At 42.0% G+C, this 144,179-nt stretch overlaps 1 protein-coding gene across 7 annotated transcripts; it reads left to right on the plus strand.

Moving 5' to 3' along the window:
* The first annotated feature begins 26,624 nt into the window (after nt 1-26,624).
* Nucleotides 26,625-102,077, plus strand: LOC140596728 (mast/stem cell growth factor receptor Kit-like). Of its 7 annotated transcripts, none has more exons than XM_072745211.1 (22): nt 26,625-26,651; nt 27,657-27,828; nt 54,282-54,551; nt 57,353-57,634; nt 58,716-58,852; nt 63,245-63,416; nt 67,333-67,522; nt 70,436-70,551; nt 84,778-84,892; nt 86,690-86,883; nt 88,084-88,190; nt 88,284-88,410; nt 88,697-88,801; nt 88,889-88,999; nt 90,191-90,341; nt 92,232-92,323; nt 93,026-93,153; nt 94,247-94,369; nt 97,900-98,011; nt 98,124-98,223; nt 98,589-98,694; nt 99,754-102,077. In XM_072745211.1, exons 2-22 carry the CDS (start codon nt 27,708-27,710, stop codon nt 99,880-99,882), a joined length of 2,988 nt encoding a protein of 995 aa, XP_072601312.1. In that variant the 5' UTR covers nt 26,625-26,651; nt 27,657-27,707; the 3' UTR covers nt 99,883-102,077. The 7 variants fall into 7 exon arrangements, with proteins under 7 accessions (XP_072601312.1, XP_072601316.1, XP_072601314.1 ...); XM_072745215.1 differs by having other exon boundaries at nt 86,690-86,871; XM_072745213.1 differs by lacking the exon at nt 26,625-26,651 and adding an exon at nt 26,925-27,043 and having other exon boundaries at nt 86,690-86,871.
* The last annotated feature ends 42,102 nt before the right edge of the window (nt 102,078-144,179 follow it).

A 144,179-nucleotide genomic window follows, 5' to 3' on the forward strand; every position in this document is an offset into this window, starting at 1 on the left:
TAAAAACACTTGAACTTTTTTCCTTTCCAATGTGGATGGCTTTAATTTCTTTTTCTTGTCTAATTGTTAAGCTAAAACTTCTTGTATTTTGTTGAATAGGAATAGTGAGAATGGGCATTCTTGTCTTGTTCTTAATCTTAAAGGAAAAGCTTTCTGTTTTTTATCACTGAGCTTTAAGTTAGTTGTAGGTTTGTCATATATAACTGGATTATGTTATTTTTTCTTCTATTTCTACTTTATTAAATATTTTTATCACCAAAGAGTATTTTGTCAAAAGATTTTCTACATCTATTGCAATGACTAGATGACTTTTATCATCCTTCATTCTGCTATTATCTGTTAGATTAATTTGCTTTCTAATGTTATTCAAGTCTAATGTTTCCATATTGCTTGTCTGGATGATCTAGTCAGTGTTGAAAGTGGAATATTGTACAGTTGTTTATTTCCCTTCAATGCTGTTAATAGTTGCTTAATATATTTAAGTGCTCCAATGTTGAATGCATATATTTTTACAACTGTTATGTCCTCTTGATGAATTGACCCCTTTACTATTGTTATGACTTTCTTTGTCTCTTCTGAGGTTTTTTTCACTTAAAGTTTGTTTTATGCAATGTAAATATAATCACTCCAGCTCTCTTTTGGTTACCATTTCATGTGTAGTTTTACCATCCCTTCATGTCAGCCTATGTGTGTCCTTAAAAAAAAATGTTTAATAATATGCAGATAGCTAATATATATTTTAAGATTCATAGAAGGAAGTAAAATATTATCTGCTAAGTTGTGGTTAGGCAGGAGGGTGAAAAGTTTTGAATGTATTTTTTTGTTTTTACTTTCCATTTTATCTGTGTATTTTTTTTATGAAGGATGGGATATTTTTATAATTAAAAAAGGAAACATAAAAAATAGCTATTCATCTAATCAGATAACTACAATAGGAAGAGATTTGTTTTTAAAATTTTTATTCTTGCTTTCAAAGTATAATGCATAAAACACTTTCAACAGTGTGTTGTTACTTAATAATGAAAATTTGAAAAGAAAATGTAACAAAAGTAGTCTCATCTATATAAAACTTTTTTTTCCATCTTTCCCACGTTAGTCAAAGAGAAGGCTATAAAAAATTACGTACTTTTGATCTTATCACAATAGACAGTCTCAAGCACTGAAAGTCAATGCATGCCTGTCAATATTTTTAAAGATATTTTTATCCCTGTAATGTTATTGTGGCTTATATATTCCCTACATTATTCAAAGACAAAACCATGTTAATATTTCACTTTCTATACTAGTTTCAATTATAATAACAAGTTGTCCTTTGATACTTACAGGAGGAATTTAATAATAAAAGTTGACAATGTATCCTGTAATTTGTGATATTAAACACAAGCTATAAAAAATAATGATATCTCATTTGTATGTGGGATGTCATTCACTGAAATTCATATCCAAAATTTATTCATTGCTTTAATAATTAATGTATTTATTTGTTAAAAAACAAACAAACCAAAAATCAAAAACCAACCAAATAACAAAGCTTATTGAGCATTTTCTGTGTACTATATCCTGATCTATGTTTTGGGATTCAGAAGTGGACAGAATCATACCCTGTTTCTATTTCTATTGCAAAGTATAAGATGTAAACTTCTTATTTTCTTACTTGCACTTTAGAAAGCTATAACTCTTAAGTAGTACACTAGAAGACTAGAACAGATCAGTGCTTTGCTAAGTGTGGGCTTGGACCAGCAGCATCCGGAAACCTGGGAAAATACAAATTCCAAATCAGAACTCTGAGGATGGGTCTCAGCAATATGTGTTTTAACCCTCCAGATGATTCTCATGCATCCTAAAGTTTGAGAGTCACTAGGATGAAAAAATTGGGGGTGTTTTCATAGGTGTCTGTTGCAATAGTGAGCTGCACATTATTTCTTGGGTTGTTTGTAATCCAGTCCTTTACATTGACATTGGATGCTTTAAGGCTGTAGTATGTGCTTCCTGTGCTTTGCTTTTCATCATAACCTCTTCAACCCACTTTAGCCTATTCATTTCCACAAGTCTACAGGTTTGAGGTCAAAAGACTTTAAGGTGATCTCGTTAGAAGCAGTGTTGAAAACTTTGAGAGGAGAGGAGTGATTTTTTCCATATAATGAGTTTGGTTCAGGTAAACTGTGTAGTTATGTATTTAGACCTGTGTCAAAGACAAAAATAATCCTAGGTATTTGACATTTCCATGTTTGACTGATTTTGAATATTTGTATGCTTTATATTTGAAATGATAGTTTAAAGGGCTTAGTGGCTAGTTGAAAATGACTTCATTAAAACTAACATTCAAACATGTTTTCCAATGTACAAGCTACAAATTTATAATGAGAGGCAAAGAAAGCATTAATAATATAAACAATGTTTCTATTGTTAGCTGTGCTAACTTTGATTACTTAAGCTTTGGGCAGGGAGCTTCATTTGTTCATTTCTTCTTTTAAAGCAAAAGTGGAGCACTTGGGTGACTCAGACCGTTAAGTGTCTGCCTTTAGCTCAGGTCAGGTCATGATCCCAGGCCCCTGGGATGGAGCTTCCCAGGGCTCCCTGCTCAGTGGTGAGTCTGCTTCTCCCTCTGCCCTTCCCTCTGCTCATGCTCCCTCTCCCTTTCTCCCTCTCAAAAAAATACAATTAAAAAAAACAAAACAGAAAAACAAAGAAGTGTTATAAAGTAAAATGGTCCAAAAGCTTCTTTCATCTTTCAGACAGATAGGATGTTAAATTAGTTGTATATGTCTATCTGTGTAATTTTGCATATGTGTATATTTCAAATGTCGGTCACTTGATAGCAAATAAATATCTATATCAGCATTTTATTTTTAATTGAATAAATTAAATTATTTTAAAATAAATAATTTTGACACCTGGGTGGCTCAGTGGTTGAGCATCTGCCTTCAGCATAGGTCGTGATCCTTGGGGTCCAGGATTGAGTTACGCATCAGGCTCCTTGCGAGAAGCCTGCTTCTCCCTCTGCCTATGTCTCTGCCTCTCTCTGTGTGTCTCTCATGAATAAATAAATAAAATCTTAAAAAAATTAAATTAAAAATAAAATAATTTATTTTAAATGAATAATTACGTTGCATTTTATGAATATATTATTTAAAGAAGAATTTATTTCTAATTTTTTATTAGAACAATAATTTTAAATAATGCTTAATTAATTCCAAGCTCCTGAATTAATAGATCAAAAGAAATTTTGATATTGATTGCCTAATTTCTTGTCAAAAATAACATCTCAATTTATCTCCCTACTGACTGGGTTTAAGAAGATTTTCTCAGCAATGTGGAATAGCATCCTGGTTTTTACCTTACCAAGAAGAAGGTGAAAAAAATGGTACCTCATTGTCGTAATGTTTACTGCTTTGATAGAAAATTATAGCACTTTTTACATGTTTATTAGCAATGGACCTTTTCTTTCTTCCTTTGAGATTTTTCTGTTAACAACCTTGGTCTGTTTTTAAAAATCTGTGTATGTGTGCCTATCTTAAAATTTTGTATACATTTGTTATTTATTATTGTTATTGAATTATATGGCATATATTTTTAAATAGTTTATAAATCTGTAGTTGTCTTTTTAAAACTTTTTAATGGTGTTTTTCAATATACAGGAAGTTTATCATCTAATTAAGTCTTTTATGTTTTATGGGTCCTGGATTTCAATCATTCAAAGCTACACCTCCTCAGTTTGCAAAGAATGTATTTATGTGTGTGTATACTTCATATTGTGTGTGCTTTATATCTTTACATTTCACTTCATATCTCATCTATATTTCATTCTGGTGTTAAGTTGTAAGTTAAAAATAGCTTTTTCCCTCAAATGTGTGATGAAAGAGCACAATACGCCAATGCCAAAATATGCCTCTTTGGCAAAAGGATTATCTTGAGCTAATTATTTTAGAGAAACAGCAGATATAGAAAAAGCTCTGAAACTAGAGGAGTAGAAGTCATTCTTTTGTTAAAGAAAAAATTATAAGAGAAATCTCCATTTGTAAGGGTGTCTCCTGCTCTGTATCAGAAAGAGGATTATGACTAATTTCTAGAAACTCTATTGGTGGAGAAGACTAACACTTAAATCTGCATGACAACTTCACCCTTGTTTACCGTCTTTTTCATGATAAACTTCAATTAATAGCCCCTTCCCCCATTCCCTAACATTTTTCTTTTGTCTTTAGCTGAAGTTGGCATTAAGGTAGTGGCCATTTCAAGTCAGTCAATGTTCCCAGGAATCTCCCTTGTATATAGGAGGTATACATGCTCTTAAATTTCTGTTTTTCTCCTATTAATCTATCTTGTATTAAGGGGAGGGGGATGTTGTTCAGCCAAGAATCTAGAAAGGCAAAGGGAAAATTAGTTTTCCTCCCTTACAATTAGCCATATTTTTTTTACATCATATCATGTATGTATCTGCACATGCAGATTATTATCTTCCATGTTTTAGGCTGTGCTCTAGGAATGGAAAAATAGCAGTGGAAACCACACAAGGGATCAACTCTAATGATGATTAGACACCAAGGAGGAATTACAGAAAATAAATAAACTATTACATTTAAAAAAAAGTAATAGAATAGCTATTTTAATTTTTCAAAAAAGACTTTAAGGGACACCTGGGTGGCTCAGAAGTTGAATGTCTGCTTTTGGCTCAGGGCATGATCCCGGGATCCTGGGATCAAGTCCTGCATCAGGATCCCTGCAGGGACCCTGCTTCCACCTCTGCCTATGTCTCTACTTCTCTCTCTCTGTCTCTCAAGAATAAATAAACACATAAATCTTAAAAAAAAAAAAAAAAAAAAAAAGGAGAGAGAGACTTTAAAAAGAATACTGTGGAAAACAGAATTCTAGCATGACCTCAAGATTCTCACTGACACAAGAAAGGTTATGGAGATATGGAGAAAGGAGAAAGGGGGACCCTCTTGCACTGTTGGTGAGAATCCAAACTGATGCAGCCACTCTGGAAAACAGTATGGAGGCTTCTCAAAAAATTAAAAATAGAACTACCTTAGTATCTAGCAATGGCACTACTAGATATTTACCCAAGGAATACAATACAAAAATACGAATTCAAAGGGATACATTCACTATATGTTTATAGCAGCATTATCTACAATAGCCAAATTATGGAAACAGCCCAAGGGTCCATCAACAGATGAATGAATAAAGAATATGTGGTGTGTACACGCACACACACACACACACACACACACACGAATATTACTCAGCCATAAAAAAGAATGAAATCCTGCCATTTGCAACAACATGGATAAAGCCATAGAGTATTATGCTGAGTGAAATAATTCAGAGAAAGAGAAATACCATATGATTCCACTTACATATGGAATGTAAGAAACAAAACAAAACAAAAAAAACCAAAGGGAAAATAAAAACAGAGGAAGGCAAACCAAGAAACAGACTCTTAACTATAGAAAATAAACTGATGGTTACCAGAAGGAAGGTAGTAGGGAGGGATGGGTAAAATAAATGTTGGGTATTAAGAAGTGCACTTGCTGTGATCAACACTGGGTGTTGTATGGAAATGCTGAATCACTTGTATGTATTGCACACTGAAACTAATATCACACTGTATGTTAACTAACTGGAATGTAAATAAAAACTAAAAAAAAAAAAAAAAGATTTCCACTCCACTGTCTGGTACACATATCCTATATATTATTCCCTTTGTTCTGAGTGTAGGTGGGACCTGTGAATATGATGGGTGCTCCCCAGATTGAATTACATTACATAGCAAAAATATGGCATAGTCACTACTTTTATTCCATTATGTTATATTAGCATCCATCTTCACCAGTTGGAGAGAGTATCCTACTGCCTTTGAGGAAATACACCAAGTTGCGAGTCACATAGGGAAGACTGGAGAGCTGGCTTTAGATACTAGGAGAATTCTAATCAACAGGCAGCAAGAAAATGTGGCCTCAGTCCTATATCTACAAGAAAACTATTGCCAACCACATGAATAATCTTGGAAGAGGACCTTGAGCTCTAGATAAGAACATATTCCAGCCAGCTAATTTACTGATTACTGTGTTGTGAGTATGAGGAGAGAACCCACACAGAAAACTAGAATAGAAGAGAATAATTTTAGAAAGCCAGTCCTGAAATCACAGAGCAGACCCTTCTCAGCAGTTTTCACATGAAGCAATGTGATCCAATGTATGCTTTTAAAGATCATGATGGCTACTCCAGGAAGAATGGATCTAAGGAAGGCAAGAAGGCAGCAGGAAACCATTGCTGTTGAAATATCACAGGCAAGAGAACAGAGTAACCTGGACCATAGTGGTTGCAGAGAAGATGTAGAAAGTTGGACAGATACAGGATGAGGTAGAGGTTTCTGATGAACTGAATGTAAGAGCTGAAAGAACAGACATTTCTCCAAAGAAGATATACAAATGGCCAAGGGGCACATGAAAAGATGCTCCACATCACTCAGCATCAGGGAAATACAAATCAAAACCACAATGAGATATCACCTCACACCAGTCAGAACGGCTAAAATTAAGAACACAGGTATCAACAAATGTTGGTGAGGATGCAGAGAAAGGGGAACCCTCTTACACTGTTGGTGGGAATGCAAACTGGTATAGCCACTCTGGAAAATGGTATGGAGGTTCCTTAAGAAGTTAAAAATAGAGCTACCCAGGATGCCTGGGTGTCTCAGCTGTTGGGCGTCTGCCTTCTGCTCAGGGCATGATCCCAGGGTCCTGGGATCAAGCCCCTCATCAGGCTCCGCTGGGAGCCTGCTTCTTCCTCTGTGTCTTTGTTTCTCTCTTTGTATCTCTCATGAATAAGCAAATAAAATCTTAAAAAAATGTATAAGAAAATTAAAATAGAGCTCCCCTATGACCCAGCAATTGCACTACTAGGTATTTACCCCAAAGGAAAAAATGTATTGATCCGTAGGGATACCTGCACCCCAATGTTCATAATGGCAATATCCACAATAGCCAAACTGTGGGAAGAGCCAAGATGTCCATCAACAGATGAATGGAAAAGCAGAGGTGGTATGTATATGTATTAAATACACACACACACACAATGGAATATTATTCAGCCATCAGAAAGGATAAATATTTACCATTTACATGGATGGGACTAGAGGGTATTATGCTGAGTGAAATAAGTCAATCAGAGAAAGACAATAATCACATGGTTTCATGCATATGTGGAATATAAGAAACAGCGCAGAGGATCATAGAATAACGGAGGGAAAACTGAATATGAAGTCACCGGAGAGGGAGAAAAACCATGACAGACTCTTGACTATAGGAAACGAACGGAGGATTGCTGGAGGGGAGGTGGGTGGGGGAGTGGAATAATTGGGTGCTGGGCATTAAGGGGGGCATGTGATATAATGAGCACTGGGTGTTAAATGCAACTGATAATTTACTGAACACTACTTCTGAAATTAAGTATGTACTATATGTTGGCTAATTGAATTTAAATTTTAAAAAAGCTGAGAAAAGTAGAGGAAATAGGATAATTATTTTTTTGAGAGAGAAAGAGATTGGTGAGGAGAAGTGGGGGACAAAGGGAAAGAATCTTAAGCTGGGTCCATGCCCAACATGGAGCCGAGTACAGGACTGGATCTTAGGACCCTGCGATCATGACCCGAGCCAAAATCAAGAGTCAGATGCTTAACTGACTGAGCTACCCAGGAACCCTGGAAATAAGGCAATTCTTTTGTTTTTGGCTTGAGCAACAGGTACCATTAATATTTAGTATTTTTTCCCCTAGAATTATCATTTTAAGCTACTAATTGCTTTACTTATACCACCTGAAATTTGATATGCAATATTTTCATTATCACTAATTCCTAAATAAAATTTGATATCCATTATGAGTTTTTCTTTTTTATTACATGAATTACATAAAGTTGTGTTCTGGGCAGCCCTGGTGGCACAGCGGTTTAGCGCCGTCTGCAGCCCGGGGTGTGATCCTGGAAACCCAGGATCGAGTCCCACATCAGGCTCCCTGCATGGAGCCTGCTTCTCTTTCTGCCTGTATCTCTGCCTCTCTCTATGTCTCTCATGAATAAATAAATAAAATATTAAAAAAAAAAGTTGTGTTCAACACTTATAAATATTTTGGATGTTTCTAGTGATCATTTTGCTCTTTCTAAAAGTTGCAGGTAGTCAGAGAATGTGATTTCCATGACAGAAATCCTTTGGAATTTGTTGGAACTGGCTTTGTAGCTTAGTTATCTGACAGTTGGGTGAATGCTCCATACTATTCTTTTATTGAATACACTATTATGTAAATATCCATTAAATTAAACTTGCTAATTGTCTTATTGAAATTGTGCAGATGCTTACAGATTTTTTTGCCTGTCAGACCTCTCAATTACTAAGATAGATGTGTTTCAAATCTCTTACCATGATAATGAATTTATTAATTTCTGCTTTAATTCTGTCAATATTTGCTTTATGTATTTTAAGTCTGCTTCTGGGATCATACAAATTTAGGAATATTTTATGCCAAACCAAACCTTTCTTTTTCTTATTTCTTATAAGACTTTTTACATGTAGTCTCTTATTTGATTTAGTAATATCAGCTTTCTATTAGTATTTGCCTGGTGTACATTATCATACAATTTTATTACAACCTTTTTGCCGTGTGTGTCCTTAGGTTGTAGGCATGATTCTTGTAAATTGTACATAGCTTGAATTTTGGTTTTATCATTCTGATGATCATTGTTTCCTGACTTGGAGAGCTTACTCCATTTACATTAATTGTGATTATTGATAGATTTTTTTATTATAAAAAATTTCAAAATGTACAATGGTAGATTAGTAAAACAAACCCATCTACTGGAGTTAATTCTCCATAGATCTCTTGTGTTTCTTCCTGTTTTATGAGCAGAGGAGCTGACTGCAATCGTTCTGGACTATCTTTTAAAAATTGTTTCTATAGTGAACAGCCTTGGAAGCTGGAGATAATATCTACCTCTAGACTGAAGGACAGGTTTATTTTCTGTTCAGTATAATAAAGATAATGTCTCCCTCTGGGACAAGGTTAAGGTAAGCTGATAGCCCATTATAAAAGATTCTGTTCCCCAAGCGCAAGATATCTTCTCCTATAACATGATATATTTCATCCATAAGTGTTACTTGGCCCTTTTCATATTGCCTTATGGGAACTGGGACACAGGCCACCTCTGATACTCTGGCTATTGCTATTACTGTGAGTGATAAAGTGCTTTGTCTTTGACCATGAAATTTTATATATTTTGCCAGCATTCATGATACTGTGGCAAGCTAACTTGTTAGCTTGTGAGTAGAGTGAAATCTCAGAATCTTATATTTCTTAATATCCCTTACCCCCAGTATCAGTTAATCACTGGCTGAGGGGTGGTTCCCGAGGGGCATAACCTCCTAGGCAACACAGTATTCATTTGATGATGGCCAATCTTTGGAGGAGGAAACAACTGTGAATTACTAGCAGCCAAAATTATAGCATGTGTGTGCACCCGCCATATAAATGGGATCTGGTGCACCACGAAGAGCATCCACTGCAGAAAAAATATATATATATAAATAAAAAATCGACAGTTCCATTGTAGCTTTAAGTGTGGATGTTTTATAGTCAACCCATGCAGGATAGGGAGGACTCCTCACAATGGTATTGTTCAGACATCAAACTGATGACACCATGAATACTGAGAGCACATGCCAAGGTTTATTAGTCACCTCATGAAATTTTTCTGCAGAAAGCAAGGCAAGTGCAAGTTGGTCCTGATGACTTGAGTGAAGTGAGACTGAAAGAATCTGGTTTAGAGGTGGGACCCGAGTAAGGGTTCCCATTGGAGGGCTTGGGTTTGCATGGTTTTAACTTCCTACTGGCAACAATGGAAGTGACATGTTGTTGTTGTTGTTGTTTTTTTTTTTTTTTTTTAATTTTTTTTTTTTTTTATTTATTTATGATAGTCACACAGAGAGAGAGAGAGAGAGAGGCAGAGACACAGGCAGAGGGAGAAGCAGGCTCCATGCACCGGGAGCCCGACGTGGGATTCGATCCCGGGTCTCCAGGATCGCGCCCTGGGTCAAAGGCAGGCGCCAAACCGCTACGCCACCCAGGGATCCCTTTTTTTTTTTTTTTTTAATCAGCTTGCCCAAATGTGGGGCAAAAGTGGAAAAGGGGGTTGTGAGGTTTGAAAGCTCTCATTAGTCAAACATCAAAACTGAAATCTTCTTTATTATGAAGAATATTACTCAACTCAGGTGACTTAAACTTAGTTTATAAACCTATTTGAAGTCTGACTTATGGTTACAAATTCTCAGGATAGAAGTTTTGGCTCTCCAAAAAAAAAAAAAAAAAAAAAAAAGGAGAAGTTTTGGCTCTTCATTCAGTATCAGAATTGAAGCAGGTAAGTTTTCTTGGCATCTCATTCTGTATGATGTTGTTTCTCATTCTGCCTTACTAGGATGGTATGACTCTTTGGGACCCTAGCTTTTTGCATAAATCTCTTACACCACTTTTTACCTTACATAAGCCAAAAACTTAACCCCTATACCTCATAATACTTTGGGAAGCAAACAAAATATAAACCGTGAGTCTATAGATGATGCAATTTATATCTGAGGACTCCTACCTTCATTTTTTTTTTTTTTTGTAGATTCCATGCTTCCTGTCAGCTCAGTTACAAGTTGTGTGTGTGTGTGTGTGTGTGTATGTATGTGTATTATATCTCTATATCTATAAATATAGAGAGAGAGGGAGAGGGAAAGGTATAGTTAGAATTTCAACACTTATAGCTGTCTTTAGCAAAAGGGATATTAAGAATGTTTAGATTGTCCTTCTCTTGGAAACAAAGTTTTTGTTATTTTTTTGTACATTATGAAGTGATTTATATGAAATGAAAATACATGTCACTAATAAAACTAGAAATTATCAGTTAAACTGATGAGGAACAGAAACAGAAAAATATTCACTTTTAGCCAGAAGGCTGGCCTATTGCCTGCATAGTTCTGATAAGGATCAAATACACGTTGGTTGCTACATTCTTAAATCTCATGACCTGATAGTTAATAACAAAGTGAATGATAAGTACTACAGAAATCTTGCAAAAGTAGTTTTATGAGTAGAAATTTGAAGAAGACATTTATAATCTAATACTTCCTGCACATCCCCTCCCCCCTGAGCACTAAAAATAAAACCACTAGTTTCATAGAGAAAAGGTGCCGCCCTTTCTGCCTATGGGTCCTGTCCCTGTGCCACTTAAATAAAATTACTAAGACACACCTTACAACATCTCAAGAATTCTTTCTTGGTCTTTGCACTCCATAATCCTATAATATTTTTGCCTCTGCACAGGGATTACAGAGTGAAGCCAAGAGTGCTGGTGCAATTTGGTGTCTCTTTATTCCCTCAGACTCTACTTCTTACTTCTTTTCAGGAGATGTCTTGAATGGTATGACACTTCTGAATGTGCCTTGATTGAGTGCTCTTGTCTGTGGTTACGCTATGGGGAGGGACAAAATCCTGCCTCCCATAGGTACATTAATACCTTGGTCATAAGAGCACTGGGCTCCAAAAATCAGGTTCTCCATGTTTTACCTATTCTTTCAATACTTGTATTCTTCTCGGGCATGAGACAGCCATACATGTCTTAGGATGGCCATGGATCTCAAGACTCCCAAGTAAGGTTTCCCCTTAAATAAGCTGCTGTGAACCTTAGATGAACATAAAAGAGAAAATATGTCTAACTGCCTGCTTCCTGAAAGGGACCAGTTGGAGTTGTTACCCAGTTGGGGCACTCACTCAACAGGAGACCACTCCCTCAGGACTGGATCATGGATAAAGCTTATACGAAAGTTGCTTGGATTAGACAGGAGTTCCAGACTGTCATTTTTTCATGTCTCTCATTTGTTCTTATCCATGGGCTGTTTGGTGTTCTAGGTTCTACTCCCATATTAAAAGTACTTCTAGCTTAGATATAGGATGCTTAATATGATATAAAATAGCTGCCCCTTGTTAACAAAGGCCAAGACCTGTACCCTAGCTATTAATGTTAGAACTAGAGGCTCACAAAGGATATTATTGGTTGCCAAATATATGGACTCCCCCAAGATGGCAAGAGGCAGCCCAATCTCTGTGGCATTTCAATCTATTCACCAGCATCCGATGTAATCTAGAACGCAATAGGGAAGTGAAGGGAGTTCGACATCCTTTCTCAGAGCAGTCAAGAAAGAGGAATGCCTCGTGCCACCCTGAATCCCAGGAACCTTCTGCAATAATCCTGATGAGACACCACTGGAAATTGAGGTTTGGTAATGGTCTCCTAGTTAGTTTAAGTACTCTCTTCATTTTGTAGCATTTGACCAAAATCCCATATGGTCAGGCTTTTATGGCCCTATGCCCAAACCCTAACTTGTCTATACTCCTCACTCTCTACCCTGCAGTCCACCATCAGGTCAGCTACCTCAAGCTCTTCTGTTTCTATTGATCTGCCACCTTCTCGTGTTCTATCATATTCTCTACGTGCCCCCTTCCATCTCTGCTGTAAACAGGTTGCTGCCAAGATCCTATACATGCTTCCCTCTGTTCTTCCCGAGTCACTCATCTTCCTTTTGTTATTCTTTTGTGTCATATCTAAAATATATCTTGAGAAGACTAGATGAATATTGCCTGACTCTATTTTTTTATTTTTTAAAAAGATTTTACTTATTTATTTGACACCAGAGAGAATGAGAGAGAGAACATGAGCAAAAGCAGGGGGAGTGGTAGGCAGAGGGAAAGGGAAAGAAGCAGGCTTCCCATTGAGCAGAGGGCCCCATGTGGGGCTCAATCCCAGACCCTGGGATCATGATCTAACCCCAAAGCATAATTGCAATTGACTGGGCCACCCAGGGGCTCTGCCTGACTCTTTTGTGAGTTTTCTGCCCCATTCATTCCTGGGTTTATGGCATGAAAACTGGAGCCACTGGTCTGTGGTTGGTCTATCTTGGGACTGGGACTTTAAGGAATATTCCCAAGAAGCTGCTGAAACTCCTTTTGTTTTGGGGAGACTCCCTATCTTCTCTGGCCTAACCTGGATTGCCTATCTTTACTTTTTTGTTGGTGGAAAGAAAAGCACATGTCTGCTCATCTGTCTGAGCTCACAAGTTTTAGGACTGAGAATCTGTTTTATCTGCCCTTTGGGCTTTATTCCATCTCCAGTTTAGCCAGGAGTACCCACATTATTTGCCACCACCCTCTCCTTCATCTATTTCTGTACCACCATGGGTGCAGCATGCATAACCCACTCATAACTATCCTCTGTACCTTCAGCACCATTGGCTCCCGCTCCTCCTACCCTCTCTATCAAGGAGCAAAGAGCACCCCTCCCTGGACTTAAAATCACCCACTTCAGATTTCTCCACAGGTGACCCAGGTAAAAGTTGACAATGAGGAAAAAATTGATTGACTTTCAGTAGACCCAGGTGCAACATAATTGGTATTTAAGCTTATTAAAATATGTTAGTTTAATTAAGATAGACGTTCCCTCCAATTTATCAGCATTAAATATAATACTTTTATCCTAATAAGGTTCACTAAAGGTCAAATAAGCTCATGTTATCTCTGTTGCAATTTGTCAGCAAAAAAATGACTTAAAATAATGGTTAATTTTGTCTGTCTCAAAGTTTTCACGGTAATTTTTAAGAAGAAGGTTTGATAAATGAAAAGGTTTATATATAAAACTTTTAAATAGCTTTCAAAATCTTTGGTAACCTGAAACTTTGAAGTTTTGCTAAATGATAAACTGAATTCATTGGATCTCTAAGTCTTTTCTAAGTAAGTATTAAAGCACTGTTTACTGAACATAGGTTTATCCACTTTGGCTTCTTGTTGCAGAGAAAGTGAGGATACTTGGGCTTGTTGGTAACCATGATTGCTTTATTAAAAGATTGTTCTATGTAAAAAATATGGTTTTTAGAAATTACGAAATGTATTTATGAACTTGCCTATCTAAAGAATTCTGGTGTAACAAACCGTTCACAATCGATTACTACTTAATTTTCACTGGTGACTAAGGTTTCTAAGAGTTAAAATTTGCCTAAGTGTATGTAATTAAGACTGCTGGAAATAAGAAAAGCCACTCTGCAAGAAAGATGTGTCTTTAGTAAGAAAGATGGAAGGATGGGAACACATTTCATTGAGGGAAAAAGCAAGTAGTTTTATCCTACAATGAGATTGGTTATTTAGAGAGAAAAGGCTTAGGACAAAATCTGAATGAAGAAGAAAGTTATAGAAGGTTTGTGAAGGGAGATTTTTGGACAAAAAAAATTATCTATGGTCAGGAATAAAATTGAAATCAATGGATTTTTAAAAGTGCAGTGGTATAAAATTGAAATTTTGCTTTTTTTCTTTGTTAAAAAACAAAGTTTTCTTGAATTGTTGATCTGCTCTTGATAAGAAAATGTAAACAAAGTGTTTTCTCTTTATTTGCCCAGAAAACCAAAGCTTCTAAATTTTATCTTTATCAGGTCTCTGATTACCTAAGAGTGAAAATTTCTCAATGTTGGGGAAGCTGTTTTACTAACAACCATGTAACTTCCTGTAAAATCCCTTATCTCCACCTCAGTTAAATATGAATATTAAATTTGTAATGATCTGTAATCCTATTTAGGGATGTGCTTTAAAACTTCCTAAGGTTTTTATAATAAACTTCCCCAAGATTTAAATGGTAAAGGAAGTCTAATTAGCCTTATTGGGTATGTTAAGTCACATGGGAAACATTGTCAAACATATGATGATAAATCTTATTAGGTTATGTTCTATGGGTAAATGCTATAACTAGCCTAGAAAATATATGAAACCATTCTAAAGTTTTAATATGCTCTGTTAGGAGGTCATCATTTGACACTCTAATTATTAAAATGCTATGATTCACAACAATAAGTAGATTTCCTTGTCAGATACATTATATTGAACTCTGTGATCTAGAACCATGTCCATTTCTGAGGTCTAATTTTGTTATTTATAGTTATTGTGATGATACTTTTGCAAAGTATGGTTCATCTTCAAGGTGATTCAAAGAAAGGACTTTTGATAAATATAGTTATTTTCTATCTTTAAAAATCACAAAACTAGGGATGCCTAGGTGGCTCAGCACTTGGGCATCTGCCTTTGGCTCAGGGCATAATCCTGGAGTCCTGGGATCGAGTCCCACGTCAGACTCCCTGCATGGAGCCTGCTTATCCCTCTGCCTATAGCTCTGCCTTTCTCTATGTCTCTCATGAATAAACACATAAAATCTTTAAAAAATCATTAAACTAAACTAATGGGAAAGCTGCAAATAGAACAAAAAATTAATAACACAGGACTGAATGAATTGAGGAAGATGATAAAATATTCCTTTGTGAACAAATTGAATCATTTAACTTTTCTCCCTACCTGAACCCTCCAGATTTAAGAAAGGCTTCTCTTTCATGGCAATTTTAGTTATTTGCATAATGGATTCAAAATGAATCCATTCTCTTTGTAACAGGACACCACTAGAAACACAGGTTATATTACCAAGGCTTTGACTGGAGTATCATTTGAGAGACACGCATACAGTCAGGTATGACCAGACAGCTTTAAGGAGTTGAGGTTGACTTTATGCAGCCATTGATGCCCCCTTGGAAATGTTGGCAAGATACTTTGCTTACAAAGTTGCCAGTAGCCTGGCAGTTAAGGAGCCTCAGGATATTTTGGGGACCTTGAGAAGAGGACTTTGCCCAAGCCTACAGCTATTGTAGTCAAGTCTGATGACAACTATTTGGCTTTCTTCTGGCCTCAAAAGGATATTAAAAGTTTAATCTAGAGTTTCCTTATAAAAAGTTCCAGCAAAGCAGATTCTAAAGGATCAATATGATCAATCACTATTCTTGCTAAGTTTATGTAAATAATTAGGCCAGGTTTGTTAAAACTGAATTTGTTTTAAAAATGAATTAATCTTGATTTAGTTACCTCTGGAAATGAAAGTGAATTTAAAGAGAAAAACTATGTCTCATTTTTAAAAAAGATTTTATTTACTTATTTGAGAGACAGAGAGTACACATGAGAGAGAGTACAAACTTGGCAGGGGGGCAGGAGGCAGAAGGAGACGGAGAAGCAGACACCCCAATGAGCAGGGAGCCCTAAGTGGGGTTTGATCCCAGACCCTGGGACCATTACCTGAGACAAAGGCAGATACTCAGCCGACTGAGCCACCCAGGTGCCCCAAGGAAAATTATATTTCAGTAAGACACCTTTGTTGATGTTAGATTCTAGCTTTTTTTGATTGTTTGTTTGTTTTAGTTTATTTATTTGACAGAGAGAGCACAAGCAGGGGGAGTGTCAGGCAGAGGGAAAAGAAGCCCCACGTAGGGGCCCTATTGCAGGCCTGGGATCATGACCTGAGTTGAAGGCAGATGCTTAACTGACTGAGCCACTCAGGTGCCTGTTAGATTCTAATTCTAATTGCCTTTGAATATTGTTTACCTGAGATAGACAACTTGAGGTAAACTTCCAAGAAATTGCGATTAATTTTACATTTTACTAATAGAAAACCAGTTTGAGTTAAAATATTACCCAAGTTTCACAGGTTCTTGTCATTTAATACATTTATTTAGAGGAGATATATTTGTAGATTAAGTGATGATAGTTACCCGTCTTTCATTTAAAAATTTTCCCCACCATTCAATTTCATTTTAAAGTTATTTTCATACCACTAACTTAGAGGGTCATCATCCAATCACTACATACATGTCTGTATTGGAAAATCATTTATTTTCTTTTTGTTTCATTTTTCTCCTGAGAATTGTACAAAAGCCAAACTAAAAGAAACAATCAGTAAGAAGTGAATTGAAAGGCCTGAGACCAAACTGAATGTAAAATCTCCTTTTTATAGTTCTTGCCAAGAGAATTTTTATATGCTGCTACTGAAACTTGAGGTTGAGGTGCAGACTTTTGTTTTCAGAGAATATTGTATCAAAGCCAGGCTATGCTGGTGTTTAAAGGTTATTATACACCGCATGCCACCTTTGTCAGAGGAAATTCAGTCTGCTGGAATCAAATGACATAAGGAACCAAGATGATTAATTCCCATTGCCTCCTACTTCCCATTGGTAGAAGAATTGAAGAACTCAATTTTTACCCTCTTTACACTATCTGATTAAATGATCTGACATTTAAAAGAATCCTCTGATAACACCAGCTAACTATCACAGACACCATCATCAGGCAGTTTTCCAATCTTCTTTTGTTCACCAGCTAGAGCACATACAGATTTATTTATCTATTATGAAGAAAAAGAATTTCACCTGAAAAAAATTCATTTTTAAGTATTCAGTGGTTCGTGAAGAGGCCTGAACTACATTCTTCTAAGTTTAAGGTATTACTTGAGAAGTGAAATAACAGATTTGATTGTTCCAAGCATAACTTGATGTATGAAGAAGGAGGCAGAGGAGGGGGAGGAGAAAGGGGAAGGAAGAGGAAAAGGAGGAGGAGGATTAAAAGATCTCGGGAAAGGGAGTTCTGAGCTTACTAGATTTCTCTAGCCATCATCATAGCTGTAACAGATTGACCTGGGAAGTTTTCAGCTTATCAAATGATCTCTCTCTGAAAATGCAGCAAGGTTAAAATAAAGATCTGCCTAACAGATTCTGTGGCTTAGTTCCAGCATGTGCAATGATGCAGTTCTGAAGTGTGGAGTACTTAATCATTATGCCCTCTGGGAACAAACACAGTTCACATGATTCCCCACAGCATCCCATGATGTCCATTTAACCCTTTAAAAGCAAGGCTTCCCAAGCTAAAGGGAAATGCCTCTTCTACATTGTACTCACTGACTGGATGCTGCCATTTGTAATGGTGCTATTTGTATATTAAACTGCTTTGAGGAGTTTTGATACAGTGCTAAGCACCTACCACATTTACTAAAGAATGTACAGATGAGTAAGAGATCCCAAACATCAAGGAGGAATGGGAGAAGATTAAAATCACATTTAAAAAAAATGCACGAACAATGTCATGTGAACTATACAAAGAAAAAATAATGAAAATTTGATGGAACAATTATGTCATTCAAAATGCACCAGGAATTCCTTTATAGAGAATATGAAGTCTAAGATAATAATAGGAAATGTGTATACTTAAGACGCAAAAGGTAAAAAGCCGAGTATGTTCCTTGCAGAGAACAGACTGAGCAAAAATCAGGCAGGTGGAAAGCTTCAGAGCACATCTGACAAACTGCAAGTAGTCCAATATGGTTAGATCACAGAAGAGTTGTGGGATTAAATTAAAAAATGGTTATAGGTGATTCACAGGTGGCCTTGATGTCAGAGTTGTGGTCGATATATGAAAGCTGCTGAAGAAGTTTGAAAAAAGGAGTGATGCAGCCAGAATTGTATTTAAAGATTTATGAGCAATGTATTTGGGATAGACCAAGTCGAGGAGAATAAAAAGCCAGGAGATTTATTGTGAGGTTTAGCAACAGTATTCACCCAATTAGTCTAATAGAAATGAACCAGAGTTTTTGTCTCCTGTGACAATGCAGAGACTGTTGTTGTACAAATATGGAAAAGGACAAGCAACAAAGAAATTCTACACGGGAAGGTGATAAGATTCTTGAACTTGCTGAATCTGACATGAAAGCAGGTAAGGATTTCCAGGAAGTAGGAGAGAGGAAATAATAATAGAAGAGTCGAGAGAGAAGTCAGAAGTAATGACAATTTGGGAGTCATTGACTGAGGAGTGAAAATTGAAACCAACCAAGTAAATAGAAACTGTAAGGACAATAGTACAAATAAAAGCAATTGTTCATAATGTATCCAGGCCCACCCACAACCCAAAATAAATCTATAGACTTATGAGATTATTTAGGTATTTTTTCCTTTTTCACCTGAGAACTGTATGATTATATTTATTTTTGTGTCTGTTTGTTTAACATCTGTCTCTACAATGAGCCTATGTACCAGTCAGAAAAACAGAAACCACACTTGGTGTTTCAAACAGAAGAGATTTAATACATGAAATTGTGTTTTGGGATGGAAAGAATAAAAACGAAGTGGTTGATCTCATCTCTGTATGTCTTGTTCCCTTGCACAACACAAGAGACAGGACACTGCTGCCTAGGCTTTCTTTTCTTGGGGCCATCCATGAATACTCCCTCAACTTTGTGAAAGTGTCTCACAAAAATGTACCTGCTTTTTCTTATTTCCTCAACTCTCCTTTTCACCTTTTAACTTCCTGCTGCCCTTAAACTAACCTTGCCTTTCCAGAGTCCTCAACACAAACTCTTTGTCAAGGTCAATTGCTCCTCCCTACTGAAATAATTCTCTTAGTCTCTGCCCTCTCTTTCTGACAAATTTCAAATTCAGTGTATAGGGCAGATGAAGGCATGTGTGTTGGCAACTGGAACATACTAGGCTGCTAGAGGACAATGATTAGGTAATGGACTTGGATTAAAACATTTTTTGAGCTTGGGAAACAAGTCCCATTAATTACAGTTCAGTTTTTCAAGAGAAGTGCTCCCAGGCTGGTGGGAGCAAGAAGCAAGATTGTTCTTCCTTGCACAGCCATGTCTGCTGTTCTTATATGAGACAGATGGGCTCTGGCTCCCTTTCTGCTGTCTCTGACATGGGTGGCCTCTGCCTGCCAATGGGTATGTTCTCTCTGAAGTCTAATTTATTTATGGAAAGTTCTCCCTTTGGAACTAAATGAGAAATTCCTATTTCTCCTCAAAATCATACTTGCCCACTTTCATATATATACTAATCTTTTGCCTTTATACATTAAGAATGCACTTCCCCCTACCCACCTGAATTTATGTCACAGGCCATTTTATTCCTGCAATCCAAGTTGTTGCTGCAGTCAAGAGTAGTGAAGAAATCTCAATGTCTTTATGCTTTTGTTTTTTGTTTTTCCTACAAGAGAAAATTGAACAATCTACTGAAACATCTGACATTTGGTAACCCTGAACTTCATGTTATATGCATGACTCTGTATTTCTAACCAATAATTATTTTATACAAAAACATATAATTCAGCACTCCCCGCATACTTCTGAAATTAATGCGTTATAAAGTGATATAAACTTTGGTCATTTGATGCAATAATGGAAGATGTTGTAGGTTTGGGGATGAAGGCAAAAAACCCCACAGGAAACAAATAAGACAGGTGGAGAGAAGGAAGTGTGAACTGAAGAAATACGTAAGAAAGATAAAAAAGAGAGATGATAGGAGGTATCAAAGAGAAGATAACTGAAGAAAAAAGTCCAGAGAGAAAAGGGAGAAAAAATTTGAGTAAAAGGAATTTCACCCAAAACCTACTTGGGCTCAGGTTTTTGGGCCTCATTTTTAAACCCTAACGATAGCCAAAGCTTACCTGATCATCAAACCCCTTGACACTCTGAATGTCATTTCTCAAGACTGCATCATTCATCAAAACTAAGTGGAGCAGGTAAGAAGGTAAAAATAACAAGGTGGCACCTGCCATGTCCACTGGGAGGAACAAGGTAGAGTGGGGGGCCTGGCTGAAAAGAAAATTAACAACACATGTGGAAAACAAATAAAAAGAAAATCAAAAATTACCTAGGATCCTAACACATCATCAATTTAAAAGTTTTGGTGTCTGTGTCCATCTAAGTTTATACCTCTATGTGTATTTTTGATATAAATCATATTATGCCTACTATTTGTCATTAACCTGTGTCCTTAAAAATCTATTTTAAGCAAGTTTTCTATATATGTAGGTGTAGGAGCATAATATTTCAATACATTAGCATACTGCCCAATTTAGGAGAATTTCATTAAATATTTGTTGAATGGTTTAATTTTATAGCCATTTAAAATTCCTTAAACAGCATTATTTAACAAGTTAGATACTTCAGTTTAGTTTTTGTTACCCACTCAATTCTTCCATTGTTCTATATTCTCAGGAGAAAGACTGGGGTATTGTATTCTCTGGACCATCAATGGCTCTGTGGAGGTTAGGTTGTAAATGTCTGAGAATATCGATTTGCACTATTATGCTTTTTTTTTTTTTTTTTTTTGGTGTGTATACATAGTAACAGGGTCACTATTTTTTTTTTGTTGTTGTTGTTGAGATTCTTTATAATTATCCCTTTGAATGATTTTTTTTTTCACACAGCCCAAATTGGCTGGAAATATTCTCTGTCTGCAGGTTTTTATTTTTTACATTTGTATGGCTAGTTTTTATAGCTCACATATGATATATAATATCTTCTAAGACAGAATATTCCAAACTGAAGGAAATAATTACTTAGATTGTTTATTAAATATAAATACTAGCCTCCCTTTCTTCTAAAAATTATGATACTGTAACTCTGGTTGTTGTCCAAGAATGAGCATATTTAAGAAACTCTCTAGGCAGGTTTAGGTTTGTTACATGTCTTTATCATTACCCTCGCCCATGTGGTAATTGCGGATTTTGGAGGCAGCAGTTTGGTAGAGGGAGTAACATGATGTTTTGAACTTCTCAGAGCAAAGTTTAGTGTTGGCCATTTTTTTCTGACATTTTCAGGCTGAGAGTTACAATCACACTCTGTAGTTGCTTTTAAATATCAGTTTTAAGAATGAGCATAAACACAAGATGTCATAAAGGGCAACATTTGCTATTGGATGCCTTAGGAATTCTTTATTTATGAAGCAAAATTTTTAAAAATGGAAATTTTCTTTTGATTCTTCGACGGATCAATGTTTTTTGTTTTTTGTTTTTTGTTTTTTTTTTGTCTCAGGGAAAGATAGAGATAGAAGAACATAATTAAATATATGACTTTTATATTTCTTAAGCTTAACATCCAAGGTTACACAATTGATTGGAAACTATATATATTCTATCAGATACAAGGCATCCTCATCCTTGACCCTAGACTAGATAAAAATTACATGGTCTGGAGAAAGAGAGAGAAAGTAATAACAGAACACAGTTGATTAAATACTTGTAGATGAACCTGAGAATAAACTGTGGTCTCTTCATTAATATCCTGCTGGGAAGTGGTGGGAAATAGAAAACCCAGATAAATGTAGGATACCTCAAAATTAGAGGGACTAGTTGCTCATCTTCTCTGTGGAGTTCCTGGTAGCCACTGTATGGAAAAGACGGCAATGTTGGCAGGGAGGCTTGGTATAGCTTCAAAGTTCTAGTGTTTTTCTCCTGTGGTTCAAGAGTGGCAAGAAGTAGCTAAAAAAGAGTGAGAAACATGGTGATGACTTGTCAGAGCATGCAGTGTGCTGTAATTACCTGCATAGAACAATGATGATAAGGCAGCTGAAAGTGAGGCTGTTTCAGTGTATACATCTTAGATGAATAATGACCATAAATGAAGCTAGGGACTTCCTCCCTTAACAACCCACCAAACCAATGCTGCAACCCTCTATAAGCCCCTACAATGTAGTCATATCCTTGAACAGAAGGAAGAAAGGCCTTTAAATAAATGAAATTTTCCTGAATTATCTGTAGTAAATTTTTCCCAATGGGAAGAATGGGAGATTTAAATATAAAAAATGTTCCAATATGGAGACATCAGGGAAAGTTATATTTCTCCAAACTGCCAAAACTATAGTTAGTTATCATATTAAGTTCTCCTGGGTAGATAACAGGTGTTCCTACATACTAAAGAAAATTGAAAGGAGAGTGAAGGAGAGAATTGCAGATTAGAATAAAGACTTTAATGTTTTGAACTGGCCAATTCTTTCTGTGGAGCTTGCCACCTTTTAAACTTGGAAAAGGAAGAGTTTATGTGGAATGAGACACCCAGGTAATTCTGAGTTTCTAGGATATACTCTCTCAAGCTACCATACTGCTATTTCCTAAGACTGAAGTGATATTTAAAAGTAAATAAATGGTAATGAACAAACAAGTGTGGGATATTGTGTGCATTACATTTTGCTGGATGCAAATCGGAGTTTTATTTACTCATTTACATATTTTGATTTAAGAACGTACCAAATACATTGCAGTAAACCAATACAGAATCCAACAGAAGTGTGCAGAAGGTGAGGTTACCCTCCTCTAACGCGGTCTTAGTCCTTGGCCCTGGGTGAGGGGTTAAGAATAGAAGGGATCTGCTAATATGCAAATATGGTCTGAGAAAAGTAATCCATTGTGCCATTGTTAGCTCAGTTTAACTGCCCAATTTGTTAGGTAATTCTCTTCTAAGAAATGACTTACATGCATATTTGTTTACATCAGAAAAAGGGAACATTTTAACGCACTCAGTATTTTCAGGTAGAGCAAGTCAAGGACACGTGCTATGGCCAAAAAAAAAAAAAAAAATCTGTCACATTGTTAAAGGACTCTGGGGTTTCTGGGATTTGAGGATGGGGAAAGGATGAGCACGTTTGGTGTAATGGTCCAGGTAAAAAAATGGCATAAAATGGGCAAAGACGGGGCAGTCCTCATGGCCCAGCGGTTTAGCACCGCCTTCAGCCCGGGGTGTGATCCTGGAGACCTGGGGTCGAGTCCTACGTCAGGCTTCCTGCATGGAGCCCATTTCTCCCTCTGCCTGTGTCTCTGCCCCTCTCTGTGTGTCTCTCATGAATAAATAAATAAAATCTTTTTAAAAAATGGGCAAAGACAAAGAACTAAAGGCAAGTTACTCAAGATATTCAATCTGGCTAAAAGTGCATGTAGGTGCTGTATATGTCTATCAAGAAAATAGCTGAGTGTGAGAATGTCTAAAATAGAATGCTTTAGGTCTGATGTGCTCCCTCCTGTTATCTATCTATCTATCTATCTATCTATCTATCTATCTATCATGTATCTATCTGCCATCTTCTTACTTCCCTCCTTCCCTCCCTGTCATGGTCATCTCTTCTTCTCCCCCTGCCCCTTCTTCGCCTCCTTTTCTCCCTCCCTCTCCTTTTCTCTCTCTCTCTTTCCTATATCTCTTTCCCCGACAGTTTTGGTTTGTTGGCAGTTGCTATTTTTATAGTTATTCTGTTTTCTTAAGCTTACATCTTGAATGCCTTTCTCTTTCTCTGTCTTAATTTATGGGTGCTTATTTTCATTTTATATGTTTTGACTCTCTTTTCTATGTCGGAGGATCTTTATGCAGCAAGCCATTTTGAGCTAGACTAGAAGCCTTGTACATACAACTTTGCGTACATGTGAGAGTTTGTGTACATGTGAGAGTATTCATGTAGGTTAACTTCTTAGCGGGGAGAAGGTTTCCAAGGACAGGGACAGTTTAGATTTTTACACACATAGCTGACTGCGTCCATAAACAATTTATTCTCCTACTGAAACTTTATGCCCTCGTGGAGGGACATACTTATGTGGGATTTCAGAACCCAAGCAGAATGAAAATGGTATCATATAATTTAGAACCTAGAACAGAGTGTCAGAGCTTTGATATGCAACTACATAGAAAAAGGGATTGCAGTTCAAACAGACATAGGCTACATATAGAGGATTAATCACATGTATAAATATATTAAATAAAATTGTAGATACGTTTCTCACTGCCAGCAATGGTAGTTATAAATATGGAAGGGAAGAAAATCTCAGAATAAACTCTGTGGTGTTGGATTCAGATTAGAGATGAACTCATGGTTTTTCAATAGAGGGGTCATGGATGGATGGATAGATAGATGATAAATGAATGAATATGTAAATCAAAAATAGATTCCCAAATGCAAGTCACTGTGGTCTTGAGAAACAACCGCTAACCTAAAGCAATGAATCCAGCTAGTACACAGATACTTGTTTCCGTGTATCGTTTTCTATAAAGAAAAGAAAAGGTACATTGCAGAAGCAGCTGCTATCAGAGCTGGAGAAGGGAAAATATGAGCCTAGAATATCTATAGAACTTGCAAAAAATGGTTTAAAAATGATGAAATATCTCAAAAGAATAGAAAAAAATAGGTTAGATGAGCTTCTGCTGACCAAATCTGCATCATTTGAGTATCAAATAAATAATGACAGTATAGATTATAATCCAACAAATAAATTAGAGAACCACAAAATGACAATAAATGAATGAGTTGAAATTTTTTTTGAGGAATGGGATATTCATGTAGTTTCCAAAACACCTTCTCAAAATGCCCATAATCACAAAGGGGGAAGGAGTTACCTTATAGTTGACAAGACTGGAAGACACCATGTTAAATTATTAAACACTATAAATAATGGGACAAATGGAAATACTCTGCTATTTGCTCGCATGCTATGAGAAGCACACAGCATCCCTTCCGTGATATTCCTGCCAAAGATGCAGCTCTGAATCTAGTCATAAGGCAGTGTCAGACACACCAAACTTGAGAAATATTCTAAAAAAGAAGGTCTGCAATCTATAAAAATACCAATTTTATCAAATTTAAGGAACTATTCCAGACTAAAAGGGATGAGAGAGATATTACAACTAAGTGTAACATGTAATTCTCATCAGATACTTTTGCTGTAAGAGATATTTTTGGGGACAACTGCAAAGACCTGAATGTCTGACAATTAGGTAACAGCAACATACCAGGATAAATCAGGTTCTGATGATTTTCTTGTGGTTGTAAAAAGAATGCCCACTACAGCACCTCAGGATGGTAGACCAGAAAGTACAAAAAAAAAAAAAAAAATTTATACTGTGCTTCCAATTTTTCCATTAACTCATGATTCTTTTAGAGAAAAAGAGACTATTGAAAACCATACTTATTTAAAAACAAATACCAATCAAAGGAGCAGGAAAAAGGGGGCCAATATTTCATGACTTTAATAGTTGTAGGTCACTTCTATGAGTTCTTGCTATATTCAGTACACACTGCAAACCCCTCCTCGGGTCTCACCTTCATCCACAACAGGGTTAAAATCCCATGGAGCTTTCATTTTCTTATTTCCCAGGATTTGTATATTAGAGAATGTCTTCGTGTTCCAAAAAAAGCAGAATCTGAACACGAAGGCATTCTCTAACAGGAGAGGAAAAAGTCTTTGTGATCACTTCTGCAAGTTTTACGTTCATTGCCATCCCATAGCTTTCCCCAAATGCCCATAAGCCAGAGATTTCGTGTGTTATTTCTGTAATTTGGTAGTTTTCATTCAAATTACGCATTAAAAATGAATATCCTTCTTAAAACAATTGGCATGATTAATTACCTACTAAATTTTTCATTTTACAAAAGGCAGTGCTTTGTGCCGTACACTTACACGGTTAAGGGACTTTTGAGTCAGAAAGACACATTTCCGTTAAGTTGGGAATCAAGCTAAAAATTCCCTTAATATCCCCCTCGCACTTCAGATTCACTGTTCCCCCCACCGCCCAAGATTTTATGTTAAAATCTGCATTTCCACCACTACATTTTCAAGAAATCAAATCTAGAAAATGAATCAATACCACTCACAACGAAGAAATGTGTCGATAAGAATAACACAAAATAAGACATAGGACATGCTAATTCATTCTGCGGGCAGATCTTAACACACAAAGCCACCGTTTCCACAAATGTTTAAATAAACGTTGATTCTGAGGAACCGTCTAAGATGAATATATTTTGCATTTTAGTCTGTAAACTGATCCAAAATATCTGATAAAAAAAAAAAAAAAACAACGCACTACATGAATACAAATACTGAAGCAGGTGTTTCTGTTGCCAAACGTGGAAATGGTGTTTTTATCTTCACAGGTCCTCGTTCAAACGTGCCTACGTGTCGATACGGTAAATAACTCGGGAAAAAACCCACGAAAATCTGCACGTTCTCACCAGAAGGCGACCTCGTCCAAAGGGCCCCCGGAACCACCGGGATGGCGGCCTGTTGGTTCCAGCGGCCTGTTGGTGCCGGCGGCCTCCGTCGCCCGCTGGGCCTCCCTCCAAGATGGCGCCTCTCAGTAGGACGGGCACGTGGAGGCGGCAGGTTGTGCAGCGACCCGCCAGGGCCCAGGGGAGGTTAGGCGGCCCACTTCCGGCACCGCCCTTCCTCCTTCCGGGGGACCCCCTCCGCACGCCGCCCCTGCTGGTGGAGACCAGGTCACAGCAGGTGGAGAGCGGGATGGGGGCGGAGCCTAAGTTCCCAGGATGCCTTGCGGCCCCTCAGCGGGATCCCGAGGGAGGTGATGGCGTCCGCCTCAGGACCGTGCTGCTGGCCTTGGGGCCGCCCCAGGGCTCCAGGGCCTGACAGCCCTGCGTGGGGGGGGGGGGGGGGGGGGTCGGGGCTGGCTGCTCACCCCGACTCTGGGCTGGGGTCTCCCGGTCCTGACGGAGCCCCAGGGCACAGCCCGCGGGATGGGCTCCTCCCCCCGGGGCGGCCACGCCTGGGAGCATCATGGCGGCCTCCCCGGTGCGCTCTTGCCACCGCCTGTTGGGACTGCGCTCCAGGGCTGCTGACTCGGGCGGCAGTGGCTGCCCCGCGGGTTTCCGCGGATTCGGTAGTAAGCTCGCAGTGCAAGTGCTTCCCTACTTTCCTGTCCCTGAAGTTATTTGCTTTGCTTTTCTTTCTTTTTTTTTTTTTTTTTTCTTTTTTTTTCCTTTTTTTTTCGATTTTATTGATTTATTCATGAGAGACCCGGAGAGAAGCAGGCTCCCCGGCCCGAGCCTGATGCAGGACTTGATCCCAGGACCCCAGGGTCCCCACCACCTGAGCCCAAGGCCGATGCTCAACCACCGAGCCACTCCGGCGGCCTCGTCATCCCTTCTTACCTCAGGATTTCATTTTGTTTCCTAAAGGAGACGATTTGTTGGTTGCTGCTTACTGCCTCGTCCAACACCGGCGAACGAATGTGTGGGGCCAAGATGAGAAAGTACGAGGAAAGGAAGGCCAAGTCTTCCCGGTATCCCGCCTTCCTGACCAAAGAGCCTCTTTCCCTCCTTGGGTTGACTTTGATTTGCTGTGTAGTAAGTGAGTAAACTGGGTTTTTTTGTTGTTTTTTTTTGGTGTTTGTTTAAAGCATTTTACCTTTGTAAATTATTTTTCTTAAAGAAGATATTACTGTTTTTTTTTATTTACTCTTTTTTTTTTTTGTTTTAAAGATTTTATTTATTCATGAGAGAGACAGAGAGAGAGAGAGAGGCAGAGACACAGGCAGAGGGAGAAGCAGGCCCCATGCAGGGAGCCCAAAACCGGTCTCGACCCCGGGACTCCAGGATCACACCCTGGGCCGAAGGCAGGTGCTAAACCACTGAGCCACCCGGGCTGCCTATCATTTACTCTTTTGGCATAGGAAGTTGATATTTCACATGAGTCAAACACGTTCGCTAAATGTTTAAGGTCACACCAACTCCTGTGGATGTAACTCAATGGCACTTACATGTTAATTTTATGGGCTAAATGGTGGAGGAGTCATTCTTGGGCATTTTTCCCCTTTTAATAGGATAATTTGATTACAAGGAGGACAAAGCCAAACAAAACAAAGTACTGCAAACTAGATGGCTTAAACAACAGAAATGTGTTGTCTCACAGTTCTGAGCCCAGAAGCCTGAAATCCAGGTGCTGGCAGGACATGCTCCCTCTGAAGGCTCCGGGGGAGGATCCTGCCTGGCCTCTTTCTACCTTCCAGAAGTTACTAGCAACCTCTGTTGTCTCTTGTCGTTTAGATTCATCACCTCCATCTGTGCCTCTACTGTCACATGATGTTCTCCTATGTGTGTGTTTTCTCTCTGTGCATGTCTCTGTTCAAATTTTCCTCCTCTTATATATGGATACCAATCAATGGATTTGGGCCCACCCTAAGTTAGTGGGACCTCTTTTTAACTGGATTACATGTTTCCACATAAGATCCAATTTCCAAATCAAGGTGACACTCTAAGGTTCCAGGTTGACATACATTTGGGGGGGGGGGTGGTTAGGGGCACCATTCAACCCAATAAAGATGGTAAATATTTTTTCCATATATCAGTTGTAATTATTATGTAATAAAAGTATATGAGCAAAGATATATAGAGACATATATATATAATGGAAATAATAAATAATGTATAATGAAAGTAAAGCATTCTCCTTAAAATTTATAGTAAAAGCCTTTCTTAAGCTATATTTATAGTTTCTGAGGATGTCTCATGAATGTATGTGGTATAATGGAATAAGCCCAGATGTGATCAGGGACAAAGTTGCAAAATTACTTTGTGAGGTTAGGAAAGTTACTAAACATCTCCCATACTGTTTCACCATCTGTTTGTACTGTTACAAAAATCACTGGACAACTTCAAGCAAAAATATAAGTAGATCATCATCTACTTTTAAATTCTTAGGTTAGCTTTCTTTTGTATCCAATTTTATGAATTAGATACACAATACATACCTCTAATGTATTTATTACTCTCCTTAAAGTAGGAATTTGTTTTTTCAGATGATTAATTTATGGCTAATTATAAAAATCTAATTTCTGTATTATGATTCTATTAATGCTGCTCCAGTAAGAGCAGCTAATTCAGGCCTTATTTAAAAACAAATTTAATACAGAGTTCAGGTATGACGTGTTCAGAAGAGTGTTAGAACTACACTATGATTTGCTAACCACATGATCTTAGACAACGTGAGGCCTCCATGTGAGCTCCATTTTCTTCTATGTAAAATGGTGGTAATAATAATAATAACCATTCTATTGGGTTGTGAGGTGGTACGGATTAGAATGCTCACGGGAAGGTAGATAGCACATATCACAGAGGATTGTTACTTGGGGACATTATGACTCCTTCAAGGGTGTCCTCAATTAGAGAACAGGTTAGAATAATAAGATCATTATATACAATATAATACATAAAACATTATCCAGACCCCCCTGCAGCTTGGGTTCCACATAGGATTTAAATTCAACCAACCAGGGGCATTTATCTGAAATCTGAAAGATAGATTTGAGGTGATATCACACTCTTATGTTTTCTCCTAGTAAACAGGGTCTTAAGTGTGTATGTGTGCATTGTTAGGATCACTAGCTTATTGAGTGACTACTTAAACTATTTGCCAGGTTCTGGTAGCTTGTAAGAGGGTGTTGGTACATCTCTCTTACGTGGTGACAAGACTGTTCAGATATCGGGTAACAAATGACAGAGAAACACAGAGTTCTTTGGGAGCACAGAGAAGAAATAGGGAATTTTTAAAATTGCTATTTAAAAAATTCAATAAGCCATGTCCTCAAAATTAAATAAACTCATTTTGGGACACCAACAAAAACAAAGTAACACATATGTGTTCAAAACTATAAAATTAACTCCAAAATCTAATGCCATTTATTAAAAAGAAGAAAAATGTTTTAGAAATAGTCAATAAGCTAATTTTGTTATTAACATTAATGATTTTCAGATTATACAAATAAGATCTCTAAATCTGGCAATAGCAGTCATTTTGAGGTAGCTATAGTTCATTTGCAAGTGGATTAATTAATGAAAATGAATTTTAACATATTATTAAACTGCCTTATACCCATTTTAAAATCTTCAGCCCAAATGATTAGCTATAGTCCACTTATACAATTACTGTATTTTTTCATTTTATAAGTGAAAAAATATATAAGCAAAAAAAAGTACATTTTTAATGGGCAAAGTGAACAGATAATGATGGAAAGACACAGTTTGAATATTTCTACTGTAATCTTATTTTCCAGATGTTTGTAGATATATAAAATAGGCCATGTTAGTATACTAGGAATAACTAGTTAATTCCCGAGAAAGAGTTCAATTTTCTCAAATGTAATACTAGATCTTCTTATGGAGATCTTTTGGGAAAAAAAAAAAAAAAAAAAAAAAGACTTGTTATCTGAGCTCACACCATGGGTAACTGATGGATGATTTGAAGACTGCCAGTACAGAGTTTGAGTTCTAAGTCAATCATTAAAACGCCAAGGTAACACAGTGTAACACAGTGATACTGATTGAAAATATTTAAGCAAACTAGACATATATTGAGTTGAAAACCATCTATTGGCAATCAGCATCCATTGCCACCTACTTTTGTAGTCTCTGTAGGTCTCACAGTTCTAAAAGCTAAAAATCTGTATTTTCCAGACTCCCTGGTCATGACAGTGGTAAATCAGATTTAGTTTCTGCCAGTAAGATGCACTCACATTAGCTTTGGAAAGCAGAGGAAGTACAGAGGACCTTCCTCTGGCAGCAGTGGAGATTTGCATACTCCAATAGATAGGAGTTTTTGTAGGGAAGGATCATAGGTACCACTACCTGGTTACATCCAGGCCTTGAGACAGCCAAAACAGTAATTTCTTGTTTCTTCCTGAGAGGGGAGGGCGGCGGTGGGGGGGGGGGGGGGTGCAGCAGCCACTTCCTGGCCTCTGGACTGGATGTACCATGATATAATTTATTATCTGCATACTTCTACTTTCCCAGCCCTTCTGATGATCATCAACCCTAATTTTGTATATCTCTTACTGTTCAAAATACTTGGAGTATCTTTTTAATTTCTGTATTGAACCCTTAATGGTACATATACATTTTGACAAATATTTAAATAATTGTTAGATCTGACTAAATATTTTAGCATCATGTACTCCTATCATCATGACTCTCCCCTCTGATATATTTGTGCATATTTAAATCTTATTCAATATCAGAATTTTACTATTCAATTTATAGTCCCCCAAGTATAAGAAAAATATAGTAAAATTATAACTATGTGAGATTCAAATTGACTGTAAAAATTAATGCTCATAGCATGATTCACAAATAATACCTGTTGACAGTCATAACTTCCAAGGGTAATTCTCAGCAACCCCCAAATAATTCAAAAAGGCAGTTTTCTCTTCTCAGTTCTCAAGGGTGAATGACCTACAACATTTAATATATGATTACATATTAAGTTCTGGTAATATACTAAGTGAGTTTTAGGGTTACTAAAAATAGGTATGAAAATAGGCACACACACCAATTTGTACACATTTGATACAGAATCCAAATGATATTTCCATATTGCAGTTGGTTCATGTGGTCTTTAAGTCATTTCTTATTTATTTATTTATTTATTTATTTATTTATTTATTTATTTATAATATTTTATTTATTCAGTGTAGACATAGAGAGAGAGAAAGGTAGAGACACAGGCAGAGGGAGAAGCAGGCTCCATGCCGGGAGCCTGACACAGGATTCGATCCCGGGACTCCAGGATCGCGCCCTGGGCCAAAGGCAGGCGCTAAACTGCTGGGCCACCCATAGGTCCTATTCCCCCATTTCCGTTGAAGGAACTGAGTGCTGGTCCTGTGCAGGATTCTGCTGATTCTTCTGGTTGCATCCCCATGGTGCTGGTGAACAGGCTCTTTGTTCCCTATATTTCTTATGCATTTGTGATTTAGAGATTTGGTGATATTCAGGTTTGATTTTTTTTTTTTCCCTAACAAGATTACTTAATAATTGGAGTGTTCTTCTGTTAGTCTACTTTCTTTCTGCTCTTTTGGTATTCCTTGGGGTGCTGGCAGAGATTGGTATTTTTTCATTCTGCTGGTTGCTTTTATGCTGATACTTTTCTATATCCTTGTTTCGCTCTTTGGTGGTGGTGGTGGGGTGCTATTTTCTATTGGTTTCCTACTGTGAGTAACATTTAAATTAGCTAGAAGCCTGTTCTTTCTTCTCCCTCCCTCTTCACCCCCAGCTTGGCATTTGAAGTCATGTCCTTTCATTCCAGTTACTATCTATACAATCGGTTGATAATATACTACTTTTCAAATGCCCCTCCTTCCCTCCCCTAATTTTAATGATAGCTGTACTAAAATTGCTTTATCAGAATATATGATAATTACATGTTCTCCTCTCTTCTTTGTTACTGCTCTGTTCTCCTGGTAAATATCTATTTGATGCTGGCCCCTGGTCCTTATGTCCTGTCTTTCCTGGCTGTTTGTTTTTCTGAAGCTCATCTTCTCTGCTAGATGCTTCAGGAAGCACTCATGGGAAGTATTTCCTGAATTACATGTTCACAACAGCTTGTCTGTCACCTTTCTACTTCAAAGTCAGGTTGGCTGATGTAAAATCCTTGGCTCATCTTTTCTTTGCTCAAGTATCTTTAATATTTTACGGTACTGTCTTTTGCCATAAAGTGTTGTCCAAGTCTGCTGATACTCTGAGTTTCTTTTCCTCACATTTAACTTGGTAGGTTTGCCTAGATACCCAAAGGAATGTGTTTTGCTTTTATTCTTTGAAGTCCAGTAGTATTTTATGGTGTCGGCCACTCTGTGTTGAGTTTTCTAGTCACATAATAATGCTACTTAAATGTGTAATTACTCCGGAAAGTTTTCTTGTAGCATAGCTTTAGCTGTTTGTCCTATTCTTTTTTCTTTGGCTTCAGGAACTCCCATTATATGTGTGTTAGATCTTCTTTGCCTGTCTTCTATGATGATCACTTTTGCCCAAAACCTTTCAGTGTCTTCATCATTTATGTGAATTAAAAAATTTTGTTCCTCTCTATCTTCCAGTTCTTTTAAGGCACAATTCATTTTATGTGCTGTGTGTGTGTGTGTGTGTGTGTGTGTGTGTGTGTGTTTAAAAAAATTTACCCTTCATTTCTTTTACTTCTTTTCTTAGTTCTTTTCTTGGTTTCCTCACTACCTCCACTTTTCCATTCTCTCCTGTCAACTAATTTCTGGGTTTTAAAACTTCTTATGTGGTTCTTTATAGCTTCTTTGATATCATTTCTTTTAGCTTATTTTGAAATACCGGGTTGTAGTTTACATCTGTTTTCCTTCTTTCTGGCATGATTTTATTGTCTGTACTGGGGATGTCATTCTGCTCCTTATTTTTTCTTTAAATAACTTTGGAATTCAGCTGCGGTTCCTTTCTGTTGCTCACTATGGGTTTTCCTGTGCTTTTAGTGGGGCCAGTATAGCTTTCCTAGTTTCACAATTCTGGACCACTTACGTTGTTTTCACAGAGTGGTATGTGGACTCTACTTTTCAAAAGTCTAAGATCTTACATTTTTGGTTCCCATTCCCACCTGCCCACCCAACCTTTGCCCCTGTTTTGCTCATCTTAGATTCATCCTCAGCAGTTTCTCCTCCATATGGGGGCTTTCTCCTCTCTTGTTTTTTTATAAGAATCAGTCCTCCCCTCACCCAGGACTTTGCAGCACTGAGACATCTGTGGGTCACAATTCCCTCTGCACTTAACTAGGGAAATTAAAAACTGTAATGTCATCTGCCAGTTTGTAGGGGGTGTTCTCAGAATGGCTCTCTGAAATTTCTTGAAGCTGTTGGTTGATATTCCTCATCTTGTCATATATAGGATGGGTGGGAATACTCTATCACCTTGGGTTTGTTGTAGATGTTGTTCTTGGGGTTTTGGTTCTGCTCTATTTGTCTTTTTTTTTCTTAGCGTTAGGGTGGGTGCAGGTAGGGGAGATTCAATAATTAGGCTACTACCACTGCTGCCACCTTGCCAGAATCTACATAGACTTTTTTTTTCTTTTTTGGGGGTGGGGAAAGTGGGAGAAGCAGGTTCCTCGCTGAGTGGGGAGCCAGATGAGGGGCTCAATCCCAGGACCCTGGGCTCGTGCCCTGAGCTAAAGGCAGACACTTAACCAACTGAGTCACCTAGGTGCCTCTACATAGACTTTTTAACATAAGATTTGGTAACTTTTTGGTCTACCAAATTGGGACCAAAGTAGAAAAGTCTTGAAACATCACTGGTAGCTGACTTTAAAAATATTTTTCTTACAAAATAAGTTATTAAAAATGTGGTGTAGAGAGAAAAGTTAGTAGTTGTAGCTATCTGAAAACCAGAACTGAACACTTTATGGTCTACCTAGCATTAACTTTCTAAGCTTATTTATGACAAAATGTAATGGTTGAAATCATCAGAGTACCAGGAAACTCATATCTGAGCTATTGTTTCTGAGAAAAACATACAGAAAGTGACACGCTTTTGCCATTGTTTGGTGTAATACTCCTTGAATTGTGAAAGAGAGAATGCTATTTTATGGTTTTAAAAGCATTAAACCACATAATATTTTTAATACCATCTAATAAAGATAAAATCATTACTTAATTAGGTGCATTTTTCACTTTCAGCTTTTTTTTTCTCCTGTGAAAAATTCACATATCTTTAATTATAGTCCTTTGAAAAAAATATGCTCTCAGGGCTTGACGTAATATTAATTTAGATTTCCAAAAATACTAAATTTCTTTCCTCCAGCTTGAGTTTCTTTCAACTGGCCATTGATTTAAATTACCTACTAGAAGGTTACAATTTTAGAATTGGCCTCTTTATCCCCCCTGCTTTTAAGGATAGCCATCATTCTAAAGTCATATAAGGAAGGAGTAAAACTTTCTCAATGGACATATTGGAAACTTTTTTTAAAAAGTTCTGGAAAACAGAATAAGATCATTTTCAGACATTTTCTCTTATTTTCTACAAAGAGATGAGAAGAAATCATTTTGAAAACAGAGCTGGTCATTAAGAATTCTTTGCAGAAGGGTAGCCAGCTTAATGTGTTGTTCTAAGTGAATGTCACCCAAGAAAAATTAAGGGAAAAGTGAGCACTCATTAAGCAAATTGACCAGCAAGTGTTCTGATGAATGTCGCAACAAATTTGAATAAGCTAATTTTGTCCATTAGTGTGCTTTTAGGACCATTGTGATTGTTTTGGTCTAATTATTTTTTATTTTGTTTATTCAAATGTAGAATGCAGAATTAACTATTGCAGCAATTTTCTGATTAGCAATTTAGAAAATTGGTGGATGGTATCTGACTCCTCACCAAGAAATGTCTGGTATTTGATAGGGCCATGTGCAAGAACACGTACGGTCTCGGGAGAAGCCTGTGCTGTTTGCTCTGTTTCTCACCCGCTGCAAATGGGAGCTCAGAGGCCCGCACTGGATTAGCAGGGGCTGTGGGCTTGGGCTCGGGGCCCTCAGATGGAGTGCACCAGATTGAGGTCTGATGTGCTGCAGAAGTTGTATTTGCCACCCAGTGTCACTATTTGGAGTCCTGTAGCTGTGACTGGTGAATTCTGCAACATTTCCCACTTCTAAAGCTTGGGGATTCGAGAAATCTGGTGCCCAAGTGGCTGCCAAAGCTTGTCAGGGGGACCCAGTGCGAGGCCGATTTCTAGGTGTAAAAGCCAGGCAGATTTGCTCACTCAAGAAAATCTGTTTTTGTAGGTTTGCTCTGACTTCCAAGATACAGATACTGGTAAAATTTTTCTTTTCTTTTCCTTTCGTTTCATTTTTTTTCCTTTTCTTTTCTTTCCTTCTCTGTCTCTCTGTCTCTCTCTCTCTCTTATTCGGCACTAATGCCATGCATGGGTTTCTTTTGGTAGCTGATGGTCTTGTGGGGTTGAGTAACTGCTTCTCCAAGTGTGGTCCTGGACCGCAGCAGGGGCATCACGTGGGACTTCTCAGAAGTGCAGACTCTTCCCTCCCCTGCACTCCCCCTCCCCTGCCCCAGACCCACTGAAATGGGAAGCTCGGGGAAGTGCCCCCCAGTCCATTTCAACAACTTTCCAGGTGATTCTGGTACAGGCTGAAGTTTGCAAACCAGGAGTCTATAGTTACTGGGCCTTGTCACAGCGTCAGGCAGTGATAATTGAAAAGCTAAAGCGCGTGTGGCCTTGTGAGTGCCAGACCAGGGTGCAATTCTCAGTTCTCTTTCTGTTGCACTAAAAAGATAGATATGAATTTCGGTTAGTGCAGACAGGAAAACAGACAATCGCAGTGCTGGCGGACGGTGCCTGAGTAGAGGCTGCAGGGGGCCTTCAGAACAGTGCATGTGCCAGAGGGAGAGGGGACAGGAAGGCCCCTCTAAGGCCCCTCTAGAGGTGGTATTGTATTGTATTGTATTGTATTGTAATTTTTAAAGGTTTTATTTATTTATTTTAGAGTGAGCACATGTAAGTGGGGAGGGGCAGAGGGGGGAGGGAGAGAGAGGGAAAAAGAATCTGAAGCAGACTCCCCACTGAGTGTGGAGCCTCCCTGGGCTCAATCCTAGGATCCTGAGATCATGATCTGAGCCGACCCCCCAGGACTGAGGTCATGACCTGACCTGACCCATGACCTGACCGACTGTGCCATCCAGGTGCCTTGAGGTGGTATTTTGAAAGGACAAATATGACCATGCCCTTCTCTGATTAAATCCAGGTAGATCCCACTGGAGGCCTCCAGGGTCTCCTTCAGACCTCTGTTTTGCACACAACACTTGCCTCATCCCTTCCAGGTATCCTGCTCCTTGGAGCTGTGGCTTCTGCAGGAGCCTCCCCTCTGCCAGCTGCCAGGGAACCCTGTTGCCTCCCTGGTCTCTAGTACACTTCAGATTGCAACTGGCTTGTTGCCTTTGCAATCCTTTCTGACCCCCCAGTGTGGGTCAGGTCAGTTCTCACTGTACAGTGCACTTCATCATACTCATCACATTGTAATTATACAATTATATAATGATTGGTTTATTCCTCATGCTCATCCCTGGAGCTCAATATAAATTCCAAGAGGGGGAGAGACCTTGCATATTCCCTGCTGCCCAAGGGCCCAGCAAGGAGCAAGCTTTTAGTAAACATTATCAGATGGATGAATGAAGGAATGAATGGGAGGGCACAGTCCTCTTTTTATCCCTGGGTCATAGGACTGGATAATGTATGCATTTGGAGAGATGTGTCCCCTAATAAATTTTATTTATGGGATCATTGTCACCACCATCGAATCCTACCACTGGACTGGCGAGCCCCTTGCACAGTGGCAGCGGAGTCTCACAACCTGATTCTAATTTGGGGTCTGATTTTTGGGACATCCAAGAATAGAAGTTCTTGAGTATTACTATCCCAGGAGTATGGGAAAGGAGAGAGATCATATGATCTTGGAGACATTCACAGTACATGTGCTAGAAGCCAGCAGCTCTAGTGGAGGAAGTGGCACCTGAGAAGTTCTCAGGGAAGCGACTATTGTCCCCACTCCCCTCAAGAGCCTCCAAGAAGGAGGCTGCCTGCTTTGCTAATAGAGTTTGATGCTGGGGCGCTATGTGTCTTCCCACCCACTTCCAAGTCCATTTAATAGAACAGAGATGTCATCCTTTGCCTTATTTTAGTCTGTTGGTCTTGACCTGGATAAAGTAAGACTTTTTATTTCTGTTCCAGAAGGAGAGAGCATGGCATTTGCTTCCCAGAGGCAGTAGCTTCAAGGTGGGGGCATCTGTCTCGTATAAGACACCAAGTAAGCTGTGCTGATATTTAATAGGATTGCCAAGAGCCTGCACGTGTGTAGTTTATAAAAATACATACATGGAGAACAGGGGCTCAATTTTTCTTTTTTCTTTTTTTTTTAAGATAGGGTTTTCAAGACCTAGAGGGTAAAGATGCTGACATGCTTATGGGAATCTTGCTATTAATAGAACTGATCCGTTGCCTATTTGTCAAGCGTAGTTGGTTGTTATGCTGTGTATTTTTTTTATTTTTGTTTTTTTACATCTGAGGCTTAAAATACTCTTAGACCTATTGTAAACTCCTTTTAGATTAAGCGAATGTAATAAATGCAATGTGTTTTGCAACAAAAATCATAAACACAATTTCTCACTCAAACAGCTATCATCAGAATAGCTATAATCTGCTGAGCTGGCCAGGAGCGGGGATGGCACACATGGCTGTAATTTTATGTTTTGGTGCCTGTGTCCTTTGTTTATCAGATGCCATCTTCCCTCCTCAACTGTGGTTCATTCCCCATCCCTGCTGCCTCCCCCTGCTCTCAGGCCCATTCTGGTTCCAGCCTGGCTCTGCTGCTTTCTCTGGGTCTCCCTCGCCCTCCTTTGTTGCAGCCAAGTCATCTTAGCAAGTGATTTGTAACAGGACCATTTGCAACTGCCAGGTACATGCAGGATTTGGAGACGAGGTCAGAATCTTGAAATATTTTACCTCCAGTGAGAGACGTGAGAACTGAGGCTTGGAAAAGGTCAAGGAGCTTCCCCGAAGTCTCCCAGAGCTTGGATTGGAAGCCATGCTTGTCTGCCTCCAAACACCTTTTTCTCATTCCATCCCTGTTGCACCTGCTCCCAGAGGCTCAGGGGAGCACCATCACCTCCAGCCTCTGAGCTGGCTTCAAGCCTTGAAAATGGTGCTGAATCCAGTCAAAGAAGTTGCAAGATGAGGCCCAAGAACTCCGGGATACCCTTCACCTAGACTCTCTAATGGTCAACATTTCGACACATTGCCTTTGTGTATATACATACTATATCATTTGAGAATAAGTTGCTAATATGCCTCCCACCCTGAAGAGCCCTCTGAAGGCAACTCTCTCTCTGCTTTGTATTTTATGAGAGCATTGAGGGCCACCCAGAACGACCGACTGCCTTCTTCTGTCCTCAACACCAGGGCGGTTCCCTCTTTCTTTTAGCATGGGACCATGACTCCAAGGAGGGACACCTCTGAGCTTTCTTGACTTTGCCCTCAACTAGACCCTAAAACTCATGCTCCTTCCCGGACACTGGCCCTCTCTAGCACCTGAAACCCAGAACCTGTTCTTGACAGGGCACTACAAGGCCAGATAGAGAGGGGTTTTTTGCATGTTTCTACCTATTTTGTGGCAAGGGGGAGAGGGGGAGATTCCGAATCCCTCAGCTTGTTATCCAGACCTGCAGCTAAACTGTGGTCTCCGCTAGTTCAAGTCTGTTTGCAAAGACAGTTATCAATGCTGCTAACCCTTTTCTCTGGCCACTGGCTCAGATAAAATTCCCTTAAAAAAAAAAATGATTACTTTTGTTTTTACTTCCTTTGGTGTAAACCAGCCCTGTGGCTAGAAAACGACATTTTGAAAGTGGAAAAAGAAGGAAAACACGTTCTGTCCGGTTTGGGTATGGGATGGAGGGGAAGGTGCAATTTCCTTCATCCGACAGGTCCATTAAAAGCAGGATTTGGAATTTATTATCAGTAAAACTTACTGATTTACCCATTATGGGGGAAATTAGCTTAAATATCTATTTGAGCCAAGCATAATTCCTAGCACTTTTTAGAACTTAATCAGGGAGGCCTTTCAGAAACGTAGATCCACATTTGAAGACAAGGTTTAAAAGATGCCGTAGGAAAACAGCCCAGATGTCAGGATGAATGGATGAAGATCAACGGGGTAGGTACTGGGATGGAATGTTAGTTACTTCGCTTTAAAAAGGAGATTTTGCTACATGCTACAACACCGAAGTACTTTGGAGACATGATGCCGATTTAAATAAGCAGGGCACAAAAGGACAACCATTTTATGGTTCCACTTATATGAGGTTTCTAGAATAGTCCATTCGTAGAGACACAGAGTAGAATGGTGGTTGCCAGGGCCTGCAGGGAGGTGGTGGTGGACTGGGGAGTTTCTGTTCCGCGGGTACAAAGTTTCAATGATAAGAAAGCTCCCGAGGTGGATAACAGTGTTGGTGGTACAACATTGTAAGTGTATTTAATGCCACTCAGCTGCATCATTAAAAATGGTAAAAATGGTAGATTTTAGGTTCGATCTAAAGCAAAATTTTCAATGCCCCACTGGGGTTATCTTTCTGCTTGTGAGCCGAACCCCCTACTCATTGGCATTTTATTTGACATCATTAGAATTAGATGCTGTGGAATCAGAAGAGAGCTTATGGTTGGCAGGTATGTATTATGTCTTCGCATTTTCAGTGGCTGCGAGCTCAGCCTCATTCCCCCTCCTGAACCTGGGAGTTGCATTTTGAGGAGTTCTTGGCTCCTGCTGGGAGGAAATGGTATGGCCACACCTGCTCACACTGCTCCCCATTCCCAGGGCAATGCTAAGGTGAAGGCAGTTGATGTCCAACAGGTCCTCCTGCAAATTCTTACGAGGATCTGGGCCGTGCAGCCTGAAGGATCGGCCTTGAGATGAGACACCCACATGTGGGGCTTCTCCTTGGAGCTTGGTGAGTCTTGGGGTAGAGCTGGCCACTGACTTGTCTGGTCGATGACCTTCCCCATACTCTTTTTGCCCTGTTCCTTTTCATGTCGTTCCTCAGTCCTTTAAGTTAAGGAAGTTCAAGTTGAAAGAAGTCAAGAGCTCCCCTGCCCCCACCCCCACCCCAAACCCCACAGATGGCGAGGGTCTTGTGGTGGTTATTGTATTCAAACCCTTAATGCTTCTTATCTGGTTCCGATTTCAGTGAGTGCTTTCCAGAACTCAGAAACACGGAAGTCTGCGTATTTACAACAGGAGCTGTACTGGGCTATTGGGAAAACCCCCCTTGGAAATGAGAAAGTTCCTCTTTTCTGTTGCAGGGATGGATCCTAATATATCGTGCTTGTCAAATCCAGACCTTATCTGATTCCCCAAAGACCGACTTCATAATGGCTGAGAAAGGTTTCCTCTCCCTGTGTGTCTTTGAGATCAAAAGAGGAAGTCCTGCTTCCTCCAACACTCGGTTGTATTTTTCTTACAGTGAGTGAGTAGGAAATACATTAAGTCGTCCTATGAAAGCCTCTGCTGCTGGCGACGTATGCATAGCAAGAAGAAATTTTGCAAAATAATCAGCTGAGAAGGGCCTTTCTTCCAGGGTTGAATGATCTGTACCTTTCCACACTTCCTGTCTGCCTCCCCCTTTTGAAAGATTTTATTTATTCATTCATGAGAGACAGAGAGAGAGAGAGAGAGAGGCAGAGACACAGGCAGAGGGAGTAGCAGGCTCCTCGCAGGGAGCCCGATGTGGGACTCGATCCTGGGACCCTGGGATCACGCCCTGAGCTGAAGGCAGGAGCTAAACCACTGAGCCACCCAGGTGCCCCCTTCCTGTTCCTTTTATAAGAGGTGAGGGCCAGGGATCAGATTCCACGTCTAGGCCCTTATTCTGTTGTTCCCACAGTAGTTTTAAAACAAAGTAAGTGATGAGTTACATTATTTATGTCACAAGAGAATCACTGCTCTTCATTCTTGCTGCAGTGAACTGAGTACCTGGTCTGTCCAGCCACTGTCCGGGATCTTGACACTTGCCTGGCCTACGTATTTGATAACAGATCCTAGAATTCTAGAGCTTCTGATGACCTCTTCATAATTTTTTAGAAGAGGACATGGAGGCCTAGAGAAACCTCAGTGACTTGCCCAAGATTTAGAATCCAGAGCTGCATTTCTCCACCATGACATTTTTTTTTTCCTTCACACCCTTCCCTGAACTGCTTAAGAGCAAAAACAGGCTGTTACACATTTTATCTAAAGCCTACAAATATTGCATATCGTAGCAGAAACCAAACAATTAATAATTTTGCTAGTCTCCTTCAACCTGAGCAAAGCTTTCATAGATGTTGTATCTTGAAAAGGCATTTACCGGAAGTTTGAACCTTGGCCCCTAGGTCCTCTTAGTGTAAGTGTCCTAAGAGGCAGGCAGAATGTTTAACATCTCCTTGATCTTGGGGGGGTCCTTTTCAAACATCAGAGTCAGCTCAAGGGGTGGGGGTGGGGGTCTTCTCTTGCCATCAGATGGCATGCTTGTGAATCAGGACCTAGTGACAGGGAGGGATCCAGGCTCTGGCTACAGTGAAGCTCCACGCTGTGCAGTGTTGTGGGGACCTTAGTGGCAGGTGCTTTAAGGCAGAGGACCGGGTGTGCAGACTTTGACCAGGGATCCCGGTAACGGCCGGAAAAGCAGTGAATGCAAATAGTGCAACGGGAAAGGTGTGCTCCACGCAGGTGATTGAGCAGGCCTGGGGTTCTCCAGGCACGCACCCTACCGGTTCCGTGGTTAAGGCAGAAAGGAGAGGAGCCGGCCCGGCCCCCGGGAGGAAACCGCTCTCAGTTGCAGAGGCAGGAAGGGTCCAAACCACCGGTGAATCCACCCCCCGGCTGAAAAGCCCACAGAAAAGCGAGTGGGTGAGAAGGTAGGATGGGTGATGCGGCCTGGCCCTGCCCCCCCCCCCCGGAGAAGAGCACCCACCCCTGGTGATGGGGGGACATCCCTTTCTTAGCACTGGGGAGCCTGGTGAACCACTGTTTCCTTGGACATCCGTGAGAATGCAGGACCCACGTGCGGTACCCCTGGCCCCTTTGGGCCACAGGTATTTTTCTGAAATGAGTAGGCCCAGAGCAAAAGGGACCTGAAATTAGTGTTTTCACCTTGGCTTTGGTGCCTTTAAACCCCAAGTGGGCTAATGCCCCTTATAGCCACATGCCTCAGCCCCCAAGGTCAGGCAAGAACAGCGCACCAGCTTGTGGCCGGGATACTTTCTGGCCTTCTCTGCTGGTCGGTCCTCTCTGCCTGCCTTCCAATCCTCTTTGCTCTTTGTGATCCTCCCCCCCGCCCCTGAGGATGCTCATCACCCCTCCCCCCCAGGAGCCCTTGGCTCCCCTGCTCTCCAGCTCCGAGAGTCCTCCCCCTGCTCCTCCCTCTGCCCCTGGCTGGCCCCGACGTTGCCCTCCCCCAGTAGCCCGAGCCAGCCAGAGCTCCTTCTCCCACCTGCCAGGACTGTGGCACCGTGGGAGATCCTGGTGCTATGGGCGTGGGGCAATGCCAGGAGTGAACGTGGGGTGAACGACTAGGGTTGTCAGGAGGCATGCAGGACGCGCCATGGCCTGTCCCTCCTCACGTCGGTCAGGGACCAGTCCTGTGCGTGGAGGGTGGTGGGCCTGGTTCTCTGTTCACTTCTGCTCCCCGTCTCTACCCAACTCCAGTCACCTTGCACCTGTCATTCCGTTTTGGGCCATCTCTTTGTACTCCCCATGCCCACCCTCGAAGATCTTATGAACATGGCTGGTTACTACCCCTCGCCCCCTGCATCGCCTACGGTGTGCTGCGGAGGACGTTGGTGGCCCTGACACCAGCCACCACCCCTGGCTTGATCTCCAGGACGTTTCAGTGCCTCCCACTGGTCCACATATGCATTTAAACGTGTTCTTCCTCTTCTCTTCTGTTGGCACCCCGTCTCCCCATCACCTAAGCCAAAAACAGGTGTTCTCTCTTCTTCCTCTCACTCCTTCGCTGCCCAGATCCAGCCCAGACCCTTACCCATCAGTCCTAACCCTCACTGCTCCCTGAGGGGTTCCCCCCAAGCGCACATCAGTAGCTCCCCATCAGGGTGGGCTCACCCCCTTAACTGTGACACAGGGGGCCCTGAGGTGATGGTGCCCCCCAGGACCCGTGGCCTCACACCCCGATGCTGCAGCGATTCTGAACGATCCTGTGATACTAAGCACACACTTACTAGGTCTGGGATAGTTGCTCTTGCGGTTCCCACACCTAATAGACCTCTCTCCTCCTCCACCCCTGGGCTTCACCAGGTCACACACATTCTTTAATTTGAGCTTTGGGAATCCTTTTCTGACCCTCCCGCCGCCCCAGTTTCCCCTGTTGGCTGTGCTGGCTCGCTTCTACGGTGATTATCTCTGAGTCCATCTCCCCCACTGGGCCCCAAGCCCCTGCTCTGTATTCCTGGTTCCCAGCCTCTCCCAGGACCACTGGTAGGAGCTCAGTTACCAGTTCATCAATGAAGACAGTTTGAGAAGTGCCTGCTTTGTTACTGATCCGTCTCTCTGCCAGTAATGACTAATGCTCCAGCTTTTATTTCCCTGTCCTTTGGTTCCCTTCTGTCAATTAGTTCATCATCATTAGGCCAACGCTGGAATACACTTAAGGAGCTGCCTTTTTTTTTTTTTTAACTGTGTTTCAGTGAAGTCTTTCTTATTTTGGGATTTTAAACTGACTTCCAAATGGCTGATCATTGTACAAGGCTTGAAAACTGTGAACTGTCTCCAATACTGAAACACGTTTTGTATGATTTTGTAGTACCGAGCCCTGGCCCGCAAATAGCAAAGTTATTTTGTTTTTAAGGACTAAGTACAAATTTGCACCGTGCCAAGGAATTGGTTTTTGAGTCCACGGACACAGGACTAGGACAGTGAAAGACTTAAGACAGTGAGGAGATCGTGTCAATTATTATAGTATTTACCTCCTGTCTGACCCGAGTAGATTTTCACAATGAGCTCTTTCTGGGTAAGTGCTTTAATCTCTGTATTACAAGGTTAGAGATACATCTGAACTCCCCCTTACCCAGAAAATCCTTTGGAAACAGCAGAGTTGTGAATCTGGAATTCTGTGATGCAGTAGGGGACTGTTTAATCTTGTCCATGGAGGTGCTGTTAAAAGTTAGGGATTGGGGTGTTGTGTTTGGGAGGATGTGGCTGGAAGGTAGTTAAGTTTCTCGGAAAGCTCATGTTTTTCCACCAGAATTTTTCTTTTACTTTCCATGTTATGATAGATAATATAAAAGCGTTTAAAAAATGATTTGTCCCTGCAAGAAATGGACCTCCCAGAAGACGGGGTGGGGTGAAAGCACCCGAGATCCCGAGAAGCACTCCTCTGTAGGATGGTGTTCCAAATTACCTTCCCCTGTCCTGCACCTCCCCAGTTAATATATGCAGTAACTCTGTCACCATGCATTTATTGTCCCCTTCCGTATTTCTGGTGCTCTGTGAGGCTTTGGGGACACAGACTTTGCTTTGGATTCTGAGAGCTTACCGTTTGAGGGTGAGGTAGGAGCAGGAAGCAGGGGTGCTTGTAGGGAGGAGCTTTTCCTGACTACCACACACCTCTGCACTCAGAGAGCTTTGCCTTTGCCTTTCCCCTCCTTGATTACACATAAACATGGACACATGCAAATGGACCAAGTCTTACTGGCCCAGCTCTCAGGGCCCCCATCCCTCTGGACATTTTCATGGTGCTCTAGGCCGAAGAGTAGCCGCTCCCTTTGAGTCCTGGAACGTGTTCATCCCCTTTCCATGTTTTTATTTCATTTGTATTGCATTTGTCTCTGAGCTCCTCCATCAGCATCTGGTTCACTACCGTTTTAATGATTATGCAACAGATGCATGGTGAAGCCAAAGATTTCAGTGCTTATGGTAGCATGAACTCACCACAGTAGAGTGGGGGCCATTCTGGGATCCTCCATCGCATGGCTTCCTTCACTCTGTAAGGGTGATCCAGAGTGGATTTACAGTGCCGCCCCCCCACCCCCTCTCTGGGCAAGAGCATTTTTTTTTTCTCCAGATTTGTTTGGTTTTCACTGAGCTCATACTCTCTCTCCTCCCACCCCAGCTTTATTCTATTTCCAGTATCATCTACTTGTTTTTAAAGCCTCATGGGTGTTGTGGGCAATTACTAGGATCCTTCCATCTTGGTTTTTATCCAGTTTATTCCTGTGGGGATCTAAAAGTATGTCAGAAACAGTAGGATATACAAATCATGAGCTTTTTTTTTTTTTCCCTTTTCCTGAATCACAAATTGTGGTTAAATAGTGCATCAGAAAGGATGAATTCCTACCATTTACTTCGACGTGGATGGAACTGGAGGGTATTATGCTGAGTGAAGTAAGTTGGTCGGAGAAGGACAAACATGATTTCACTCATACGTGGAATATAAGAAATAGTGAAAAGGACTATAAGGGAAAGTGAGCGGGGGGGGGGGGGGGGATTAGAGAGGGAGACAGACCATGAGAGACTTTGAACTCTGGGAAACAAACAAAGGGTTGGGGAAGGGGAGGTGGGTGGAGGGATGCGGTAACTGAGTGACGGACACTGAGGAGGGCACTTGATGGGATGAGCACTGGGCATTATATATTGGCAAACTGAATTTAAATAGAATATTTAAATAAATAGTACATGAACTAAAGAGTAGTTGGACTACAATGGAGCTTGGAGCTTTGTCTTTGCTATAGGTCCTTTTCTACTTCCTCAAAACCAGAATAGGCCTCTCTACGTGGGTTTTCCTCCCTGCCGTTATTTTACCTGGTTCCTTATATTTGTGTCCAAAGGAGAAAAGGTTTTGAAATGACTTCCTTACTTTTAACTCCGGCTATAAATCCAGTCTTTGCAGCTTAGACATTTGTGAAGTGCATAGACCCCTTAGGGCGGAGGGATCTTTGGGACAACATTTGCAATAATGGGTGGTCCAGCCACCGCGGAGCTGACCAGGGAGCGCCTTGCACTCAAGCAGGTGGCTCTTACACTGGCCATCGAGAACATTCTATAGGACCAGTGCAGCCTGGACTCTCAATTAGTCTTTTAATCGACAGATGGCAAAGATGACAGGTGTATCTTGAATAGTTTATTTTCCCTTAAGAAAGATGGACAGCTGTGTTCATTTTGATGGAGAAGCAGAACCTTTTCTTTGAGTTTTGGTTGACTTTGAGTTTGGGATGAGGGGCGGGAGTTCTCACCACACACCACACCCAGAATGCAAGCCAGGTATGCAGTTTCTAACTTCAGTTTCCTTTAGTGTAGTGCTTATGAAATAGCACTTGGGATAAAGAGCCCCCCTGCCCTTGGTGGTCACCCCCCCCCAGGTTCTCATGTTTCAATCCCATTTAATTGGACACTCCTTTTAGTTGAGTCACCCTTTGAGGGTTTCTTTGTTACCAGAGAATCAACAGCTCTTTTTCAGCGTGCACACACACACACACACACACACACACTCCTATTTCATCAATTTTCATAACATGCACTTAATCTGTATATATAATACGCCACAAGTCTAGCTTCTGTAGACAGTTTGAGAATAAGACCACGTGACTCTGATGGTGCAAGCAGGAGAGCAGAGGTGCCAGAGAGAAGAACCTCACAGTCTTGAGCACTCAAAGTCCCCGGTTTAAAACTTAGAGCTTATTCAGCCCAGAAAGTTGAAAGCACTTTTATGAATGCCTGCTTTGTGTCAGGTAGCGGAGAGATGGGAACCAAGATGGTATGCTTGCCCGCAAGCACAACTGTGTGGGACAAATACAAATAATGACAACAATTAATTTTTTTAGATGGTGTGATTTAAAACAAAGGCAGGGGGCTCACTGAGGCCAATACCAGAGGTCAGAGAAGTCAGCTAAGAAAGAGCCAGGAGAGCAGAGCAGCTTTGAGGCTCACCAGCCAGGGCTTTGAAGAATTGTTTTTTGTTTAATGTTAGGGTTTTTAAATTTATTTTAAATTTTTAAGATTTTTCTTAAAGATTTTATTTATTTATTCATGGGAGACACAGAGAGACAGAGACACAGGCAGAGGGAGAAGCTGGCTCCTCGCAGGGAACCCGATGTGGGACTCGATCTCAGACCCTGGGATCACGATCTGAGCCAAAGGCAGACGCTCAACCACTGAGTCACCCAGGTGCCCCTAGGGTTTTTTTTATTGTGGTAAAATACACACAGTACAAAAAGTACCATTTCTAAATGTCCAGTTCAGTGCCATTAGGTGTATTCACAATGTTGTGAATGGAAATTCTGTACCCGTTAGCCCCATTAATTTTCCATTCTTCCCTCCCCCTGTCTCTTGGTGTCTACATTCTACTTTCTGTTTCTACAGATTTGTGTACTCGAGGTGCCTCATGTAAGTAGAATCATATGACATTTGTCCTTTTGTTTCTGGCTAATTTCACGCTGCAGGATGTTTTTGAAGTTCGTGGATGTGGTAGTCTGTGTCAGAATTTCCTTCCTTTTCATGGCCAAATAATATTCCATTGCACGATCTTGCCACTTGTCCATCCATTGACCTGTGGATGGGTACTTGGGTTGTTTCCACCTTTTGGCTATCGTAGATAATGCTGCTGTGTACATGGGCGTGCAAATATCTGTTTGCATCCCTACTTTCTCGGTTCTCTTGGATATGGTTGGATTTTACATGAGCGAAAGGGGTTATAGAGGGTATGTTGGCATTTATCGTGATATTGTTAAACTCTTGCAACCTTATTGACTGTTCATAAATGCTCCTTTTCTCCCTCATTCTTGTTCTTTGAGAGCACGGACTGCCTTCTAGGTTCAGCCCTTAGCCAGGTACCTGGGATAAATATATCAATATTTGATTAGTTCCTGGAATTCTTAGTCCAGAACCATCATATGCTCTAGTAGTTGGCCCCCAGAATGGTAGGTTTTGCCATCTATCTTGTTTTCTTTTTTTTCTGGCTCATTAATTAACATGTGTTCAGGGAATAGAAAACAACTCTTAAATTAGCCTTAGCCAAACATGATTAGGGACGTACATTTTCTAATGCAGAGACTCCTAATGTAGATAAAACCCAATTCAACAAACATTTGTTGAGAACTTGCTATGTACCAGACACCTTTTTAAAATGTGTAATTTCAGGGCAATTTCTAAGCTCAGTTGGAATACCTTATTGGTATTGAATTTTAAATATAATAAGGGTAGGTACATACTTTTTAACATGAATCTCTAGTCTTTATTGTAAGAGCTTCATAACAACATTCAAGATAGTTTGGGAAAAAGAGAATAAATAATACCTAGGGTCCCATTCTAATATAAGCTCTATTTTCATTTTGTAGGATGAGTTTGAGGGTTGAACTTATAAGTAATTTACTTTGAAAATAAAACCCTTAATCTTTTGGTGCCAATTATCTTAAAATTTATTCTCTAAAGCTCTAGAGGTAAAGCAGAAACCAATGACCTCAAGTTCGGAGGACTCTTTTTTAGAAGCATCCATAGCAGTTTAATGGATGCATAGAACCCCACTCCCTTTTCTTAGTGGAACACCAGAAATGACATCTGTCCTCTTTTGGGGATAGGTCAGTGGACTGTTGACACCCGTTACAGGGGCTAGGTACTTAGGAAACTGTCCTTCCTCCGATCTTTTCTATGTTCAGGGATTGAAATGTATGTTTTTATGGCTTTGCCAGGGGGAAAATACAATTTAAGATCCTTGGAGTAGGTGGAGGAGGTAGGACTTAGATTTAGAACATGGTGAGCGTCAGAACAAACGGATGGGTGATGGGGCTGGACATGTTGGATGGAGTTAGTGAGGGCAGGTGATCGTGGTTAGGGACCAATGCCTATGGAAAACAGGGCTTTCCACATGGCAAGAAGGTGAATTGGTGGAGTAGATGTGTTCCGGGGTTGGGAATGGGGGCGGGAAGATGGGCCCACGAAGGGATGGAGTTGTTTATAGGCTCCTTAGCCCGCCAGCCTAAGACTCTGTCTTACTGGAGAGGGAGGTAAAAGTCCAGAGGAAGCAGCTAGAAACTAAGTCCCATGCAGGTGCTTTGTGAGCTATCCATGAGGTCAGTCTTAGCTGCTGCTGCTGCCTCTGACAGAGGTTTTTGAAGCTGGGACTGGGGTTGTTGAAGGACAGTGGTTTTCTTTTTTTTTTTTTTTTTTTTGGCCTGATGGATCTCAGGGCTATGAGGTTTGATGAGTTGGGAGTTTGATGAGCTGGAAGCACAGAGATCTCCTAGGAGAAGATGTCATCTGTCTGGGTGGTAGTAGGTGGCTAGTCGGGGGTGGGGCAGCAGGAGAGGAACGGCAGGCAAGGATGAGAGGCAGAGGCTCCAAAGGAGAGATGGCTGGGATTTGCTGCCAAGGAGGCAGAAGTCAGGCAGGAACCCATTTGGGAAATGATGGAACCGTTTACATTCATGGGAAGTGAGTGAGTCAGGACTGACTGGAGGGGTGATAAGAGGTTCTGTTTTTAGAATAATTGTGTCTAACATTTATTATGTATTTTCTACGTAATAGAAACAGTTCTGAGTGCTTTGTATGACAGCCTTATGAAATAGGTTCTGTTGCTGTCCCTCCTTTGCAAATGAGGAAACCGAGACAGAATTGATTAGTAACTCGCCTCAGGATCACACACTTAACTCCTTGGCAGAGCCAGGATGCAAATCTAGAGTCTTAACTCCAGAGCCAGGCTCTTACTGAGTATGCTCGACCATCTCAGTGTGAAAGCCAACATCTTCAAAGTGCCCTGTCCTGTCTTAAGCTCTTTGCATGGATTTGTCACATTTGATTCCCATAAGGACTCTAGGAGATGAGGGTATTTTTATCATTTTCCAGATCTGGAAACTTGGTCACAGAGAAGTAGAGTGGCCTGCCATTGAGGTCACGCAGCGAGGCTTAGCTTCCATTGGTTACGGTACTTCTCCAGAAGTTGGCGATGGTTATTCAGCTGGATTGCCATGCACCTATGGCCCTTAAGATCCCCTCCCGAGAAAGCTAAATTGATTGAAGTGTATTGCAGTATAAATTCTTTAAGGATTTTTGGATTAAATTTTCTTTCAACGTCACTGCTATTCCCTTGCAACAACTCCCTTTTTAAAAGGGGATAAATAATTGACATAATAGCGTCTCCATTTATTGCTGTGCCCATTTTCATTATTTAACACCGCATATGACTCTGAAAACAATCCCAAGCACTTCGTTTCCTATTCTGGCCCCCTGCATTTAGATGCTGAGCCCAGCAAGGGACAGATGATCTTGCCTATAGCCCTTCATGTGTTATTGGTGCTTAATAATGTTTGATGATTGTAATCGACCTTGTTGTTACCTTCTGCGAATCGAGGTTTGCTGAGTATCTTCAATCTGGGGTGTACTTGGCATGACCTCACGCAGCTGCAATTGAAGCCATGGTTGAAAGGTGCCCAGATGAAATATTGGGTAACAAATTGGAATTGAGACCAGTCATCATCTATATGCACCTGCAGGGGATGGTTTCACTGCTGCTCTAGAGCATCTTTGGTCTGTCCCTCTCCTCTTCTGTCCTCACATGTCAACAAGTCTCGTCTGGGACTGACTTTCTTTCTTTCTTTCTTTCTTTTTTTTAATTTTTATTTTTATTTTATTTATCCATGAGGGACACACAGAGAGAGGCAGAGACACAGGCAGAAGGAGAAGCAGGCTCCATGCAGGGAGCCCGATGTGGGACTCAATCCCGGGTCTCCAGGATCACGCCCTGGGCCAAAGGCAGACCTCGACCACTGAGCCACCCAGGCGCCCCTCTTCTGGAACTTTTCACCTCATTTGACTATAAATTTTTTTTATTATTATTTATTTATGATAGTCATACAGAGAGAGAGAGAGGCAGAGACACAGGCAGAGGGAGAAGCAGGCTCCATGCACCGGGAGCCTGACGTGGGATTCGATCCCGGGTCTCCAGGATCGCGCCCTGGGCCAAAGGCAGGCGCCAAACCGCTGCGCCACCCAGGGATCCCTCATTTGACTATAGATCTGTTTCTGTGCCTTCCGGTGCCATAGCTTCTCACAGAGGTCTACACGTAGAGCCTCTGACCTTGGGAGCACATGGAAATTCCCACTCACCTGAAATTGTACTCTTGCATTTCCTGCAGTCTCTTTCTCACCAAATAGATTTGGTTTGTTCCCTTGGTCACTTTTGTTCATCCTCTTGATCTCGCTCAGCATCTGCCCTAGTCCCTACCACCTCTTTGAAACCTTCTGATGTGTTGCCTTCCCCTCCCACCCTCTTCCTTTCTGGTGGTGGTTTTGTTGTTGTAGCTTGTTCATTTTTGTTTGACTTTTAAATCTCAAATCTATACCCTCTTAGCTGGAAGAGCTCTTCAAGATTGGTATTTTGTGTGTGCCTCTTTTTTCCACAAGCCCTCACCCTTGACTATCCTGCCTTTTTTTTTTTTTAAAGATTTATTTATTTGTTTATTCCTGAGAGACACAGAGAGAGAGGCAAGACATAGGCAGAGGGAGAAGCAGGCTCTCTGCGGGGGAGCCTGATGCGGGACTAGATCCCAGGATCCCAAGATCATGACCTGAACCAAAGGAGATGCTCAACCCCTGAGCCACCCAGGCATCCCCTGATCCTGTCTTTAACTTCACACGTTATTTGCTCTTCCTCCACCATGTGAAATGCAGGTCATAAGGTGAGAAGTCCCATCCACTGGCCCGGGAGCCCCTGAGAGCAGGGCTCTTGGCCTTCCTGGCCCCACACGTTTCTGATCATGTCTCCCCACCCCCAGTCATGCCAGACTTGGGGAGAGCTTCCTGGCGTGGCTTACCTGCTGCCTTTGCCTCCCACCTGCTCCTTTCTCCACCTGGATTGGAGGATTTTTACTCCAACATCAGAACTCAGGTCGCTTCTTGTCTCCGACCTTGTATGTGTGTGGAGGGGATAGATATGCCATTTTGCCTATGACCCTGCAGAAGTGATTGAAAGCTCCCTCCCCCTCCACCCCCCGGCGGGGAGTGCTGTTACCCTGTTGCTCTAGCCTACCTCACCCGGGGACCCTTTCTTCCCACTCACTCACCCAGGTCGAATGTGAGTCAGTCTTTGTAGTTTTAATTACACTAGAACCATTAATGTGTTTTTCCTCTGATGGTATAATAATGCTCCTTTAGTCTCAGATCCTTACTGTAGGTCTTATTCCTTCTGCCAACCTTTGAGGACTGGAGCTCTTCACTGAGTTCCTTGAATCCAGAAGATCTCGGTATCTTACTGTGCATGTCACTTTTCTGCTGGAAAATATCGAGTGTCTCTGTATGGTCTGTGTGGTCTCTATGGTATACATCTACGGCCCATGTCTGTCTTCTCTTTCACCTCTTCTGATATGGTCAAGGTCCAGCCCACCTCTTCCTTCTTCTTCAGCTTGAAGCCAGAACAGCTGTGTTTCACTTATTGTGACATGTGAGTAGTGTATTCTCTAAACTCTGGTGTGCGTGTAAGAACCAGGTGTTGCACTTATGTGGATGTTTCCCGAGCACCCAGCTCGAAGCTTTTGCAGACCGTGAATAAGGAACAGGTACATTTGCATTCATGCAACAGATGGATGAATGAATGAATGAATGAATGAATGAATGGACTGCCGTGAATTTTCTAAGCTTCAAGTTTCATACTCCGAGTCTAAAGTTTGCATCTTTATATTAAGAAGCCTATCTAGGCATTAGTTTGATTAGGCTGCAGCCCAACATATGTCATGAGTTATGTCATGGTCTGATTTTTTTTTTTTTAAGATTTTATTTATTCATGAGAGATACAGAGAGAGAGAGAGAGAGAGAGAGAGAGAGAGGCAGAGACACAGGCAGAGGGAGAAGCAGGCTCCATGCAGGGGCCTGATGTGGGATTCAATCCTGGGTCTCCAGGATCACGTCCTGGGCTGAAGGTGTGAGCCACCCGGGCTGCCCTCATGGTGTGATCTTTAAAATGGGATTTTCATGTGCTGCCTTATTATTTGAGACTCTTAAATAGTTCTCCTTTTGGGGAACATAACCATATAAGGAGAATTTCACACAAATAACTGAATTCACAGCCAACCCATGTCATGGTCATGTACATTTTGCCAGAAGAGTAACAGGCCAGTAGGTTTTTTTGTTTGTTTGTAATAGTGTGGGGTTTTGTTTTTGTTGTTTCTAAGCAGGGCGTCAGCATGTCAGTACCATTTCGATGGCCCATATTCAGAGTGGAAACTTGACCCAGCTGTGTGTTTCACCCGGAGAAGGGCCATGCGTGGCATCCCGCGAGGATGGCTTGCATACCAAGTGTGACCCTCAGGATTAATGGAGAGTTGCAGAAAATAATTTTCTCGATGAACTTAAGAAACTTTAAAACAGAACTCTTTCTAACTATAAATAGTGGGGCAGCTTTGTCCTATTTTTATTGTAGAGCGCACAGAAGATGGAAATCAATATTGGAAGAGTTGCTTTATTTCGCCAAGGAAAAGATCATACTCAACACGATTCTTATTTTTCTTGGCAGGCTCTTCTCAACCATCTGTGAGTCCAGGGGAACCGTCTCTCCCATCCATCCATCCAGCAAAATCAGAGTTAATAGTCAGTGTCGGCGACGAGCTTAGGCTGTCCTGCACCGATCCAGGATTTGTCAAGTGGACTTTTGAGACCCTGGGCCAACTGAATGAGAACACACACAACGAATGGATCACAGAGAAGGCAGAGGCTGGCCACACGGGCAATTACACGTGCACCAACAGAGATGGCTTGAGCAGGTCCATTTATGTGTTTGTCAGAGGTAAATGTGTGGCTTTCTTTCATGCTATGCTTTAGAGAACTTAATATCCTGTTCTTAATTATGGATGACATAGAGATGGCTGAGCCATAGAGAAAATATGGCTAGGTCTAGAAAGCCTAAAACAAATTTTTCTTTGTTGGTCCCCCCCCCCCCGCCCCCCCACCATCTCTTGATACATCGTGGCTGTGGGTATGACTTCAGCTGAAGGTCTGTGAGCCTGTGCTGCTCTTCCTAATGAGATTACAATATGGTTAGCCCATTTGTCCTGGCACTCTGAGTAAACCCTGAGAATAAATTAGGCCCTTTGGGAAAGCTGCATTTTAATGCCTTGAGATCCTAGATACTCCCACTTAGTAAAAACACTTCAGGGAACGAAAGGCCTCGGAAGGCCCAAACAGACCAACACTTCAAAAAGAATTGACCCACTTTTAGGGAGCAAATTCCAGAAAAATAACCCAGTCAGCTAAATCACCCCATGTCCCTCTTAGGTTCTTTAATAGTTGTCAGTTGATTCGTTTAAAAAAAAAAAAAGAAAAGAAAAAGAAACAAAGAACCAAAACAAAATAGTGACCTTTTTAGAAACAGAAGAAAAATATGAATGTTGGATTTCCGTACCTCATTTCCTATGATAAACTCGGTGATTCGCCTCTGTTTGCTTAACATCCTTGTCAAGAGGAGGTTTGCTAATGTGTGGGAGGCAGGAGGCTCTTTCTGTTGCTGTAAAAACAAGTACTTTGGGCTTTAGGAGACGCATCCTCAGGTCATAGGAGGAAGAATAGAGTCCCGGTCCTGGCTCTGAGTTTCTGTCCAGTGAAAACGGGACTACGTAGGAGGCCTCATCCACAGTATTGTGGGGGAATAATGAATACATCTGTCCTAGATTGCAGGTCTGAGGGACCTCAAGAGTTTCGGTTTCTTACCAGAACACTGAGAGTTTCCTGCCCTGTCTTCCTGGTGTAATTGTTGTCGTTCAGGAGACCAGAATCGTGCAAATTCTAGCTTTCTCAAGGGTTCATAAAGTTGACTCCCCTCGTGTTCGCTGTAGAGAAGGTTGCCTCTCCTCAGTGTATCTGTTATTCTCCTACGTGGGTAAACTGAGACCTACCCGTTGATAAGGCACAGCTTAGCCTCTGGGTATGTTTCTGTAATTGTGGAGGTATCCTGTGTGCTGGTCATTGGCATTCGAGAAGATACTCTAATTTCCAGGTGGTAATGAAATCTCATTCTGCATATGCATACAGTGGGTAGATGACTGAATAAATGGGGGGAGACTGCTCAAGTAGCCAAGTCAGTCTCGCAGAGTTCATGGATTTTTTTTTTTTTTTTTAGAAGGGAAGTCTTCCTCAATAAATCAGAGCTACACTAAACTACTACTGATTTGAGATGTTTTGGATACTTGAGTGGTTTATGTTACAGCAGTGAAGGAGATTGGGGCATTGTAGGAGCTGGCTTCCAGCAACTGAGAAAGAGGAGATGGAATGATAACCAGCGATGGTTTCGGACCTCAGTTCTATCCTCATGACGTGCTTTATTCATAGAACAAAGGAGTGAGGCTGGGACATGCGTAATTATTCATTCTAGAAGTTGTTTTTTTTTTTTTTTCCTAAAATCAGATGGTAAATCTATTTCACCACTGTCAAATTGATTTTTTGTGGGACACCGAATTCCAAGTGGAATGGACAATGAATAAAGAAATTTTTTAAAATTTATTTTATTTTTACTTATTTTTGTATATTTTTTATTGGAGTTCGATTTGCCAACCTATAGTATAAAACCCAGTGCTCATCCCATCCAGTGCCCCCCTCAGTGCCCTTAAAAAAAAAAAACATTTTAAACATGATCTGTTGGCCCAACCATCTATCTGTATTATCTTTACACGGTAGGGGTGGCCGCATATTGTGTGTACAGAATGAGGTTTGTCGTTGCTTATAGGAGGTCCCAGTCTGCCCGAGGCTTTTCCAGTCCACACCTGGTGTCCTGGCATAATTATTAATAGCACTCCCCTTCACTCACAAGTGTCCTGGTTCGGATGATGAAGTATTTGCCATAGCATTCCCGAAACTCATAAGACCCCCCTTGGGAATATGGCTTCATTTGATTTCCAGAAGTTTATGTTTATACATATCTTTCAAGAAATAGGAAGAGGGGGGGCCATGATGACATTTGTACAGGGTGGCCGGCTGATGGTCTCCCAGGCTCTATGCAGAAGCTGAAAGGTCCTGGCCACTGGGAGTTCTGGAAAGGCCCCGCCCCACCACCAGAAGGGGAGAGAAAGAACACCTTTCCCTGACCCTAATGGGTATCATCACACAGCCTTAGTCTTAGCCCATGCTGCTTGAGTATTCCCTGTTGTAGAAGAATAGTAACTATTGTAGTAAAATACCCTCCGAGTTTTAGGGGCTCAAATCATGGTATCAGTTGGACAGGGATTTGAGTTCCGCTCAGCCATTTCTGGGCCATGTCACTTTTTTAGGAGAGTCACTTTTGAGACTTCAGTTTCTTCACCTCTAAAGGGGCGGGGGGTAAGCATAGTGCCCATCACATCAGGGGGGTAAGCATGTACCCATCATGTCGGGGTGCTTCGAGGATGAGATGAGCTAAAGTGTAATGGTCCGAGCTTAGTGTCCGACACAGGGGAAGTGTATAACAAATGTTAACTGTTACTCAATTCGTAGTATTTGGATAAATTCTACTTATGCTTGCAAAGAACGAACAAAATGCGGAGTCATCCGTGATCTTTTAAAAATGTTCTCGGTGCCTGTGGCCTGCCATTCAGACGACTGATTTTTGATATGCTTTAGATCCTGCAAAGCTTTTCCTCGTTGACCTTCCCTTGTATGGGAAAGAAGGCAATGATACGCTGGTCCGCTGTCCTCTGACAGACCCAGAAGTGACCAATTACTCCCTCAGGGGGTGCGAGGGGAAGCCTCTTCCCAAGGACTTGACTTTCGTCGCTGATCCCAAGGCTGGCATCACCATCAGAAACGTGAAGCGCGAGTATCATCGGCTCTGCTTGCACTGCTCTGCGGACCAGAAGGGGAGGACGGTGCTGTCCAAGAAATTCACCCTGAAAGTGAGGGCAGGTAGGGGCCCTTTCTCTCTTTCTCGTGGGGAGGCGGAGCATCTGTTGATGGAGGGGTGACTTGTCTCCTCTCCCTGGTCTGTCTTACTCTCAGCGGTCAGGTGGCTGGCTCTTCATCACTTTCCCCAGCTCCCAACTACTGTCAGTGGCCGGTGAATTCTTTGTTTCGTAGCCCCAAGCCCCACACCACCAGTGCACGGCCACCATTGGCAGGTGCATCTGCCAGAAACCGGTGTGTAGACTCTCCCGGGGACAGTGTGAAACCTCACAACATCAGGACCCCCAGAGTTTCATAACCGCATGAGGTGTGCTTCCAAGGGAACCTCACTGGGGAGCTTTGATTCCACTGTTGGGAAAGATTAGCATATACATTATTCACCTCTTGATTTACTGTTGATAGAGGAATTGAGTTTCTCCTCAGCGATTTGATTTTAATGCATTCCCAGACTTATTCCCAGTCTGAGGAGGAAAGCACCAACAGAGTATGGCCCTTGTTATCATCGTGGCATTATGTTGATTAAATTCGTAGCTGGAAGATGTCTAGATTTTTGTGTCTCCGAGCTCATCAAATTCAACAGCGGGTGACATTCTGCTACGGAGGGGTTTTTATGAAGGCTTTTGAAAAAGGGCGCTCATTGGGATTAAGGAAACTTTGACTATTTAAAATGGAGATTTTTCAGAAATGAGCAAGATATTATTACTACGGCACATGGGAAAGATGCCTGTTTGGTTGAAAGAATATAATTAGTCGTAGGTCACGTCCTCATGAAACCATCAGGGTTAAAGCCACTTTCCCTGTGCCAGGGCTTCTGCCTGTTTCAAAATAGCTTTGGCCAGGAGCATTATCATCTCAAAGCAGACATTCCTATTTTTTTCACTCAATATTAATGAATTTGCTTGAAGGATGCAAGATTTAATTGCTGATGTCTTCAGATAGGCAAGTGATACAGATTGATTAGTACTTGAGATTTTATTTAAAAGACGCCCAAATAAGTTGGGTGCATTTGAGGAAAAGCAGTAGGTGACAGTGGCATATGATCATGGAACAAATAATTTGAGGGCCACGTTTCTTCTTATTCTAGCCATCAGAGCTGTACCAGTTGTGTCAGTATCCAAAACAAGCTCTCTCCTGAAGGAAGGGGAAGCCTTCTCTGTGATGTGCTTTATAAAAGATGTGTCTAGTTTCGTGGACTCGATGTGGATAAAGGAAAACAGCCAGGTAAGTGGCTTGTTTCCTTTGTTTTTCTCAATACATTGTTCTCTCTGTGGGGGACATTTTAAGGTTTTCCCCTTAAAACAGTCTATTAATTATCCTGGGGATGGCTCAGCTGGTGTGTCTGTCTGAGGTGGGGCTGTCTGGGCGTGTGTCGAGATGCACATTTCCCCCTTTCGTAACACCATATGTGGATGTGTATATTCATTATTAGCGACAAATACGTGTCATTTTGTAAATTTATTTTGAGAAGACCGAAGAGAGAACTTCAGACTCCTGTTCTATACCGTGTGCTGTTTCTTTGACTTTTGTAGGGAAAATTTTAAGAACACTTCTTGTTAGCCACGTACGTTAACCTTGATTTTTAAGACTCTTAAAATTATCCAGGCCAGATGATTTAAAATATTGGGAAAAGTTGTCAATTTTTTTCCCCCTTCCATATTTAAAAACAGTCAGTGATCTCAGATACTAACCGGAGCGCTCCCTCCTTTCCCACAAAGTGGCCTATCCATTTGAGAGCTGTGTTTCCTTTTTTATTGATCTGACTTCTCCCCTCTGAGGCTGGTTACCTGAGATCAAGTTGCTAATGGTTTTCTATTTGTTTTAGTCACTATTAATAAAATGGTTATCTTTAATTTGAAACATTTGGACATGTTTAAGTTCTCATTCATTTAACAAATGCATATTGAATGTCTCCTATATGTCAGATACTGTGAAAGGCATATCTTAAGTAAAATTTGGCCAGTTATATGAAGTTTTTTTCCCCCCCTATCTCTCTAAATAATCATTAATAGCAAGGTCTTTCAAATTCTAATTTCCCAAATATTTTGCTTTAAAATTCCCATCGACCGAATTTTCAGTAATTTTTATTTGCATAATCTTGGCCATCTAAGGTAATTTGCTATCACAGTGGTTTTTCTTCAGAACACACATATGCATTACATGGGAGAAAAGAAATGATATATTTTCCTCCTCCTCTTACTCCTCTTCTCCTTCCTTCTCATGCTCTGTATTCAACATGGGCAATTTCATGCCTCTTTAAAGAATTCTTTGCTCCATAAGTAACCATGGTGATTAGCATAATGCAAAGTACTATGATGGTATTCACATAGACTTGTGATGGATGATACCTTGCTAATGAAGCCTGCCATTGACTAGAGAATGGATTGTACTAGAGTCTTGTTCTTTCAGACCAGTGGCTCAAAGAAACAAGTTTTAGTTTCTATATCATATAATTTAATAAAAACAATAGCTTATGTATGGATTTTTGACTAACCCTACGGAATGCAATCCTATATTAATTGGCTTTCCATAATCCTTGATTTCAGATGAGAGAACGGTTTAGACCATGTGTGTATTTGAGCTTCTGTATAACTTGAAAATTAGCCTTTTTTCATGAGAAATTCAATTGCCCCAGGCAGTTTTGTTCTGAACCACTTTTCCCAGGAGTCCTGCATGCCATTCCCAATTAATCCACTGGCGCTGCTAGATAAGCCTTCAGTGTTGGGAGCTCTTTGGGGAAATCCCAGTGTGCACCTCAAGGGTTAAGGAAAACCAAATCACATGCAAACAATATGTAATGTGTGACTTGCAGATGGGGCTCGTGGCTCCATGCCAAGGTTCATCCATGAATCTTTTGTTGATATCCTTTGGCTTCATTCGGAATACTTAGCACTGTGAGCGCTATCAAATTATCTTAAAAATTCCTGGTATTTGATTCTGACCGTTTAGAATAAGTTTAAAACTCACAGAGAAATTTAGGATAAAATGACTATTCTAGAGTTTTTGCAGTTGTTTGTTTTAAACCCTAAGAGAGTCTTGGAGTTTATTCAACACTTGTGAATCTTGGTTAGCTTTCCTAGTGCCTCTAAACCCTTGTATTTTTACTTTTAATTATGTTATTTGACATCATCCTGAATTAAGGTCTTTGGGTTTAGGTGTTGATATTGTGTCACATAGGACCAAGCTATTCCTTCCTGCGCTGACATGTGTTCATTGTTCCTGTTTAGCTCCTTGTTATAGACCCTTGGGCTACATATATCTATAGGACAAATCTAGAATGTGGTATGTTAGCTGTCTGTTGTCACTCTGTCTTTGCAGAGAAGTCTGTAACCTGGTGGACTGGGAGAGGACAAAACAGTGTCCCCTCACCTTGCTACTGCATCTTCTTGATTGCTCTTCTGCAGTGAAATGGCAGATTTCTGCCAATTATTAGAAGAATCTCTTGGAAGAGAGTGTCTTCATATCTGCATTGTGCTTCAAAATGAAAAGGCCTTTAAAGACCTCTGCTTTCTTATTTCCTTTTATTTATTTGAGAGAGAGAGAGAACAAGCAAGGGAGGGAGAAACAGAGAAAGAGAGAGACAGAGGGAAGAGCAGACTCCTGCTGAGCAGGGAGCCCAACGCAGGGCTCCATCTCAAGACCCCGAGTTCATGACTTGAGCCAAAGGCAGATGCTTAACCTACTGAGCCACCCAGGCACCCCCCCCTCTCATTTCCTTATAGAAACAAAAGCTGAGACTAGTAGTATCCTTCACTTGCTCAAGATCTCACAGTTAGTTAAGAAAGCAGGTTTCTCTTCTTTTTATTTCAAAACATTCCGCTTTGGCAGTCTGCTCTTATGTATGCTCATTTTAATGTAAAAAAAATTTCCAAAAATATAATAACATGAGGAAAAGAGAAACAGATATAATTCCACCATTGCATGTTGTAGTACTATGCAATGGGAAATAAAATGTGAGCCTCCTATGTAATTTAACATTTTCTAGTAGGCACATGACAGATCAGAGTAAAATCGATACATTTTATTTAACCTAGTATAGCCAGAATATTATCTTATCAATGTAATTAACATAAAAAATATCAATGGGTTATTTTGCACTACTATTTTTCATAACAAGGCTTCAAAATCTGGGGCATACTTTATATTTATAACACAAGTTGGACCTCAAGCATTCCAAGAGCTCAGTATTCTTTGTGTGTCTGGTCTTTATAAATACTATATTGCCCACTTTTTTTTTTCATATTTCTTTTCCCTCTGCTCCCATGCATATGTATCACCACATGTTTGCAGTTTTAAGGTACACTCGGTTTATGCTTATTAAGTAATATGAACCTTTTTCTTATTTTCACATTTATAATTTTGATACTTGGTATACATTTAGGTCATCTCTGAGATTTCACTGTAGTAAATATTTTGCAGCTTTTTTAAAAAATTGAGTTATTTCCTTGAGATAAGTTTGCTGGAATTGATCAGGGGTATGAACAAACAGCCAAATTGCTTTCCACAGGGATTGTTCTGATTTACAGTAGTGTCAGAATGGTCTCATGCTAATAGGTTGACCATAGCCTGGCCAGCGCATTACCCTTGGTCTCCTTTTATGTCAACATCAGCTCCTGTTTCCTTTTTTTTTTTTTCCAGTTGTTATTTTTTTCTGTAGGAATGTGTTCATTTTACTGAAAATTTGGAAGATGCAGAAAGTTCTATAGTACTCCCTCTAATATTTTCAGAGTGACTATAGTTTATGTTATGTTTTATTCCCGTGATGTTTTCCATACAAGAAATCTCTCTGTGTCTTGTCTGCAGACAAATAATATGAGTAGAATGGTGATATCACAAGAGTAAATTTGCAACTTTTTCTCTTCCACTCATGCTTAAATAATTTGGGGTTTGGTCTTAGACGTCTCACATACTTTGGAACTCTTTTTAATAGTTGCCAAAATTCTACTGGATAAGAACTGTAGGATGAGTTTCCAAGTTAGTTTTAGACATTGTGGTTCAATTTTTATTCGTGAAAATAATATAAATGTTAATAAAATAGAATATTATTATTAGTGATGTGTTTTCTTTCAATCACTGGGATATAGAGATAATGATATGACCTAACTATGAACAATTGGTGTCGCTTTTTTCCCCTACTCTGGAAATCTCACTATTTATTTTCTAAGATCTGCTTAATGAGAGCAGAATGTAGTGAATGTACTGGATGTTTTTGATTAACTGGAAGATTTGAGTTCTTGATACGACCTAACTATGCTGACTAAATGTAAAGTATCAGTATTCAGTAATATTTCTTATATAGTAACTTCTAAAATTTGGCACTGTTAAAATATTTAGTGCTGCAGAGAATTTGGAATTATGTATGCCATGGTTATTATGAAATGAATTTTCATGTTTTTTCCAATCATTAATAATGACTATCTTTCAATATAATCCTGTAATATGAAGTGTTCCAATGACAGACTTGTCATGATGCTTTATTATTCTTACTTAAGTAGTGTATAATGAATGTTAATATGGAGAAGTTAATTGCTGCTATTTTTAATTTATCTAGGAAAGATCCTGAATATAAATTTTATGGTAATCTTTGATTTTTTTTTTCTCTCTTTCCAAAACCAGCAGACTAATGCACAGACACAGAGTAATAGCTGGCATCACGGTGACTTCAATTTTGAACGTCAGGAAAAGTTGATTATCAGCTCAGCAAGAGTTAATGATTCTGGAGTGTTCATGTGTTACGCCAATAATACTTTTGGATCAGCAAATGTCACAACAACCTTGGAAGTAGTAGGTAAATATCTCTATCAGAATGTATAAATTACTGGCAGTAGTGAAAGAAGAAATTGCTAGATAGCTTCCCTTTTATGTTAATAGAATGTTGAAGAGATTACTAGAAATTTAATTGTCACCACATGAATGAATGAATGAATGAATGAATGAATGAAAATGATCACTGTCGCCTTTTCCAACCAGAGCACAAAAGCAAATTCCACCAGTTTAATAAAGAGGAAGTAGAAACTTGTAACTGAAGTTGTTTAAATGGGTCATTTTCTCCCATCCCTCCCTCCCCTCCCTACTAAACAAATAAGATGTTAAGTAGAACTTTTTCAAAAATTCTAGTCTTTACTGAATGACTTGAGTTTAGAAATGGGTGTGGACTTTCTCAGTGGAGGAGTGCAGATGCTGAGAACCTGAAGTAGTTCTCTGAACCTTTTAGGGGGGCACCTGAGCCTTTGGTTTATCTTTTTACCACTCATGGGTCTAGTTCATTTGTCACAGGAAGGGCTGAGTTGGGTTGCTTCTTCCTAGGACACTGCTCACTTTACCCCATCCTCCAGCCTTGTAGGCCATAGTGTGAACCTTCAGGAAGGAGGTCCCCTGGGGCCTGAATCATTGGTTCTGCGCAGCATAAACTGGGTCATGGTACCCTATAATCCTAACCCCATCATAGCTGGTATGCACAAGTGGTTTAGTTTCCTTCCCTACTCTGGAAATCTCACTAAATATTTATTTTCCAAGATTTACTTAATGGGAGCAGAAGATAGTGAATGTCCTGGATGTTTTTTTGATTTACTGGAAATAATAGTAATTTTTAAATCGCTTTATTTACACATTTCTTTGTTTTGTTTTGTATTGTTTGAATTTAATCTCTTGTGCTTTTTTTTTTTTTTTAATGCAAGTACAGTCTCTGTGCTTGACTTTGATTAAGTACTGGTAGGGTGGCAGATTTCTTCATCATGAGCAATAATAAAATGATGTGATATTTGTTTTCATTTCTCCTCTTTCCCCCATGTTTCCTCAATAATTTATGAAGCAGTGTTAGAGGTCTGTGATTTATCCCACAATAATCTCATATAATTTTGGCATTTCTGCCCATGTTGTAATGGAAAGCATCTCACCAGACTAAACGTGGGAAACACGCTTTACTTGCAATGATAGAACCAGCATGCAGAAAGAGTATTACTTTTTCCCTAAACGTGATTGTGAACCATTTATTAATTTGAATGGAAAGCTATGCTTTTAAAATATTAAACTCCATAAGTGCTAATTTGCTAAGTTGATTAGGGAGCATGTTGATATATCAGCTTCAGCTCCAGAAAGCAATTAGTAAGGATGTTTTGAACATATTATTGTATGTAATCAGATTTTTAAAATCCATTCATCAATTTCCAAGAATATAACTGTGTAACTGGAAAGGCTTGTGGCTCTGAAACCTGAATCTGGTTTTTTATTGTTTTGGGATGGGTTGGGATGGGACATGGAACAGGAGGAGACAAAGAGAAAAGTAATTTCTTTCGGGGCTGGGGGTAGGAGGATTTGGATACCATGTGGAGTGGCTTTGGGATGGTCCCCACCTGGTTTTAAGTTGGGGCCGTGCCACCCAACTTTCGAATGCACCCTACTTTAACTCTGCCTGCATTTTCTCTTCTGAGTAACTCTACCTCTAACTCCAGAGGTTATAGAGAGGAGAAAAGGCAATAGATTTCATAGAAGTACCTCGCATAGCGTTTGTACTGATTAAATATTAATGCATCACCAATTTCTTAATGCAGAAGTACCTGAAAAAAATCATACTTTATGTTAAAACAACCCTGATGGAATTCTTTGAATTGAATAATTCTGATACTTCATGAATTTGAAGGACATAAAGGTATATTGAGCCAAAGGGCTCTGGAAAACTCAGGAGGAACTTAAGTATTTTATGTATGGTGATGATGAGGGAACTCATTTCAGTGCAAATATTGTGGTCCGTAATATTTGAGTATTTTGCATTGTGTGGGATCAATTTATGACCTTAAGAACCTGAAACTGTAACATAGCGCTCTGATGAAAGATTTATTCCTTCAAAATTAACTGAAGATCTAAATTTGCTTTAAAAATGGCAGAGGGAGCTTCATTTATGATTCAGGCATTAGAATAGAACAGGGTGGTGGTTTCCATCTCCAGCTTTCACCTGGGTGATTTTTTATTCTCATCTGTGACACATCCTTTTCATTGGTGCAGTTGGACTCTTTTTCTTATTCTGAATCTCTAGGAAACTAAAGGGCAGTAAATACTAGAATGACAACTCATGTAGGACCTTAACATATTCAACCGAGTAGTGCCAAAAATAATGAGTAATTTTAAATTTTACAATTCTTAAATTTGGGGAAAGAAATGGAAGAATAAAATGTGAAAACCCTTCTACTAATGTGATATAACTGTTTTTAAGATTTGGTGAATTGCTTATATTTTTAAACGCGGCAGGGTTTCAGTTACACATAGGATGTCACTCTCTCTCTCTAACTGAAAGTAGAGAATCTAGGGAATTTGCTACTGTAAGAAGAGGCCAGCCTTGGCTTCTCATGAACCTGTACTCCCATCTGGGCTCTGCCTTTGGGTAGCTAACCATTTAGTTTTCCAGGACTGGATATTTTTCATGTATAAATTAGGAGTTCTAAGTGTTCTCTTTCAGTATTGTTATACAATTATATATTTGCCATAATTATTAATTAGAGTGTATGCTAAACTGCATAGGGCAGTTCTTGGCACATAGTAAACATTCCATAAATGGTGGCCATAAAACTAATATGGGCAATAATTTTTTCCAAACTCTTTCTTATATTATTATCATTTAACCATTTCTAAGGGCTGCTTGAGAAACCAGTTCTCTGATTTTGAAAATTATTATGTCCAGGGTAGATAGCTGTTCCTTTGGTCTGTAGTTATCCACTAAAAAGGGATCTCAAATGGGAATTACAGGGTTAAATGGGAGAATAGATAATTATAGAAAATCTATATTGCTAAATGCTTTCTGAAAGAGTTGTGCCAATTTACAGCGTGTAATTCGGCGTGCTACTTTTACCACACTTGCAAAATTATTGAGTTTCTTTCAAATTAGTTTTCCTATTTTTCCACAGGATGGATATACTTTATTTTTTAGCAGCTTTATTGAAGTTTTGCTATTTTTAATAAGTGAAGAGTGACGCCTTATTTTAAGTACTAGTTTAAATATTTTCCATCTATATTTTCATGTTCTTTTTCTTATTACCTTACTTTTACTATATAGACATTTAAAAAAGCTTATATATTCAGATTCTTGGGATTTTTATGATTTTATGATTCTTTTTCTTCCGTGGTTCCTAAAAAGCCTAGAAAACTGCCCTTCCCCCTCTCCACCTAGAAGTTTGATAGGAGTTAATTCTGTTTAGTTAAAAATACGGTAGGGTTATTAAGGTGCTGTCCTTCATTTCATCTGTGATACATGATGTGATGAGAAGATGGATGTTTATTTTTCTTCAAATACTAAACGGTGTTCTTTCAACATCTTCATTGACCATTAGGATCTCTTCTTCATCTTGATTTTGGACACCTTCATATCATCACATTTATATTGAGTCTGGGTATGACTATTTAGTCCAAAGGTTTTTTGACCTAAGAAGCATCAGGACCAGTCATTCTAGAAGACTTTTAACAAGATGGTGCTAGATCTTTAAGAGAGTTGCTTGAGAGACAGGTGGGAGAATGAACATTTCAGGGCTGTCCTTTCTCACTTTATGATGGTGATTCTACAAGAGCAAAAAGACCCAAAAAAGGTACAATGGCAAGTCAAAATATTCTTAATACCTGACCCCAGTCCGCTGTCCTTATAACCAAAGGTGAAGCTGTGTTTTCTGTTGTGTGGTTGTGGATCATAGTTTCTCCCTGTTTTATTCTGTTATAACTAGATAAAGGATTCATTAATATCTTCCCCATGATGAGTACTACAATATTTGTAAATGATGGAGAGAATGTGGATCTGATTGTTGAATATGAGGCATATCCCAAACCGGAGCACCAGCAGTGGATCTATATGAACAGAACCTTCACTGATAAATGGGAAGATTATCCCAAGTCTGACAATGAAAGTAATATCAGGTAAGAGAAGAGCCTTGCACTGGGGATTAGACATTTCCCCCCACTTCCCTTGGCGTACCAGATCCTATTTTTGTGGCCCATAAGTGTGTGAGAGGACACCTGGCATAGGAGGAAGTGTGGGGCTCCTTCCTGAATCCTCAGGCCAGTGTTTCCTTTTGTGTCGTGTTTAAAACCCGTGCAAAAAGTCTGTGCATCAGTTTTCACATTTCTGATATGGAGGATGATTGAAAGCAGGGAATGGCACGTTCTCGGGACACATTAAATTATTTTTCAGAGGAAAAGAGGAAAGTGAGTGCTTTGAAACCTTTTTAAAAATACTGTCAGGGGCACCTGGGTGGCTCAGTGGGTTAAGCATCTGCCTTTGGCTCAGGTCGTGAGATCCAGCCTTGCGTTGGGCTCCCTGCTCAATGGGGAATCTGCTTCTCCCTCTCCTTCTCCTCCTCCCCCGGCTTGTGCACGCGCGCTCTCTCTCTCTCTCAAATGAATAAATAAAAATCTTTAAATAAATACAATCTTTAAAAATAAAAAATGAGAACTGTCAGAAAAAGAGAGGTGCCTGTGTCATTAAGCCTCTGACTCTTGATTTCTGCACAGCTCATTATCTCAGGGTCGTGGGATCAAGCCTGGAGTTGGGCTCCCGGCTCAGTGAGGAGTCTGCTTCTCTCCTCCTCTTTCCCTCTGCTCCTTCCCACTCTGGTCCCACAGCTTGCATGTCCTCTCTCTGTCTCAAATAAATAAATAGATATGTCCTCTCTCTCTGTCTCAAATAAATACATAAATACATAAATAAGTAAATAAATAAAACAACCAACTAAATGAAAACTAAGCCTCATTCATTCAGTAGCTTTGGTCCAGGCAGTGAACTCCACTCCAAGTTCTATGACATCACACCTCTCTCTCTCTCTCTTTTTTTTTTAAGGATTTAATTTATTTGAGAGAGAAAGAGCAAGCGCACACAGCGAGGAGCCTAGGGAAACTTTAGCAGTCTCCTCCCTGAGCTCAGAGCCCATGCGGGGTTCAGTTCCACGACCCTGAGATCATGACCTGAGCCAAAACTAAGAGTTGGATGCTTAACTGACTGAGCCACCCACGTGCCCCCACATCTCTTATTTGATCCTCAAGACATTTCTAACAAAAAACAGTAGCAATCATAAAATAGTAAAAAATAAAATGAAAATAGTAAGTAAAAATAAAATTAATAAAAATAATAAAAATTACAAAGCAAAAGCATAAAAGTAGCTTACTTTATGTAGGCTGCAGGTGCTCTTGCCTGCGCTGCACTGTTCTCAGTACCTTCCATATATTAAGTCAATAATTTCAGTCCTCACAAACCCCATGGACAGGCACTTTTATTCTTGTCATTTCTGAGAAGAGGAAACTGAGACACAAATGAGTCTTGATGTAACTTGACCAAGGTCAAATGGCTAACAGAAGTGGATGCCTTCATAGACTTTTTTTTTTTTTTTTTTTTTCCCCCAGTGAAGAGCTATGGGCTGTTGTAGGAATATGGGTGAGAGATGAGGCTGTCCTGGGTCAAGGTGCAGGGGCTGGAGGGAGGAGGATGGATTCGGGAGATATCCAGGCTACCTCTTTAGTAAGACTCAGCGATTGAGGGGATAGGAGAGAGAGGTAGGAGCTGAAGATACCCCTTCAGATTCTGTATTTATCAGCTACGTTGGATGGTGAGAGGTGATGTCTTTCAAGGAGGAGTGGGAAGGGTTGGGAGGGCAAAGACCATGAGTTTTTGGGGTTGGTTGAATTTGAGAATGTCCATGGGCTCTTGAGTGTGGACATTCAGGTAGGAAGTATCAAGGGCAGGTTCCCTAGAAGCAGAGCCTGAGACAGGGATTCTGGGTCAAGAGCTTCATTAAGGGAGAGGGAGAGCAGGACAGGAAGGGTAAAGGAGGAAAGAAAGGATGGATGGGTGATTGGCAGGCTGATCTCAGGGGCGCTCTCCAGAGCTTTTGTCCCTCTCCACGGGCAGTCACTCATCAGCCCTAGACCTAGAGAGGCAGTCAGTGTCCAAAAGGGGCCAACTGTCCAAGGGCAAGACTTGGGAGGATGTCGCAGGTGTGAATCATTATAAGCTTGTACCCACGAGGCAGGGAGATGCAGGCATGCAAATAGCTCTGTAGAGGAGGCGAAGGACCAAGAACTCTGAACCAGAGGTAAAGATTTGAAAGCTGTGAGCAAACAGCAAGGAGTTGATTGTGAGAGTGGATCGCTCGGGGGCGTGTGCATTGTGAGAGGAGATGAAAGTCTGAAGAGGCCACTGTGTATGTCTGGGCGGTTGTGTATGTTGCTCACACGGGTCAAGGGCTGCCCAGGGCGCTCCACCCACACCAGTGCCCATGTGGGGAACTCCCTTGGCAGGCCTGTGGGCTCAGTCTACACAGCGGTATCTAGTATCATCCCGGTAGGAAAACAGAAGCTTGAATAGCACATACTGGAAAGGATGCCAGGAAGAAGTAGCGGGGGTGAAAGGAGAAATGGGAGATTACGATTTTTGCAAGAAGGAAGGTGAGGGTCCTCCATGTGGGCACCTGCTCGTCTGGGGGCCCTGCCAGGGGCACAGCGTTATAGGGCAGCAGGGCGGGTGAGTTCAGGACACCGGGGAAGGATTATGGGCAGATGGGGACCTGGGCATGAGGACAGCCAGGAGGCCAAAGAGGCTGCGGCCTCCACGAGGCCATGAAAGCCTCTCCCCACTCAGCCATTGGGCCCAAATTCAATACATGCCTATAGGTTTGTATCTGTTAACATGGATCCTGTTAATACTGAGTGAAGTGCTTAGTCTGGTTCTTCCTCCCACAGGCGTGTGTTTCCAGAGAGAAACTGTGGACAAGATGCTCACCCGAGGCAGGCCATTCACGAGTGCTTGATTTCTTTTCTTTTCTATTTTATCTTTTGTAGATATGTGAGTGAACTTCATCTAACCAGATTAAAAGGGAACGAAGGAGGCACTTACACATTTCAAGTGTCCAATTCCGATGTCAATTCTTCGGTGACATTTAATGTTTATGTGAACAGTGAGTAAAACGAACGGTCCCTTATCTTTTTATTTTTTATTATTTTAAGTTGTGGCTCGTGCTTGGAACAGCTGCAGCACTGAGCTCGTTGTGTACTATGTAAATAATGTTTCATGATAATTTTGACCTTAACAAAGACCCTGTGGTTTGGTGGTTGGAAGAATGTGTACGAAAACCAATTCCTTGCCCTACATTTCACTGACCACGTGACCTTGCAGAGGTCACTCGGATTCCGGGTGCTGCCGTTGAAGCAAACAGAGGAGCCAGAGAAGTTAAAAATAACCGTCATGTGAGGGGGGGAAAATGTATTATTATTGATTGTTGAAATGGGGAGCCAGAGGTTGAATAGGACCTGGATTATGGTGTTAGTTGGGCAAGAGATGCTATCAGGCTCCGTCATGATTTCTCTGTTAGAGCGCTTTCTCTTTCAGGGTTGTGTTATTATTTGTGTTGAGATTGTTCTCTCACTAAGACGAATGCAATATCGATCCAGCTCAACGAGACCCTCCTGCAAAGCACGTGGGGACTGTGGGAGAGGGAGCAGGTGGTTTGGGCGGGAGGATGGCTTTGGGCGTGGGAACCTGAACACCTGAGTCCTGCCCTGCTGTGGCCCCTGCAGCATCTCAGAGAAATGGCTTTGGACAGAGGTTGAGGCCAAGGGAGCATGCTCGCCAGCTGGGGGGCTTCTGCTCCGTGCAGGGCACCCTCCTGGCTCTCCTCTAGGGCCCATCTGCACATCCAGGGAAGGACAGCAGGTGTCTGATGCACCACACCAGCCAGGGGACCAGGGGACCAGGGGACCAGGGGATGGGAGGCCTCCACAGACACAGAATTCCAGGGGAGTGGTCAACAACAGGACCACCATTGGGATTAGCCATCCGGGGTGTGTGTTGGGAGGTGGGGGATTAGGAGACAATCTGGAACATTCCCTAGGGGATAGCTTAGTAACTGTGCTGAGTGCTTCGTGTGTGTGTTTGTGTGTGTGTTGGGGTGCAGGAGGGGCTGTGGGAACAAAGGAGGGGTGCCAGTTTCTTGTCCTCAAAGAGCTGACCTTCTGTGAAGTCATTTTACAAGTTACTTCGTTGGTGCTGCAGCTCAGCCGTACGGGGTAGGGGTAGCATGATCCAGCTGCAAATGAAGACAGAAAAGTGATACTCAAGGCTTTGGATTCCTAATCTGGAGTCTTTTAACTCGGTCCTCATTTCCAAGAACAAGAGGCTCTTATCTGTGGAGCTAAATAAATTTCTTAACTATAGACCTTGTCAGGATCCTTAAAATCACATCTGTGGAGCTAGACAAATTCCTTTTTTTTTTTTAAGATTTATTTATTTATTTATTTATTTATTTATTTATTTATTTATTTATGATAGACATAGAGAGAGAGGGGCAGAGATACAGGCAGAGGGAGAAGCAGGTTCCATGCAGGGAGCCCAACGTGGGACTCGATCCTGGGATTCCAGGATCGCACCCTAGGCCTAAGGCAGGTGCTAAACCGCTGAGCCACCCAGGGATCCCCCGCCAGACGAATTTCTTAACTACAGACTTTGTCAGGATTCTTAATGTGCCAGGAGGAGGCTGTGGGATGGGGTATACAGCTCAAACTTGTTTGACCACAGAATTTACCTTTTTTTTTTTTTTTTTTTTTTTGAGGGAATCATACTCATTAACGTCTCCCTTCCTCAGAACAGTGTTGATTATATGGTATCTCATTGGCCTGCATTTCAAATAGCTCTAGATTAATTCAGATGTTAATCAGAGAGCTTAGCATATCGCACATGGGCAAAATTACCTGCTTCTGAAAAATCTCAATATTCAAGTAACTTAAGAGACGATTACAGGTAAATCAGTATTCTTATGAGTCGAATATGCATATTATCCACCCAAAACTGGATTTTTGGGTGCTCTAGTGCAGTGCTTCTCAAACTGTCTATGGGAAAGGACCTTTTTTTTTTTTTAATTTTCCAAATTATTCGGGATCAATCCTTGCTACAAAATATGGTAAGAACCTATCACTAGGAAAGTGAATTGAATAAGAATAGAGATGTATGCAAAACCCAAGTTTAAATTTTTTTTTTTTTAAGGAGATTCCATAGATAGAAAACCGACTGTCAGGATGCTCCTGCTAAGTGCTTCTTGTCAGCTGCACCTCACCTCTTTGCGGACCAGTAACAGCAGATCATGGCCATGGCCTACTCCACAGGCCTCACTTCAGCCCTACTTGGGAGTGGGGAATTTTATAAAACTCTGTGCCATTTGCATCTGTCTTTCCCTGGCTTCAAGGTCAAGGAGGCTGTGGGTCACTGACCTTACAAAGATGTCTCTGAAGTCCCATTTTTCTGGTGACAAAATTGCTGCCATTTTACTTACCAGGCTCATTTGCCATCCGCACAATTGGTGTTAGTCACCTCTGCTGGTGAACTCCTGCCTCTTTGAAACTAGATAGGGAACCACATTAAGCTTCCCAAATGATTTTTTTTTTTGGAGGGGGCGGATTCCCTGTTGGGGCAGGACTTTGTTTATTCGGGGGCCCAGGTCTCAGATGCCCACCCAGCATCAACTGATGAACAGCTGCTCCATGGCACTGGGCACACAGATAAGGGTGGTTTAGTGTCTCCCCACTTAGGTGAAGTTTTTCAGGAAGTCTTTCGTTGCTGTCAGTTTGTTCTAAACCCTTAACCGACAAAAGGCATTTCTTTCATTTACCTAACACATTGGATTTCTTGAGCTCCACATGCTTTGACAGAGGTGGTATTTTTGTGTGAAACTTAAAAAACATCTACCTCTTGTGAAGTGTGTCCAATCGCTCTTTACAGATAATGTTAGCTAATCACTTTGTCGATTTTTTTTAATTGGATAAGGTTTCTAATGTTACACTTTAAAATCAAAAGCTAAAAATAGTTTTGAAATTTAAAATCGGAGCGGTTGTGTCCGTTTTGACATAACATTTCAGCTGAGCCAAGTAGATCCACTGTGTGATTTGTTCTGTAAATAAGCTTAGCCCCAAGGAGGGAAGGAATTCTGCTGTGCAAAAATTAGAATTGATAAAAATCAGAATAATAAATGCATAATATTAGTGCAGAAATTCAGTGACTTTTCCTCAGTGACATTGCTGCATAATTGCTTAATAGATTCAACTGGGAGAAATGCTTATGAAAATCCCCGATTTTGAATGGTTAAATGTTTGATCGTTGAAAAATTCATTTGTTTTAAAAACTCCACATGTAGATTTGAGTACATTGAGCATGTGCGTGTACGTGTGTATGCGTGTGTGTGTGTGTGTGTGTGTGTGTTTTAATTGCTTATGTGGGAGGCTTTAAAAAATACCATGTTCTATCAGTTTGTGTTAGAGAAAAATGTGTAGCATATTAAACTTGATAATGTTTTAGGTCTGTTTTTAACTCCTCTAACCAAGCTATGATTTACATGGGTCTGTTAGTTGGCTCCATGGCATTAAAGGTGGTGTATAAAGGGCAAGAGCTATATGACATGTTTGCTATTTTTGAGCAGAACTCCCAGTGGAAACTGATGGGAGTTTTTTGGTTTTTTGTTTTGTTTTGGTTTAGTTTGGTTTGGTTTAGAGAGAATGAGAGAGAGAGAGTGTGTGGGGTTGAGGTCGGGACCAGAGAGGGAGAAAGAGAACCTTAAGCAGACTCCACACCCAGCACAGAGCCTGAAGGGGGGCTCCAATCTCATGACCCTGGGACCGTGATCTGAGCCAAAATCAAGAGTAGGACTCTTAGCCACTGAGCCACCCAGGTGTCCCCCCACCCCATTTTTTTTTGGCTGGGGGGGAAGGTGGGGCGGAGTTTTTATTAAAAAAGCAAACAACAAAAACATTGAATTTGCATTACTATAATCACCCTTGCCCTACTTATTGAAGATGTATATAGAAATCAGGTTCTGGGACTCCTGGGTGGCTCAGTGGTTGAGCGTCTGCCTTTGGCTCAGGGTGTGATCCCGGAGTCCTGGGATCGAGTCCTACATTGGGCTCCCCACAGGGAGCCTGCTTCTCCCTCTGCTTGTGTCTCTACCTCTCTCTCTGTGTGTCTCTCATGAATAAATAAAATCTTTTAAGAAATTGAATTAAAAAAAAAAAGAACTCAGGTTCTTAGTTCCAAAAAGAAGTGTGAGGGGCACCTGGATGGCTCAGTTGGTTAAGCATCTGCTTTTGGCTCAGATCATCATCTTGGGGCCCTGGGATCCAGCTCCGCGTCGGGCTCTCCGCTCAGTGACCAATCTGCTCCTCCCTCTCCCTCTTCATCTCCCTCTGTGGTCTCTCTCGCTCTCTCTCAAATAAATACATAAAATCTTTTTTTATTTTTAAGTTTGAGATCTTTGGTAAAATTGGCCATTTGTTTCCTTTGCAGATCAAAATTGGGAGGAAACAGTTCTAAAATCTATAGAGCTACCCGAACATGCTTTCTTGTTTTAAAAAATATATTTAGCAGGATCCCTGGGTGGCGCAGTGGTTTAGCGCCTGCCTTTGGCCTAGGGCGTGATCCTGGAGACCTGGGATTGAGTCCCACGTCAGGCTCCCGGTGCATGGAGCCTGCTTCTCCCTCTGCCTGTGTCTCTGTCTCTCTCTCTCTCACTGTGTGCCTATCATAAATAAATAAAAATTAAAAAAATAAATATATTTAGCTACAATGACATAATATACATAATAAAAGTGCTTTCCTAATAGGACCTACTCTTTCTAAAATTCTTAGAGGTATTAGAAAAACCGACACCACCAAGGTTCTATATGTAGCCTATGATACTTGGTTAGAAACTTATGGTCTCTTTGTTTGCAATAAATGTCACACAATTGAGGTTTTTACCAGATCTAGGACAAATAAAAAGCCAAATGCACATTTAACTCTAAGTGATCCACTGTCTCTTTTCCCTCCCCACCCAATATTTCTTGATTAAATCTCAAACGTTGCAGTGGACTTAAATGTTAGTAATGTACATATTCAATGAGTTTATTTTGACATATAATTTCAAATGCCCCATGTGAATCCTGAAGTAACCTACATGATGGTGGAAAGTATGATTAATATGATAAAACAATTGTTTTTTCACAACTGTGGAATGATTTTTTTTCCCCTGTGGAATGATTTTAAGAAGATCTAATAAACTTATAATTTTATCAATTGTACCCCAATAAAGCTGGGAAAAATAAGATTTTAAAGTGTATACATGATTTTGATATATGTAAACATTTTGAAAAAAACTGCCCCCCCCCCCCCACACACATCAAGTGAATTAACACATCAGCTTACGTGTTAATGTTTACCCTTCTTGTTTTTGCTTTTCTGGGGTTTTGGGGGGGCAGGGTGCTTGTTTTGTTTTTTGGTGAGAACATTTAAGTTCTACTTTCTTACCAAATTTCGATTATGTAATACAGAGTTATCAACTATAGTCACCATGTAATTCATTAGATGCCTAGACCTTACTTGTCTTACACCTGTTTGTATTCCTTTAATGCCTCTCCCCATTCCTCCCATCCCTTAGGCCTTGACAACCACTTTTCTACTCTTTTTCAATGAACTTGATTTTTTTTTAAAGACTCCATCTAAGTGATACCATGCAGTATTTGTCTTTCTCTACATGGAACATAATACCCTCTAGGTTTATCCAACCTAATTTGTTGTCGCAAATGGTAGGATTTCCTTCTTTTTCAGGCTGAACAATAATCCAGTGTCTGTGTGTATCACATTTTCTTATATCCGCTCATCCATCGAAGGAAATTTAGGTTGTTTCCATACCTTGGCTGGTGTAAGTAATACCGCAGTGACCATGGGAGTACAGATCTCTCTTCAAGGTAGTAGTTTTGTTTCATTAGGATATGTATGAAGAAGTGGGACTTGCTGGATCCTTTGGTAGTTGTGTTTTTAATTTCTCGGGGGGAACCTCCATGCTCTTTTCTGCAGTGGCACCAGTCTGCATTCCCACCAACAGTGCACGAGGGTTCCCTTTTCTCTGTGCCCTTGTCAACGTTTGTTATTTCTTATCTTTTTGGTAATACACGTGCTAACGGTGTGGGTGATCACCTCATTTTGGTTTTTTTGATTCACCCATAGTCTTAAAATGCCTCTTGAACACATTATCGGGTAACCTTTCCAAGATCAGCTTTGTGAATCTAAAATTTGGGGTAAATGGTATTGAGGGGCCATAAGTAGATCTCTGGCCAGTCTTAAAGGTCTGCCCTTTAATCACAAACCTCGCCAGGTGAGTCAGAGTATTGTGGTACTGGGGGGGTGGCTCAGGGGGTGGTCACAGAAAGGGAGGGAGGACAAGCATATAGAGAGAACTCAGGGGCTTGCCCTTCACCATCGGGCTTATGTGGAACACATGTCCTGTTAAGCTAGATCGGCTATCCAAAATGACTGCAGAAGTACACCAAATTAACTTTCAAAGTCACCGACTCTACTTCATTTACGGCAGTGTTAACAGTGGGTTGAAACGATTTAAGGAAATGCTAAATAATGCATTATTTCTAAATCACCGTATCATGTAATTAACATCCTGTCTGGTATGAGCAATTATTTATAGATCATACAGCGTGCCCGTATCAGTGAAAGTAATAAATCATCCAGAGTGAGGTCTCTTGATGAGAAAGTTTCTCTTTGACCACGTTTGCAAAATCTGGGCTGCCTTTTATGTAGTTTTGGTCATAGTTCAATCTGTCCTCCTAGGGAGAAGCCACTCTGAAGGGGAGCACCCCGCAGACAAAGTGGCACATTTGCCAAAGGTGAGGGCAGGTGTGTCAAGTCAGCCACGTAAGTAGATGGCTTAGACCCCCTGGCCAGCCAGCCCTCTGAGTCACCCACCTGGCTGGAAGTCCTCAGGGACCTTCACCCAGGGTTAAATGGTAATGTGGGCTGGCCTTCAAGGATTGCTCAGTTTAGGGGCTTTGGGTCTGTGTCTTTCATGATCCCTGTGAGATGAGAACAGAGTTACTAGAACTTTCCCTCTTTGGGAGGAAGAAATGTTTTCTACCATCTGTCTCCCTTTTTTTCAGGGCTGATAGGACCTTTCAAACATTTGGGTGTCCAAACCATTCTTGCATTAGAGGCTAAGCATTTTAATAAGGCCTATGACTAACACACTTGACCATTGAGTTTTGCTTAAGAGGTTTTGCTTTTTAGTGTTTTTTCCCCCTAGGGAAATCCCCCTAGGTGGATTCTATTAAATCTACTCTAATATTAAATTATTGGAATTCTTTTTTTTTTTTTTTTTTTTTTGAGAGAGAGAGAGAGAGCACATGAGCAGTGGGGAGAGGCAGAGGGAGAGAGAGAGAGAGAGAAAGAGAATGCCCCAAACAGGCTCCACACCCAGCCCAGTGTGGAGCCCCACCCGGGGCCTGATCCCACGACCCCAAGATCATGACCAGAGACGAAATCAAGAGTCAGACACTCAACCGACTGAGCCGCCCAAGTGCCCCCAAATGACTGGAATTCTTAAACATTAAATAAAACCAGTGCTGAATAGAACTCCTTTCTGATTGATTTACTTGCTTTTGAAAATTTGCTGTAAGGCTATCACAGTAACCAGAAATGTAGCTTGGTTAGTGCAAACATATGTATACATAAAACAGTTTTAAATTAAAACAGTTTTTTCTTATTGTAAAAATGTCACACAAAGGATAGGAAAAGCTGGAAAATCAAATAAGCAAAAACAAGAAGCACATTTTAATTGTGCCTCTTAAAGTTGGTTTACATTTTATATTGTTGCTTAATATATCCCTTATTGTATATGTTCTTTGTGAACATTTTTTGTTAACTTTTTTTTTTTTTTTTTTTTTTTTTTTTTTTTACAAAACTGAGGTCCTAATGCTTCATGAGCTTGTGTTTTGGTACTGAATAATGAATGCATTGCGTACACCTTTCCATGACATGAGATACCTGTCTGCAACCTCATTTTGGTATCCTGTTGCATGGATAGTGCATCATTTTTTTTTAAACCCACATCTGGTGCAGTTTTGAGACATTGTATAGTATGGGATGGGTCACAAATGATTGACTGGGGTTTTAAAGAAACCCATCAAATGCTTATTTAAGGTTTATAATTATCTTGTTTAATCTCAAATGAGTGACCTAGCTTAAGTGCCTGGCAGTAAATAAGGTTATCATCTGTCATTATCTTTCATGCTTGCCCATGTCTTAAACATATGTCACAGAAGATTTCACTCTCCTGGCTTTTGGGGCAGTTCTAAATTAAGGAATAATTTTCAGGTCTTCTTAGTATGGTTGCTAGTCTATGTAAAAGTAGTCTCTTGTCTTTTTATATTAATCTTTTTATAGGTAGCGCATGTTCATTTGTGATACCTGACAGCGTCTGAGCTCTGTTTTTCAGATTCTGTTACTGAATTTGAAATGAGTTTTTGTTGTTAAATGCTTTGGAGTTATGAGTGTTGTTTTGATGTGACACTTTAATATCTCCTTCTCATAATGAAGATCTCTCTGTCTTCAAGAATTGCTGTAGACATTTGAGTTGAAAGAAAAAAGGGATATCACTGCAACCTACTTTTAAAGTCTACTTTGATTCTCTTATGTGCTGAAAAAATTTAGGAAATGTATTAGTATTCTTTTTCCTTTGTGTATCATGAGAAGGTTGGTCGGGTGAGGTGTATTGCTAATTTGGAGGATCTAGTTAAAGGCCGAAACTGAGAACAGGAAACCCGTCTAGATCGTTGGGCCCTTTGTTGGTGTGGTCTGGCCGTCATTTCGTGCTTATGGTAGAAAAGCAGGAGAAACAGGTTTAAGTTATATGACTGTGTCAGCGTCTGCTAGGAATGGACCCTGAATTGGGGCATAATTTTCTAAAGACGGTGTGAGTACTCTTCCCTCGTGTTAGTGGAACTTCGACTCTGTGGAAGTTCCCTTGCTATCTGAGCCCATATGTTTTTACATCAGATTAGCTCCCTTCATTTATACGTGGATCCAGGCTCACCTATAATTTAGTGTAAATTTAAATTAACCCGAGAATAGGTGCATGATTTTTCCATGGGTTTTATGGCAATAACCCTTGCCTTCCACTTTTGAATTATGTTGGAAATTAATTCACTGCTTTTACTGAATAGAGAAATAGCACTTATATCACATGCCAGTCCTCCACGTGTGTGTCTACACATGCCCTCTGCGTGTCTGGGTCACATGGCGGTGGTGCCCTGTAAATCGAGCATCGTGATTCTGGCTGGGCAAGGCTTTGTGCAGTTAGTTGTATCACTTTTTAAATTTTTTTTAACTTAATCTCAGGACTAGGAGATCTTTACTGGCTGTTTAGAACAGATGTTGGCAAACTGTAGTCCTAGGGCCGGAGTCAGCCTGCAGCCTCTTTTCAAAGGGCCCATAAACTAAGATTTTTGGTCAAATGGTTGAAAAAAATCAGAAGATTTTGTGAGACGTGAAGATAAAATTCAAATGTCAGTGTCCATAAGTAAAGTTTATTGGAACACAGCTGTGCACATGGCTTTGCATGTCTGGCTACATTTGTGGTACAGTGGCACAGTTGAGTATTTGCAAGAGAGACCCTAAGGCCCACACAGCCGAAATTGTTTACCACCTCAGTCTTTACCATAAAAGTTAGCTTACTCCTAGTTTAGAATGTCATTGCGTTAGGAGGGTGATTTTTTTTTTTTTTAATAGTAAAAACTCTGTTAAAGACAGCTGGATACAGGCAACTACAATTGAAGTTTTGTTTCATTTGTTAAACAAACTTCTATCAAAGTGCCCATATGCCAGTTTCTAACAATCTTTTTTTTTTTTAATTTTTATTTTTTAAGAGAAAGGGGAGAGAGGGATGGGGAAGGGCAGAGGGAGGGAGAGAGAGAGAGAGAGAATCTTAAGTAGGCTCTTTGCCGAGCATGGAGCCTGAATCCATTCAGCGGGGCTAAATCTCAGGATATCTATTCCAGTTTTATTTTGTTTTTGTTTTTTAAGTATAGCCTTATATAAGTGAAAGTTAATCTGAAATTTTTTGTAGTCCTGTTTTAGCTGATTTAAGTTCCTTTTTCATAGCAGTGTTATGGCAGGAATGTAGATTTGACCCAGGCCCAAATAGGGCCAAATTGCTGGAAAGCATTGCTGTGTGGCCATTAAAACTACAGCAGACCCACAATCGTAAAAACAAAATGCATCCTTATGATCCCTCTTCATTTAGTCTTTTATTGCTTGTGGAGGCTTCAGTCTATGTTCTTTGCTGGTTATAGAGTGTGGGCAAATGTGGTTTATTAGCAGGAACTGGTCGAGGTGCTCAGGGGCAAGAGGGGAGCTCAACTCAGAAATGCTTCCCCATCAATGACTCGTGCATCTCCTCCCACCCCACCCCAGCTCTTATTATCTGTGCTGTGTCTTAAAAATTTGTTTTGTTCTTGCCTCCCGTCTGGACCTGATGGTGGTGAGAAGGAGTATTTTTTCAAGATCACATATCTTTGGGGTAAATCAGCAAATGGTTAGGGTTTTTAATTGCACGAGCCATAAATTCTCAGTAGAGTCGTAAGCACTCTGAAATCAGCCTACAGGTTGATCAGTGTTGTTGCAGACGCTGGAATGACCCAGGCCCACAACGCTTTGAAAGGAGAAAAGGCTATTTTCTTAATCTCCGCAGGAAATACATAACTCATGCACCTCTTAGGCTTATCCAAACCTCCAACCTGGGAGGAATTAGGGAATGTGTCATTTGGTATACTGCTGATTGCCGAATATCTCAGAAACCACAGCTCAGATTTAACCTGGAGAATTGCAGTTATGTGTCTTTAAAAGCAAAATGCATATTTAATGCCTTACACAGTGCATTGAGGCACTTACAAAATGCAGATGAGCCCAGATTTTCATTTTTAGGAATCAGATTTATACCTAGCTCATTCTTTATGCATTAAACATTTTCGTAGTGCAACTTGCCATGTAGATCTGAAACTGTACTCGTGTAATTTAGCCTTTTCAAAATGAGGTCTGTCATCACCAATGTTAGGGACACGACTGGGATTAGGGCGAGGCGCCTGGGGTGTAGAATTTAAGGAAGAGCTCACTCGAGGTGCCAGCCCTGTATTTGCAAGACCTTGAGGAGGGTGAGTGCCTTCTTAAATTCCACACCTGATGTGCTTCTCTTGCCTCACCCTCATCCTACCCCCAGTCAGGATCTTTTTTGTAGGTCCACTAAAAAGGTGCATTGCTAGGTCAGATCCTTGGCTTACTGAATCTCTGGGATGGGGGTAGGGGTAGGGGGCAGAAATGTTTATTTTTTTAGTTTTTATTTTCCTAATACTTCGAACACACATTAATGTTTAGAGACCTTCTGGGCTTGGTTGGCCAGGCTAAAGACCAACAGGACAAAGCTGCTCTGCTAGCCTCGGGTTACAACCGGCCTGAGACGGTAGCTTAAAAGTCTGCCCAATTAACCAGCACACGGGAACAAGTAGGCCAACCGGACTACACCACTTGCCAGCCTTGGCCGTTGTGTAACTGCCACCAGGTGTCACGCTGGAAGGCTTGGATCTTGAGCACTTGTAGCCAGAGCTGAATGTAATTGATTATGTAATTTTGAGCTGTTCCAATTTTTTTAATTAAAAAATGTTTTATTGGTTCATTATTAGCTACATGTTCACCGTAAAAAAAAAAAAAAAAAAGAGAGAGAAAATAAGTCAAAAGAATAAAGTAGAAACTATCCATAATCCTTTTACCCAGAGGTAACCATCGTTAACATCTTAAGGTACCCTTTCAGCCTTTTTTTTCCCTATTGAATTAATATTTAATTCCACTCTAAGAAATCTAATCATTTGGATTAGGAAGGATGGGTGACAAAAGGAATGTCGATGGGAGGGAATCCATCTTAGGACCTCGATTCCAGTCTAAGTCCTATCCTGTTACCTTTGCCATCTCTGTGTAGACCTCCCCTCTCACCTACAATCTCTGTGTTAAAGAAGAATTCACCTGGCCAGGTAGATGTGTGGATAGCTTCTTGTAAGAGTGGGAAGAGAGCCCCTAACACAGCAAAGTCAACATCAGGCTCTTGTCCCAGGTCCCTTCTTATGATTCTAATCGAATTCCTTGGACTCCGAGGAACTTGGTTTTTTAGAGGGGACTTAGTGGTTCAAACAGCTCTTCCTTTGTGTGTCTGCAACAGGTCAGACTCTGCTCCGAGTCAGAGGTACAATCAGGGAGATGTGGTTCTGCCCTTGAGAGCATAGAGTCTGATGGAGGAGGCAGCCCAGAAGGTTGTGTAAGAGTGTCAGGTGCTCTCGCATGCTGCGGGAAGAGGGAGGAGAGACCAACCAACTTGGCTTTGGAGAGTTGAGGATGGCTTGGAACAGGAGATGACACTTGAATGGAGTCCAGAGAGACCTGCCTTATGGCGCCTGCCGTCTTCAGCAAATAGCATTCTCCTAAAGTTCCACTGTTTTTTTGTGTTCTGTCCTACTTTTCAGCGCAATCACACAGTTGCCCATGATAATTAAATGAGACTTGCCAGATGGATACTTTCGCAAGACGATGGCTCGTCTTCTTGCTCTATTTGTGAAAGCTGGCATTGGATCCAAACTCTCAAGGATGCCCCTACCTTGAGATCGCTTTGGAGTGCCACTCTTTTGTGTGTATTTGCCAAATGGCCTGCCCATGCGTCGGGCCAGGTTGAGTGACAGGTGGGTGTGCCATGCATGTGGACACTGATCCCCGTCAAGCCGTTTTGCCTGCAAGGAGGTGAGGTGCTGAGAGGTGGTTCTACACTGGTACCTTCCCTTGAAGAAATACGCTCCTGAGCTTCCGATCTGTCGGTCCCTATCTTCTCACCATGTACAATTTTCCTATCAGTTGCAACCTAATCAAGGTCAGATTCCCAACGCGTCGGGTTAAGACACTCATTATCACACTATCTGAAGATTTTTAGATCACTGAAGAGAATATTCCTGGTGGCAAACACAGTTGAGGGGTAACCAGAGAGGGTAGGTATTCCAAAATAGGAAATGATAGCTGAATCGTTAATAAATTAATGGTTAATAAAACTGTCTCGGGTCTGCGAAACATTCTTCCTCCTTTGGGTGCTCCATCTCATTTAATTGTCCCAGCATCGTTATGAAATGGGGACTGTTGTTATTCCCACATGACACACGAGGAGGCTTGATGGAGGGACAGATTATTGGTAAACGTGGGAGCCGGCGGCAGGACACCCTTCACCCCCCCCCACACACACAGTGGGGTGCATCACATTCTGTGTCTGATGTCATACTGAGGATCCAGGGTGAGCGCATCCCCGCCCCTGCCATCAGATCCTTACAGGTCGGCTTACTCGTTCTCCAAGGCTTAGACCCCTTCACTTATATTTCCTGTAGAACAACTGAATGTAATAAGTTCATTTTCCTTTCACTTTAGAAAATAATCTCAAGAATTTGCAGTGCTTTTAGGCACCCTTGATTGAATGAATATCAGTTGATTATTGTCGTTCCCCAGAAATTAGAGCATGCCTGCTGATACAACCTACTTTTTCAGTGATTATATACAGGTTTAGATAGACATGTGAATAAAACTCTTGGGCTGGTTTCCTCTTAAAATTTTCTGTCCATATTTTGCATTTGAAATACAAATTTGGAGTTTAAAAGCCCATATTGTATTTTACTCTTATGTTTTGGCTTCTCCGTAAATAGGGTGATTCAGTTCTTTTATTTCCACCCACTGCCTTCTGCCCCCACCCCTAAAAAAGAGGACATTCTTGGAGGGGGGGAAGTGGGTGGGGGGCTTCTCATTTCCTAGAACTCCTCTTAATTTTATCCATCCCAGTCTGTGCCATAACTTGAAATTCTCTATGACAGGTTCAGTAATTTGAAAGTCTGATGGCAAGAATCTTAAACACGATTTCCACCTTCACAACAGTTTGGAATCCTAAAGTTTGGATTAGAAGCAGTCTTGCAAATTCTGCCCCCCACCCCCCAACTGGAAGCAGAAACCCGGCCAGGGGTCCTGCGAACCCCACCTCCGTTCACTCGACCCCAAACAGGGAGTTCTCACCTGCAGTGTGGACAGTCCACAATGGGGCCAGGCAGCTCTAAACGGGGGAAACCCTTTCCTGGTCTGACCCTCGCTTCTGCCTCCCTGTGCCTTCCACTCACTGGTTCCGATGCTCCCCTTTGAATATGTTCCCTCAGGGTCCTCTTCAAACTCAAGAAGGTTCTAAGGATTTGGAAACTGTGGAGGGGAGCCTTGGTGAGGTGTTCCAGCAGTCTGACCTATGGCCATTTCTCTTTTCCTACAGCAAAACCAGAAATCCTGACCCATGAAAGTCTCACGAATGGCATGCTCCAGTGTGTGGTTGCAGGATTCCCAGAGCCCGCAGTAGATTGGTATTTCTGTCCAGGAGCTGAGCAGAGGTGAGAGGATTATTCTGGCTACTACTTAACGTGCACGAGGGAAGGACAGCAGGGTAGTTGAACTTCAGATAGGTTTTCAGATTCTTTTTTTTAAAGCTTTGTTTGATTATCCTTTTTTTTCCCCTATCCATGTGCTTTTTTAAGGGGGGCATAATTGCTATATTTTTCGTGGTAGACATTAATTTTGTTTGCTGAGAAATGATTACTGAGTGACTTACTTCTCTGTTTTGGTGGTTATCTTTTGGATTTATCATGCAATTTCTAGCCTGCAGGTAGATAAAGCAATTTTCCAGGACAGAGTAATTAGATTTCCATTCTGTACACAGGAGGCAATGTGTGTGGGAGATGTGGCTGTAGTTTTCATGAAAAAAAATTGCCTCAGAAGTTAATTGCCAAGTTACCAAAAAGTAATGATCGTGCAGTTACAACATACATACAGCATTTGTAAGCTGCGTGTTTTTAAAAGGTTTTTTTTTTCTCCTTGATTAGGTGCCCGGCCCCTGAGCAGAGCACATCTGGCAGGGTGCTTCCTCTCCCTTCCAATCTGCACTTAAGCCTTAAATTGTCCTTTCACATTACCTGAAGATGAAAATGGGGTCACCATGGCTGTTTTTATCCATCAAATGCTATTTTGCGCTCGGGCTTTAAAAGCCCAGTGTAACATCACAATTGAATAGTCAGGATAATAATAGAAATTTTATTTCTCACAGAATAGTCCTTTTTATCACAACACGTTGGAAGAGGTTACGTAGGATTGTTGTTTTCAGCGGCGTTTTAGTGGAATGTTTTCTTCGGGGAACAGTAAGAAGGACCCGAGGCCCCTGGAAAAGCCCCTACAGTGGAAGTAACCCCAGCAGTTACTGTTCTCCATACAGCAAATATTTATGGGGTGCCACTTGTATGCCATACCCTGGTCTAGTGAGCCAAACACACCTCGGAGTCCCAGCTTTGTGAGTTTATATCTAATGGGTAGAGAGAGGTGAGCAAAAGATGAAATAAACAGTTAAGTGCTAATGAGAAAAATAAAGCAAGGTATAAGGGAATAGAAAAATATTAGGTATATGGGGGACATAATTTAAAATGGGGGTCCAGCCCCTGATGGATGGGCTTTGCTACCTGGAGTACAAGCCAGTGGTCCGGCCTCTGTCTCCCTCTAAAACCTGGATCAGGATCTCAGCTGCTGGGATTTGGGGGGCCGCTCCCCAAAGTGATTGACCCACTCCCTTAGTTTTAAATGTATGCCAATTCCAATGTGATTGATTGATTGATTGATTGATTTTCCTAGAGTAAATCCGGGCTGTTATTTTCTTTTCCCTCTAGATGTTCTGTCTTCATCCTTGTAGACTTGAACTCTCTCCTCCTCTAAGCTCTTTTTTCAACCCTCACGCATGTACCCTTTCACAGTTACTTTATAAAGGTCTACTGTGTGCCAGCTCCCTTTCTTCCATTCATTTCCAGCCCTTTCCGTAACTCTCCAAAGTGGGTATTACCATCCCGACCTTCTAGCTGTAGAAACGGAGTCCTGGAGGGTTTTAAGTAGCTTGTCAATAAAACAGGTATTTGAATCCAGATTCAAACTCCTGTCTCACTCCCCATTTCTTCCTTTCCGCCCTGCTTCTCTTGCTCACGGCGCCAGGGGAGTGCTCATGCATCCTCACACCCTTGGTTGAAAAAGGACATTTCTGATTATGACCCACTCCCTTAGTTTTAAATGTATGCCAATTCCAATGTGATTGATTGATTGATTGATTGATTTTCCTAGAGTAAATCCGGGCTGTTATTTTCTTTTCCCTCTAGATGTTCTGTCCCTATTGGGCCAATGGATGTGCAGATGCAAAACTCGTCTCTGTCACCGTCTGGAAAACTAGTGGTTCAGAGTTCCATCGATTATAGTGCCTTCAAGCACAATGGCACAGTCGAGTGTAGGGCTTACAACAATGTAGGCAGGAGTTCTGCCTTTTTTAACTTTGCATTTAAAGGTAACAGCAAAGGTATATTTCTTTTTAATCCAATTTAAGGGGATGTTTAGGCTCTGCCTGCCATATCAATCATGATTAAGTCCATTCCATCAATGGCCATGTCATTTCTGGTAATTTCCACATTGTACCATGCTGTCATCAAACTCACTACGTTTCATCCTGTACTAGTTTGTTAATAACATGTACGCAGCGATTTTAACCACATACATATATATTTACATGTGTATATGCACGTATGTATGTACGCTTGCGTGTGTGTGTGTGTGTGTGTGTGTGTATGTAGTGAATTGCGTATTTCCAGTCATTCCTACTGAAAAGGGGCGGGGAAAGAAAATAGGGAATTATATTTGCTTCACAGCCAGATATAACCAGAATTAGGGCAGTTAAAATTTTTAAATTGAGTTTAAAATTTTAGTCCTTGAAAATCGTGTATTTGAACACATTGCTGGATGCTATACAAGAAAGTTAACATTGCCTTTTATGAAGTTACGTCAGTGAGCCATTTCTTTCGTGTCTGTCAGATTTGATTCATGAGGGACTACCTCTGAACATTAAGTTAAATGATCCTTGTGGATACATTGATGAATTGGTATGAAGCTGGAAGACAAAGAAGCTGGGCATCTACATTCCCAGGGCTTAGTTTTGTTTTCTTGAGTTGGCAAAGATGTGTGCCAATAAGTGGTATACTTCCGGTTTTTGAGTAATGAGGGCAAGAATCTTACATTGTTCTTCATCACAGGTTTTTTTTCCCCCCCTCAGGCAATGAAAAGAACACTTTAAAGATATTTTCTTGGTTGTAAAAGAAATTCTTATCAGTGTAGAAAATTTGGAAAATACAGGAAAGCGTAAGGAAGAAAATATAACTATCCGTAAAGGAAACTTCTTAAAGTTGTCCAAGGCAGGAATTTAGTTGAAATACAAAGCTCATTTATAATGTTGCTTTTTATTGACAAAACAGCCATAAAATTATTTGTGGGCTACAGAAATCTCAACTTCCACAGTAGTCTGGTTTGAAGTTGTTCCTTCAAGAGATCCCTTTGAATAACCAGAGGAAGGTAGTATTAGCAAGGCAAGGAGTTTATGAGATGCCCTTGGCTTTGAATCCTGCCATGGTCTGTAAGGTGGGGGATGGGTGAGTTTGGGGTCAGGTGGTTGTCATGAAGCTCCACCCCTGCTAATACGTTGTGATTCCACATTCCCCTTTCATTTTAGAACAAATCCATCCCCACACCCTGTTCACACCTTTGCTGATTGGCTTTGTGATCGCAGCTGGAATGATGTGCATTATCGTGATGATTCTTACCTACAAATATCTACAGGTAATCATTCATTTGTTCTCTACCCTAAGTGCTATAATGATCGAGATGTTATTCATTAAAAGATGATTTGTCTCTCTTTTCTCCCCCGACCAGAAACCCATGTATGAAGTACAGTGGAAGGTTGTTGAGGAGATCAATGGAAGCAATTATGTTTACATAGACCCAACACAGCTTCCTTACGATCACAAATGGGAGTTTCCCAGAAACAGGCTGAGCTTTGGTCAGTATGAAACAGGGGCTTTCCATGTAACCTTTTTTGTGTACATGTAACAATGACTTTAGGGAACCCCATTAGCTTCCTTTGTTCTGTTCCAACTGAGACAATAAGTATTTTCTGTGAAGTTTCATCACTTTTGATAGATTCCACATAAAGCACCTTATAGAGAAATGTCTCTAGCTGGATTTGTCCTTAATTCCTTCACAATTCCTTGATTGTTGACTTTGAAATTACCCAGATGCTCCTTTGGTCCTACCACCACCCCTTACTCTTTTCTTCCTTTCTGCAGGGAAAACTTTGGGTGCTGGTGCCTTCGGGAAAGTGGTTGAAGCCACTGCATATGGCCTGATTAAGTCGGATGCGGCCATGACCGTTGCCGTTAAGATGCTCAAACGTAAGTTTCTGCAGGTGGCTGCATGCCCTCAACATTGGCTTGCCAAATTTGCTTCTTGCTAAAATGAAATTTTTTTTCTGATTTTAGCAAGTGCCCATTTAACCGAACGAGAAGCACTAATGTCTGAGCTTAAAGTCTTGAGTTACCTCGGTAATCATATGAATATTGTGAATCTTCTTGGAGCATGCACCGTTGGAGGTAGGGCCATGACCAAATTAACTTTCATTATCTTTCAAATTATCTAAAGAGGGGAGATTTTAATATGATTTCGACAGTGCTTGGTTATATCTTATTGCAAGATTTTTACCCGGGTTGTTACCTCTTGTAGATGTTTCACACCCCTGCCCCAAAAGCCATTCTTAAGAATGTATATTTGAGTTTTATCATCATGGGGACATACCCTTGTTACTGTCATGGGCGTTGCATCAGTATCAACCTCTTGAGGATCTTGAGAACCTCTCATCTCCTCCAGAAAACTTTTCTTTTATCTTTCAAGCTATTTTACTGGAGCATATCTAGTCACTAAAGGGTTACTATCCATAATTAAAGATAGACTTTGAAGCCTGCAAGTTCTCCAGTACACACCAAATGAGACAAACACTTCACCTGGGCAAAAAAAAAAAGTAAATTTCCAGTTGGAAGCAATTCTGAGGTAGAGCCTTCCATCAAGGATTTCTGTGATGTTTCCAGAAAACCTTTTGGTCTAAAGGAACAGAGATGTGTAAAATGAGCCATTCCTCAAGATGTATTGAGGTTCACGGTCAAGTTGACAGCTTAACTTACTTCTTAAAACAGCCCCATAAATGTTGCTTCCACATCATGACCTGTTGGTAAAAATTCCTGCCCAAGTTAATCGGGTGCCTGTTGACTTCAGAGCTGCAGCGTGAGGTTTAATTACAGCCCTGGAAACACTGGTGGCCGGTAGTGCTCAGAAGGCAGGTGGTGTCCTGGCGTGCCAGGTGCTCACCCTCTCCAGGGTCATCTCAGCTGGCCATCCCGTGCCATTGGTTTTCCTCTGAGGCTGCACTTTCTGCCCTTCATCATTTCCATAATAACATGAGGAGAGGGCGTGAAGCCCTGTTGCAGACCGAAGTGGATGGAAGGATTCGTGCAGGAAATTATGATGATCGTAGGATATTGTTGAAAGTTGGTAACTTGGATGTAAGTCAGGCCAGGCCCCGAGCACTGACCTCACTTAGGAAGGGGTAAAAGGAGGCTTACTTGTTGAGTTGTCCTCCTCAGAATGCTGGTTTTTGCTAAGCCTGCTAAGTATTTGCCTTATCAATGAACCTGAATGAAAACGGTCATGATGGCCCCTGAGTCTATTTAAAGGGGGCAGGATCGTCTAGAGAGCTCACCTCTCTTTAACCTTCTCTTACATATCTGCAGGGCCCACCTTGGTCATTATTGAATATTGTTGCTATGGTGATCTTTTGAATTTTTTGCGAAGGAAACGTGATTCATTTATTTGCTCAAAGCAGGAAGATCACGGAGAAGTGGCACTTTATAAGAACCTTCTGCATTCAAAGGAGTCTTCCTGGTAAGACTGATTTACATAAATAGCTGTCAACAGGCAGTTCAGGGGGTCGAAAGGGTTTGCAATCAAGGCTGATTCTTTAAACAAATGAACAGAGGTACTTTGAGGCGCCAAATCAGAATTATTAAATCATTTAGGTGTCGTCAACAATTTAGGAAGTTTGAATAGCGTTTGTAAAGATTTAAATAGTGTTGAACTTAGATTTTTATTGATTTTTTTTTAATGCATCTTTAGTTTTTTTTTTTTCAAAGTGTTCTGTTCACTTGAATAATTCTTTCACTTATCAGGGCTCTATTCTCGTGTGTCCTTTCATTTATTCTGTTGGGCTTGGTACTGTATGGATCTCTGCAGTGAGACACTGTTTGTAGGGAAAATGCTAAAGTCTGTCAAGTTGTCTCGGTAAATTTCTCGAAAACCTTTAACGGAGTGGCAAAAGAGCTCTGAACATATCTCTGCACGTAGGTTTCTCACCATCTACCGCTGAATTATTTCCGTATACCTTGCCCTTCTTTTTTAAAAAAAAAAAAAAAAAAAAAACTCAGTCATGCTATAAAAAGGCACGATTCTAGCACGTGTTTAAAAATTCTGTACCTTATTTTCATCTCTTTTCCTCTTTAATATCCTTCTGAATTTGAATGACGTACAAAGAGCTTCAGATTCCTTTAAGAACAATTAGTGTGGCTTAACAACCAGAATAGGATTCCTCTCTGCCTGGCCTTGCCTGTTCTTTCCAAAGGTTGAGAAAGATTTCCTAGATGCACCCAGCCCAACAGAAATCCTATTCATCATGCCCAATCCCTTATACTTTATATTTCTGAAGTTGTGTGGTGGATTTTTTCCTCTCCTTTCTATTCGTTCTGTCCCCTACGTTTTGAGATGGCAAGACTGTGTTTCTTAAACTTAGCTCCAGGCCCTCAAGAAGGCCTCAGCAACTATTATTGATGGGTGGTTACTTCTTAAAGACCTTTTCTGTACCCCTTGACTAAAGGGTTTCTTCACCCCAGGTGAAGCCTTTTCATTTTCCTTTTTTTTTTTAGTCCTATAGACTTGGGTAGTGTCAAGTGGTAGTAAAAACACATTACAAACCACCTTTTGTTAGTTTCTCCAGAGCATATGCTCCTTATGTGAATAAATGAGCCACTTTGCCTTATTTCTAAAACCTTGGCCCCATACATGTTTTTCAACTTGCTGAAATAATGGCTCAAATTGTTCCATCCGATGTCGTGTTCTTTGTGCTTTGGGATCCCATATGGGACTGGAACCACCAGCACACTCTGAAGGAGATTGTTGTCATAGTGTTTCTATGCTAATCAGAAGCAGGAAGTACTAGAAATCTTGAAGACTTTCCAGCCAAATGTTGCAGATTCAAGAGGTCCAGATGGTTCAGAAAATCATCCAAATTATTGGTGTTTATCTGAACTAAACTTGGTTTTTTTAAACCTTCTTCCATCAGTCGCTCTATGTTAGCGATCCCTGCCTTCCTCCCCATCACACATCTCAGAGCTCTTGCTCTTCTCGTCTTTCTTGTGTCTTTCATCTTGTCTCTTGGGGCTAATTTAGAGACTTTGAGGGAACAGGGGATACTGTTTATGGTTCTCTGTTTCCCATTACACCTCTGGTGTCAAGAGATGGGACATTTCTAACCTGAGTCCCATCTATGAACACAAAAGAGACCGTCTCATTCCTGGGCATCGGGCCCTGATGTTGAATATTAAAAACTCCTGTATAATGAACAAGCTTTTCTTCATTCAAACCTAGTAATACTTTCTCTGAATAAAATCAGCCTCTTACGTAAAAAGGCAGTGGGGAGATAGAGCTTGCCCCATGGGAACTCCCCCATTTTCCCATTTTATTCAGTCATAATTTGATGGATGGATATTTCATCTCTCACAGCAGCGACAGTACTAATGAATACATGGACATGAAACCCGGCGTTTCTTACGTTGTGCCAACCAAGGCAGACAAAAGGAGATCTGCAAGAATAGGTGGGTACCTATCAAATAATAAAAACAGCTTCATTTACAAAGGCTTACTCATACTGCTGGGAAATACATTACCATGCCCCATAGTGACTGGTTCTCCTTTCTTTCTTTTTTTTTTTTTTTATTTAAATTTTTATTTTATTTTATTTATTTATGATAGTCATAGAGAGAGAGAGAGGCAGAGACACAGGAGGAGGGAGAAGCAGGCCCCACGCCGGGAGCCTGACGCGGGACTCGATCCCGGGACTCCAGAATCGCGCCCTGGGCCAAAGGCAGGCGCCAAACCGCTGAGCCACCCAGGGATTCCCCTGGTTCTCCTTTCTAGGAGGGCCCGATGGCAAAGCCACTGGTCAGTGGCAGGTCAGGGTTCCAAGTGAGCATTGGGGTGAGAGAGTGTTCGTTATCGTATAGGAGCATCTCACTGCACGAATGAAGATATATGTGTATCAACTATGTATTTTACACATCAAAAAGAAAATAATAGGAGATTTGTGTATTTATCCACCATCCTTCTCCCCTGAAGCCCCAGCCTGTGAATATTAACTTGGTGCTTGGGCACTTAACTTTCCTCAACGCTAGGTGGGTGACTTGCCTGCGCGGTCACATCAGTTCCTTATTACCAACCTTTGGTATTGTTGTTGTGCTGTCTTCTGTTTTCCAAGTTTTGAGGCTTAATTGCTAAGAAAGTCCTTCTTCTCCTAACAGGCTCATACATAGAAAGAGATGTGACTCCCGCCATCATGGAAGATGATGAGTTGGCTCCAGATCTAGAGGACTTGCTGAGCTTTTCTTACCAGGTGGCCAAGGGCATGGCATTCCTGGCCTCGAAGAATGTGAGTGGAAGTGGTTCTCGAGGAGTATTGCCACCACCCCCCCGCGCCGTGCCAACCCCCAAAACCCCCTAACCCCAGCGGCGCATTTTAGAGTTCATAGTTAGAATGCACAGTGTCGTTTTGAAGTGTGGTAACCTAAAACAGGGGAAATTTCATTTCTTCATGTTCCAACCGCTATCTTTTTGGAATTCCTATTCTCATTTATAAGCTTTAAAGTGTAAGCCTGTCTAAATGAACTTTCTATGAATTTTTTTTTTAATGCAGCAGATTCATTTAAAAATCCTGGCTCTTAGAATACAGGAGCTGCTCTTAGAAAATAGAGAATGGTTTCATCAGCAAAGGGAGGAGGTACCTCATGCAATTGCAGTGCTTGGTGAAGCACGTGCTTGGGTCTTGTTGAAGAGGGGCCTCAGATATCGTGTGGCTTCATGAAGTGTGGGGGAATAAGGAATCGGAGAGAATAATAAGCATTTGGGACAAAGGTAGAAATGGGAAGAGAACGAAGGAACCAAAGCAAGGAACATGGTCTCTGGAAGGGTGAGAGGAATTCAGTAGCAAATGAGACTAGCAGACCAGGAGGAGGGAACAGATCCTACCCTTAAGTGTCATTGGTGACATTTCCAAACAATTACGAAACTAAAAGAGGGATATAGGATGGCTGAAATAAAGAGCCTCTTCCCTGTGTCCTCGGGAGACATCAAATTGGAGTTGCAAAGACATTTTAAAAACTCTATAAAAGGACAAAGAGAAGCATGAAAAATGAGGTTTTGGTTTAAAAAATATGATACGACTATTTATAATGTATTTTCCTATGAATGAAAGCGAGTCATAAGAAGAAAAAAAATTTATTCGAGTTGGTTTGGAAAGTGATTATCGTAATTAAGGTCCTAAACGATGTGAAACACAAATTTTGAACATCATTCAGAGCATAATTTAGATCTTTATTTTTGGTGCACCGAAGAGTTTCAAGGCAAAGCCAAGGTACTGGATTTGTGTGACATAGCAGCATTCTCGTGTTGAACAGAGTTTTCATTCTTGAAGAGTTTAAAATAAATGTAAATGGTTTTCTTTTTCTCTCCCACTCTCCTAATAGTGTATTCACAGAGACTTGGCTGCTAGAAATATCCTCCTTACTCATGGTCGAATCACAAAGATTTGTGATTTTGGTCTAGCCAGAGACATCAAGAATGATTCTAATTATGTGGTCAAAGGAAACGTGAGTACCCACTCTGCTTGACAGTCCAGTGAAGGATTTTAGTTTCAAGTTTTTCTAAGAATTGCTTTTTATGAGTTTCCTAATGCAAATCCTACCTTTGAGATACCATGTATTTTAGCAGTCAAATTAAGTGTACTTCAGCAAAATTTGCATGGTAGGCTGAACATTACTACAACTAACATTCCGATAATAGAATTCCTAATTCTAATTGTGTAATTATGGGGCATGTGAAGGAAACAGAAATAGCCTTAATTTTCATTATAGCCTGAGAATAGCAATGAACTCTATTTTGTTCAAGTGAAACAAATGTGGGCCTGAAGGTCACAGCAGGGGAATTTTAACTTGGAGATTGACATGCTATGCGCAAAAGATTAAAATCTAAGATAATGTTCAGAATTAGGTATGTAGAATGTTGGATCTTCTAATCAATAGAGAGCATATTAAATAGGTTCGTAAGTAATAATTGGGTTAGAGAACATAGTGATTTTATTTCAAAGTGCTTTATGTCCCTGCCAATTCTCCATGTAGCATCAGAACAAGCCCCTGGCATTGGAGTGCAGTGTCTTCACATTTTCAGCGTTGGAGAAACTAAAACTCAGTCTATTTTATATATTTTAGTAATAAGCATCAGCTAAGTCTGAGATGACACAGGTCGGTAAAGGCTGAAACCAGAGCCCACGATCTCCAGAGCAACGTCCCATTAGTATGGGAAGCCATATAGTCCTGTATCTATGTATTCTTCTACATCTATTTGCCCAGGCCCATTTCCCCAGTCCAGATTTATTTCTGGAGGTAACTATTTATGTGCCTTATGATAATGTAATATTTTCTCCTCCATCACCATGGCATCTCTGTACTTGACTTGGTTTTGTAGAAATGCTGCTGGCTTTACTTCCTGATCAAATCATGTATTTCTTTCCTTGTTTGATTAATTAATTAATTTATTTATTTATTTATTTGAGAGAGAGCACCAGCAAGGGGGAGGGGCTGAGGGAGAAATAGCCCGAGCAGGGAGCCTGATGCAGGGGTTCGACCCCAGGACCCCGGGATCATGACCTGAGCTGAAGGCAGATGCTTCATCCACTGAGCCACCCAGGTGCCCCTCAATGCATGCATTTCGAATAAACCTCTTCTAAAACTAGGTTCCATCATTATGAGGGTTAATGGAAGCAAGTTCTCTCCATTCTGGTCCATGCAGTATTGGAAGAAAGAATGAAGGGCACGAGGAAGAAGGCAGCAGGTTCAGGACCCAGTCTACCCCAGTTTGAATCTGGTTCCATCGTTAAGTGGCTGTGTGTTATTATTTGGCAAGAATTACCCAGTGCCTCTCAACTTTGCTTGTTTTCCTCCTCTTGGGAATAATAACTGTCACCTGACTCATCACGTTGTGAGGATTAAATGAGTTAATCTATGTGAAGTGCTTAAAACAGTGCCAGCCACGTTGCAGCTAATACATGGCACTTGTTCTTCCGAACTGTTCTTTATAGATGGCTGATTTGGAATATAAATAATCATGACAGTGGTTGTTAGGCTGCAGCTTCTTACTAGCTTGTTACTGGTTAGTGACCATAGTTGGAATGAAAAAGGATGGGTTAGGTCCCACCTGGCTTCAAGATCGGGGGCTCCAGCTCAGGGCCATTGAACTAACCAATTACAAATCTCTCCTCACCAAGCTCACACAGCTTGTTACCACCCCAAATTCACTATATCCAGTCACTGAGATGTCCCTGTGTCGGTTTCTCAGAAAGGTCTTTCACAGGCCCCTGAACCCAAGACACCGGTAGTAGGTCTCAGGTTAAGAGCCCCCATGGGACTACTAGCATAAAATCTGGGAAGGGGATACTAGAAGGCTTTTTTCCTATCTTTTAAAAATATTTTATTTATTTATTCATGAGAGACACAGAGAGAGGCGAGACACAGGCAGAGGGAGAAGCAGGCTCCTTATGGGGAGCCCGATGCGGGACTTGATCGTGACCCTGGGGTCACGACCTGAGCTGAAGGCAGATGCTCAACCACTGAGCCACCAAGGCACCCACTTGCTCTCTTTCTTACTTTATTTTTTCCTGCTGGCTAAAATAACTTTAACGCTATAAAAAAGATGGTCTTCCCAGTTTTCAACCCTAAATGGATTAAGAGAAGGATTGATGTAGCTTTTTATGGTAGATTAAGATCCAAGAACCCACAGTGTCTATAAGAGGAATAGTCACAGCAAGTTTGGCTCAATTTTAGCAGAAAGGGTTTGGGATGTGAGGTTCAGCTGTTGAATTTAAAACCCGAACTGCCGCTCGCCACCTTGGAATAGTCATGGTCACCATAAGCCCCTACTGTTCATTGTGTGTCTGCTTATGCGAGGCAATTGCTTAGAGATTAGTGAGTCAGCAGTACTGTGCTAAGCACCTTTGGCCACCCACACGATCTCATTTAACCCGCAAAATGACTCATGAAATTTGAAACGTTATTTCTTCTTGACACAAGAACATATTGAGGCTTACTTACAGATACTTAAGTGACGTTTGCAATGTATTTGTAAAGGATAGTTTGGGTTTCATGTGAGAGAAAACCCAAAAGAAGAGTCAAAGAAGTGTCGTAGCCATAGGCCAGGGCAGGTGTAGAGCTTCTGTGAAGCACTAGGGACCAAGTCCATCTACTCTTCTATTTTCTTACCATCGCTGGTGTGGCCCTCCTTGGGCCACGATGGCCACCAGATAGCCAGCCACCAGAGTCAGAGGTAGGATGGAGGAGGGACAAGAAGGAAAAGAGCAAAGGGCACACGCCAGCCATGTCTTAAGAAGGCTTCCCTGCACCTGCCATATCATACTTCCCACTTAGTGGTCTCTTATCACGTCTTATTAGAAGTCTCTTATCTTCCAACAGATGACCTGACCCTGAGTCACATGGCTCTGCTAAGCCGCAAAGGAGCTGGGAATGTATAGTTTTTATTGTAGGAGGACCATGTTTCTCTTATTAAGGAAAAAAGGGAAAACATATTCAGTGGCAACTAACAAATCTGTGTTAATCAAGGCCAGTGGTGGAGCCAAGAATAGAACCCGTGTGTCTGTCTCTGACATCTGTGCCCTTAACCACCATGCTGTATGGACTCAGGGTGCCCCCCCCCCCGCCTTTTTTACAGATTTTGTAAGAGAGAAATTGAGAGGGAGAGACAGCATGAGCAGAGTGGGGGTTGCAGAGGGAGAAACTGACTCCCCACTGAGCCGGGAAGTGCCATGTGGGACTTGATCCTAGGACCCCGAGATCATGACCTGAGCCGAAGGCAGACACTTAACAAACTGAGCCACCCAGGTGTCCTTCAATGTCCCCATCTTGAAGATGAGGGTAGTACCATGTGAGCCACCTATTTCAGAAGTGGGGAGGAGTCCTCTGAGGTCATAGGGTAAAAGGCCTTTGTGAGATGGCCGTCACCTTCTCACCCTCACCCCCTCAGCTGGAGCGATGTCTGTAGGAATACTTTCTATTCTTTTTTTTTGAGCTTCTTAATTAACATTGCCGGATCTGTTGTGCTTCCATTACAGGCTCGGCTACCTGTGAAGTGGATGGCCCCTGAGAGCATTTTCAACTGTGTGTACACATTTGAAAGTGATGTCTGGTCCTATGGGATTTTTCTGTGGGAGCTCTTCTCTTTAGGTAAAACGCCTGGGCAAAGGCACCTTGGTTGGGCGAGAGCTCTTCTTTAAGGGGTTAGCAGGGTCCTGCTTGCTTATTATTAATGCTGATTTGCAAACCGTTTGTGCCTCAGGAAGCAGCCCCTACCCTGGGATGCCAGTCGATTCAAAGTTCTACAAGATGATCAAGGAAGGGTTCCGGATGCTCAGCCCTGAGCATGCACCTGCTGAAATGTAAGGGCCGAGATATTTCCTTCAGATCATGCTTCCCCTTTTATTTTCCTTTTCAAAGACCGAAACCTGAGTGTTGAGGGTTTTCACTAGGGTTTCATGGTTTGAAACAGCAGTGTCTCCTGGTTCCTTCCTATGACGTGTCGTGATCAAATGTCATTTTTGTAGCTTCTTTTCATAATCTCTTGTCACCAAATATGCAGAAAGTTTCAGCAGCCTTTCACATGCACGGTGTTTTAGTTCATGCATGATACGTCCAGTTTGCATGGCCCTGGAATTATTTTTGAGACTGTCGCATGACACCGTGCACCATGAGAAGCCAGGCTAAGGGCGTTGAGGAGTGACAGGAAATGGTCCTCGCTCTGCAGGTATGACATCATGAAGACGTGCTGGGATGCTGATCCCCTGAAAAGGCCGACGTTCAAGCAGATCGTGCAGCTAATTGAGAAGCAGATTTCAGATAGCACCAATCATGTGAGTTCATTCCCGCCAGCCATAGAACCTCCCTGCTTTCTCCTGGGGTTCTCAGGCTCGGGGGGTTCTGTTATCCACCCCTTCTCTCCTTGGCTTAAGCAGTGTACTGGGCTTCGGGGAGTCTAGGAAGGCAATGAAACAGGTTCTTCCGGGCCAACCCCTGTCCTGAGCCTGCCATACAGATTTGCCATGGTTCCTCCCCACCCCAAATGCTGATCATGGGGTCGGCGTGGTCTCTGCCTCACGTGTCCGGGCCATTCAGCCTTGGGACGGTTGGGGTAACATGAACTAGAATAAAAGCACAGAAAAGACAGCTTGTTACGGCAGTGAAATAAGCCTTCTGCTCAAACAAGCATAGCCAGAAATGGCAGCTAGCTGTCATGCCCACAAGCCATATAGCATGAAGAGCTTTTTGAGTTTGGGAGATCCCTGCCAGTGATTTGGGGGGGCAGGGGTGGAATTCAAAAACTCAAATCCATTATTTCTCCTCCCCCTCTTACGGAAGAATTAGTGATCCTTACTTTAACTCAGATTTTTTTAAAGCTGCTTTTTGGATGGATTGGCCTGGAGCTATCCTTTCTAAAAGCATACCACTGGTATTTTGGGGTTAAAGCTTGCTCTTTTTGGGTGTCAGAGCATGTTTCAAATTAAACAGCATTCCCCACCTATATGTTTAATTCTCAGCAGAGGGCCCCTGGGAAGGCCACCCATTCCCCAGTAAATGACATCAGCCATTGGGTTATAGTTGGCTACAGAGGTTTAGAAACCCATTTAATAGGTTAGATAGTACTTGTTTCCATATGTGTCCCAGCAAAAAAGTAAATTTTTTTTTTTGGCCATCACTTCTTATGCATCAGACCTTGGGGGAAACGAAGAATAAGACAAAGCTTATATTTTCTTTCATCAATATGGGGTTTTGGCTGTGAAAGTCTTGTAAATCTCTTCTCCTTAAGAAGCTTTGTGAGTTATTTGTGATCTGAGAATGCAGATGTGCCCCCCCCCTGGTTGCTGTGTCCGTTGTGGGGACTGGCATATTAACTGTGGACTTGTTTTCCTCAGATTTATTCCAACCTCGCGAACTGCAGCCCCAACCCAGAGCGCCCCGTGGTGGACCATTCCGTGCGGATCAATTCCGTGGGCAGCAGCGCGTCTTCCACCCAGCCTCTGCTGGTACACGAAGATGTGTGAAGCAGGAGGAGTGCCGGGGGTCTCCCCAACAAGAGCGATCCCTGTTCTTTTGGTTCCTATACTGGTTATTCTGTCCTCCTTCGGCTTGCATCCTATTCCAGGGTAGCGGACACCCCTCTGTCCCTCCCTCTTTACAAGCACACTCTAACTAGTGGCCAGTGACTTTTGTCATCAGCCACCATCCTGTTGTAAGAGTTCAGACTGCATATTGTATTCCCAATAGCAAGGCAGCCCCCATTAATGAAAAAAAAATAATACAGACTTGGAGCAAGGGAGGATGGAATGGGCTAGACACCCCGAGTCCTTTCCAAGGCTTCTCCAGTTTCTGTTTGAAAAGCACAGTTGATAGTTTATTTGAATAAATGGCAGTGGTCGCCTTTGGGCCTCCTAACCATCCATAATGATATGATGATGCAGCAAGATTAGAAGCTGAAACCTGATCTCTTGATGTGGAAAATGGAATGTTATTAGAACAAAGGGCAGAAGCTTATGAATGTCTGGGCTTAAGAAATCTAGTATTTCATGCTGGGAATGAGACATAGGCCATGGAAAAATGCTCCCTGAGCATGAATAAAGACTCGCTGCTGTGCATGAGCCTTTGTACTACTGACCTGGTTTGTAAATAGAGTTTGCTATTAGGACGCTGAGAATTGGAGAGAAGGCCTCCCCAGCCAGCATCTGTATATACTCATCTATAAATTGTACATGTTCCTATATTTGAAGGGGGGCGGAGACCCACAAGATGTAGTTTCTGGATACGACCCTGGCTCAAGTCTGCTGTGTTGTAGAAATAGATGAAGAGCCAGACAGGATTGAAGGAAACCGTGCTTTTTCTTTTCTTTTTTCTTTTTTTCTTTTTTAAGGAAAAAAAAAAAAATACATAATTGCCAAGCACAATCTTCACAAAAATCTCCTTTTGTAGTCTATGAACTTGCTCTGCAGATTCTCCAGAACAAGCCTACCAGCTTCAGAAAGAATGGCATTGCGCTCAATGGATTTGATGCCGTTTGAAAAAGTGACTTGATTTACTACTGCATGACTCCCGCGGGAGTGACGATACAGTGCTCTTTTAGTTCGGATTCTTCGGTAGCCAGAAATTAAATTTAGATCCAGCCTCCAACTGCAGGCATGTCCTGGACACCGGGCCAGTACCTATATAAGTGTGTGTGTGCGCGTGTATGCGTATGTGTGTGCTTGTAGAAAAATATTTGGGGGGGTGTTCTTTGCCTTGAGCCCAAGAGTAGCTTGGCTTTTATCATCAGTACTGCTCATTTCTCTGAACCTAGCTGTCTAGAGGAGCTTCCCAAAAGCTTACATAGCGTCCATATAGGAAGCAGAGTGCTTAAATATTTTTTTGCAGTCCACCTACACTTCAAGCACTCTGTTGTTTAGACTCAATATACTGTACCCATTCCTTAGACCTAAGGCTACTTTCCCGCTAAAGCATATTTAAATTTTACCCTTTATGCTGTAGCCTGGATATTATTCTTAGAGTTCACTTTAAAAAAAAAAAAAAACTCACTGCCCAACTGTCAGAGGTCCACGTGTTTGCGGTAAGGTTCGTGTGTTGTCCTGCGAGATTCAGGTATGCTGCCTTCATGGTTCCCCCTCCTGGGTCCCTTAGACTACATTTTAGAGAATTGTGGTCATTTATCTGGAAGTAACCATTTGCACTGGAGTTCTATACTCTTGCACCTTTCCAAAGGTAACAGGTTTTGGGGTTTTGTCGTCACGTAAGAGATTGTCGCTGTTTGCTCTCCTTTGTCAGAAACTTTCCTTTGTGTTTCTATTGACTTTGATTATGGTAAGAAAAGTGGTTGTTAATTGTAGATGTCTAGGTACTTCAGGGGCACTTCACTGAGAGTTTTGTCTTGGATATTCTTGAAAGTTTATATTTTTATAATTTTTTTTTACATCGGATATTTCTTTGCAGTGGCTTAATGTTTGAAATTATTTTATGGCTTTTTTTGTAAATATTGAAATGTAGCAATAATGTCTTTTGAATATTCCTAAGCCCATGAGTCCTTGAAAATATTTTTTATATATACAGTAACTTTATGTGTAAATAAGTAAGCGGTGCAAGTTTAAAGGATGTTGGTATTCCATGTGTTTTTTTTTTTTTTTTCTTCCTGGTATGTTGTCCAATTGTTGACAGTTCTGAAGAATTCTAATAAAAATGTACATATATAAATCAAGTGGAATTGTTTGGTTATTTCTTCAAGCTTAGTGAAACCCAACCTCAGAGTGTTAAAGTGCATTCACTCTGACATTAGAAAGTTTGTTCCTGGCGGGCCTAGGATCTGAGCAAGGCCGTCGCATCACTAGGATTTATATACTTGAAGATTCAACAGATATATTAAGAATTTAGTATGTGCTGTATTTTCTCCTTTTATTTTTGCAACCCAGTGTCCCCGTGTAAATTGAAAAATAAATATAGGAAACATTTTGAGAATACTACGCATTGCTATGATTATAATTAGGTTGATTTGTGTGAAATGACCGTTTTTGTGGGCAAAATGATAGCTAAATAGCAATTTCATGTGGTTCAGTCTGATATAACTGGCATGTTTCCTCCTGAAAGAGATTGCCTAAAAATGAACGTGAACTGTAAAGTAATCCACAGGGTTGACATGAGGACTCCCAAGACACTGGTGTGTGTTCTTGTTGGCTTGGATTTTGAAAAGAGTTTTGGTCCATCATGAGATGTTCATGCTCTACCCTTCAACCATTATTCTCACTTGCTTCTGGAACAGTTAAGCTCTGTCTCTTGCTTGGAGGAAGGTGATTTGTGCCAATTAGTTGGGTCCTGTCCTGTGGCCGGAGCATCCTTTGTGATTAGGAAATACTGTCCAGACCAGGGAAACCTGTCCAGGGCCTGCGAGTCCTCCCATCTTGAAACAAACAACAACCCTGAACCACAGAATCCTCCTAAAAATGAGTTAGGCACATAAAACACCATCAGTTTTGATTTTCTTTATTGACGTGGCGTCCAAACCTACAGAAGTTCTCTCCAGAAAGGAAAAGGAAGAAAGGTGAAAGGTGCGACCTACAATGAAGAAGAATCCTTTTACGGAGGGAATGGTGTGGCCAGGAACACTTCAATTTTCTGTGAAAGCACCCACATTTCTGCCAAGCTTTTTCCATTATTATATTACAGACAGGAATGAATGCTAATTGACCACAAAACAAAGAAGTCCTTTCTTTCTGAATGTTTTCAGTGTTATTTAGACTTTTTCGTTGTGTGAAATCTTGAGTTAAAAGCCCGTCGACAGCCCCTGTGTTATTAGGCTCTAGTTAGTTCCCTGACTGGCCCCAGCTTTTCTCCTTTCTTTTTAATTCTTTTCAATTTTCTTTAAATTCAATTAACATATAATGTATTATTGGTTTCAGAGGGAGAGCAATGATTCATCAGTCTTATATAATACCCGTACTCATTACATCCTGTGCCCTCCTTAATGCCCATCCCCCAGTTACCCCATTCCCCCACACCCCTCTCCTCTCCAGTGACCCTGTTTGTTTCCTGTACTTAAGAGTGAGTCTCTTATGGTTTGTCTCCCTCTCTGATTTCATCCTGTTTTATTTTTTCCTTTCTTTCCCTCTGATCCTGTTTTGTTTCTTAAATTCCACATGCAAATGAGATCATATAATTGTTTTCTCTGAGCCTTCTAGTTCCATCCACATCATTGCAAATAGCAAGGTTTCATTTTTTGATGGTTGAGTAGTAGTCCATTGTATATATCCCACCTCTTCTTTATCTATTCATCTTCAATAGACATCTGGGCTCTTTTCATAGTTTGGCTATTGTGGACATTGCTGCTATAAACATTGGGATGTGGGTGCCCCTTTGGATCACTACGTTTGTGTCTTCGGGGTAAATACCCAGTAGTGCAATTTCTGGGTCATAGGGTAGCTCTATCGTCAACATTTTGAGGAACCTCCTCCATACTACTCTCCAGAGTGGCTGCACCAGCTTGCATTCCCACCAACAGTGCAAGAGGGCTCACCTTCCTCTGCGTCCTCGCCAGCATCGGTCCTCTCCTGACTTGGCGAATTTTAGCCATTCTGTCTGGTGTGAAGTAGTACCTCATTGTGATTTTGATTTGTATTTCCCTGATGCCGAGTGATGTGGAGCATTTTTCATGTGTCTGTCAACCGGCTCAGCTTCTAATCACACAGTAGCATCAAGGTGCTTGATGTCCTGGCTAAACCTGGGCTCAAGTCCTGGTTCCAGCCTTGTCTTGACCACTTACTAAAATGCGTGATATTGGGCAGATCGGCTCTTGAAATCTTAGTTTCCATAATAGTATGATCTGCCTCAATGTACTAATGTGAAGCTGTCGACACCACATTCATATGCCTAATACATAAATAGTGCTCACAAATGCTAACTTTTGTCAAGACTAGTTAGGCTTACTAGGAACAAAGAAGATGCTCCTGTACCAGCATAACCCAGCTGGTATCCCATGTGGAACGGTACTGTCAACATTTGCTGCTAGTTGTTTTTTTTCCCCCAAATGCAAACAATATCGCACTAGTTTGCTGTGAAATTTGACTTTGCTATGGAGATTTCTGTGTTTTATTAAAATTCCAACTTTTTAGCCAGGAATGCAGGGCTCCCTGTCCTTGATCAAGCCTTCCTTCCTGGCTTCTCTTACATTACCATATACCCATGAATATGCCCCACTCTTTCTGCCTCCACCCATTCAGACTTCATATTGTCTGTTCCTTTCCTTTCAGCTGCCACCTTTCAAGACCAGGGAAATGATCTCAGTTGGAAGATGGCTTTCGATTCCCATGGCGTTACTCATACTTACTGCTCTTAAAATCTCTTCTGTCTTGTACGGTCATTATTTTGGTTCGTATGTCTCCTCCTCATCCCCCACTCTGTCCTGTCTTAAAATCAGTGAACATAAAATACCTCTATGTGCTAGGATTGCTAGGTTTAGCGATCATCACTTCCTTGTTAAAATATTTATCTAACACTCCAAAGGTTAAACTGCTCAGGAGGTTGTGAGAGAGCTTAAGACTTCCCTAAATTCACTTAGGAGGAGTGACAAGGAGCCAGAATTTGGATCCAGATTGGAGACTGTCCTTTGGGGGTGGCGAGTATTCCCATTCTGACGTCCCTCACTGCATGTGCGTGCAGACATCGCTCATCTATCACTCTTTCTCAAAGAGCCAAGGTGCCTTAGAAGTCCCAGTCTTCTCCAGGGAGCCCATACAGATCTATTGGAGTTAGCCTAAGCCTTGTCACCCTTAGATGATTACCACATTTCAACTTTCTTGAGACACAGGTGGTCTCTGTCTCAGACACTCAGGAAGATTCTAGGACAGTGCTTCATGAGTGATTAATATTTTTGAATGAATAATTAAACATCCCATCAGCATGGAGTAAGGGAGAGCCATCTGGGAAGACATGGGTCCAGGAAAGATAGGAACTCTACAAAAACACAACTTTTACCCAGAGTGGGACTTTATTTTACACTCACTAAGGGTGTGGGAGGTGTGTCAGAGGGTTTTTAAGTCTTTCTTTCGGGAGAAAGGGAAAGGGGAACGAGGAAACTTCTTTTGGGCAGGCTTGGTGAGGGGTGCACAGCTGCTTTGTGGGAGCGAGGAGCTAAGAAGTAGACAAAAGGGGGACTTGGGTGGATGGGGAAGTGTAGGCAGGAAGGAGCAGGGGCAGAAATTCTCTTTCCATAGCTGGAATGGGGGAAAGGCACTGGAGCTACCAACAAGTCCCTGGACTGGGAGTACAGAAACTGCTGATGGGAGACCTCCACCATTCTAGGCTTGATCTTAGGAGAGGGCTGATGTGGGGCAGCATCTGCATGGGGAAACACCCCCCATGAGGGAACTTGGGACCAGCTAAGCTGTAGCAGGAAGTACCATCTGGTCAGCATCCAAGGAGATTTTTGTGGAAGTATTAGTCTTCTGGGGCTTCTGTAATGAAGTACTGCATGTTGCGGGGGAAAATGGGTGGAAACAACAGAGAAGTATTGTCTCACAGTTCTGGAGGTGAACACGGTGTTGGCAGTGTTGGCGCCTTCTGAGTGCTGCGAGAGAATCTGTCCCATGCCTCGCTCCTAGCTTCTGGTGATTTGCTGGCAATCTTAGGCATTCCCTGACTTGCAGAGCTCTGCGTCTTCATATGGTGTTCTCCCTCTGTGTGTATGTCTGCATCCAAATTTCTTCTTTTTATAAGGATAGTGGTCCTGTTGGACCTACTCCTGTATGAACTCAACTAACTGCATCTGCAATGACTTGATTTCCAAATAAGGTCACCTTCTGAGGTCCTGGGAGTTAGTTACCATTATGACTTCAACATATGAATTTGATGGGACACAATTCAATCCATAACAGGAAGGCCTCAAAATCCCTCCATATTGTAGCCGGTGACCTGGTCCTCACTAGAGTAGTAAAATTGGCTCTCGAGGAACTTTAAGAATACAATCTCCAAAGTGCAAATTTCAGGGCACCCTTTTCAATTTTTCTTATTATTTAGAACAATGTCCACCATGCTCTCTGGTCTGTAGCAGACACTGAATACGTGTCGAATGAATGCAGCTTCATGTGATGGGAAAGTCCTCCTCGTTGGAACTTGCCTTCTGGCCTGCCCTCCCTGTCCTCCTCTTCTCTGTTTTTCTTCTTTTCACTCTTCGAAGGTTGGAATGCTGGGCCTGGTCCTTTACTGTCTTCTTTCACCTGACATGCCCTCACCAAGCTCAGATCTGTCTCATCCAGTCCCCACCCTGGGATGTGGGCGTCACCTATGAGCTGACAATTTCCAGTGCTATCTTGACATCTCTCCCCTCAAATAGACTGTGGTTGCCAGTAAAACAGAGGCTACCTAGTTAAATGTCCTGTGCGCTAGTTGGCACACACAGATACTAATATCATTTATCTGAAATGCAAACTAAACTGGGTTGCATTTTTGTTAAATCCACTAAACTGGGTTTATTTTGTTTGCTAAATCTAATAACTCTTATCTAGATTTGGGGATTCTTGAAGTTAGGCATTGCATCTAATTATTGATTATCAAGGCCCAACTCATGGAGAAATGTAGAGTTTCAGTGATAGCAAAACAAAAAAACAAAAACCCAACATCAGGAGGAATTGGATTGTCGTAAAGGTCTGTAGGTGGCAAATCTCCTTGTTTTTGGAGTCTAAAGGTGTTATCTCACCTTTGTTCTTTTTTGTTTTTTAAGATTTATTTATTTATTTATTTATTTATTTATTTATTTATTTAAAGATTTTATTTATTCATTCATGATACACACACACATAGAGAGAGAGCGAGAGAGAGAGAGGCAGAGACACAGGCAGAGGGAGAAGCAGGCTCCATGCCAGGAGCCCACCGCGGGACTCTATCCTGGGACTCCAGGATTGTGTCCTGGGCCAAAGGCAGGTGCCAAGCCACTGAGCCACCCAGGGATTCCCCCAAGATTTTATTTATTTTAGAGAGAGTGTGTATGAGCAGGGGGATGGGCAAAGGGAGGGGAGAGAGGGCGACTCCCTGCTGATTGCGGAGCCCAGTTTGGGGCTTGATCTCAGGACCCTGAGATCATGACTTGAGCCAAAACCAAGAGTCAGATGGTCAACTGACTGAGCCACCCGGGGGGTCCCTCACCTTTAATCTTGAACAGTATTTTCACTGGAAATAGAATTTAAGAATGCCAATTATATTCAGCACATTCATCTCAGCACATTTATTTTCCTCTTTTCTGGTTTCCATCATTGCTGTTGAGAAGTCAGATCAATTTGCTCTTTTAAGGATACTTATTAAAAAAAAAAATTAAGGATAGTTATTTTGCTTTGTTTGTTGATTTTAACACTGTCCCTTTGCCTTTGGTCTTTGTAGTGTCACTATCGTCTATCTAAACTCGGATCTCTTTTTATTTATCTTCTGAGGGATTCTTTGGTTTCTAGAATCTGTGGACTGGTGTCTTGCATCAATGTTGTGACATTGTCAGCCCTTTTAAAATTGCCTCTGCCCATCATGTTTCTCTTCTGGGATTCCCGTTCAGTGCACCACAGAGTCTCTTACTCTGTTCTCAGTGTCTTCTAACCCAACTTTCACATTTTCCTTCTTTTTGTCTTTTTATGCTTCATGCAAGGCAGTTTCTGTTTTCCTGTTATCTGAATTCCCCTTCAGCTCCTGTCCATGGAGAATCTTTTTGGCATTTTTATTGAGGTATAATTAACATATCATAAAACTCACTCATTGTAAGTATATAATTCAGTGATTTTATTAAATTTATAAAGTTGTTCATCCATCCCTGTGATTCAGTTTAGAACATTGCCCTCATCCTCCCCTCAATTTCTCTCATACCTGTTTGTAGTTAATAGATATTAAAATAATTTCCATGGATTAATTTTCAATATTCTTGCCTTGTAAGATGACATCACACGTCTGACTGTCTCTTACAGAATGCACACACTCATCCAGTCTCACTTATTGTCTCTGGGATCTTTCTAGATGTTTTGGTCATAAAATTAACAGTGATAACTGATAGGTTTACCTTGTTTGGATCATCATCAATGATGATGATGATGATGGTGATAATGATAATGATAGTTATTGAGTGTCTACCGTGTACCTGGATCTACATCGGCTGTTTTATACATATTTCCTTATTTATACCTCACATTACCACCCGGAGGTAGCTATGATTTATCTCCATTTAAGATGAAGAAACAGGCACCTCGGTGACTCAGTTGGTTAAGCATCTACCTTCAGCTCAGGCCATGACCCTGTGGTCCTAGGATGGAGGCTCGAATCAGGCTTCCTGCTTTTTGGGGAGTCTGCTTGTCTGCCTCTCCCTGCCATCCTGCTTGTTCTCCCTCTCACTCTCTTGCTCAAATAAATAAATAAATAATAAATACATCATTAAAAAAATAAAGATGAAAAACTTTGCCTCTCAGAGGCTCACTATCTTGCTTAAACCTCATGTTTAAGAGCAGTGGAGCTGAGAGGCAAGTGCTAGTTTGCTTGACCTTTGAATCCTAGGATTCTAAACAATAATGTCACCAATCCAATTGGTATATGGGCAAGTCCCTTATTATTCATTTTTTGGGCTTTGGGTGATCTTTTAACCATTTCATTCACCTTCAAAAATATAAGAAAAGATAAATCAACCACTTTGATACTCATTACCAGCTCTTCTAAATGTTGGTGAGAATGGCAGTTGAAGTAAAAACTAAATGTGAGGTTCCAGAATCATCTATTGATCTAGCAGGTTCCTCATCTGTCCACTCCCTTTTGTACCACGCAAAGATCCCCATACTCTCCAGGAACATTTTTCCCTTTATGTTTCAAACAACAGTTGTTCATTTGAGCCTCACAAGAAAAAATGTTGGGTTGGCAGAGGGGGTGGGGTCTGAAGTGCAGAGAAGAGCAGGAGAGAGAGGGCAAATCAAGAATTTCGGTTCAGTGAGAGTAGGGGGTGAAAACACAACTTTGCCTTCGCTTCAACAGTTGTTATTGTTGGTTATAAATTAACAAGCTGTTAGCCATATGTCTCCTTCACTGTTGATTCCACTTTTGTTGGTTAAATGCAGCTTTTATGATGTGGGTTCTTCTATGAGGGGTTTAACCTCACAAGGGCTGGGTCCTCAGGGTAAATGTTCCTAGTTGAAATAAATGTTCTCAAGTGGTTCACCCATGTGTCTCCGTCCGTAGCTGGCTTTGAAGTGTGCGTGCTTTTTCAAGCACATCAGCAGGACTGTGGCGTATTTTATGAGACTGACCTTTTTCTTTGTGGTCTGTGGCTTAGCAGCCACTCGTATTCTATAGCAAATGAAGAATGAGGACAGGCAAAAGGACGTTTTCATGGCTGCTTGTCTCAGGATGTGAATAAGCATTCTAGGGCTGCTAAAAACCCTTGTGTCCACACAGCAAGCTGCCTGGTCTGAGTGCCCAATCTCCCTTGCATGGCATCATTTGCCTCTAATAAAAATATGTTTTTACTTTTGCAGAGTGTTTGACATAGAGAACTGGTATGAGGGAACTGACTTTCTCTACTGCTTACCTCTAAACATTCCAGTTGGCATTATAATATGATATGAAAATAGTTTTCATTTGGGGAACCAATCAATTAACAATACATAGAGTGGCTTTGATCAGAAGGCTACAGAGACCTCAAAGAGATTCAGTAAAAAAGAATGCTGTCATCGATTTATGTCGGTGAGAAATGTAGCATGTGTATTCACTTATAGCGCACACTTACATAGCTCTTACTATGTTTTAAGTGCTTTGCGTACATTAACTAATTTGACCCTCTCAACAAGCATATGCAATAGTTTTTATTTTATGGATGAGAAAACTAAGGCACAGAGAGGGCAGGTAACTTGACCAAGGCCACATAGTCAATAAGGGCTGGGGCAGGATTTGAATCCAGGGAGTCTAGTTTCAGAGTTGGGGTTCTGAACATCATGTCAAACTTCCTGTCTGTGTATTTATTATCCTGTTTCGATCAAGACAGACTGCTTGGGTCAGTAAAGGCCTTGCATTTTGTCCTGGCCTACAATCCAAGAAGGGGGTCTTCACCATCACGATCACTAGACATGAGCTTTGTGTCCTACTGGCCTTCTTTCCTCCCAGGCTGATGAGCATTTAGGAAGGAGCCTGGCAAAATGCGATGACTTTCTCAGGGAAAGAGGAAGTTCCCAGGATGAACAGGTGCTCAGAACACATGTTGGTGACCACTTAACCCAGGTCTCTGAAATGGATAATGTCTCAAGGTGACAGAGAAAGTTGAAGACAGTGGTATAGTGGAAGGTATTCCAAGCCTGTCACTTGCCCGACTTGTGCCTCTATTTACCATGTAGGTGACCCTTTTTTTCTTTTAAGTGACCATATATTAAATGCTAAGTACCTAGCTGCATTATTTCTTGTTATGCTCCTAACAGCCCTAAAAGGTCTGAATTTATCTATGTTACATAGATGAGGAAGCTGTGTGAGAGGGAGATGAAGTACATTCTGTTTGACTCCAAAGTCCCTCTGAGTGGAATTGGAAATTTTCAACTTCTTTTGTTGCTGCCTCTGCTGCAGCCCAAGTTACATGAAAATTCCAAAACAGTGGCAATGGGGTCCCTGAAGTCTACTTACCAGGCTTCTACACCCCCGTCCCACAGCTACCCCCAGACTCTCTCATCTTACAAAGACCACTGAAAGTCCTCTGCAGTTCAGAAGCTTAAAATGCCATCCCACCTGCTGTGGTTGGCTGTGGCTCATGCCTCTTCTTGCTGGAAGACACCCAGGCCTGCAGCACTTCAGGGGTAGTCCCCAGCCACTTAACCGCAGACTCCCCTTTTGACTTAGTAAGGAGACAGAGAAGAAAGTACACCTTCCTTGTCTGCAATATTTCCAGACTTCTCCAGCACCAATTTGTTTCCAAATTTCTTTTTAACTTGTATGTCATATACTATTATTTTGAAAAGATTTGTTGAGCTGTTACTGTCCCTTAGGTAATCAATGATCATTTTGGTATGGTTCCTTCCATACCTTTCGAGATATATATATATATATATATATATATATATATATATATATATATATATATTCCTATTATTTAAGAAATAGGGATAGAGGCGCCTGGGTGGCTCTGTCAGTTGAGCATCTGACTCTTGGTTTCAGCTCAAGTCATGATTTCAGAGTCATGAGATTGAGCCCTGAGCAGGGCTCCATGCTCAGTGACGAGTGATGCTTAAGATTCTCTCTCTCCCCCTCCTTCTGCCCCTCCCTCCACTCTCTCTCTCTTTATAAAATAAATAAATAAATCTTAAAAAATTTTTTAAAGAAATGGGGATATTATTAATACTACAACTTACATTTTTAACTTCCAATATACGGTGATTATCACGACAGATCATCCCATATAAATTAAACATATGATTTCCCATAGGATGGACATGCCAAAAACCTGATGTTTTTAGATAAGAGCTTGCCACATTGGCTACTGGAAGTCTAAGACCTAATATTTTTGGTCCACTTCTAACAAATGTAGAGGATATCATGCATTGTTTTGTTTGGGTAAGAAGCTAAATCAACAGGAAGTATGTGATAATACATTTTATTCAGTTTATTAAATAAAGATGATCCATAGGAGAGGGTACAGAGCGGTGCTAGGCGGGTACATGCATTCATTATTGAAGACCGGAAGTATAATATCCTTTAGTTGGTAAAAAAAAAAAAAAAGTAGAAGGAATATTAGTTTGCCTGGATTGGTTTTTATTCAATGCATTTAAAAAGTAAGATTATTAGCTTTTCTTAGATGTCTAAGGGAAATTGGAAGAAAGGAGTTATTTCTCAATCACACCCATGCTTTAGAGCTCAGTTGTCTCTGAGTAAAATAAAGCCAAACCACACCATGGTTACATTAGATGTGAACTGTTCAGACTACAATAGGCTATCACCTTTTCTTCGAACTGCTGCCCAATGATCGCAACTCCCCTGCTCCCATGAATGTCAATCCTTGCCCCTCTTTGGGCTGATTAGTAAAGCATTAGTCTGCTTTTATCCTGACAGTGAAAATAGCTGCATTCCAGGTACTTGTCAGGCAGGGTAACCTCCAACTCCCTGACATTCAGAATCCATTGAAAACCACATAGATAGAAACCATGCTTATGCACAATTGTCTAAAGAATAATTAGTTCATCTCCCCTCTCATTTGAACGTCAAGTTCTATCCATGAACAGAAGAAAGCTGTGCGCACAGACTAGGTTTATATTGTCCCATAATCCCCAGAAATTCTTTTGCTGAATTAGACATTGGGATATTCCATTGGCTTCCACCTTAGATTAAGAATATTATAAAAAAGAACATTATTGTGGTTAATGTTTGGTTGAAAAGACATGAGTTTGGTTTTTTTTTTTTTTTTTTTTTTGAAGATTTGCTTATTTCAGAGAGGGAGTGGTGAGGGGAAGAGCAGGAGGAGAGGTAGAGAGAACCTCATGCAGACTCCCCACTGGGTGCCGAGCTGTTTCAGAGCTCAATCTCACAATCCTGATCACAAACTGAGCTGAAACCAAGAGGTGAACACTTAACTGCACCACTCAGGTGCCCTGAGAAGACCTGAGTTTTGATCCCAGCCCTGCCATCTATTAAGTATAAGACTTTAGGCCAGTCCTGTAATTTCTCTGAGCCTCAGCTGTCTCATCTGTTAAATAGAAATAACAACAGCTCCTAGCTCATAGGCTGTTTGTTGAATTACATGAGATAACCTGTGTTAAGTTCTAGCAGTACGGTACTCAGCTCATGGTCTTACTTGAGCATGACTTTCACCAGAGTCCTCTAGACCCTCTGTGAATCATAAAGACTGATGTCCAGACCTTCTGGACACTCTGGGCCAATAGGGTTCTTCTCCAGTCTGCCCTCCCACTTGTGCTCATACCAGCCAAGTTGTTTTATTCCAAACATATTTATGTCAGTTGAATTTATCACAGTAATATATTTTGATATTTACATTAAAATGCTCCAATATGTATGACTGCAATTTATTTTAATAAAAATAAAGGAAAATATTTGGAAAAACTTCATAAAGATCAGTAGCCAAGAAAAATTGCTCTCAGTGTAGGTATGAATATAACAACAATTTTTAAAATGGGGGAAAAAACTATAAAAACCCCAGAAGAAATACACACTCAAAATACTTCACAATTTGTTTAATTTCATGCTCCAGTTTAACTTCAAGTCATGATGTATTGTGGATGTGATTTACAGAAGAAAGATGACACCATAACTCAAAGCAGAAGATTCAGAATCAAAGAAAGGGCCTTACCCTACCAAAAGATTGGGAAACAAACATATATTCATAGGATTAATTTAAATAAAAGGTATAAGGTGTGCCTGTATCATGATGTTTTGGTAAATAATTGCCCCCCACTTTAACCAGTATTGGGGTTCTGTTTGTTTTGTTTTTAAATCAATTAGTGAAATACTGTGCCCAGATCACTCCTACTACATTATTGTCATTAACAGCATTTTTAAGACCCGTGAGAGAACTCTCTTTCCGGTCCTGAAACAAATGGTGCTTTTCCCTGAAATGGAATGTTTTGGCTTAATGAATTTTGCAAATCAAATGCTTCTTTCTCCTCTCAGGAGTCACTCCTAGAAAGGTTAGAACCAAATGAGCGATCCACCACTTGCAGATGGAGACAGTGTGATGATACGCACTTTGTACTAATCACATGCCTCGTTTGCCCCCCTTTCATTTTCCAGTATAGTTTTCTAAGGCTTATGTTATCTTATGGAACTTTGTGTATCATTCAAGGTACCGATACAAAACCCATAACTGTTCTGTTTCAAGTAGAGAGAGATTTAATACAGGAGATGTATTGTGTTTATGCAGGGTTTAAAGCGTTAAAAGGTGGGCTCTAGACCAGTCCTGTAAGTACGCCCTCTGAAAAACACTGCTGAACTGACTCACCAAAGGAGCTGCTGTCTCTGGTGCATATATTATATTATATAATATAATATTTATATTTGCTTATATAAATATAAATATTATAGAAATATTTTATATAATATGTATAATGAATATTTTTGTATATTTAAAATTATGGGTTTATATATAAATATATACATATTTTTAAAATGTTTATATTAAGATATTAAAAATATGTTTTAAAAATATATAAAATGGTGTCTCCCCATCCTTCCACTGTCTCAGAATTTTTTTTAATTGCAGGAGTTAAATCTAGCTACCTCTATTGTAAAAACTGTCTTAGTAGAGTCAGCTAACTAATGTCTCTGAGCAGGAAATGAAAATCAGGAGGCCGCCACTGGAATTGTTGACTTCCAAAGCTCCCCTCGGAGCTGCAGTGCAGGGATGAAGACATGGCTGTTGGTGAGTTGCTGCTACTGCCTTTCACACCCATGAAGCTAAGGGCCAGGCAAGGATATCCCTGTCCCTGTGCCCATGTGGGCCAATGCAGCAGCTGAGGCGGGAGGGGAAAGATGGCCCTGTGTCGCTTTCACCTGCTCCATCTCACATAAAGACTTGAAACGCGTGGAATCTAATTCATAGCCAGAACCCTAGCTTCAAGGGAGCTTAGGACATCCTGTTAGCTGCAAATGACAGAAGAAGGTTGCAATGGATGCAGGGGGCCCATTCCCTACACTACAAGTTTTTTTTTTTTTTTTTTAAGATTGTATTTACTTATTCATGAGAGACACAGAGAGAGAGAGGCAGAGACACAGGCAGAGGGAGAAGCAGGCTCCCTGCAAGGTGCCCAGCACAGGACTCAATCCCAGGGCCCCAGGATCAAGACCTGAGCTGAAGGCAGACGCTCAACCTCTGAGGTACCCAGGCATCCTCACTTTAAGGATTTTTCTGAGTCACTGTGCATCCTTTTGAGTCCAAGCTTGGGGGAATCTAATTACAAAAATACTCCCATCCCTTTACTTTCTTTTTTTCCCTAAGATTTTATTTATTTATTTGAGAGAGAGCATGAACAGTGGGAGGGGCAGAGGGAAAGGGAGGAGCAGACTTCCCAATGAGTGGGGAGCCTGATGTGGGGATCCAGCTCAGGACCCCGAGATTATGACCTGAGCTGAAGTCAGACGCCCAGCTGACTGAACCACCCAGGCACCCATCCCCTTACTTTCTTAAGAGTAGCAAGCTCTCCCATGACATCATATCCAATATATTCTTTTTCTTTCTTTTTTTTTTAAGATTTTTATTTATTTATTTATTCTTTAGAGACACACAGAGAGAGAGAGACACAGGCAGAGGGAGAAGCAGGCCCCATGCAGAGAGCCCGACGTGGGACTCGATCCCGGGTCTCCAGATGATGCCCTGGGCCGAAGGCAGGCGCTAAACTGCTGAGCCACCCAGGGATCCCCCACCACCCTTTCTTTTTTTTAAAGATATTTATTTATTTATTTATTTATTTATTTATTTATTTATTGTTCATTCATTCATTCATTCGAGACACACACAGAGAGAGACAGAGACACAGGCAGAGGGAGAAGCAATTATATCCTTTTTTCTGAGACAAATCTTGGAAGTGATATTTGGAGGAAAAAGGAGAAGACCCTCTTAGTAGCCGTGGGACACTAAACCACTCGAAGACCCAGTTTGCTCATTGAGAAAATGAGAATATAGCAGTAGCACGTGCCCTACCTACCTCACGTCATAGTGCGGAGCCCAGAGAAGATAAGGCGCCAAGTGTATTTGGCTTATTTGGCTCCCTCAATCTTGTCTATGATGGGGATCTCAGCATTTTTGTCTCCAAAAGACAAGTCACATTTCTTTTTCTAAATCAAATTCTAGCTTCTCCACACCCCCATCCTACCAAGCTGGCGAGAGATTAATCATACGTGTTCTCACTAAAAAAAGAAAACAAACAAAAAGTAACGATGTGAGATGATGGATGTGTGCATTAACTCAGTAGTGAGAATCCTTCCACAATGCACTTATATACCAAATCATGTCATCGCACACTTTAAATATAATATACTTACAGTTTAATTTGTAGATTATACCCCAAAAAAGCTGGGGAAAGAAAAGTCATGCACGGTCCCCTGGAAGCCAGGCACGCCTGTTGCTTTGGTGACTGCTGGGGGGGCCCTGACCTTTGCCTTGGGCCTGGCTCTGTCCACTGAGGACTTGCCCCCCTACTGGTGTGGAGCCCGAATCCTAGCTGCCTGCCTTCCAGGGCAGCTCCTAGACCCTGTGAAGAGCTTCTCCAAGTCCTCCCCCATCCCAGTGCCTCCCACAGGATTGCAGTTGCCACCTCACTCCCTCTGGGCAAACCTGCCTAAGGCCTTGCCGGGAACCCAGCCTCTAGAAAGCGAAGGCGACAGAAGGGAGAAGGTGTCTGTCTTCTAGCAGCATCTGCCTGTCAGGCAAACTCATCTTTCAACAGAGGACACCACCACATCCAAAAAAGAGCTTCTCCGCCCGTCGGGTGTTAACACCAGCGCACGGAACACAAGCCAGGGCTTTGCCACTCGTCCAGGGGCCTGTCGGTGGGTTCCAGCAGGCAGCGAGCGCCCTGACAGCCACCCACTGGAGCGTTCAGAGCACCCTTTTCATCACTGCTCGTAGTGGATTTGTATTTATTCTAAAAAGAAGCAGAGGGACATAGTGGAGGGCACATCTTCGGGTCTGGTTCATCCCACCTACATGCCCCTTGGCCCCGAGGTCACCTCCTCTGGGTCATTCAGGTTCTCTGGGGGTCGCCCTCTTTGAAATGAGCCAGTCGTGCTGCCTCTGTGGTTTTCAAAACACTCCGCGAGTGTGGAGGTGGGAGTGGTGGGACGTCTGAGTCCCCCACCCCCACCCCCGGTGTTAACCAGAGCCCCCTGACATTTCTCCGCCGTGGGTTCTGGTCGGAAGACAGGGTCCTGCTGCTCAGGCAAGAGAAAGGTTCTGCAAACCACCAGTGGGTTGAGCTCTGGGGCCTGGGATTCTGTGAAGGCGGTGGCATCTGCTGAGAAGGGGGGTGACCTTTCCCCGGTCTGCTGTCCTACCGAGGCCCCCTCGGTGCTGTCCCACTGGGCCCCCCCCCAAGGGCTTGCATCCCAGAGATGCTGCGCCAGCCCCGAGCCCCCTGGGCTGGGCAAGGCCCCTTGGGGATTGGAGTTGTGGATGCAATGCCCCCTGCCTCCCCCTCCCCGCTTTGGTGATTGCACCCCTTGCTTGCCCCACCCGGCCTCCCAGCTCGTCTTGGGCTGCACGAGTTGGTGGTACGTGCATCGGGACAGGGACAGGCGATTGCACACTGCCTTGGGGCCCTCACTGCGGCCTCGGCACCTGCAGCACCGGGCTCTGAGGGGGTAACGTTGGCAGAGCAGTGGCGCACTCCCTGTGAGCCAACACACCCCCTCTGCGTGGGGACCTGCTGTGTGCGAGGTGCACGACTGGGTGCCAGGTGCACGTGGGAAAGGAGGCATAGCCAGCAGCCCTCGAGCAACGTCAGGGCTCCCGGGGCAAGCAGATCGTCCAGGGACAATCTATCATGATGACACCTGGGGCACACACACACCTTGGGAGTGCAGAAGGGGGTGGCCAGCTTCGCCTGAGCGGGTCAGGGAAGAGACGTCAGGGAGCCCCGAGTGCACTGGCAGCTCCACTCTCTGTGGCAGGGAGGGATGTTTGCAACAGTCGGACTCCGGAGCTCGACGGCTTGCAGTTGAACCCCAGCTCCGCTTCATTAGACGTGTGACCCCCAGCAGGCTTAACTCACTTCTGTGCGTCTCGGTTTTCCCATCTGAAAAATGGGCCACTGGCACCGGTCTTCCCGCCTAGGGCCTTTGCAAGGCTTAAGGGGTAACGTGAGCAGTGTGGGGCCCCCTGCAAGTGTGCTGGGTTTGCTCATCGCTGTGGATGTCCGATGGGCCGGAGTCTGGAGGATGGAGGAAGGAGGGGAGGGTGGTGCACCGGATCCAGATGAACCACATAGGAGCCCCTTCTACTACCTCACTGAGGGAAATTGCTGTTTTGGGGACAAAAAGAAAAAAAAAAGTGGCCTGGGATCCACACTTCTCCATACCTGTCCCACTCCTTGGCCTCAGGTTCTCTTCCTCCTCCTTCCCTTCCTTCCCTTTCCCTTCTGCTCTTCTCCTTCCTTCCCCTTTTCCTGCCTCCATCCTTCATCCCTCTGCTGCATTTCCTCCTTCCCCCAGCTCGCTGCTGCCCTCTGAGATTGGCTCTCTCCCTCCCTTCTCCCTCCCCTTGGATTTCCCCCTATCTGCATCCTCCTCCTCATGCCCACCCCAAACAGCCTGGTTCTATAAATAGTCCTCCCAAAGCCTGAAAAACCAGGTCCTCTTCTTCCCTGTGCCCTCCCTTCTCCAGCAAGAAACATGCTAATAGGATTAGGACAGACCAGAACAAAGAAAGAATTTTTTCTTTTTTTGTAACTATTGCTACTTAGTGAAAAGTACCAGTGGATGCCCTTTGTCGCCAGCACAGCCAGGGCTCTCTTGATGACATTTGTAGCTGGGGGTGGTCAGGGCCTTTGGCCTTCTAACTTTTCCCTGTCAAACACTCTAGCAGTTTTCAGAGTTTAAATGGCAGTAATCGACATGGACAGAACCACCCCTGCTGGCACCCTGAGGGGGATAAAGCCCAGATCCTCAGAAAGAAAAAAATTCATGAGTTTACTACACTCAGAAATGAATGCTCGGGCATGAAGCGTGAGGCCTGGAGCAGGGCAGAGGGCCCCCGAGAAGTCTAGCCCCAGGTGCTTCCCATGAGGGGCCTTCATTTATTTTTATTTTTATTTTTTCTATTCTGCAAATGATTCCTGCACATTGACCATGTGCCAGATGTCATTCGAGGTCCTGGGGATGCAGCATTGACGGGGAAGAAAAAGTCTCTGCTCTCCTGGACTCCCCTCTACCTCTAGACCATAAACATGTAAACACATGAACAAGACACTTTAAGGTAGTTACAAGTGTTATCAAGAAAATTTAAAAAAATAATGAAGGTATCTTGGTGGGGAAGGATTTGCTTGAAGTCACACAGTCCCCGAGAGGAGCTCTTTGGGCTGAATCCTCAGTAATAAGAAGGAGCCACCATGTAAAGACCCCTGGGGAAGGCTGAGCACCAAAGACCCAGGGGGCAAGGGTTTGGAGAAAAAGATCCAGAAAGATGGAGTGTAGGGACCCAGTGGGAAGGGTGGGGTATGATGAAATTGGACAAGGAGGTAGCATTTGTAAGGCTTACAGGCCACATTTACCGTAAACCGGTCCCTTTGTAAGTCACAGAGGCTGACTGGTTGATTATATCAGAGAAGGAATGTATTGAAAAGAGTTTAGGTAGGTTTGCCAGGGACAGATATGGAAGCGTGACAAGGGAAGGGATGGCAGCTGGACTCAGACAATGCTACCTCCCCTGCCAGCACTGGTCGCCGGACACTTCCCTGGATGGCAACCAAGCTGCTTCAAGCCACCACCATCAGGACGATTCCCTGAAGTCACCAGAGCTTGCAAGCGGTGGGTATATCGGGGTCCTTCAGAGAAACAGAACCAGTAGGATGTAGGACATGTGTGCTATGTGTGTACGGATAGATAAAGAGGTTTATTATAAGGAATTGGCTTAGATGATTATGGAGATTGAGAAGTGCCAAGATCTGCAGTTGGCATGCTGGAGACCCAGGAGAGCCAACGGTGTGAGTTCCAGTCCCTGAGTCCCAGTCTGAAGGCAGGGAGCAAAAAAAACCCCACATCCCAGCTCGAAGACGTTCAAGCAGAGAGAGCTAACTCCGCGTCTCTGCCTTTTGTTCTAGTCAGGCCTTCAGTGATGAGGCTTGCGCACTCTGGGGAGACCTACCTGCTTCGCGGAGTCTACTGACTCAGACGCTTATCTCATCCATGAACACCCAGAATCATGTTTAACCCCACGTTTGGCCACTCCCTGGCCAGGTCGACTTGACACATAAACTTAACCACTGTGGTGGGTAAGCGCAGCCCACTGGCTGAGTGGTCACTTGCCCACATTTTAGGGGACACAACAGCCTGGAAAATTAGTATCTGGAGTGTTCTGGAGTGGGAAGTAGACTCTGGCACCCATCAAAACTCACAAATCAGGGAGTTCCCCAAATGTAGAAAGCAGGTTTGGATTCTGAATCACCAAAGAAATGACAGATGTCTGTTCTGTCATGACAAAGGTTAGCTTTTTATTTGAGTGCAAATAGGAAGTCATTGGAGGACCTTCACCAGGAAGCGGTAGGACCTGATCTATATCTGTCAAAGGTCACCCCGGCTGCCAGGTGGAGATGGGTTAACGTTGCCCTGACCAGTATGGCTGCACTGAGGGCCACAACACATGGCCAGCTTGAGGATTCAGTTTGGAGATGAACTGAGCAGCACTCGCTAATGGATTAGACACAAGAATTGGGGAATGGGGGATAATAAGCAGGGGTGACTCTGGTTTTTCAATGAAAAAGTTGAGTGGATGGCGATATAAGTTATTGGGATGGGAAGTCTGGGGGGGAGGTGGAGAAGGGAGACTCAAGGGTTCATTTCTGACCCGTTAATTTTGACATGGAAGAGACGCCTATGTGTCATCCAGTCACACTACAAGGTAGACGTCTTGATATGGCAGGTGTGATGCAGGAGAGAGAGAGAGGTCAGGGTTGGAGAGAGGGAGAGAAAGTGCCAGGATGGGCTTTTGGTTCTGCTAATAACCAGCTGTGTGAACTTGAGCAAGCAGCAACGTCTCTGAACTCCAGCATCCTCAGTGATAAACCAGGGCTGCATTAGTTTCCTAGGGTCATCCCAGACTGGGTGGTTGGAAAGTTCTGGAGTCCAGAGGCTGAGAATCAAGCTATGGGCAGGGATGACCAGCCTCCCTCTGAAGACTCTAGGGAAGAACTCCTTCTTGCCTTCCCAGTGGCTGGTGGCTGCAGGCGATCCTGGGGCATTCTCCAGGCTCTGCCTCTGACGTCAAGGGCATGTCTTGCCCACCTTCCATGTGCTTCATCTTCCTGTCCTTTCTCTTACAAAGTCACCAGTCGCTGGGTTAGAGGCCACCCTCATTTACTATGACTGCATCTTAATTTGATTACATCTGCCAAGATCCTATTTTCTTTTTTCCCCCCTTTTTAAAGATTTTATTTATTTATTTGTGACAGACACACAGAGAGAAGTAGGCTCCTCGAAGGGAAACCGATGCGGTACTCGATCCCAGGACCCCGGGATCACGACCTGAGCCAAAGGCAGATGCTCAACCACTGAGCCACCCAGGTGCCCAGAGAGTCTATTCTCTAAATAAGGCCACATTCACAGGTAAAGGGGGGCTAGTCGTTCCACGTATCTCTTGGGGGGGGGGGGCACGATTCAACTCTCCACCAAGCCGTCCAGTAGACAATAATCTCTCCACAGATGATTGCTTCCATTCTTTTTGCTCTCTTTGGTGTGCACCCCATGGGAGGTTGGTGGGCGGCTCTGAATATATGGGGGGAAGGCCATGGCCACACACATGCCACCCTAGCAGGGTAATTCTGGATCCTTACCCAGTAAGTAGACCGAATTTTTATAGCTCTATTGTTTGTGTATTTAATCATCATTTGAAAAACTTTCCCATTGTATCGAAATCCAGTCAATAAGCATTTATGAAATCAGTATTGCCTCGATTAAATTGTTCTTATGTCGCTCCCTTCTAATGTTCCCTTCTGGAGTTTGGGTAGTATGTGGGTTCTCTACTTTTCAGCTCTATGCTCAGAGCCTCAAGCAGGGCCTGGCACATAGTAGGTGCTCCATGGGCGAATTGATCAATGAGAAGGAAAGACATGCGAGTGTCACAGGCATTCTATATTCCCAAGTTTGAGGGACACTAAACATGACTTGTAAGTCATTGCCAATGCCACTTACAGAATCTGATTGCTGAGTCCACCTGTAGGGTTATGGGGGGACACCCTTTTCATTACACCTAGCTGGGTGGCTGGGCCCAGAGAACCACGCAGAACAGGCTGTGGCGGGCGATTCAACCATTTATTCAGTTATTTGTAACACGTATAAACTCAGAAACCATGTCAACTAGGGTCTGTGCAGTGGAGGTATCCAATAAGCCAGTGCAAATTTTGAAATCTTTTTATTTTGAAATAACTGCGGACTTAGAGAAAATATGCCAGAATCAGAATTGTACATAAAACACAGCGACTACCCTTCACCCAGATTCACCTGCTATGTGTACTTTTATTTGTGTATATATGTGAAATGTTTTTTTTCTGAGCCATCTGAGACTAATCTTAATTCACTATCGCCCTTTTTGCTTAAATATTGGGTTTCATGAAAGTAGTGCCGTCGTCCAGTTAGATCTCTTGATCTAGTCCACTCCTTTTGCACAGCATCAGGTATTATGTTTCACTGTTGTGTCTCCTTTGATCTGGACTATTTCCACGGCCCTTCTCTGTCCTGCGTGACGCTGACACTTTTAAAGTAGATCATTCCTCACTTGGGGTTTGAGTGATGCTCATCATGGTTAGACGCAGATTTTGCATTCCAGGCTGGACTCTTAAACCAGCAATGTGCTCTTCTCAAGACTCGCCTCTGAAGGCCAAGGAGGGCCTCCCGTCCCACGTTGGCAAAGTAATTGTTTAATAGGTATTTTTATTGAAGTGGAATATACGTTCAGGAAAGTGTACAAGTAAATGGCTCCATTTCCTGAAAAGAGCGTATCTTCCTCTCTGCTTTACTTTGCCACTTTAAAAGTCAATAAAAGTGTCCATCTGGGCAGAAATCTATCCTGTGCTCTCTGTTTATTTGTAGATCTTTGTGCAAACATCACACGGTCTTTGTTACCAGGGCTTTATAATTAAGACTGGATGTCTAGTAATCTAAATTCTCTAAATTAGAACTTCTTCACGATGTAGGGAGTAGATAGGCTATTCTTAACCCTTTGTACTTCCATATAAAATTTAGAATTCTCTTGTCAATTTTTGACAAAATTACCTGTTGGAATTTTTATTAGCATTGCATTAAATCTGTAGATTAGTTTGAGGAGATGGGTATCTTATGCTATTAATCTCTGGGTCATGAAAATTGGCCTAGCTTTCAGTTTATTTGGGATTTCCTTTGTCTTTTCTCTATTGTCTTTCCTTTCCCTCTTTTCTCCCTTCCTTCCTTCCTTCCTTCCTTCCTTCCTTCCTTCCTTCCTTCCTTCCTTCTTCCTTCGTTCCTTCTTTCCTTCCTCCTCCTCCTCCGCCTCCTCTCCCTTCTCCTCCTCCTCCTCCCCCCCCCCCTCCTCCTATCTAATTGGCTCGATTAAGGGATTTTTGATTCAGGCAGCACCCAATTTAGCAAGTAGGTCCTACCTAGGATTTCTTCAATTTCTCTCAGTAACATTTTATAACTTTCAGCGCATAAATCTTAACAGCTCTTGTTATATTTAGTCCTAAATATTTAATTGTTTTGAAGCATAAATGATATTTGAAGCAATATTATTGTGAGTGGTATATAAAAATACAATAATCTTTTGCATTGATGCCTAAGAAATCATCACACATATTAGAGGATTAAAGCAACAATTTATGATCTCGTGTGATTCTGTGGACTAACTTGGCAGTTAGTTTTTTGCTTCACATACAGTGTCAGCTGTGCCTATAGTCACGGTGGGGGCCAAGGGACTAAAGTCTCCAGACCTGATTTGCTCATATTTCTGGGACCTTGGTGGGGATGGCAGGGAGATTTGGCTCCACCGCTCACTGGGCTATGCTCTCACGCTCCCAGTGACCCTGGTGTAATCCCAGGACCTCTCCCCTCTGCACATGGTCTTTCCAGCAGGTAGCTGGGCTTCTTACATTTGGCTCAAGTGCGAAGGGCACTTTTTTTCCCATGGCCCACCGATGCCCTGTGATGGCTTTATTGGGTCCCAAGTCTTTTGGCCATCAATGAAGAAGGCAACAGGAGAGAAAAATACTCAGCTTTTCTAACCTCTGGGGATTAACTCCGTAGTTATTAGAAGATTACCAGGGACGTTCCTGGTCCCTCTCAAACTGAAACATTTTCTTTAAATATTGCCACTTTCTAAAAGTGGGTGAGCAAAGGATGAGAAGGGAGGAAAAACACAAATCTGTTCAAATGAATTTGTTTACCACTCTAAGAAAAGGTTTGATAAAGTAGACTGCTAACTAAATGATATTTAGTATGGATTTAGTACAGATATTTTCTCTGTGTCTAGAAATACCCTTATATACTTATACAGGTCTTATCTTTAAACTTGCAAAGCTTTTTGCACTTTTTTTGCACTTTATCTTTAGCCTTTTAACATCCCCAGAAGGATAAAGAAAATGTTTTCACTTTCATTTTATACATCTAGCAGAAGATGAAGGAAAGCTAAATAACTTCCTTGACATCATTCAGGCAACACAACTATCCATCTAGTCATCAATTTTTTTTTTAAAGATTTTATTTATTTATTCATGAGAGACACAGGCAGAGACACAGGCAGAGGGAGGAGCAGGCTCCATGCAGGGAGCCTGGTGTGGGACTCCAACCCCGGGCCTCCAGGATCACGCTCTGGGCCGAAGTTGGTGCTAAACTGCTGAGCCACCCGGGCCGCCCTAATTTTTAGAATTCAATAAGAAAATCATAACGTTTTAAAAATGTATTCATTCTTTCAACATATAGTGACATGTATTTATCGATTGCCACTATTTATGAATTGCCAGTTTCAATGTCTATTTCCTGATTACCAGGTCCTGGATTTGTGGTAGTAAGAGATCATTGATGAAGCTTATGTTCTAGGGGAGGAGCAGAAGTTAATCAAATAATCACACCTATTTAAATTTGATTACGGCTCGTAGTAACACATAAAAGGAACTGCGAATACGGATTGCAGAGATATACACGATCTACTTCAGGGGGTCAGAAAAGCTTTTCTGAGAAATGACTTTGGGCTGGACTGAAAACTAGAAGAATGTCTGGGCTGAAACTAGAAGAATGTCTGGACCTTTGAGGAGCAGAGTGAAAGTCAGTGTGGCTGGAGATTCAACAGGCAAGGGGGCCGTGAATGCTGCTGAGGGGTAGAAGGAGGCCCTCATGGGGGTCTGGGAGGTTATGTTCATGAGTTGTAGGACCTCAATCATATACGACCCCTCTGCCCAAGTCTCCATTTTCCTGACATGGGGATACTTTTCAATATGTAAAAGCTCCAATCCTGACCTCTCCTCTGAGCTCTAAGTCATTCGGTGCCAATTTGACCTCTTCGCTTCGATACCCAACAGGCAGACGCAACTCATTTTCAAAGTAGACCTACCGATTCCTGCAGCTCCAGCTCCTGAAACTTCCTCCTCATCTGCCTTCCCCTATTTCAGCGACCACTTCCGTCATCCACCCAATAGCCCAGGTCCAAATCCCAGGAATTAGCCTCCATTTATCACTTCCCGTCATCCTCCATATGAAGTAGGCCTTGTTGGCTCTGAGCCAGGATAGATGCCAAGCCCAACCACTTCTCACCATCTCCATTGTTATCACTGTAATCCAAGCCTATGTTTTTTTTTTCTTTTTTCCTCTTGTGTGGATTATTCCAATAGCCTCTGAGCTGTCTCCTTGTCTACTCATGCTTTCCTGTGATCTATTATCAGCTCAGTAGTCAGAATGCTCTTTATTTTTAAATGTATATTTTCAAGTCATCCCTCTACTTGAACACTCCTACAGTTTTCCTACTGCACTTAAAATGAAACACAGAATGACAACTTCCCAAATGAGCTGGTCCCCTGCCTGCCTCTCTGATATTGTTTTGTAACCACTTTGCTCACTGTGCTCCAGCCGCGTTGGCCTTCTGTTTGGTTCTCACACACGGCAAGCTCACTGTTGATCTTTATGTTCCTGGATCCTTCTCATCAATCTTCTGCTAAAGAATCCCATTCCCCAAGAGGCCTTCTATTCAATCTAGATCAGTCCCTCTCCAGCCTCCTACTGGATCATCACTATCCCCTCATCCCTCTTTAGTGTCTCAATAGCGACCCAGTCTCTGAAATTATCTTATCCATTTACTTATTTCTTGCCAACATCCAAATACAAGCTCACTGGGAGCAGGGCCTTGTCAATCTAATCCTCCTGTGTAGCGAAGTGTCTGGCATAGAGTAGGAGTACAGTATGAATATTTGTTGGCTGAATGAACATATACGTGGGTGAAACCACCTACGAGGGTCTCGTTCAGCCCAAGAGCCAGGATGCTCTAGTTTCATGGCTGAGACACACCAAAAGCTGTTAGTTCTTGAATTAAGACCAGCATTTTATTCCTGTAGACCCAATTTCAAGTTCGTACATTGCCTTTAGTACAACTTAGGAACTGTTCTCAACATCGTCGTCTGCATCTGTAAACCCATCAGCGTCCAGATATTCCGTCTTGATGTGGGATTCCCTTAACAGTGGGTAGCTCATACCAATGATCCAATTTTTATGTATATTTCAGTTTAAAAATAAACATAAAAGGCTTCAGGAAAACCACCTCCCACAGAAATACATAAACTTTCAAGTAATGGCTAAAACATCTATTGATTGCCCAATGGATGATTTGTAATTACAGATTACACATTTGGTTAATAGGTCTTTGTGGGCCCTTTGAAATTTGTTTTATTGGGTTAACAGATAATTAGGGGCTTTTATGTAGACACACTATAACCGTTCCTTTGGAGCAATTAAAGTTTGCTGAACGGGATCCCCAGCTCTGCTGTTTCTTTGATGCGTCCCTCCAGCTCTTATTACAGCTAGTCAGAGTAACAGGAGGGGGCCTACCTGGTGTTTAAGGAGGGAAGTGTTTTGCTTTCACAGCAGATCCCAGCAGCAGCAGCCTGGTTGGAGGGAGTGCGAGGGAGTCCGAGCTCCCCTCCCTGGAGCTCCCGCTGCCAGCCCAGGGTGCTACGTGAACTGCGGCTGCTTGCTCACCAGGTGTGCACCAACCACAGCTGGGCCCGCTCAGCACATTCTCCTCCAGGCAGGACACACCAGTTTTCAAGTTTCTGTTCCAATATCGATTCCCAGGCTGGTGCCATGTCAACCCCACCCTCTCTTTTTTCTTTATGACTCTTACTTTGAGAAGTACTTTCAAATACTCATCCCAGAGTTCTACTCATTATTCAAGGTCAAGAGAAACATCCTAGATTGGAATCTGGGCTCCGGACTTTGACAATTCTGGGTTTGAATGTGGGCAAACCACTGACCCCCTTATCACCATTCTGTACCTATACAATTATTTTGGTTTTCGTTTTCAGTATTTAAGAAATCGTGTGAAATGTTCAGCACTTTATTATAAAGTAGTTTTTACATTAGATGATGTTGCCCAGCTGTATGTAGGCTGATGTGAGTGTTCTGAGCATGTTGAAAGCAGGCTCGGCTAAGTTAACGATGCTCAGGAGGTGAAGTGTATTAAATGCCTTTCTACTTATGATATTTCAATGGATTTATCAAGATGTAAGTCATTGTAAGGCAAGGAAGCTCTGTAGTCTGCTCTGAGGTACTCTGTTTACCTCGAGGTGCTAGAGAGGATTAGAGAACTTCCAAGGATGGTTCCACAGATGCTTCGCCCACTGATGCGAAGAAAAAAGTCAAAGGAAAGCATATATCTTAGACCTTGGTGTCCACAGGTGACCTCTTGCCCTAGCAAATGGCCTCAAATCATCCTGACCTTTCCCCTAATACAGTTACTGATGCTACTGCTTTTTTAGGTCCAGATCAATAAGAAGCAAGAGGGTTTTCATCAAAACCCCTGGGGAAAGTCCTAGTCTGCGTCAGACATAGCCTTTCCTTCCAAACATCTATAAGCAGTCAAGAGGGTGATGTCTACTTTGAGTATAGATAAGAGCCCCGTGTTTGAGGTGACTGCAGAGCCTTTCCATCTTTTTATTACCTAAAATAACCACAGATCACCCTGCCCCTCCAAGGACATGTGCTCTGTTGATACACATGCCCTTGTGGGTTTCCCTTTGGCTTTGTGCTTTGGGGGAGAAGTCAGTTAGGAAAGAGGATGAAAGGCCAACAGGAGGTGGCTGAGTCTCTGAAGCCTAAATAAGCAATCTGAGCATCTAGCTCCGTTGAGGGGCCAGTGCACTTCTCAGGGGACAAGCTGGGCCCGTTTCACTCCTTTCTGAGCCCCTGAGCGCCCTGGAGTCCAGTTACAAGCCTTGCGAAAACTGCCCACATATTGCTCTTTCTGCAAGCTTAGCCTAGCACACAGGAGGAGGTGCCCTTTGCTTCCGAGGGGTGAAGCTGAATCTGAAATTTAAAATTTAAAATTCTATAATACAAGGTTTAATAATTTATGAAGCGTGGTATACACAATATCGTACATCTTCTTTGCATAGATTCTGTGACATAGTTATTGTGAGCTCCACTTACCAGAGAAAAAGACAGAGACTTAGAGAAACTGAATATATTTCCAAAGTAACTAGCAATCAGGTGGTTGATAAGGAATCAAATTTTGAGTCGCTCGACTTACCAATATTTCATTGGTACCTAGCATGCCAGGCAATGTCTCCTGTGCTGGGAGTCCAATGTGACGAAAAAGATAAGGAGTTTTTCCTCATGGCACTCATTAGACAAGTACTCAAAAAAAAAAAAAAAAAAAAAAAAGGAAACACATATGGATGAGAGCTATGAAGGAAAAACACAAGGCATTAGGAGAAAATGTGGCAAGGAGAGAATTTAGGAGCGTGTGTGTGTGTGTGTGTGTCACTAAAAGCTAAGTGTGACATTTGAGACCTGAGACTAGAGGAAAGGATTTGGGAGGAGACCAGGGGTAAGAGGTTTCAGCAGGAAGTGACAATATTCATGAAGACCCATGGGCAGGATGAACTCGGTGTGTTTGGAGATCTGAAAAAGGCTGAGTGAGTCAGGCTAGGATGGAATGGACCAGAAGAGTGGTATAAGATGGGAGCAGGTTGTTGGTAAACTTGGTTAGATCCTGTAGAGCGTTCCACTGTGGGCTTGATTCTGAATATGATGAGAAAGCCCTGGGAGATGATAGGCAGGGCATTAACTTGGTTTTACATGTTAGGATGATTTTTTCTAAATGTGCAATCAATATGAGATTGTGGGGGACAAGTGTAGAAGCAGGAGGACCAATTAAGAGGAGGATATTGCAACAATCCAGGGGAAAGATGGTGGCCCTATATCTCCAAGTACTAGAATTTTTGGCTGTGGTACGTGGTGCAGCTGTAATTCTAGAGAACTGGCTGACAGTTGAGAAGGGGTGTCATTTGCTGTATTTTCAAAATCACCCTTGAGTTTTCTCTACTTACTGAGGTGTCAAGGGACAATGGAGCCACCCCTTAGCACATTGAAGAATTGGCAGAGATTTCAGCCACACAGTTCCAGGATTAAGAAGTGCATCGCCTCATGATCTAAGAGGTTGCATAAACTGCCATGCAGATGACATCTGGAAAAGTAGCTGACCACCAGAACTTTTACTGACTGATCCCCACCCAATAAGGGACACGATCACTCTCAGTAGATGTGTGACAGGGGAGCAAGTTACTTAACCTCTCTGAGTCTAATCTACATCATCTGTGAAGGAAGGATAAACAGTACTTTTCTCAAAGAATCGTAGTAGGGTGACTCGAGGTTTAGAATTAGATTCATGGGAAGATTAAATGAGCTAATACATGTAAAGCACTTAATACAGTGAAGCCTAACAGAAGAAGCATTCTGCTTTCAACAAATAATAGCTATTGTAATGATTAACAGTGATACTTTCACAGCGTAAGTGGAATAAAATTAGATACCCACATCACTGCCACAGCATAAGTAATTTCTGGCCCCAGGCGAAGTATTGACATATGTAACATAACTTACGAAACATTACATTTCCCATCTACCCCCAAACTATTTTAAAATGCTGTGAAATTCTTGGATGAAAGAAATTATAAAAATGTAAGATATTATTAATCCAAAGGGAAAGTTTATCCTACAGAGCCAGACTTCCCTAATGACTAAAAGTCATCTTCGGAGTCGCCTATTTTATTATCAGACTGAACAGTTGGCGGTATTGAGCACAATTACAGGTTCTGCTTTAAAAACCAAACATTAATTGGATTTCTGAATGCCATTTGAACTATGGAGAGAGAACTCTTCTAGCTTTAAAACCTACTGACTCTCAGCCTAGCACAGGAGTTTTAAATCTTTGGTAGTCTCCTAATGGCTTCAGGTAAGCCTGCAACGAAGGCATTAGCTTCTCAGCGGAGGACGGATGCATCAAATACCAGCCGCATAGGGATGCCATTTATCTCTTTATCCAATTGTGCTAAAATGACTCCCCTTTGGGGGAAAAAAAATCTGTCTGATGAGAGAGTGCTGTAGGGGAAATTCCAGCGATTGTCACCCTTCCTAAACCTCAGTGGTCAGAGCTTAATCTGAAGACAACCCAGAAGTTCCTGTATTTACCTAAACTCCAGTGAGTAACCATCTGCCTCCTTGACTCACATGGCTCCGTTTCTAGAGAGACGTATGTTCAAAGACTGATAGATCAAACAGCCAAAAGTAATCAAGAAGGAATCCAGCCTCCAAGATGTATCTCTTTTTTAAAAAACGGCTGTGAGGATCCAACTTATAACCCAGAGACACGTTTCCTACCTCCTGTTTGTCGCCCCAGTTCTCTTGGACCCCGTGTTACTCTGCTGTTCCCATTCACTAACACTGCCCCCCCCCTTCCCACAAAATGCTTCTCCATCTCATTCAGCTCTATGTCTCTCACTCGGTATTTATCACATTACTTTGATTTGTCTCTCTGACTTCTTTTCCCATAACCTCCAAACTGTGATCTTTTTTTTTTTTTCTTTGCCCATTATCCAGTTCTGTATGATGGACGTCAAGGGATTCGACTGACAGAGGCGAAGTCTCCACAGGGATCAAAAATATCCCATCCTAATAAGGGCTTGATGTTTGGTCCTCTGACCTGCTGAACATGATACTGGGGTTTAGGGTACTGTGGGTGTGGGGCGTTATTAAAGTCCCTGTTGATTGCATTTGGTCCCAGTTTGGACACAGCCCCCTAGTCCTCCGTGGGGAGGAATCATAATGGCACAGGCAAGGAGGGGTGGAAGGGAAATGTAAGTGAAGTTGGCTGTGTGGATTCTGATAGAAGCTTAGAAATATGGAAAACAGCATCTGCCGTCAGCGGAGGTGCTGAGGAAGGAGAAAATGAAGGGGAGAGAAAGGATCAGGAGAGAAAAGGGATGATAGTGAAGAAGGTAGAGCGTCCCAGTGGGTGGGGCAAGAAGGGGAGAAGAAATAAAGTGCAGCGAGAGGTGAGCGACCCTTCTAGAAAATCCAGAGTCAGCCACCTGACTGCTTCTGGCAGTGGTCTCTTGATTCATGGTCTGGGGGAATGGCAAAGCTCACCAGGGACAGGTGATGCACCTGAAGCAGGTTTCCCACAGGAGAGTTGGGACCGTGACCAGGAATGGTTCTTGGCTATGAATAGCTGCATGGGCCTCCTAGGAGTGTGGTCCCTGATAACGCGCAGTTTTGACACACTTCTCTGGTACCCACGCCCACTTCAACACGCCTTCAAACATGCCAAGGTCTCTGCCTCCGCTCCGGAGCCGTCCAAGCCCAGAACATCTGCTTCTGTGGCTGAGCTAATAGAGATTGAGCTGAGGTTTACTGGAATGAGAAGTCACTTCTCATTCCAAAGTTGGTCAAGACCCTATGAGTGACATTTCCAAAGACTGTCCACCTCCCTCCTCCTCCTCCTCCTCCTCCTCCTCCTCCTTCTTCTTCTTCTTCTACTTCTTCTTCTTCTTTTCTTCTTCTCTTTCTCTTTCTCCTTCTCCTCCCCCTCCTCCTCCCTTTCCCCTCCACCCCTTCTTCTTCTTCTTCTTCCTCTTCTTCTTCTTCTTCTCCTTTAAGGTTGAAAGAAACCTTGGAGATTTTATAGGAAAACTTCCTCCCTTTGCAAATGAGAAAATCAGGGACTGAAGTGACCACTTAAAAAGAAAAAAACAAAATAAACTCTTAAAAAAAATTTCATAAAAAAAAGAAAAAACAACAACAACAAATTATTTCTGAGGTTTGATCCATAGTTTCCCATCTTGGAAGAGGTAGAAATTGAACCCTGGTGCCCCCAGGTTGGTTAACAGGATGGCACTAGTGATGAATGACAGAGAGTGACTTCCATTCCCACGATGCTTTCCAGTCCTCAGGATGACATAGTGATGGTGGGGGGGGGGGGGTGCATTTCACAGATGAGGAAACTGAGGCCAGACCATTAAAAATGTACAGGTGACAGGGTTCGGGCATCATATTCCAGATGAAATGCTGCGCCATGCCAACAGGTTTTTGCCTCTGACTTGTGTGGATGGTTTTCTTTACCTTCCTTCCAATCTGTGCTGCTATTGAAGTTGAACCCTTCAAAGTGGGGCCACTTTGCCTCATGGATGCTTAGTTTTCACATTGACCACAAAGAGGCCTTCCCGGTGCCCACCCTCCGTAGAGCCACTCGAAGAGGCAAACGGCCCAGTAGAGGGACCATTCCAGAGTCAGGGAGGCGATGAGGGTAGAATGGGGAGTTGGAAAAGAAACCTTCTTCCCCCTGGGCATCCCCCTTGTTGCTTCCTTTGCTTGCTTCTCCCTGGGGTCGGGGGCGGGGGGGTCCTTTGGTGCCCACCTTGATGGGAGCATCAGAAGGAAGCTGATGTGGCCTGGTGGCACCCACACATCGACACGCTGCTGGCCGATGGGCTATGCTCCCTACGCAGGGAGGCCCAGAGGGCTTCCTCCTCCGGCTCCACCTTCCACTAAAACCCCTTCCTGAGCAGGCACTGCCTACATACCCCCAAGCACTAGCCCATGGAAACCTCGAGGGGCGTCTGGTTTCTAGCTCCTCTGCTAACACTTTCTGCACCTGTGATAGGGTAAAAGCCTTGACAACGAATACATCAAGATGCCCAGCATCCCCCTCAGCAGCACCTTCTCCTGATCCAGAGGATCTTTGGTCTTTGGTGGCTCCTGGTACCCCCCTCTGGGAACCACCCAGGGCCTACACTTCACCAGGGACTGTTCCAAAGTTCCCCAGGTGACCCAACCCGACATTGAGATACATCCTTCCTCGACCCTCCCTCCATGGCCTGCGTCTCCCAAACTCTCTCCTTTCTCATCATCCACTCCCCCCACCCTCCACCCCTGCTATTTTTAAATCAGCAGAGCACAGAGCACTTTCCTTCCCGGACAGGCACAAACGAGGGAACGTAATATAGCTTTTTTTATTTTTCATCCTCCTCGCAGCCCAGCATAGTTTCAAGACAGCTCAGCGCTGGTGGCGGGAAGCGCCTCGGAGCACGGGAATCTCATCCAATAAAACCGGCCTGTTGTTTTTGGATCCCACGCTGTGAATTGATTTATTGTTCCAAGTGATGAAAAAAGGTGTTCGGAGACTTGGAGGGGAGTTTCGCTCGCCCAGGTGCCCCCGCAGTCAGCCAGCAGCCTCCCCAGCCACTGGGGCCCAGGCAGTGCGCGGTTATTTTGGTAGCTGTCAGCGGGAATTGGCTGGAGCCTGTATGTTAAATAAATACAAACTGCCTATTTAATTATTTAACAACAAGAACAAACGTCCTACTGTTGGCGAGTGGGAAACAGCCAACACTCAAACTATGTAAAATCCCATCTTGTTCCCATGATGCGATTTGACCCCGTTTGCCCCTCAGGCCTGCCTTCAACCCTCCAGGGCATCTTATCGCTGTTTTATTGGAGCTGGAACCAGAGAGGAATTGGAGTACAAACCTCCTTGAGCAAGGAAATGTTGGAGAAACAAGAGCAAGTTAACCGCCAAATGGGCTCCAAGGCAACCACTGTGTGGAAACTTCACTGGGGGCCACTGGCTAGCTCCCCCCCGCCCTTCCACCCCGGCTTCTGCCCAAGTACTGATGTTCTTGCCTCTTGGAAACTGCTGAATAGGAGCAAGGAAGGCAGGAAGTCTCTCCTTTACTTAGGAAAGGCAACAGCAAGCATCCAGCTCTTTGTTTTTGAGAACATTGCTGTAATGCTGTGTTGGTTTTACTACCTGCTTGCAGAGGCCCTCCAGGCTAAGTCAGCCATCCAGGAGCAGGTTGAGCTCTCCTGAGCGTGTATGAACCTCCAGTGTTGGACGCCAGAAAACTATTTGATGCCAGCCTGCACCAACAACCCTTGGTATTGATCGTGTGTGTGTGTGTGTGTGTGTGTGTGTGTGTGTGTGTAAATACAAAATAAAAGCTTGATTCTGTGATACGGTAAAAGTCTTTGCCATGTCATATATAGTTTTAAATTTTGGGCCCTAGAAGACAACTGGTCAGCACTTAACATGAAGAGGATGGGTATTTATAATCAAGATTAATAGAGTCGCTGAGAGTAATCCAGAAGTAGAGGAAAGAGAAGTAGAGGCAGAGAAGAAAGAAATGACGGGGAGCGGAGAGAAAAACATCAAAACCAGGAAGCTCTGAGAGCCAGAAGCAAGTCTTGTGCTTCTTGCTATTTTTTTTTTTCAAGCTTAAAGGGCAGAAAACCCTATTGGAGAGCTCATCTGTGTTCAGATTTCCATTTCTACAGCATGCTGCGTTCTAAGTGGTCACTAAGTGATTGGACTTTAACCTCAGCTAACCATGAAGCCCTCCTACCTTTTGATCTGGGCTGAGACTTATGATCTAGCTTTGTGAAATTGGTCTCTTTTCAGGAAACTCCTGCCTCATCCACAGCGTGATGAACCCCCATACCCGTGGTTTCATTTCTAGATTCTCAGCAGATGCTGTGTACAGGCTGTGGTCTACACCTGCTCATCTCGATACCTCAGCTCCAAGGCCTTTCCTCCGGGCTGGCCAGGCCCTTCCTGTACGTTCTCGTGACCCCTTGTGCTTTTCCTTGGTAGCACATTCTCCAGACTAAGTATATATTCATGTGTGATTATTTATTTAACCTTTTCTTCCTACCGAGATTATAAATTGGATGAGTGGTGAGGCCATGTCCGCCCCTTATTGATGCAGCGCCTATAGACTAATCTAGGACTTAGTGATTGCTCTGTAAATATCTGTGGGATGAACGATTCTACTACTATGTGGAGAGAGAGATATACATCCATATGTGCATATGATCTTAAAATACAGGATGTATAAAAGTATGTGGTGTCGGGAATATGCTTACGGAGGATACACATAAATAGTGTGTGCGCACGCACACGTGCAATGTTTACTTGATTTCTATGAGGCTCATCTACTCATCTGTGAAGTGAAAGTTAACGTAAGGCTCTTTGCACACCCAAAATGCCAGACCACTAGAAGAGGACAGAATAATCTTTCCTTTAAGACACTGGGATGAGCACTGGGTATTATGCTATATGTTGGCAAATCGAACTTCAATAAAAACAAATGAAAAAAAAAGACACTGAGATAGAGACCCCAACAAATGCCTTACATGCTTACAGAATGCATTTATGCAAACTCTCAGCCAAGCTCTCTCTCTCTCTCTGCCTGAGCCAGCCCCATCCTTCAAATAGCTCTAAATTTAGGGTCATTTCCAAATATAGTACATATCCTGTGCAGTCCCATCCCTGAAAGGCAGCCATGTCCAGCCAGAAGTGGGGCTAATGCTTCTTATTAGCCCAGTTACATATCTGTCTCCCTCTTGGCTGCAGTGTGCGAGCTGATTGGGGGCCCATGTGACCGTGTTCACGTCCAAGCTCAGTAGAATGAATTTTTCAAGCATGATTTGCAAGTCACGCTGTCACATGCCTCCTGAGTCCAGCTGTGCTGCAGCTGCTGCCTCCCCTGCATCCGTTCATCTTGCTCTTGGATCAAAAGCATGAGCACGTTGGCCTGAACTGATTTGGCCTCAGCCCAGCTGTTTGTCCCCCCATTGTCATCAGGATGTTTACAGACCTGCTGTTCTCGACGTTCTTGTTTCATGATCGCACTTGGGTCTGAAGAGTATTTGGCCACATGGCCCTGGCCGATGCAGGCCATTCGGCTGGCTCTTCTCTGTGATTGAAACTTGTCGGAGGCATTTGTTTCAAATGTTCCTTTCCGGATAGGCACCTGCATATTTCTACAGTGATAACAAGAAGAGGGACTAGGGCTGTATATTTTGTTAAAGACAGGTCACGAGGGTCATTTTTGGCCTACTAATTTTATGCCATGATTAGTTTGTAATTGGCCAAGAGAGCAATTTCAACAAAAATTAGAGAAAGAAATTCATCCTTCCTCCTCTTATTTGTGTTAATGGTTAAATATATGTTACCTTTCCAGAAAGTTATTTTGACTGTTCCGAAACCTGTCACTCGCCAACTGGTTATTTTATTGGCAGGAACTGTGCTGGAAGACGAGTTGGCAGTGAGTGTGATGGTGTGGAAATGAACTTATGGGTCAAACCAGGGTCCTTTGCTGGCTGACCCCTGACTACGAGAACATGAGTAAGTCATTTACTCTGTATGGAATTCCGTTTCCTCCTGTTGATAACAAGCACCATGTCTTATGGCATTAAAACCTGTAATGAAAAATATGTTTTAGAAGTACAGATTTCTGGACTCCCCTTGCCCCAAAGATCTTATTTCAGTGTGTCTGAGTGGGGCCTGAGAATCTATGTATTTTGATAGACGGCAGCACATGGCCCGATTTCCCTGTGTCTCCTCTACAAGGGCAGGGAGCCATAGAACCCATGATATTTTATATTTTTAATAAAATGTTCTTTTCTGATAAAGAAGATGGTTTTGATTTCCCAGTAGCTCAACGCATGAAGAGGTAAATTCTATCCACCTTTGATGGGCTGAGACCATAGAACTACACTGTCCGGTAGAGAGGCCGGGACCCATGCGGCTGAACGAGGGTTTAAAATGTGGCCAGTTGGAAAAAAAAAAAAAAAATGTGGCCAGTTGGAGTTGCGATGTGCTATGAGTGTAAAATAGGCACCAGATTTCAAAGATTTAGTATGAACAAAAGAATGTAAAATATCTAATTACTAATTTTTGTATTGATTAACATGACCTGCTCAAAAATGATAGTATTATGGGTATGATGGGTTAAAGAAAATATAAAGTATAAAGGTTAATTTCACCCGTTTCTTTTTTTTTTAAGATTTTTTTTATTTATTCATGAGATACAGAGAGAGAGGTAGAGACATAGGCAGAGGGAGAACCAGGCTCCCTGCTGGGACCTAGATGTGAGAATCGATCATGACCTGAGCCAAAGGCAGAAGCTCAACCACTGAGCCACTCTGGGTGTCCCTCTTTTTTCTTTTTCATGTGGCTACTAGAATATTGAAAATTACATGTATGGCTTGTATCATGCTTCTATTGAATGACATTGCTATCTGGCACGAGGCAGTTGCTTGAGGGATCAGTGTGCCCAAGACCAATAACATGGATTATTAAATAGTAGCCTTATAAAGTGACTGAGGGTAACCCTACTGGTTCTGACTGAACCCCAGCTTCCAGTTTCCATTTTGACTGGTGGAATTTAGAAGTGAAGGCTTAAGAAGGGATTGAACAGACGATTAGGAGGTACTATTTCTTAAACCAAATGGTCTGTTCTTTAATGCACATCTCCTGTTTGGCCCTACTTAAAAGTAGAAGAGAGTTACCCATTCCCATTATAGACTCAGACTCTCCCACTCTCCCAACACACTTCTCATTCTCCACTTCACCACCACCCCCCAACCCCCCGGCAACCCAACATCGGGCTGTCCCCTTGATGCTCTGAAAACTATTAAATTAGGAAAAAAATTTTTACAGTGATTCTATCCCATTACAGGGAAAGGCGTAGTGAAGTTGAGCTACTTCTATGTTGTTGGCAATAGCAAAAACCATAACCCCTTTGGAAACCGATATGACATCATGCCACAAGAGCCATTAAAAATATTCTTACTCTTTGATTCAGTAAAACCGCTCCTGGGAATAGGTCTGAAAGAAACATTAAACAGAAGCAAGATAAATGTATAAAGATATTCAATGCAGCATTATCTATACTACAAAATTAGATGCCATTTAAGCACTAATCATTGAGGAACAGTTAGGAAAATTACACTGCAACGATTCAATATAATATTATGCATTCATTCAAATTTATAATTATGAAGACTATATAGCAACATGGAAAAATGTTTACAAGATAATGTCAGATTTTATAAAGTAGAACACATAAATTGTATGTAGATTATGATTGCACGGTAACAATTTTGCATGCATATGGAAGACGTAGAAATAATGCACAAAACCAAAATCTGTGTTAGGTTATTAAAAAATAAATCAGAGCATTTACACCAGGAGGCCATGCTTCTTATGGGATCTGAAGATGGGCTCCCACAGTGTCCATAAATCAAATGAAAATATATTTTGTGTGGCTGTGCATAAAATGCATTTTTTTGAGAAGGAGAAGCACAGTTTTTATCAGATTCTCAGAGGATTTTCATTATCACCTCTCTCCCAAGTTAAGAACCAATGCTTAATGATTATTTTTTTGTTTTAATAATTAAAAGGAATCGAGATGTCTCCTCTCCAGATGCTTACTCCAGGGTGAATTGCCCAGTGGGCTTGAGGAAGAGGAAGAGCCCTTAGGTGAGAACAGATTTGACCCTGGTGGAACTTGTCAGGGAGAAAGAGTAAACCATCAGGAGGCCCCACACCTTCCCATTCACGACTCTGGTCCCATCCCCACCCAGCCACCCCCATCCTGAGTACCCATCCTGAGTACCCATCCCAGCCACCACCATCCCTTCCTCTCTCCTCCTCCTCTTTCCCCCACTTCTCTCTAAAGTTCAGTGAGTCCTAGTCAGCCAACCCTGGGTCTCTCTGGATTTTGAATCTAAGAAACACTTGTGTGAAGGCCCTGCAGGGCGAATGGGTTATGCTTTGGGTCTTTGCCTTTCAGCCTCTGCTTTGGATGAACAACACCTTAACCCAGTGGAAGGCTAGAACAAATAAGTATTCAAATACTCTAAAATGAGGAGAGGGTCAAGGCCAGATCTGTGGTGGGACACCAACTGCCCTACATCCCTCAGACCCCGTCACGGCTGCCCACCACACGTCCCACACACGTCCCGCACACGTGGAGGATTGATGTGTTTGAGGACCATTGGATGAGTCCTAGCACTCTTTTCTCTCTTCCGGGCCAATAAAAGAAAATTTTGGTCAAGGTCATTTTAAAAGAACCCTTAAAACAAAAGTCTGGCAAAGATCTTAGCTGTCAGGTAGGATTTAGGTCGTTCTTTGTCGTCCATCTGCCTTGATGATGTCTGAATTCAGTCATCCATCCCCACATCCTCCCTAGTCCAACCCAGCCAGGGCTTCAACTAAGCAGTGCTTGGGAAGACTTTTATTTCCTGAGACTCTTGCTCCCAGCACCCCATGCAGTCTCCTGGGCTTCCTCGAGCTGCAGACTTGGCCTAATTCATTGGATTGAGACTACTTCAATGTTCTATTTAGTCTATTTGCCTGTAAGAGATTAGATGTTCTGTAACGGACACCTATAAATGAGCTGAATAAAAAGAAAAAAAATGAACATTTTTAAAAAAGTAGCCCAGTAGCTCCCCCCTTTTCAGAACTGCCACCAGCATTATCCAGTGCTCACTTATTAATGGTCTCACTTCCCAGCACTTCTTTTTCCCCTGACATTTTGGTGAAAGCTTTTTTTTTTTTTTTTTTCTATTCCAGTCTAACATTTGCTCCTTCAACTTTTCTGTCAGATTTCTTTCTTCTCTGGAGACCTTTAACCTAACCAGATACAGCCATCATAACTTTTTCTTCATGTATATTAGCCCCTTTCGTTCTAATCATAGATTCACCATTGGTCAACTTGTGGAGGGAGGAGCCACCAAAGCATCCCAGGCAGTGCTCTCTTGCTTGTCCCTAAGCACCTCCTAGCAGTGGCAAGATGATGTCACAATTTTCTTCCAGACCCATTGCCACACATCATTGTGGTAAGATGTAAAACATTCTTCTTCATGACTCAAGTGACTGCAGTCCAACTTACAGTTTTCCATCTGATGACAGTGGGCATTTGGGAAGCTTGTCCCCATCACCTCAAGGTCCTTGATTATGTACAGTCGATCTTATTTGTTAAGAGGTAGATCATAACACCAGAGACAGGGACTGGGCATCGGATCACACCCTGGCCACTTTCTAGCTGTATGGCCCTTGAAGAAGAAACCAAGGCTCAGTTTCCCTTTCTGAAAAAAATAACACAATAATGGTGCCTGTTTCACAAGGACACACATTGTACATTGTGACAATTGTTGTTACCAGATATCTCTTCTCCCCTTTTATTTATCCTTGATAATAAAATCCTGGAGTTTTAGCTGGGTTCTTGACTGTCTGGAATGAAGACTTTATTTCCCAGACTCCCTGACACTTAGGTGTGGTGATAGGAACAAGTTCTGGACAAAGAAATGCGAGTGGAAGGGGTATGCATAACTTCCTGGAAGTGTCTTTAAAATGAAGGTTTGCACTTCTTTTGTCCTTCACCCTGGAGAGAACTGGGGTACGATGGCAGGAGCTCCTGCAGCCATCTTGGACAACATGGAGCCTTAGGGAATGAAATCCACACCTGACGATTTAACAAACTAGAAAGAGCCTAGGTCTCTAACATAACGGAGTACCGTAACTACCCTGGACTGTTGGCTTCTAGATATTGGCAGGGGAGAGAGAAATACACTTTATCTTATTTAAATACTGTATTTCTTCTCTGTTCCTTTCAGGAATTCTAATTCTTTTTTTTTTTAATTTTTATTTATTTATGATAGTCACAGAGAGAGAGAGAGAGAGAGAGAGAGGCAGAGACACAGGCAGAGGGAGAAGCAGGCCCCATGCACCGGGAGCCCGACGTGGGATTCGATCCCGGGTCTCCAGGATCGCGCCCTGGGCCAAAGGCAGGCGCCAAACCACTGTGCCACCCAGGGATCCCCAGGAATTCTAATTCTAAAGAGGATCCACACACTTAATACATGACAGCTGTCACTTAAGTCATGACCTATGCATTTTAGAGAACCTGTCCCCTCTCCACTCAACACCCACAACACAGCAGAACTTATAGGTGCACTTTTTATAATCTAACATTTATGGAGTGTTAACTACGGCCCAGGGAAGACAAGTGCCTTACAAGGAATATCTCATTTAAACTTCTTAACAACTCCACGAGGCACATACTATTTTTAATCTTCATGTTATAGACAAGCATATTAATTTGCTAGGACCACCATGACAAAAGATCACAGACTGGGTGGCTTACGCAACAGAAATTAATTTCCTCACAATTCTGGAGGCTAGAAGTCTAAGATTGAGGTGTCAGGGTTGGTTTCTTGTGAGGCCTCCGTCCTTGGCTTGCAGATGGCTGTCCTTCACACATTCTTTCCTCTATGCTGGTGCATCCCTGGTGTCCTTTTTTTGTGTCAAAATTTCCTGTTCTTATAAGGTCACCAGTCAGATTGGATTAGGGCCAATTCTAATGACCTCATTCTAACTGAATCATCTCTTTAAAGGCCCTACCTCTAGAGACCGTCCTATTCTGAGGTGCCAGGTGTGAGAGATTCAACAGACGAGTTTTGGGGGAACACAGTTCATAATGATGAGGTAATTCAGTCGAAGAGAAGTTAAGTGATTTTCCCTAAACTCTAACTGTTCGGGTTGTTGAGGTGTGTTTCCTACCCAGGAAGTCTGGTTCCCGAGTCCTTGCAATGAGACATGACCGTGTATGGCTCCCCTTTGCACATTATCATCTATAACATATTTAGCTTGACAATAAGGCCCCAGTTCCCAGAACTCAGGGTATTTAGTGGCCTGAGTGACATTAAAGCTGTAAGCACAGATTATGTAATTACGCTTCTTTTCTGTCTTAACTGTAGTTGTCACCTGCTAACCGTACAGGAGGCCTTCACCCCACATCACCATGCAGGGCAGTGATTGTGTCTTTCTCTGGCTCCTGGGAAGACATGCCCCCTTGAACCCTCTGCTCTCCCCACCAGCCAGCACCCTCAACATGGCGCTACAAGATGGGGCCTGACCACTTCAGCAGATGCCAAGCAGGAGCTACAGGCTTCCTCCACACTGCTTAACCTGCATCTCCACATGCAGTGACCCCCAAAGCCTGCAATATTCCCAAACCCCAAGTTGCAAATCCTACTTTCAACTTTAGTCATCAATAGGAGGAAGAGTATCCCTGTGTCCCTAGCTCCCTGGGGCCTGGGTTCTGCTTTATACCATTAATGACTCCCTTCTACCCATCTTGTTGGACCCTTCTAGGCTCTTGGCTTCTATCCCATCATGGATCATTGACCTGGCATCTTCTTGAGCACCAGCCTCCCTAGAATCTCTGTCACCTTCACTGCCACAGCTTTCTCCTCTGTCATGTCCTGCTGCTCCTAGAAATGGAGAACACAGCTATTGACTTGGGGTCTAAAAGTCAGAGAGAGGGATACCTGGGTGGCTCAGTGGTTGAACGTCTGCCTTCGGCTCAGGGCATGATCCTTGGGTCCTGGGATTGAGTCCTGCATCAGGCTCCCCACACAGAACCTGCTTCTCCCTCTGCCTGTGTCTCTGCCTCTCTCTGTGTCTCTCATGAGTAAATAAATAAAATCTTTAAAAAAAAGCCAGACAGAGCTCTGTTTCCAGCTCCATCACAAAACAGGGTTAAATAAAATCAGCTGATATTAAGAGTGTATATACACATATATATGATAAATTTTCACATCAAGCGTAAGCTATTACCCCCATCCCCACCTTCTACGGATGAAGAGATTGTGTCACAGAGAGGTTAGGGAATTACCCAAAGCCACACGGTCAATAAGAGACAGAACAAGAAGTTAAATCAATATAGTGTTGTCTACAGAACTCACGTTCTTAATCATTATCTAGGTGGTCTCTGCATATCACAACTTAATTTCTTTTTTCCCAGAGAGCACACAAATGCAGACACACGTAGAGATACATACAACCCAAAGACTGGGCTTGGGTGAATCCAAAAGATGAATGAATCTGCACCTAATTTGTCAAAAATTTTGAAATACAAGGTTGAGTTATCCATATGCCATTATTTTCTATCCTGTAACTGGCAAAGCAAGAGGCACCCCTATGGCCTCAGAACTATCCCAGGCTCTTTCATATCTACTATTTCAGTTTTCCTCGAAAAAATGTTCTGGAGTAGGCACTATTATCTCCACTTTACAGTTAAGAAAACTGAGGCTTGGAGGGCTTAAGAAACCTGTTCTAGGTCACCCAGCTAATAAGGGCTGGAGCCAAGATTTGGACACACACTTTCCATACAAAGAGGTGTGCCCAAGTCATAGACTAGGTGACCCCGGCTCTCGCCATGCTGCCTTGCCATGCTGATGCTGCAAGACTTCTGAACAAGGGGTGCCAAGGAGAAATGACAGGAAAGGGCAGAGTTGGCTTAAAGATTATGTGACATTTATATTAGATTTAAAGTCCACATGATTGTATTAACACAAGCATTCAAAAAAAAAAAATTCTGAATCCCAAAATAAACTAAAGCAAATCTCAAGTCCCCCCCTGCAATTTCCCCTCCTACTTGCCAAAACATATCCAATGAAGAAACTCTACCTAGAACATCTCTAAAGTATCTGTGCTTGAAGTGAGATCCATAAAACTTGCATTTACTAAAACCCTGTCTCTGAAAATGCATTAATAATATATGGCCAGAACTTGCAGACAATGTGATCATTGTTATGGGGATTTGTAGCCAAAATATTTCGGTTTGTGGAGACTTGATTTTTACTCAGTGATGACATTTTTCTGTACAATTTTTAAGGAAAGCAGCTGTTCATCTATTTGCTGATATGCCCTGGACCACAAAGCCAACAATGATTTAAACCCAAATTGCTTTCAATCTTCCCAAGTACTTCATTTTTATTATAAAGGGACTAGCTACACAAACGA

The sequence above is a fragment of the Vulpes vulpes genome, unplaced genomic scaffold (genome assembly GCF_048418805.1).
Source record: "Vulpes vulpes isolate BD-2025 unplaced genomic scaffold, VulVul3 Bu000000676, whole genome shotgun sequence".
NCBI lineage: Eukaryota > Metazoa > Chordata > Mammalia > Carnivora > Canidae > Vulpes > Vulpes vulpes.

Bases quoted from the DNA above. Each gene is read 5' to 3' on its own strand.
- LOC140596728 (XM_072745211.1), top strand. From the start codon at position 27,708: ATGTGTGGGGCCAAGATGAGAAAGTACGAGGAAAGGAAGGCCAAGTCT. The intron at 67,523-70,435 runs GTAAGAGAAGAG...TATCTTTTGTAG, and splicing joins GACAATGAAAGTAATATCAG to ATATGTGAGTGAACTTCATC. The intron at 88,802-88,888 runs GTAAGTTTCTGC...TTCTGATTTTAG, and splicing joins TGCCGTTAAGATGCTCAAAC to CAAGTGCCCATTTAACCGAA.